The 142,712-nt window shown below is 42.0% G+C and overlaps 5 protein-coding genes, 1 non-coding gene and 1 pseudogene across 14 annotated transcripts; 4 read left to right on the top strand and 3 right to left on the bottom strand.

The window, feature by feature from the left end:
- Positions 1–34,959: 34,959 nt before the first annotated feature.
- Positions 34,960–43,087, top strand: TMEM72 (transmembrane protein 72). Of its 4 annotated transcripts, none has more exons than XM_054072335.1 (5): positions 34,960–35,238; positions 39,185–39,251; positions 39,340–39,411; positions 40,121–40,260; positions 40,438–43,085. In XM_054072335.1, the coding sequence occupies exons 1-5, from the start codon at positions 35,169–35,171 to the stop codon at positions 40,896–40,898; spliced, it is 810 nt and encodes a 269-aa protein (XP_053928310.1). In that variant the 5' UTR covers positions 34,960–35,168; the 3' UTR covers positions 40,899–43,085. The 4 variants fall into 4 exon arrangements, with proteins under 4 accessions (XP_053928310.1, XP_053928311.1, XP_053928314.1 ...); XM_054072339.1 differs by lacking the exon at positions 34,960–35,238 and adding an exon at positions 39,480–39,565 and having other exon boundaries at positions 40,438–43,087; XM_054072336.1 differs by lacking the exon at positions 34,960–35,238 and having other exon boundaries at positions 39,183–39,251; positions 39,340–39,565; positions 40,438–43,087.
- Positions 43,088–55,714: 12,627 nt separating this feature from the next.
- On the top strand, positions 55,715–63,895 carry LOC104067958 (lipase member M-like; annotated as a pseudogene).
- Positions 63,896–67,090: 3,195 nt separating this feature from the next.
- LOC104067881 (lysosomal acid lipase/cholesteryl ester hydrolase) lies at positions 67,091–81,705 on the top strand. Its single transcript, XM_009570680.2, has 11 exons — positions 67,091–67,109; positions 67,273–67,354; positions 70,897–71,035; positions 72,342–72,456; positions 73,465–73,663; positions 74,279–74,388; positions 75,691–75,827; positions 76,398–76,538; positions 78,037–78,108; positions 79,927–79,995; positions 81,011–81,705. The coding sequence occupies exons 3-11, from the start codon at positions 70,904–70,906 to the stop codon at positions 81,242–81,244; spliced, it is 1,209 nt and encodes a 402-aa protein (XP_009568975.2). The 5' UTR covers positions 67,091–67,109; positions 67,273–67,354; positions 70,897–70,903; the 3' UTR covers positions 81,245–81,705.
- Positions 81,706–82,602: 897 nt separating this feature from the next.
- On the bottom strand, positions 82,603–94,729 carry ANKRD22 (ankyrin repeat domain 22). Of its 2 annotated transcripts, XM_009570679.2 has the most exons (6): positions 94,211–94,729; positions 87,600–87,791; positions 85,856–85,963; positions 85,450–85,527; positions 84,488–84,586; positions 82,605–83,710 (listed from the first exon to the last, which is right to left on the bottom strand). In XM_009570679.2, the coding sequence occupies exons 1-6, from the start codon at positions 94,229–94,231 to the stop codon at positions 83,633–83,635; spliced, it is 576 nt and encodes a 191-aa protein (XP_009568974.2). In that variant the 5' UTR covers positions 94,232–94,729; the 3' UTR covers positions 82,605–83,632. The 2 variants fall into 2 exon arrangements, with proteins under 2 accessions (XP_053927794.1, XP_009568974.2); XM_054071819.1 differs by lacking the exon at positions 94,211–94,729 and having other exon boundaries at positions 82,603–83,710; positions 87,600–92,281.
- Positions 94,730–97,732: 3,003 nt separating this feature from the next.
- On the bottom strand, positions 97,733–97,847 carry LOC128852774 (U5 spliceosomal RNA). The gene has a single exon (XR_008450826.1). It is a non-coding gene; the product is annotated as a U5 spliceosomal RNA (small nuclear RNA).
- A 4,094-nt stretch (positions 97,848–101,941) lies between these two features.
- STAMBPL1 (STAM binding protein like 1) lies at positions 101,942–125,017 on the top strand. Of its 4 annotated transcripts, none has more exons than XM_054072019.1 (12): positions 101,942–102,086; positions 109,834–109,925; positions 112,337–112,531; positions 113,346–113,563; positions 114,914–114,989; positions 116,365–116,460; positions 118,806–119,160; positions 119,802–119,926; positions 120,786–120,923; positions 121,560–121,672; positions 123,212–123,311; positions 124,878–125,017. In XM_054072019.1, the coding sequence occupies exons 3-12, from the start codon at positions 112,448–112,450 to the stop codon at positions 124,932–124,934; spliced, it is 1,362 nt and encodes a 453-aa protein (XP_053927994.1). In that variant the 5' UTR covers positions 101,942–102,086; positions 109,834–109,925; positions 112,337–112,447; the 3' UTR covers positions 124,935–125,017. The 4 variants fall into 4 exon arrangements, with proteins under 4 accessions (XP_053927994.1, XP_053927992.1, XP_053927996.1 ...); XM_054072017.1 differs by having other exon boundaries at positions 109,834–109,969; XM_054072018.1 differs by lacking the exon at positions 101,942–102,086 and adding an exon at positions 108,236–108,432 and having other exon boundaries at positions 109,834–109,969.
- Positions 124,878–142,500, bottom strand: ACTA2 (actin alpha 2, smooth muscle). 2 transcript variants are annotated; one of them, XM_054072024.1, is made up of 9 exons: positions 141,793–142,500; positions 133,425–133,596; positions 131,619–131,747; positions 130,268–130,378; positions 129,686–129,770; positions 129,433–129,594; positions 128,981–129,172; positions 127,828–128,009; positions 124,878–127,035 (listed from the first exon to the last, which is right to left on the bottom strand). In XM_054072024.1, exons 2-9 carry the CDS (start codon positions 133,551–133,553, stop codon positions 126,892–126,894), a joined length of 1,134 nt encoding a protein of 377 aa, XP_053927999.1. In that variant the 5' UTR covers positions 133,554–133,596; positions 141,793–142,500; the 3' UTR covers positions 124,878–126,891. The 2 variants fall into 2 exon arrangements, with proteins under 2 accessions (XP_053927999.1, XP_009568970.1); XM_009570675.2 differs by lacking the exon at positions 141,793–142,500 and adding an exon at positions 136,190–136,328.
- Positions 142,501–142,712: the final 212 nt, after the last annotated feature.

Raw genomic sequence — 142,712 nt, 5'->3', positions numbered from 1 at the left:
TATTGGAACACAATTACCTTTGAGGACTATGCCTTTCTGCTAAATTTGGGTTAAATTAGTTGTCACAGTAAAAACACTGTATGAGAGAGATCAAAAGAAACTCATACATGTGGAAATGGATTAATTTCATAACTTTTGTTTCCCTAGGAAACTGGAGTTAAAAAATACCACACACATAAAGGAGTGAAAGCTACTGAAAATAAGGATGAGACAAGAAACAAATCACAGCCAGCACAAAGAACCAAGACATTATCCAGTGAATGATTAAAGGTAATACATTTTCTGTGACTCATCTGAGTCTGGTGGGATGTTCTACTCTCTACAGAGCAGATTCAGTTTTACTTCATTGCTTGATATTATTTTTATTGTTAACCTGGATGGCCTTTGAAATAAAATTTTTTAAATTACAAAAAAAAAAAAAAAAAAAAAAAAAAAATCAAGACTCAGCTAGCTTTGTGAACCCATAAAACAGTTTGCAAGGTTCATAAAAACTCAAAAGCCAGAAAATTCTCCACCCCCACCCCACTCCTTACTTCAGCTCCAGTCCCACTTCACACATTGTAGGATGTTACGAGTTCCCTCTTCTAACAGACTAAATTTTACACTCGGAGCCGATTACATTGCCTTCACTGTTCCTTGACATCTGCGTACTGGATTGGAGACTGTACTTGAGCAGAATCCCCCATGTAATGAACCTGACCTTCCTGCTTGTTTGCCGATTGTGAATTAGCACTGGTGCGGTTGCTTGCCTTTGCTCTGATGCCAAGTAATAGTTTGCACAACAGGATGTAAGTCCCTGATGCATCTTTCTCTATTTTTCTTTTCCATTCTGCTGAATAAAGAGAAATTCTATTTAGCTCCTGGACAAGAGGAGTGCATCTTCTCTGCTGCGCCCTATCTGGGTACCAACTGATTTGGGGGGAATAGAAAAGATTTATATTTTAATGCAAGCAGCAAGCTGGAAGCAACTTCCACTTCCTAAGGGTCACATTTTACAGCTTAGTAAAGCCCTGAAAAAAAGAATATTTTTAGAAGAAAATAATTCACACTAAAATACACGCTATGAGTACACTCCCAAAGCCCTGAATTACTGATATACCCCATAGCCTGTGTAGCCAGAAGTTGTCAGTTCAGGCTGCTGCCAATCCCCAAGCAGGCAGTTTCAAGCAAGGAAACACAGTGGAGATACTGCAGTGAAAATACCCTGGTTGCTTTTCTGCCCAATGTCGTATAAAGGCAGATGAGGTCTGGAGGCCATACAGAGCCGAGAGTCAGAACATGCAGTAAATACATGAAGCCTCAACTGCATTTTCAGAGATCCATGCTCACAGCCCACTAAATCTACTCCTGAAAGGGCTTCACTTAAGGCTATTTAAATTTTCTTTTACTCTTCATGTAAATCTGCATGGTGCCAGCATAGGGACATACCAAATGGAGTCCATGGAGAGGACCCATCTGCATATGGTGCTCTGTGTCAGCTTAGCAGCATGCCAAGGCACCAGCAGTCATCCTGCTTGGGTCATCCTGACAAGCACAATGACTACCAGGTCAAGAGCAGCTCTCCCATGAAGTGTTGCAGGGTAAAAAAAAGAGGCAGGGCCTATTTCCATCCTTGCTTTTTGCAAAAGCATTACTAGACATAGACGACCAAATTTGATCCTGTATATGGCAGAGGCTGAAAACACTCTCAAGGGCCTTGTCCACACCACCAGTTGTTGCTGGAGCTGAGGACCAGGGCAATGGTCACCTTTGAACGATGTTTGTGCACTGGGCATGTGAGTTGCAGACACATTAGAAACAGAACCCCCGAACCGGGCTCTCTTTATGAGGGCAATTTGGACTGACAGGGGAATTCAAACACTCCTGCCTCAGCCCTCCACGCTGCTTCACAGCCCTGCCAGACTGCAGGGGCTGCAATGGAAGCCTGTAAGGGAATGCTATGGGGAGGCAGACAGAAAAGAGGCCAATTCACCTAAGAGAAAGTCCAGCACAGATTGAGAACATCTAAGGAAAAACAACTAAAAAGGAGAACAAAACACTTCATAGTTAATGCCAGCACAAACAAGCCAGTGACCTGCCACCCTTGAACAGCAGCAGAACTGCCAACTTCTACTAAGTAGCTAAAACACTAATATCAAACCCATATTATTTTTAAATTAAGACAAGCGTATACATTGGTCTGAAGCAGGCATCACCAAAAGAAAAAGCTTCAGCTAGAACAGAAAAGTTAGACAAAGATACTAGCAGCTGAAAAAAACCCTCTTGCAACAGAAGCTGTGCTGTCTAATAGGCAGTATTACTGGGTCTGCAACCCACAGCACGGCACAGCATTCTGCTGGCCTTCCCGAGGACAACCACTGCTCGCCTGGGGAAGCAACCGGGGAAACAACCCTGTGACTACCACGCACAGAGTCAGTACTCACTAAGGGCAGAAGCCGCCAAGGGTGCAGAGCTTTCTTGCACACCGAAAGGCTATCAAGACTTTTTTGAAACAAATCTTTATGTACATGCTATGCAGCCATTGTTTAGAACATAATGCAAGTACCAAATAAACTAAATAGTTTGCAGTAAACACTTGATAATCAGTCTCAATGAACAGAAGCATAGTTTTAATTGGAACTTAATTGCTGTGCTAGTTATTTACTGAACATATGTCTTGCATAAATGGCGGCATTTCCTTTTCCCACAAAGCACATTCAGTATTTCTCAGAAGACAAACAAACGCTTCTGAAATCTCCTGAAGAAGATCCAGAATCCTTCATGCACAGCAGCTCCCATTGTGCCTGCAAAAAAAAACCCGAGCTGTTTGAAACCCGGTATGAATCACGATCATTGCCAGCAGTCACAGACCTTCATCCTAACAGAGAATTTTAACTCACCGAAACAAATTAGTTACTTATGGAAAAGGAACCCCCCAGTTGGCAACCACCGCATCCAAACAGGCAGACAGACTCTTTCTGTAAACCAATATGGATAAGTGACTGCAATTTTCCTAAGCTGCCTCTAAAACATGGGCTTTATTTTCAATTCAGCCAGAAATGACCTTGTGTGACTTTAGTTCTAGTCTCTCCTCCTCAGTCTGCAAATTATTATTCTGTAATAGGCAGAAGGAGCTCACTCGTATTACCAGTGTGCTGTAGGTGATGTGCTATTTCTTCGAAAGAACAAGGCTGCCAGAGTCCAGAGCTAGAGTCTGAGAGTACTCTGTGGGTTACATTCATTACATAGCAAGAACAACTGAGAAAAAATAAACACTTCTCAAGTCTACGACTAACTGAAGCTGTAAATTTCAAACACTTATTAGAGTCATAGCTTAGTAAAACAACATGGGATGTGTTACATATCAGAGGGTAAACTTTAAAGAAGGACTTATGCTCTGGGGAAGATTTTAAAACAGAACAGGATGAAGTTTATGTGCCTTTTTTTTCGTGTGGTTCTTATAATTAACCAAGCTGTCACAGAAAATCATCCTGGATTCAATCCAGCCTTCTAACACGTGTCCCATCATCCTCCCCACTACAGGTATTAACTAAATACTTAGAATGGGTGAACAACTTTTCAACATGTATTTTTCCATCCCCTCTGTTTACACAATTCCTTAGGTGGATTGTGGGGATTTATTCCTCTTTTCATTTAATAGAGATAAATATCTTTTCCCAAGGAACCAGAGCACCAGGTGATTGCCAAGCTGTTCTTAACGCATGTACCCAGTCTAAGCAATTTGCTGCTTAGATTTTGTGCCTGGTCATTTGAGGCACATGGCAAGATTTCTGCCCACTGACTGCATGACCTTACTTGACTTAAATACATTATCTTAGCTTCAAGTTAAATGGCAAAACAAAGTCTATTTCTTAGCTAAAGGCTCAAATATCTCTCCCCATCAAAATATTAAGTTTTCCCATGCACAAGAACCAGCAAAACAGCAAAAAAGGGAAAGCTGCACAAAGGGACCAGATGGTAACTTAGCTTCTGATTCAACAAAGCATTCGCAAACAGGTTTCAGCTTTACAACCACTTCTCCATACTGGCTGCCACAAAGGTCCCTGGAGTTATATTTCTGTCCAAGATATTTGGGTGTTCAGACCAGGATCTTGGCTTGTTCCATTATGAAGACCTAAATAAAGAAAACTTGCACATTGGAGTGAGGCTGAGGACAATCCTTGGTTTGAGAAAGCTCAGCTCTGCATACTGGGGATGGGCCATTGTTCACTGAAGGTCACAGTTCATTGTATCCAAAATGCTCTCAGATATCATCTCTATTACAAGAGCAGATAGAAAAAAATTGTACATTAAGTGAAACATGTTGCACACTTTCTTCTCAATTTTCTTCTCTCTCCATTAGTTTTCTCAGATTCAATCAGTGAGAAAATCTGTCTGGGTGAGGAAAACGTGAACATGAACATGCTCAGCCATGCAAGTGACTAGAAAATGCCTGCTCTGTATAAGAAAGTGTTAACAATAGAAAGACACAGTCAGTAACTGCACCGTTTACAGCAAGAGAACAATCTAAATCAACAGTCTGTCTAAATCTTCTGTGTTTAATATACATAATCTTAAAAGAGATCTAATGGAGCAGCAAGATATTTGTAACTTTATATCAGCCAACATTATGCCTGAGTTTTATGAATAATATCTTAAAGTAACAGACAGAGTTATAAAATGGCCACTGCTCAGCTGCTCAATTTGATGCAAAAGACAACTCTGTCTCCAGCACTAGTTGTAGTGTGTAATTGTGGAACCACAAGACTGGAAAGGTTCACCTTATTCATGAGTCAGGCTGTTGCCTTTCTGTACACTGACAGGGCTATTTACTTTGATTATACAGAGTAGTTTGAAAGAGTAGCTAACATCCATGCTCTCATTCTTAGTTTTGCTTTTGATTCACATTGGCAGTTGTAGATGCTTAGTCTGTTCTCCAGGTATTCATATGGAAGTGACCAAGACATGCCAGATTTACCAGCAGCTTCTCATTAGTGGCTCTTCCTTGATTATGACATCTGGTGAGGTTGATGACAACAACAGAAGAAAAATGTGAGGTTCAATCATTTGGAAATTACTTAAGTGGAGGCTGTTTTGCACAGTATAATGTGGAAATGTTAGGAATGATTGAGGCCAGATTTATAGCTCAAGGAATCTTGCATCTGTATTTCATTTGTGAGCAACCAATACAAAAAACACCTTTAAAAAATTTCCTAATAATTTCCCAACTGACCAAGAGCTCTGAATAGTATGTCAGCAACATAATCTAGACCACAAAACGTTGTTCTTGTTGAAAGGAATTTTCAGAGTATTGTTACATGGCCAGTCCAATAAAGTGTATTAGTCAAGTCTGTCAGTCTCCCACTTTTGGCTCTATAGAATAATCTTCAACTGCTGGTCAGTAGCAGAGACTCCTGTAAAAGTCCTGGAGAGGATGAGGAGACCATTCACAATCTTTTAGCTATGAAGAAAGGACAAAAATTTGGAGGCAGCTTATGCCTGCCCTTGTATAACAACTAACGGTCATTCTGCAGACCGGCCTGCTGAAGTAGTTTTCTCCACTACACTGTCCACAGCTCAGAGTGACAGAGAAGCACACAGACATAGAGGAAGATTAGAGAATTTTGAGGCTAGGCTGTTACCAAATTAACTACCTTTCAGAGTTATGTAAAACTCCTTTGTCTTCCAAGTGTTGGATAGTTGATGAACATGGCTGTTGAGTTCATGGCACACAGTGAGCACGAATTGAGATTAATCTGTACTTACTGCTACCCAAATATTCTCTTTGCATAGCACAGAGCAGCAAGCTCAGTAAAAACTAACAAAACTTAACTTAATTCAAAACTTAATTCAAAACTTAATTCAAAACTTAATTCAAAACTTAATTCAAAACTTAATTCAAAACTTAATTCAAAACTTAATTCAAAACTTAATTCAAAACTTAATTCAGTTACATATAACACACTTGATTAACACTGCCACGTACAATCAACAGTGATTCAAGGAGCTCAAGTTGACAAGATAAGTGAAACCAACTTATCAAGACAGCCAGTGTACATTGTTTTTCAATGAAAGTTAAGCTCCTAATTAAAGTGCCTAATCACTTCGTTGAGTGCTCAGCCATAAGACACAAAGATGCACTTAAATTCCTCCCATGTCCTTAGAAGGACAAAAGTAATAGTTTTCCCGAGGATGCAGCTCTCCTGCTTGCAGGCTATCTACGGCAAGATGACAAGACAAAAGTCTTATCCAAGTTCCACTAGATAAGTATGTGGAATACAGACATTTCTAAAGCAGCTGAGGAATCATTGCCAGCAACAAAGGGAGGGCTTTATGATTTTTGCATTTGTTTGAAGTTCAAGGTTGGGTCATAAACCAAGATGCTCTGACTAACTTCAAAATTTGTATTTGCCTTTGTATTTTTTACAATATTTGTATTGTCTTTGAGAAATCATCTTTGTTACCTGTCTGCCAGACCCTCCTACAGGCTGGTGGGGAAACTCGATGAGTTTTGCGGGCAAAATTCTGACAGGATTTTCTGATGGGTTGCTGTACTCCCAGGATTATCCTCATCAACAAGGTCCAACAATGCATTTGCAAGAAGCAATCAGAAAAGAGTAGAGATTACAGCAGTCTCCCCTTCTCACTATCCTTTTGCTCTCCTGTAGGCAGAAATGTGGAGTATGTTTACTACAGCGATAGAAGTTCAACAGACCAGGAAAGGAGAGTTCTTCAAACAGATGCCTATTGCTTGTAAAGGAAATGGGTTGCTCTCTGGTAAAGAACAAAATACACGCAGTAAAGTAGGAAAATCTTTCTGTATTCACTTCTAAACCAGAGTTCCTCTTTAGTCTGAAGCATTATGGTCTCCTTTCAGCACCATAGTCATGTAGGATTCACTTCCCCTGTGCACTGGCTGATGGGGGCTCTGGCTAAGGACAACACAGTTTGCTCTGGAGAGCCCCTGAGCACAAGGGAGTCTGTCCTGGCTTACCAGCTACTTCTTCCACTATACAGACCGCTGGACCTGCAGCTGTTTTCTGTGGGGAAAATAGTAGGGAGAGAGACATGCCTTACATCAGTGCTGTAAGTGCTCTGTCACCCACAGGCACTTTAATGCCATCCACATTAATGAGATCCTGAACTCATCTATCAATAGCAGCCCACGACTTTGTGGCCGGGTCTTGCTCACTGACCACAAGCCAGTGCTGTTGGGAGGATGTCTCTACCTGTTGCTTGAAGGCACTGGGGTTTATCTGCACCCTCCTTTTCTGAGTTTACTGCTATGTGCCAGAACACCAGAAGAGGATAATGAGAGCTACACAGCACTCCCAAAACAAAATTTAAAAATGTAACGTCCTATGCTTTGACTGATGTGAAAATAACCTCACACAATATGAGGGATATTAAATGCACATCCTAAAATGCACTTTAAAATATGGACCCATAACTTGGCAGTCATGAGGTCTCTGACTTTTCCACATTGTCTTCATATGCTTTATTCAAATAAAACAAGCAGAAAATGATATTCAATTGCAAATAACACAGAATGGCTTCCTCTTCATCACAGCAAGGCTGAAAGGATCTCCCCTGTCCTGAAGCATGCAAAAAGAAACAAATTCACAGCCTTGTAAAAACAAGCTTACTATAACTAAAAGATTTTGTGAGCTAACAATGTTTGTAAAGTATTTTGAAGATAAGTGACATTTATTACATTTATTACAACACACATGGCTGTTTGAATCAAAAGGTGTGATTGCACACACATTGAGTGCCATAGGGCTGAACAGTGAACAGAATATCTAACCAGGAGCCTAGTCTTACCAAACTGACTCCGTTCACCGAGATTAATACCTCCTTGTTGTCTTCATGAATCTTTCTGGAGCTGGCTCTAAGGCTAGAGAGAAGTGCTCATGTTCACACCTGTGACGGGTTGCCTGAGCAGCCACCACTTGTACACAGAGCTGATCCTGCAGGGAGCTGTCAAACACCACCAATATTGCTGAGCTGTAGTCTCAAAGATCTAACTGGACTGATTCACACTATTTTGATCTCCAAATGATATACTAATTATTCAGGACTGCTTGTGTTGGCAATCGCTTCCTGATTACACCATGATCCAGTTAACCACACAGACCTAGTAAAAATTAAAATTTAAGGCAGACCCCTGGAGTCAATACCTGGTCTCATATGCTCAAAATTAGAATTAAGAGCTTTACTTAAACAGTGGTGATCAGTGATGGAGAAAGCAACAGCCTGCACTAAAGGCAAAGGCCCAGAAAGACACTTGTTGTTGGCAAACAACGGCAACTATTGGTAAACATGAAAAACAATACTGACAAGATACACAAAGTAATTATCTACACACGAAACTGCAATATGAACCCTGCATAGCTATGAATAAAAGGCTTTGTTTGTGAAACTGCCTTATTCTTACTTGTATACATGTGAACAAGTTGAAATATAAATCAAAGATACAATCCAAGAGTCCTCAACACTGATGCTAATAGTTTTTCAGGGTCTGGACTGGACAACGTCTTTCAAATAAAGGATATTTCCATAACAGATGCTGTTTGTTTTCTTCTACTTCCTCACTGGCAAAGACACTGACCGACCAATTTATCTTTCACTGGTTTCAAATTTTCTGGCTTCCCTTTCTGATTGTAAAATTCAGTGGAAAAAAAACATTTATTTGTTTAGAAATACTCTCTTGGGAAGACTCATAAAAGCTATTCTTCAAAAATCTGAAGCATAAGCCAAACTTGAGGAGAAATTACCTTGGTGTTGCCAAGTCCTGTGATTTTTATCCTACCTCTTCAACATGCAGGACTTTTGTTGAGAGTAACTGTTAAGAAAAGGAAATAGGAATCTTGGATTTTATTTTAAGCTCTGCTACTTCATAAAGCAAAACATACAAAAGCATATGAGTAGCTCCTACACCTCCAGGCAATGCCTGTTGCCTCCTGCTAGACAGTGACACAGAAGCAACCAAGCAGAAAGGACATTCCAGAGGGGAAAGATTAGATGGGTTTGCATCAGTTCAAACTGGGCCCATGGTGCTGCTACAGACATGGTTTGCAGAGAACCAAGTTTCATTCCATGTTTCCAGCCATTTAGGTGAGTAAACATCTAGAAAATTTGAGCCAAATTTGCTCAAAATACAGAGGGGAAATAAAAAGAAGGCAACAAGTGCAGCATTTTTTTTTTTTTTTTTAAAATAATGACTTTTAAGAGAAAGCTGAGCTCCAGATTGCTTACTCATATTTGCAAAAGTACAGGACTAACAATCATCATTTCTCTTTGAAAAATGCACATACTAGCCAGAAGAAAATGGGTTTTATCAATTATCTTCCTTATGAATTTTCTGTACAACAGACAACAGCTTTGCAGCTAAGCAGGTTGATTTTCATTGAAGCAGAATTGAATTAAAATCTGTCAATGAGACACTTGCAACACTTTTGACAAAGGAAAATCCACCTAGCCCCACACCCAAACAAGTGAAAGACTTTTTTATTTTTTTTTTGTATGTGTGTTGTTTCTCCGTTCCTATGGTCTTCAGCGTTACCTGAAGGAAACCTGCCTGTGGTTGATGTCAATTTAGAGGAGAGGAATTCCTGAGGGGGCGTTGCCCTAAATTCTGATCAGCCTTTGGTACTACTGCCTATTGCAGTGAACAAGGCAGAGGGGATTATTCCTTCCTGTCAGTGGAAAGTAGTTGCTGTCATCTTACAAATCTAACTCTTTTTCCCACCAGAAGTGCTGTTTTGAGACCTCTCCCTCCAAGTGAATGATTTCTGCCTGAAGTTTATCCTGTGTGGTCTCCTGCCAAATTCCTTTGTAGTACAAGTTTGTGGCTAATCAGACAAGACATTCAAATCACTCACACTTGGGAAACCCATACTTGCTCTTTTTGGGAAATCACAGCTTACAAGTATCTTGTCTTCAAAAGTTCACATTTTTATTTCCCTGTCCCCATAGGGAACTCCTGGGCAAAATGACACATAATTTTGCAAGTGATTCTGCAGATTTTTGCTACAGTTTTTTTTTTAACTACTGAAAACTCTGAACTCCCTTCTCTTCTCTGTAGAGACAGGAAAAAAAATCATCAAAACTTAATCCTCTATACAAGAAAATCTTACCTAGACTTATCAAACCATATGCAGAAGAATTCAAGATCAGACTGCTACATTCCCCAAACTCCTCTGGCAATCCCAAATATAAATGGTCCCCAGCTGGGAAGGGAGGAGGAACCAACCCCAGCTTGTTTCACTTGATGAGCACATACAGACCACTATTCATAGACAGGAGAGTGGATAAGATGCTGCTGGGATCTGGAGAGCCCCCACATGGCAATCTTGCCCTCAGCTGTGAGCATGCTGTATTTCACACAGCAAGCCCAGACAGCAGCAGCAGGGACTGCCTGATTCTCTAATTAGCAAATCAGTAGCCCAAAGTCCTCCTGCTGAGCCGAGAAGCCAGTTGTTAATAGCCAGGCTTTGGTCATTTCCAGATGACATGACATGAGCTAAAGGAAGCTGATTACCAAGTAAATGCAAATAGTTTATCAGGGAAACTATTTACATCAATGGACAAAACAGCAGTTTACCACCAGGCTCTGCAAGTTCACATCCATCATTCTAGGCTTGACATTCCTTAAGAAGTTACTTACTCTTGACCACTTTGTCCCCGTGTCCACCCACCTAGCTTTACTCATTGCTGCTCAGCTGAAGAAGTAAGATGCCTGGAGCCATCAGCATGCGGAGAACATCAATTTTATCTCCCACCTCCCCATCCCCCTCCTCATAATCTTCACCACACAAAATTTATACGCCCATGCCCACCTGAGCTATAGTGAAAAAGAAAACCCCAAACAACCATTACAACAGTAGATAAAAATTTCCAGTGTAGCCAGTGTTAAAATACAGCTCATGGATTATTACTTCACATATATCAGCACACAGGAAGGGCAGGACTCATTCAATAGCTTCCCACTGTTCTCTTCCACCTCCACTGCTCAGCATGGGCTCCTAAGCCCTGCTGTCTGCACAATGCTATTACTTTCACCTCCCCTTCCTTTATCCTGCTCTGTGTTGCTCACTCTCAGTACCCCACAAACACTAAATTTAGGAAGTTCCTGTAAGTTTAGGGAAGCATTACCCCCAATTTACACATATAACAGCAAGGCACAGAGCTAAAGGCCAAAAGAAGCCAGGCTGAGAAATCAAGGTCCTGGTTCTTCTGCCTGGTTTTCAACAGCCACTTGAAGTGGGGCCATCATTGGTCCTTCGCACTTTCCCCAAATTAACACCCAAAGGAGACATCTACCTATGTCTGTCAGTCCTATGGCATCTTGAAATGCATGCACGTGTTATGAGACATGATTTGCACAAAGTCTCTACATTGAGTTCCTAAGATTTATCCAGCATTAGCCATTTAGCCATGCTGATCTTGTAACAGCAACTTTCTAACTGCTCTGCAACACTGGACATCTCCTCCAGACAGCCCCAAGCCACCACAGGATGCTCCTTTTGTACGCTCAAACGCACACGGCGATGACAGTGATTAACCAGCCTCATATGCAGCCAATTACCCAACTTTTCAGGCAAGTCCCCAAGACTCCATACTTTGCTTCATCTCCATAAGGCAATTTTATCATGATGGATAACCCATCTTGAGCACTAGAAAATTCCTCCTGGGACAGGTAACTTTCCGAGAGGTACAGACTGTTTGTGCATAGGCAAATATAAAGGAAAGGGGAGGAATCTGTGAGAGAAAGAAGGGTCAGAGCAGGTACAACTGCATAAGTCTGACCAAAAGAAAGTGAACAAAGACTGATAGGAAGAAATGGCTCCTAGACCAAGAAGAAGTCCAGACAGATTCCCCATCACTTACAACCACTAAAGACAGTTTGGACAGGGTTCAGGAAGGAATAATTGCCCTTAGTTTTCATGAGTCACATGCCAAATAACTATTATTTCAGCACTATACTACAGAACTGGCTTGCTGCTATAACAATTGTTTTCTGTATCATTTTTTGCAGATAACACTTCAGCTGTGCAGATAAGCTATTTTTTACTCATCTTAGTCTTGTTAGGTAGTATCCTACTCACACCTGACCTTCAAAATCAGCCAGGACTCTTCTACAACCTACTAACAGGGTCTGCAGCCAGTGTTACAAAACCCTTCTGCATCCCTTTTCCCAGGCACAGCATTAAGGTACAGAGCCCAATTGCGAGTAAGCCTCCATATTAATATCACTATATTCCTTGGCACAAAGTACACTGAGTCTTTTGGTGTAAATTGCATTTTCTTTCAGTCAGGAAAGCATCAGAAGTACAGGAAACAAAAGTAAACATGTTAAACCAAGCAGCACATTTATGTCCTCACGCTTCTGGTATTCTAATTGCCCAAATCAGGAACCTAGCCAGACGTATAACAGTCCTCTGTCCTTCAGGTTGCCTTGGCAAGGAAAAGGGCAGTGGAGCTGATGTGATCTGGTGCTTTTCCTATGACAAGGCTGAAACACAACCAGGGCAAAGATTCCAGTCCCAAAGCCAGTGTCAGGGAGTATTGGCACAAGCCATGCACACTGCTTTACAGACATGCACTAATGTCACACAAGCTTCAAAGTGTATATGGTTTCCACAGACACAACTTCCTCTTGCTGCGAGATCTCAAGAAAGTTTTTTCTTTGCAGGTTTGCTTTTACTTCATGGGAATGTTTTTGATGCTCAGATAAAGGGAGGAGTCAAGTCCTTGAAACCAGCCACTACTCTCAAACCCAAGTGTACACCTCCTTCGATAGTAGCTCTAGCCATGCTGTCCTGGAGGAGCCACCACCACCAGCACAGATGAGAGGCAACTCTTCCTTAGAGCCTGCTCTGTATCACTTGAGAACAGATTGTTCCAATATGTTGTGTTGGTTTTATGAGGCAGACAAGTGCCCATTGGGACATAAGGTGTAATTATACTGCAATTTCAATTAAGAGTCAAAATGCAGTCCAATAAGGTAAAAAGGTCAGTGCTATATCTAGCAATGCAGCTGGATGTTGGTTTTGCACTTGGCTACAAAACGAAGGGAAATCCTAACTCAGGCCAAAAATATCTCTGTCTTCAGCCATGATTTGCTGCCAAGCACCAATCCCAGAGCAAATTCTGAAGGGATATTTGCCTGGATTTACAGTTTAAACAGTGCCTTATGCATTCCTTTGTTATAGCAGATTCAGGCTGTAACTTCCACAGTTTCCAGAAAGCTTTTTCTTTTTTTCTCCCTCCCAAGCTTTGATTACAAAATAACTAACTGAAAGAGTCTCCTTCATAGTGGGTTTCTCAGCTGTTGAGTTTAGATTACAGGAAAAAAAAAAAAAGAAAATTAGCACACCGTCTTGATATACTAATAGTTTAAAGAAGGATTTAAGGAGCAAACACAGAAAACAGACTTGCTGGTTTAACAACAGTGGGAAATTATCTCAGAGCACCTCCTAGGGGACGAAGTCTGAGAAAACATCTGGAAGGGAATTAGATGAAGTACTAACTAGGACCACAAATTGTTAGGATAGCATTCAAAAGGGAATGTCAAGGCAGCATAATTTGGTTGAACTCTTAAATTCCCTAGAAAATTCAATATGCTCACAGGTGTTAGACAGTGCTTAAAATCAAAAGTCAAAAGCTGAGCTAAAATGACGTGAAAGCGTATGTAAAGCCAGAAGATGAATAGGAGACCAGCTGAAAAATTAGAAGGAAAACAGAAAACAAGTATATTTGGATGGTGGCTGGGACTGTAGGTGAGTTAACCCTAGCACTGCAATTGATTATTGGGACTTACACAAGTGGCTTAGGCCATTTACAAAGCATTACAACTTTATGAGAGTTCAAGGAAATATTAGAAAACAGGAGAACTCTTTTTCTTCAAAAAGGTCTTGCCCTGGAAGTAAATTCTTCCAAAACTTTGGGACAGCTGCAAATTCACTGTGTCTGGTTTTGCCCATTCACAGATATGCAGACAAATGACAATGGATTACAAATTTAACAAAAACCATAGTCTGGTTTCTTGCATGGGGTCTGAAATACCTGCACATGTCCATGAATGTTGCTAACCACAAAGACTGAAGACAGCAACAAGCCCTCCATCCCAGCCTCCTTTGAAAATGCCTCTGCTATCAGCTGGAATACTATCTATCCTATTAAGGTTTTTTGGCAGCTACAAATGGGGATCTGGTTTTACAACTGGACCGGCTACAAGATCAGATGCATGCTTATGTCAGCCAACCATGACTTGTCATCCAATTCTAAGTGTAAATAGTTTTATAACCATGTAGGAGGGCATCCAGGGGAGCAGCGCCCCTGTGTAGCTTACTCAAGGGATAGATGATGCAGTTCGTGGAAGGAAAGGCTGAGTCAGTCATGAGAACAGTGAATTTTACATGTGACTAGAATAGCAGGGTCTTTCCAAATAAGGCAGATTTCACAGAAATAACTGGTGTTCATCTGATGTGCACTAAAAAAAGATTTCCTTGGGTGAGGTGAAAAAAAATCCAAACACAAAGACTGGGCAGAGATACCTGTGGCAATGAGATCTGGACAGAGATTCAAATGGATGTGGAAGGTAACGTGAAAAGCAGAATTCAAAGCTCTGAAATTATCACCCATAGATATTGTGGAAAAGGAACAAACCCTGAAAAATGTAACAAGAGAACCGGTATGTTATTACCGAAGTAACAATATCAGAGAAATTGCAATGGACATAGAGTCGTACCAGCTGTCCACGTCCCCAGTAGACCTGACAGAATATTACAGGTAGAATCAAACTAATCTGCTCCTTCTGAAATGAGCAACATTTCCACCTTGTTTAACAATACTGGCCAAATATTGATTAGCTCAGAGCAGCCTCTTGTCTAGTGCTAAATTCCTCCCAAGAACACATTGACAAAGTAGACAGTGCCTCTGTAGTAGATTTTAGGTTTCTTATTTGTCTAGGCCTTCCAGAAAATTGCCAGAGAAGTTTTGATCTCTGAGCAGAAATGAACTGATTTGATCTTGCTCACTTTAGTTGTCTGAATTGCCATTGGCTTCACCAGGACAGACTTGTACCGTGGAAAAAAGAAATCACTGGGAGAACTATCTAATGGTCTTTGAATACACTAATAGTCTGCCTCCCAAATATGCTCAGGTGCAATTGATATGTCAAATGCAGCAGCAGATCCTTCATTTTGTTTATAGAGGTTTTAGAAGGCATTAAGTCCATGGCAAATCTCATCGTAGGAGAGAAAGGGATCTTACAAACTGCTTATGAGTTCACTTTTGTGGGAAACACCTTTTATTAGCACTGGAAATATACCAAAATTATGTTTTGTAAGGCAAAGGCAAGTGCTGATTTCTGGACTCTCACGCCAACATGGAGCTGTAACCCCGTTACTGTGTCAGCACAGGAATAGAAATCTCTAACAGCAATGCAGGAACAATACATACTCCAGCTCTCACTATTAGCACCTGAGACAGAAATGTGGACAGTATAAAGAATGAAAAAAATGGGGAGTGTGCACGACTGCCCGCAGCTGCGCAACATGTGGAGGAGAAAGCTGCCTTGTTTTGAAGTTGCTGTACAAAAAGTCTCGTCACTTGAGCTCTGCTTTGGTGATCCCCAAGCCAAAAGGAAGAGAAGCTGATCCTTTGGGACCCAGAGAAAAAATGGAAGCTGCAACTTTACACATAAGCAGCTTAAAGAAATTAAAGGAACAGCCCAGGAAAGTATTGGCTGGCAGTTCTCAGCCTTCTGCACCTGACAGTGCAAGAAGCCAATTGGTTTGGATATCTTGCCATTTCCAGTTTGATGTGACATGGGAAACAAAACTTCTCCTTGTCCTGACTGCTATTTGAACCTAGCATTTATATCCCAAAAGAAGAGGCTTCATTAAAGATGCTGGTTTCCTCAAACTGTAAGACACATACAAAACAATGCCCAGAGCTGCAGCTAATTAACCTTTTATCTCTTAAGCTCTCTGCCTTTTTTCTGCAATTGCACCACAAAAAAAACGGCTCTTACTCCTGCACCTGGTTATCCATCCTTCCCTGTGATCCCTGTGCCTTTGGCTGAGATTCAGAATTCCCATCTCCTCCAGGCCAGCCCCTTGCATTCAGCTTCCCTGCATCCTGACAGCCAGCTGTGCTCAGCCTCAGGGCCACTTCACTTTCCTTTTCACTCAGACTAAAGAGCTGCATCAGCAACTGACAGCTATTTTGTTATATCTTTTTTAATCATTTGACTTGCATACACATGATAAACAGTAAAGCACTCAAAGCTGCTGGAAAATGCAGACAACAAAGTCTCCAGTTTGCCCTGTGGATGCAACAGAGGAGCCAGGACTCAATTTCTCATCAGGAATACCTCAAGATCACACTGGACACAAGGAAGCTAAGCTGCTATAGACAAACCATAAACTATCTGTCAGCACCCAGAACTGATCTGCCCAACTTTCTAAATATCTCAGACCCACAATTTTGTTCTCCTGAATCTCCAAAGCTCTGCCAACATTTCTTGGACTATCCATCTTCAGCTGTCAATATATTGAGACCCATATCCTCCACACATGGATAATTCAAAGGCAGAGGATGGGAGTGAAAGTGTTACTCACTTCTAAAGCTTCCCTGCAGAAGAACCCTCAAGGTGTCAGGGCAAGCAGCAGCTCACCATCATTTCCATTACACAGGTAACAAACTTGTTGAGAGGGAGAGTTCCTTGCTCTCATCAGCTTCCTGAAGTGCCTGGTGTAGACATGTGCAGGATAGCACACCAGGTAGGCTGGGACCTGCAGGACACCAGCAACCTGAGAACACAACACGGAAAATAATATAACACCTGCAGCAAGGAATACAAAGCAGTGAATACATATTATGCAATTTAAATCAAATCCTTATAACTTCTGTCTGAAACACTTAAGAAAAACGGAAAACTGTAGCAAACATGGGAATATTTTCTTGTTTCTGTGCAGACACAGGTTAGTTAAGTACAGCCCTGGGCACGTCAGTTACATGCAGTTATACAAGCTTAGCTCAGAATCTGTTTACACAGAACTAGGAGTGCACGCCAAGGATTTGGATTGTAGCTTTCATTTGTACAGCCCTCATCTAGGTTTCAGATATTAATCATTACATAAAAATAAATTAGATGAAAGATGGCAGAGCAGAAGCCTCAAGAACAGAAAAAGACAGCAATACACCCAGTGCTTCCAGCATGGCTACAAACTGTGGTGGATAGCAAAGTTTCCAAATTCTTTTGAAATACTGGAGTGCTGCAGAAATAACATGATGGATTTAGACTCAAGACACTGAAGAACTATCCAAGAAAACAAAGCCTTTGATTTACACTCAAGTAAATCTTCCTCTGGATTAATCTGCCCAGCTCTGAGATAACATGTAGATTTTTTTACACAGCCTAACATAAACAAATCCTCCAAGCTCACTGAATGGTGAGGCAGTGAAAAGGAAAGCAGTTTGGGAGCATGTGCTTTTCAAGGAATGGAAAAACACTTTGTCATTCACTCTGGGTTTGGCTTTCAGAAGTGCTGCCAGGGCACTGAGTGCTTGATGCAATCAGTCTGCTACCAAGAGCTTCATTTAAGCCCAGAGAGCTGCCTGTATCACTGGGGGAGTCCCAAAACAACAGGGGTCTGGGTAATATCACCTCACCCACTTCTGCTCTCCCTCAGCTAAACATGACAGGGCGATTGTGGCAGGGCCTCAGCCTGATGAAGCTTGTGGGGACTCATGCAACTGCATAAACTGGCATTACTGGTCCCCTGTACTGGATACAAGGCTAGGAAGGCAGACTGACAATTTTCAGCAATAAATGACTTGAGTCTTCACAACAGGTCATCATGTACCTGTATTTCCATCTCCTGCCATCAGCAGCAGTTTGATGTTTCACTACTTGTAGAAGGACAGGAGTCAGTGATGCTTTGTGGACAAAGGTGGGATGGGTTCTTGTTTAACTTGCACAGACCCTACAGAAAAAACTCATCCTAATTTCTGTTCCCTAATTTTATGAACCGTAAGCATAACCTCAGCAGTAATGCACTCCATGCCAGTCCTGTCTGGACGCAGCTCTTCTTTGCCCTTACATTCCAGACTCTACCCCAGGCTTCTCAGGAGGTGACTACCCACCCATCCTCTCTTTCCCCAGCAGGCTTTGCTCCCTTGGGCTGGTTTTGACTACAGCCTCAGCCACAGAGCCCATTGCTTGCAGGCTGTGAGCACACAGGTGCTGAGCTCTGCTGGGGAAAATATCTCAGCTCCACAATTGTCTGCTTCAAAATCCCTGCTGTGTCTGTTAGTTTGTTTTAAGAGCAGCTGAGCACTCGGATTCCCCTTTCCCTGGAACTGCAAGCGGGGCAAACCCAGCTAGCACACACAGCTGCTCCTTCATTTAGAAAAAAACAGTGGTTTGCATCTGGTTAGGACACTCCTCAAAAGCTGAGTGAGAAAACACACTTGGATAACAGGCAATTAACACAGCAGAAGACACTTGGAAATGGAACCAGAATACTTTGCGTGCATGCTAAATGCTATCCCTGCAGCCAGGGTCTTCTGGGTTTCTACCCCACACATATTCTGCATGGGAGGAAAACTTATCTACTCTCTTCTTGGAGCTTCTTGGCACATCTTGGGGAACACCACTTACTAAAGACACAGACCTGTTTGGAGGATAGCCAAATAAAGCTTGAAATAGCAATATGGGTTCTTCAAGCAGTTTCTGCTCAGTAGTGCATCCAGCACATTCCTAACACCACCAAGCCCTAGCCAAGTGACTGCATGTGCATTGCACTGTAACAACAGTTACGAAGATCACAGTTGATGAGTGACAGTAAAAGAAGTTTTGGGCACTTAGTCTGATACGCTCCAACACCTTTTCTTATGTGGCTACACTGAACCACCTCAGAGCAGTTTGAAACAATAGTTCTTATATCGTTTGTGGAAAATGAGGCACAGACCTGCACTGGCAGCCCCAGGGCCACCCAACCAGCTCAGATGTCAGAATTGAAAAGGCAGTCCAGATCTGTCAACACTCAAGACTGACTTCACCAACAAACCACTTGACCACCAGCAAAATCACTAGTATAGCAAGAGACCCAAATCTTACATCTCTCAAGTTCATTCAAAATGAGGTAGGTTTCAGCAGAAATGAGGTGCAACACTGCTAGAAAGGAGCACAGACAGACACACAGACTGCTGTTCAGGGCAGTTTCCCATACCTGAAGCACGGTCTCAAAACCTCCTCTTTACACTTCCTTCCAGCAAGAGCAGAAGAGACAGTCAGGAGGTTACAGACATCAGCGCATTTTTCAGAAATCGAAAGGAATCCAGTGAAATAACTCATGCCAGTTACTTTAAAATTCCCCTAATCTTCTCCAACCATGCTGGGGACAGACTGGTGGGGAGGGAGTGGAAGAAGCAGACACCATTTTCAACACAACATCTTCCGTTACAACTGGCTGACTGACTACTTAATAGCAAGAGCCTGGAACTGGGGAGTTCTCAGACAAGTATGACATTAGTTTAACATGCCTAAATTTACATCTGTCCCAGAGGGCCACATTTCCTGTACTACAAGACCCACAAGAAAGGGAAATTAGTTTTTTCCTTCATCAATGTCTGGCTCTGTTCCAGAGGCTTTGGCTTTTTGTCCCCACAGGAGCTTCCCTGAGGAGGCTATTTCCTTACTTTCTCCTCATGCGCAGCCTTCGCCTGAACAACAGTTACAGAGGGGCACCAGCCCCATCTCCAGGAGGTCTCCAAGCTTGCGTATGTCCAGGATGCCCACAGAGACCAGACTCTGTCTGCACCAGGCAGTGTCTTGCTGCTTACACCCTCAAAGAACAGGCAACTGCCCAGCAGCTGATCTGCAGCTGCCTACTTTACTGCCTCCTGAGAAGGACACCAGGACAGGAGCTGGCCCCAGTGCATCCTTATGAGGTAATGAGCACAGAGACCCTGGAGTTGCCACTTGGACCCAGAGTCCCTGTAAGGCTGACTCCTTATTTGCACACCACATCCCAAAGCTGCAGCACCAGCTCCCTACTAGCATGCAGATGCAGGAAATCACACTCTTTCCATCTCAGATACTGTGGCTGACATCTGCTCCCCAAAACCTGATACTGAATCAGAAGGCTTATAAGGGAAGAGCTGGAGTCATAGTTCATCCTACCCTCCTCCATCATTTCAGACTGAAAGCTTTGGTGAGCAGCAAAATAAGCCCCTGAGAAAAATCTAGTGACTGCGTGTGACTTTACCCCTGCAGCATTGTCAACATGTTAATTCACTTCAAGATTAAGTCTTAATGGATTCTGACCTCCAGTGTCAGAAAGACCTTCCTTGGCCACGTGGCATGGTACCCTGCTCCTTTGTTCTCACATGAACTTTGCAACAGAGTTAGTGACAAGAGCACACATCAATTTCTTAAAATTGTTAATTCTGTCTGTAGACGCTTCTGGTACCCTTAACTTTCCAGCTACTTGCCATCCATGGAGAAGTCAGTTGGCAATACAGCCATGACCACCCTTTATTTGCAGAAACATACTTAAACAAGCTTATGAAGATCAGCCTTCAGTCTGAAAGTTGATATCATTGAAAGTGTCACAGTCAAGGCTATATTGGCTATTGACTGAGTTTCTTGATTATCACACAGGTGGGCCCAGTAGTTAGACAAGGTTTGTTTTGCTGCCCGCTTAGGCATACAGCACAGCGTGCACCCTTGAAAGGAAGGAGATGCTGGGAGCATAGTTATGTAGAGTTCAGAATGCAGACAGGTGAAACTCAGGCTGCCTTAAAAACACAAGTATACACCCCTGTGTGATCTTGGCAACTCAGCTCACCTCTACATATGTTTTAACTTGAACTTATTTATAAATAAAAGAAAACTGATAAGTAGAACAATAGATAATGCCTTCAAGGGGTCTCATACACAGTAAAGCCTAATATGCTTCGAGAATATTTTGTATTCTTCAATACCCATGTAGCAAAGATTTGTTATTGATTTCAACAGAAACGGGTTCATTTAAACTGCATTGAAGTTTTGTGGAGATCAACACAACAGTTCTGGAATGGTAGCAAGGACAACAGCAAAAGCAGAGATGATCTACAAGGACTGGGGGAGTTGGAAACACCTTCAGTCACATGTTAGCAGTGTCCTTCCTTTTGTGGTCTATGTGAGACATTTTTGACAAAATGTAATGCAATTCATAGATGAGAATTTTGCTAAAGTTAAGTTTGAGGTATGACATGCAGGACTTGGCAAGGCTGTGGAAGCAGTACATGGTGACGGCCCAACTCACTGAACAGAAGAGCTGAGATGGTGGCAGAGTCCTGTGAAAAAGGCACAGTGTCCCTGCATGTGCCAAGAGGAGACACAAGAGAATCAAGGGGTTCTAGAAAACATCGGGGAGAGAAAAATTCAGTGTGAAGATTGTACATGCAAGTCAGACAAATCTTTTTGCTAGGAACTTCAAATGGTTACGAAAGCTTTGTGACCCTGTGCTGGCCTAAGCAGAAGCAACAAGTATCATCCCACTCCTAACAGAACAACTCATCCCAAACGGCCCAGTCTGAGGCTATAGGCAAGTACCAGATCAGATCCAGGGCAGTTCAGATAGCAAACATGTGGGAAGAGCCACATTTCCTCAGACCTTACACCAGGGCATAGGGAAGGGTAGGATAGGAGTCAAGAAGACAAGCTGAGACAGTGCAGGGAGAAGAAATGCCCTGGCTGCTTGCTGGGCTGGCAATGCCAGCAGGACTCTGTCATCAGCTGCAAGCAGAGCCAGAGGCAGAGCAGTCAGGGAGGACTCAGTGGGCTGAAGCTGCGTAGGAGAAGGACAGCCTGTAGGAGATGTTGCAGTTCCTGTGTACAAAAAGGCTGAATTACACTCTGCTCCTGGGATCCAAGGGACAAAGCTAAAAGCTGCTTATCTGGCAGCAGCAATACTTCAGCAAAGCACAGAGCTTTAGTAGAGAGACTGCTATAGGATAGGTCACGTATAGAATAAACTTCTTAAGTGGTACAACCACTATTGAGAAAGAAACTGAACAGAACAGCATTTCTGCAAACTAAATTCAACTTCACTGAATTTAGAAAACCACTGCACAACACAGCTGATGAATAAACAGCAAACAATATCAAATTTTATCAAATAAAATATTTACACTACCATTCCTGAAGGATAGGTTTGCTTCCAAGTAGTAACAGGGAAAACAGGAACCTCTTTCTTGAGCTATCCATCTATACTCACTACCCAACAGCTGTAGAGCTTCAGTTTTGCTTAATACCTTTCCAGATTTATTGGATGCCCTGCTAGAAAGCTCTGATTGTTCCCTGTTGCACTATTTTGCCATGGGTGAGGAATGAGGGAGGGATCCATATTTTTATGACTATTATATGACCTCCTGTTAACTTGATGGGATGAGTCACAAGGCTCTCCCTGAGAACAGGGCAAGCATCCCTTGAAATGGGTGCTCATGGAGAGGCATTGAGGTCAAACTAACAGTGGAGCCTGAACACTGGTAGGAGTTTTAATTATGAATTATGAATCTAGCTACTATAGGTTGCTATTTTGGGAGCTGTTAAATTAACAGGCAAGTAAAACAGGAGGATCTTCTCAACAGATAGGGCATTTCCGCCTGTTAAGTGATGTGAAATTTTTTAAGTCCTGGATCTGAAACAGCAGTGATTTGTGGTGCCTGATTTGTCAAGGTCACAGACCATCAAGGCAAAAATCTTCTCTCCACTTCAGTCTCTCCTCCTGCTAGAGGGGAAGCTAGTACCCCAGAAGAATATCTCTCACCAACACAGATAAGATTGCTTAAAAAACGGTATCATCTTCCTTCAGTTCACTTTATATGGTCTGGAGAGTAAAATTGGGTGGCTTCTGAGTAGAGAGAGATAATACAATGTTCTCTCGTAATAAAATGTTGCCCTGCTAAAGCTGAGAGTTTTGCAAGCAGACATTAATCTGAAGCAAGATCAAGTAACTTCAATTAAAAGTGGAAATACCAGATTAAGAGAGATTGGATTAATTAAAAGATAATTTCACTCTCACCTAAGACCTTTCTTTTCTGCCTGACCTTCTGAAAAAGGTTAAAATTGCCTTTGGATTTTGTGCCAGAGATGAGAAAAAAAATTAACATAGGCCACAGAAGAGTCACAATCTCGCAGCCCCCAGCACAGGAAATATTATACCTGTTAACTGAAAATGTTGCCACAGCTATCCCATAAAGATGTTAAGCCGCTGAACCAGTGACAGTAAGTGAAATTTGTATCTGCTAACATCCCTGAGAGGCAAGCTAAGCCCTAAGTCCTTTCAGGGCTCAGGAGGAAACAGTGTGGAAGGGAAAACCCCATTCCTAGGAGAGCAGAACAACTGTGGGGTGTTGGGGGCTTGCAGCAAGCACACGCGTGCTGAGAGGGAGGATTTCAGCACCTTTTGTCACCTCCAGAGCATTGCCATATCACAGCCTGGACACTCAGCAATTAGCTTCTTAGAAACACTGCAGCTTACACTAATCAGATGTAGAGCCTGCCTGAACCTCAGAACCCTGCTCATTTCTCCCACTCTTTGCCCGAAAAGCACAAAACAGAACAAGGAGCCTTGCACTGTCAACAAGGGGGTTTTTTTTGGAAGGGGGGGAAAGTACTTCTTTATTGTCTTCATAATTAAAGCTCTTCTCAGAGGGCATGAGAGCAATTTACCACCTCAAGGGGAGGGCGTTGCTGGCATTCAGCTAATGGAAACAGGCTGCTGGCTAACGGGTGGTCCACAAGCCCTGTTTGTTTGTGCAGGGAGCAGTCTCAGCCACTGCAGGTAAAGCAGCACGCTGTCCTTGCTGCTCCAAGTAACCACATTCACAAACTGCCTCAATCAGCAGCTACACAAAGCCTACTGAGGACAGGACTGCTGAGCAAGGATTTCGCACCATTTACACCACCCGCTTGTGTGCACGGCACCATCTTCCCCAAGGACTCCAACACCATCAGCAAAACTCTTGATGCAGGATGGCCAGGGAAACAGACAACTGGACTGGAAGGAGAGTCATACACTTCACACTCATGAAATTTTCACTTACTCCACTGTAATTGCTAAAGGAAGGAATGTATTGCACTGAACACAGCATTTCTCCAAATATGTTTATGGTAAGGAAAAACCTTTCAGCTGGAACAAAAGCTATGCCTGGACACAGACTGGCTCCAGCAGGCCTTTCAGGAGAGATGTCACTCAGGGCTGCAGCAGGCTGCATGACACCAGAGGTGCTGGCAGGAACAAATCCAATCTATTCCCTCTATGTGCATAGGAAAAATATTTTATGAATTTGTTTTCATTTCACTTTAGAAGCAGAACAAGATGTGAAGCCTTAAACTGTAACAAAATGAGACTAGCTACTCCTGCCCAGCTAACCAGCACCTGTGATACAGGGCTAGTCACAGCAGTTAAATCCACTATCCACGGTACATTGCCTAGCTGATTAACTAACATCAGCTGATAATTTTTTATTCTCTCCCCTACCTTTGAACCAGAGCTCACTTCCAGCAGTAATTCAGCCGAAGTTCGTAAGCCCAAGGCCTTTGTTTTGCTTTGAATCAAGGCTTACACCTGAGCAGACCCACTGGCAACCACTGAAACACTCATATCTCACTTAAAGCACCTCACTAACACGTGGGAAACATAAACAAGCAAGGCTCTATGCTCAGAGTGCCCATGCTGTAGCAACAAGATTCGATTTGCTACAGACGAGGATATCACTTGGACCCAGACCCCACCAGGGCCACTTGCTCATTGCAGGTTGCCCTGCTTCCATCCCTCTCCTCCCGCCGACCCCGATTTCCATCAGAGCCAAGCACAGTGCAGGTTCCTTCCTGCTCTGCTAGCTGTTCAGCAATGCAGCAGTGACCCACATGGTAGTACAGCCTGGGAAGCAGGAAAAAGAGCTGAAGAAGTAACAAACACACGGATGCCAGTCAGTATGAGTGACAATATCTATCACTAGCCCCAGATAACAGCTTTAAACATTGGGATAATCATACAACAAGACACCAAGAACATTTCTGGAGGGCATGATGGCAAGCTGTGCTTGGGCAAGCAGCAATGGTGCAACAGAATAAAATGAATGAAGTTCATGATCAGATACAAATATGTCGTATTCAGGCACTTGGTCTATTTGCATGACAATGTGTCTGAAACATTGGGTTTGTATGAAAGGGAATAATTTGCCAAAAGGTTTGTATCTCAAAGCACATCATAACTTTGTGCTTTAAATTAATAAGAATACTCCTTTCTAAACAGTTGCTAGCTGATTCATGACACACACCAAACAGTCAGCAGCAGAGAGGAGACGGTCCAAGCAAAGAACTTATTAACAATCCACAGGTTGAAAGTCATCTCTTTGGTTTTGGTTTTGGTTTGTTTGTTTTTTTGTTTTTTGGAGTTTTTTTTGAAAGGCTGCATATAATTAGAAAAGCATGAGATATAGCTGGAGAAAGAGGTAAAAAAATGCCACACATATTTAGAAATGTTATTCTGGGTTTTGTTACAATTTTGACTTGAAATATGCTGTGAACTAAAACTCAAACCCAGCAGGACTATGTTCACAGGAGAAGATCCCCTCCAACAGCCTGCCCACCTCCTACTTGATCTTAACTGAGAATTTCTGAAGAACAAATGCTATTTTCAAAGTTTGTTTTGAGAAACTTTACACAAACATTTCCTGTGAAGAAGACGAAGGCAAATCTGAAGCAAGTTATTTATTTGGCACCAAAACCTGGTCTAAATCCATGCCTCAAACTCATTCCTATTGCCCATGTGCAGACCAGATCCTTGCGCGGCTGCCCTCAACAGGCGTCTTGATGTTGCAAAGGGATAGAGTAACCCAGCAGCCGCACCATCCCCAAAACAACTGAGCAGCGGTCCAGTCAAATGTTTCATTTTAATAAGTATTTCCAATTGAAAAGCAAATGCTGCCCCATAGTGTGTTTCTAGTAAACAAAAGAGTACAAATGTATACCAGACCCAAGGAGTGTGGGAGGAAAAGGACGGTATAATCAGCTCCCAACTGTCATCGCAAGGTTTCTTCTTCCAGGGGTGTTTGCACTGAGGGAACAGCAGCAAATCTCCTGGGGGCTCACATGAAGAGAGACCTGACTTAAAGCACTGCATTTAAAAACCTCAGGCCTGACTCTGGTCAGATTTACATGATAATCAAAAGTGATAAAAATGGTATAAAGCTGTCTCTATATAGAGATACAAATAGACATCTTATAGTATAAAAGACTGGGTGGACGAAACAAGTTGGTTTTGCAATTTCTGGGTAGGACAAGGCCAAGTTGTATTGAAGTATCTCAAGGCTTTCCCTTAGAGAATATTTAAAGAAGGACCTGAATCTGACCTTAGTTCACATTGAAAGGTGACCTCAGCTTTTAGTCCTTTTGCTCACAGCATTGAGTGGCCATGCTGCCAAATTAGCCCTGGAATTACCCTCAACTTCCTCAGTTTTCTCTCATATACCCCCTCCCTAGCCTTCATGCATCTACTTCCATCCTCTTTTTAAGCTTATGAAGTCTGTGGTGGCCTCTCAAACTTACTAAATATAAATGTGTGGACCCAGCTATGTAAATAAAAAGGCCCATATGGTAAGCATACATGAGGGCAGGGGGTCTTTCCCATGGATGGGAAGGCTGATTGCCAAGCAAATCCCAGGTCCTGAAAAGAGAAAGGAAGCCTAAGAGTTAGGAACAGTCACAACTTTGATTAAAACACCTGATCATTTTCTCTACCTAGGGTGGAAGATGCCAGTTAGTGGTAGTGGTAAGATCTGCCTGCAGCAGTAGGAGATGGAGACCTGGAGGAAAGAGGATCAGAGGACAGAAGGACATGTAAGGGGGAATTTTTTATGGATGAGCGGTACACAGCCAGAAGGGTAAGGATATCTCCAGTTTTACTGTTGCTGGTATATGGGTACATCATTGTTGACCAGGGTGCACACTGGGCAGCTCTAGGCTTGTTGAGCATAGTTCATTTGTCTGGATCCCTTGTTCCTTCTCGAAAAAGAAGCTCAGACTGGAAAAAATAGGTCAGGGAGGCAGCTCCAAAGAAGACTGCCAGACAGGTGTCCCATCATCCCTCTATAATGTCCCATAGCAGTGATGTATCTGACACTGTCAGGCAAGCTGATATGCCGAGGACTGCATGTAGTGTGGTGGGACTGGGTGTGTGAACTATGAGCTTTCCCTGGTGCACACTTTCTGTTAGGTTAGAGGGCAAGTTTGCTACCCGCGTCACAGTGAGCCTTTTCTGGCCGAAGAGGCCTTCATCAAGGTGCCAGCTCACAGTGCCCTGTGCCTCCCATAGGTGCAGAGGGGCAGGAGGAAGGTGGTCCAGGGCACATGGCTGCCCAAGAGGGTGAGCTCACAGCGTGGGACAGCAGTGAGAGCACACCTGACCTCTGGTTCACTGTCACACTAACACAGCACTGAGCCTGCTCCTACCTTTCAGCAGGCACAGAAGAGCCCATGCCTCAGTGCAAAGTGAGGCACAGCACAGCCAGCAGTACCCAGGGGGTGCCCAAGCCAGAAATATAATACTTGGCCAGAAACTTCTGCCCAAACCCACAGATTCGTATCTGGAGATCCGATGTGGCAGACAAACTCAAGCTTAGACCTCAGCTTTCCAGCTGAGGGCAGGACAGCCTACTCCTCTCCCTACTAATCATGCTAGCTGTGACAGAGTCACAGGGTTTGCAGAGGAAGCTTCCTCTTTTATGATCCAGTGCTCGATGCCTATGCTGGGCGACAGGGAAATGGCATACAGAGTTCCTCCAGGGACTCATCTAACCTCATCTGACCCCCATTTCCAGGAGGGCTGTCTCCCTTGCCACTGTTTCTCCTTGCTCTCAGCCTCTTCCCAGAGGCTTCTTCCTACCCAGCCCCTGCTAGGGACGATATCACAAACGTCCTTGTTTTAAACCTGTACACTTGAAACCTTTTTAGACAACATAGTAAAAGAGGTGATGGATCCTGCTGTGCTTGTTTGCTTTACGGCCTTTTGGAGACAATACCAAACAAAATGAAGCCCCAGAATAAATTCTACTGGACAGAAACATTGCATAAATAACCTCTGCTTCACAGCTTGCAAGTACTTGAGTATTTCTATATCTCTGCAGCCAAAAACATGTGTTTTGTGTTGCTTCACATAAATCTCTCTGGTTATTTATCTGCATAAACCCTTCTATAAATTGCTCACTGGGCCTCAAAATGCAGCAGGCAGGCTCTTTGATGTATGTCTCTGTCACCAGGTAGATCAATCACTGCTGTGCACACCTTGTCTGCACCCACGCAGGGAGAAGTTACCAGTTCCCTCTGCCAGAAAAGAGGGCAAAAAGTCAAATGGTTTTAATGGATGGATAAATCTCCGTGGGCTGAACCTCATGCACAGATCTTGTTTATACTGAGAGTTACTAGCAGTCCCTCCTCCCACTAGCTGATAAAGTACCACTCCTCCATCCTTTTTTATGAAATATACCCCAAACCAAGAGTCAGCACATGAATATTTGATCTCTCTGTGAGCTCCTTTTACTCTACCTCATCTCCTCCTGTGGTGGCAACTTCTCTGCTGTACAGGAATAAGTAAAACATCAGCCTTATTCTGTGGTGTTAAGGTGGCTTATCAGCCTTGTTACAGACTCACCTTGCACAGACACAGATCTCACTCTTCATCATCACAGCACAACTTTTAGCACTTATTCTGAGTCATGTGAATGAATCGTGTTACACTTGAGCTGAGTAGCTTTTTCTGATTGAGAACTCCCATTAGATTACAGAAGGGATGTACAGACTCATTGACAGACAGGCAAGATTCACCATCCGCAGGTGAGCTGTGCTGCTGACATGCTGTGTGATCCTGTCTGAATCAAGGCACTGCTCTGCCTCGGTTTCTCCATTCAAAATTAAAATTAATCAGTGCAACAGAAACACTAAGAGCATTTAATTTTTGTTGACACAGCACTCCTCTTGGCCAGGTTGTCGAGTTTAAATGATGACAATCAGCTTGTATGTACAGTACATTACAGCCTGTCACACTTCCCCAGGGAAGGCAACCCTTTGTGAACGCCCTCTCACCCCTGCACGTGTTTTCTGTGCTGCTGCTATCAGTTTCTGTCTCCCTGAGTGACAGCTCATATTAGCAACGTTTTCGTGGGGGAGGGCAAAGGGATGGAGAAGTTGGAAGAGGGGAGATGGAGCCTTAGACCGCTTGGCCAGTAGTTCAAACACCTCCTAGTGTGACAGCTCAGAGCCTATATACCCCAGCAGCTGCTGAGGAAGGAACTGGCTGGCCTTGGAAGCAGATTGCAATCCTTATTCAGAGATCACAACAGCAACTGAACTGCTAATTTTGAGACAAAAGTGTAATTTTGTTCCTCCTTCAGCTACATAGAAATAGACTGAGTGTGCTGTGAGTGTCTCATGAGTAATTTTTCTGTCTCTGCATTGCTCCTGTGTAGTTACCTTTGGTACCCCCTGGGCTCTGAGCTTTCTTTTGACCTGTGGTATGGGCCTGGACTTCTTTTACTACAGCCCATTGTTAGAAATAAAATGTTATTATTAAAGGTGAAGATGTCTCAGCCCTTCTAACCACTCACACTCTGCTGGCAGCAAAGAAACTTCACAGGCAGCTGGGCAGCACTGAGATTGGAGGCATTCATTTCCTCCAGGCTTAGCCTTGATCTTAGTCTCAGCTCCTTATGTCTCCTCTCCTTTGTTCCACTGCAGCATTCCTGGTTTAGCTTTACTGTTATCCCCCAAATATCATGATTTTAAATCATGCAATTAAAAGTAATGATACTAACAACAGCAAACAAAGATCTTTTTCACTTGGGAATTTTTTTTTCTCTAGGTTTTAACTCTCTTTATACAGCTTTTCTCTGCTATTTTGTGAGCTAGAAATCTGTTTGTGTTGAAAGTTTCACATAATCTTTTGATTCTGGCAGCAGAGCTATTGAACTAGAGATTGGATCCACAAACCTACTTCTAGTTGTTCTTGCTATTACTGATGGTTCCACAGGGAAAGCAGGAGTCACCAGCAAGTCAGAGGCACAGTTTACTTGGACCCTTGGCCCCCATCCACCGAAGGCTGGCATGGGTGCTCTAGAGGTCTGTGAGATCCTCACAAGTGTATCAGATATGTTCCCACATTCAGTTACTCTTCAAGATTGCCTTTATCATAAAGGCACCAGGCTCTGTCCCCTTCCCCCAACAGCATCCCCGTATCATCCCACACCACAGTGTGATGAGCTTTATTAACACCGGACAGGTGGATTAGAGCTCAGCCCCCAGCTATTGCCAGGCACAGGGCACAGCCTGTGCAAATGCCAGACCTGGCCCCACAAGAAACGTAGTGCTTCTCAATCCACGCCAGCAGTGAGAAAGTCCCCAAGGGAGGTTGCAAGCACAAAGGCTCTTGGCCAGCCTCTCCAGCTCACTCTTTGTGCTGCCTCAGCCTGTGGCACTGGGGCTGTGCTGCCCAGGCTTCTGGGGCTGCCTGACCTGGTGGAGGACAATGGGGGCAGTATACTGCTGAGCCTTGACCCCATCCCTGGCAGGGTGGGAAATTCCCAGAGGAGTGGGCGGGCGTATGACAGCATGTCAGACACCCTTTGATCACGGAGCATAAAGTAAAACAAACCAGTTATTGATTCATGTTCACCGCAACTCTTGGCTCTCCTCAGCCCTCTTTAGATCCATGTGGTGTCTATCACACTCTTCTGGTTCAGACAGTACAACTTTATGGTGCTTTCCTCTCCCCGCCTTGCAGCGAGCAGGCCACAGCCTTTCACAGGGAGCAGCCGGGCTGGTGGGGCAGCAGCGGGGTCCTGCTGTCCCCTGCCGGGCATCCCCAGCACGGCCTGCAGCGCTGCCCTAGGTTTGGAGGCTGCAGAGGACATGATTTTGTGCTTACAGCAAAGGAAGAGGGGCACACGTAAGGTTTTCTCTCCAGCTCTAATATTTCCGTGGCTTCAGGCACTCTAGTGCCATGGTTTTTTCCCTGCCCTGGGAGAGGAGGGAAGACTGCTAAGATCGCCTTGAGACGCTCTCAGTTCATTCACACTGGCTTGAAAAGCTGAGGACCGCTGATGGTACAAGGCAGAGCAAAACTGCCACTGACCGTGAGGATATGTTTGTACCTAGTGAAATAATAGCTGTAGTTCATTGGTGCTTCCAGTCATCTGGGTCCATCTACCATCAGCTGCCTGTCGTAAAAATCCATCTCCTCTCCATGACAGGTGACCTGGTGGAAGGATGGCACAGGAAGGCAGCACATGGCACCACTGCAAAGGCTCTGGGCAGCTGCCTGCTGGCTTTTCCTTTGGCAGCCAAGGAGAAACACTTGTGTCAGTCTGTCTCAGATGGACACGTTGGTGAAAAGAGATCCCACTCTGCTGCTAACGCTCAGCGAGGGGACGAAGGCTGCCAAGCAAAGGCTGCTTGACATGGTGGTTATAAGTGAAGGCTTAGAGAAAGAACAAGGAGAAACAGCAGAAACAAATTTCTACAGCATTGTGTATGGCAGTTGGGAGCCGTTTTTATATGATGGGCAGGGAGTAAGAATAGCTGAGCAAGTCAAGCATGTTCCCATAGGTTTCTGCCAGAGCATGACTTGTGGTGCTCTACACCTCGTGACGGGAATCTCCACTCACCACAGCCCTCTTGCAACATCATCATTTTGCAGAGGCAAGACATAAGGTACACATGCTTCCCTGCAGCCTTCCAAGGGTGGCCACTCAGTACAGATGCTGCACTGTGGGCTTGGTCACAGAAATATATCCACAGTGGCCATGCCACAGCAAAATGACTGGAGCAAAGTGTGAGGAGGGAGAGATGAAGATGAGGACTGACATCACTATGAAACCCTAACACTGAAACAAAATCATCCCAAATCAAACCATGTATCACCAGAAGCAGGCTGTAAATGTTAAATCTGGCTGGTGACCAAAGTGCCAATGGCAAGGCTCTGTACAAGGGAAGTGGCTTAATGTGCAGTGAGGACTACTGCTATTGTGTCCAAGAACAGGCTGTGCTGGTGCATAGGTTTTGCAGTGTTGGTTACAGGCTATTAAACCCCCTCTAAGGTCATAAGTTCTCAGTTCTCTTCCAAATGTATAAACTCATTCCTAAAAACCTCACCAATCCACACCCAAATGGCTCACAGTTTCCTTGAAGGTATCATCACCCTCCCCTTGAACAGAGGCACGAAAACTCAGGTTCCTGTGAGACTGCTTTGCAGGAGAACTAGCAAAAAAAAATTCCTAAATGGAAGGAGGGAACTGCTAAAGGAATGTTGGTACAAAGCAAATCTGAGGATACTTGTCCTGCTCATTCCATGCTCCCCTTCTGGGCACTGGGGTGAGAGAAGCACTAGTGCATCAGTGAATAGGAGTGGAGAAGGCCTTAAGTTACCCTAGGCTAAGGATCTTCCCAGGCTGGGGACAAGGACCCTCAGGAAGCGTGGTGTACATTCACTTAGAGAATGGTGGCTGAGCAATAGCTAAGGGAACATGGGAGGGACAGAGGAGGTTTAAAATGTTAACATGTTAATCTGCCTTTCCCAAATAGCTTCTGTTCCTCCGTGACCACTAACTCCCATAAACTTAAGTTTATTTTAAACCCTGGGGCTTGTTGCTCTCCATAAAGGAAACATTGCTGTCAAGGGCACTTAGACAAAGTCATTTAGTTTCTGAGTGAGAGCTCAGTGCAGTTTAATAAGAGCTCTGGAATAACAGCCCAGTGCGCTGCACTGCCCCTGTTGGCAATGGGGACCCCTGCCTTGAGAGGAGGTAACAGTTTGCTGCACTGGGATGTGCTGGTGCTGCTGAAGTGTGGGTGCTGACAGTTCTCAGAACTGCACTATGGTGTTTCCTGCATTTCTTGAAGCCTAAGCTCATGGCTCTAAATGATTCTGAAAGACTCTTACAGCTTCCTTTCATCTATTTGCTTTTTAAGTAGTTTTCTATATTTCACGCTTGTAAAGAAACACCTGAAATTCGATACATCAATATTAAAAAAAACAAGACAATAAGGAAGAAAGACACCCACAGTCTGCGTGACCTCAGGTCTCTTAAGGCATTTTAGAGATTTCTGGAAGTGGAGGGTCCCCCTGGAGCCTGAATTGATGCACTGTGAGAGGGCACGGGGATCACCCAAATGGTGCCTTGCTGCGGGGGGTAGGGCAGCAAGGTGTCCGGCTGGACTCTCCTCTGGCCTTCCCGTGACCTTCCCTGCTGGCGTGCTTTTATTTCCCTCTTTTTGTCTCTCCCAAGAAGGAAGTTTTGACACACTGTCATCAGCAGTGGAAAACCCATAGCTCCTCCAAACACCCATGGTAAGTGTTGGAGAACAAGAGGAAACCACCCAAACGCAGTTCTAGTGCTGAAAGGCAAAGACACATTTTGGGTCTACGCCATTCAGCTCTGCCCCTTGGGATGCTCTGGGAGCCCTACTCAGGTGGAAAGTACTCACATGGAAAATGTACTCTGCCCCCTAACCTTGTCAGCATTGCCTGCTATAAAATCCCTGCTACTCACCACCTTGTGAGTGTTCAGAAAAAACACCATCTGAAGTTATTTACAGGAATCAAGGACTTAGTTGAGCTCAGGCATTTGATTATTCTGTGATAATACCAGCCTGAAAAATAGACCAAGATACTGTGGAAGAAAAGCTGTTGTTATGCACTTGGACCAAGTTGTCTCTACCCCCACGATGCTTCAGTACAACACCTGCTATTCAGGTTCAGCTTTGTGGATTCAGGCACGTGAGAAGGGATCACAGGAGACAGGCTTGGGCAGTTGTTGCTACCCTAGCAGGGCTGCCTCTGCGTGAGCTGTGTGTGATTCACCCAGCCTCTTGCATGCATCACTGACGGCTTCACAACAAGTGCAGCACGGGGCAGGGGCTGCAGTGACTCACCCAACACTGGCTGCAGCACGAGGTGAGCTCACTGACCTGTGAACCCATGGCCCCGCAGGCACCAGACGTCTGCATTGCCTGCCGGGACTATGCTGTTGTTCCCACCCTCCTCCTGCCAGGATTGCAATGACCAAGATCTGCTGCCGACACTGCCTCTTTCCGAGGCAGGAGCACATGGGAATGGAATTGGTGACCACCAGGGAGATGCACCATGTTCATGCACAGAGTCCATAGCAGGCAAATACTGTCCCAAATTGGCCTTCAGACATGCCTAGGTCTGCTCATCTCCAGAGGTGCTGCATCCTGAATAGACTAGCCAAGAACCCCTAAGATGTCTACCAAATCCAATCCGAAGAGGTCAGAGTACGTACACACGCTCGCCCCTTTGTCAGGACACTTGTGTGACAGTGGTGCTACTCAAATAGCTCTGGTGCCATTGAACAGCTGGTGACTACAATGCAGAAATACATTTAGCTGAGGTTACTGAGGTATTAGCTGAGCAAAATGTACATCTCCCCTGATATGGCCAGCCTGAGCCCGTAGGACCCTTGGGAATAGATCTTGTTTCTGTGGTTGTTCATCAACCCAGACACTGCCCAAGCCATACTAGTCATAGCCCGACAAAGTCTGCATGGGGAGCAGCAGCCATGGTGGGGGGCTCAGCTGCAGAAGGGCTGGGGCGCACCAAGAACATCGCAGCTTGCCAGAATCATGCCACCTTCTTGCCAAGAGCAAACATAGCTATCCTCACAAATGGTTAACCTACCAGGAGCTGCACAGCACTAATGACTTCACATGCATTTAATCAGCTTGAGCTTCCAGAGCCTCCTTCTTCAGAGCAGGAAAGACCGTGCACCTCGGGTGCAAATGCTTCCAAAGCTGCACACCCCCTTTACCAATCATTAATCACCACTGGGCCAGCAACGCAAGCAAGCAGCAAGCAAGCAGGAAAAGGCCAAGTCTCCACAGCCCCCACGGGCTGGTGCAGACTGGTTGGTTCCCTGTGGTGGCAGCTCACTCTCCGACCACCCTCTCCAGGGACTCCTGAATGCAGTGCCCTCTCCTTCAGGAAGGTGACTTGGTCCTGGGCGTGGGAGGCTCTGACTGAGGCTGGGAGCTGCCGGACTACGCATGAGGCAGGAGGTCTGAAAAGGAGCTTCTGCCTGGCCAGCACCGCAATATTCATCTCTTCACCATGAGGCACAAGGTGCTTTGGAGTGCTCTGGAGTATACTTGTCGATTGCTGGGCATCTCCACCGCAGCAGGTAAGAGCAAGCTCTCTTTTTCTTAGGCCCTAAAAGGTGCTGAGTGGGTGTCAGGACCCCTGAGATGTCTCCCTGCCTCTGCCCAGGTGCAGCCACTGACCCATTCTATGACAGGGACAGGGAAACTTGCTCACTCTTGCTTTGGGACCCAGGGAGGGAGACTGCTGGGTGCCTGGCTAGGCTCTTTCCAAATGCTGTGGGAGGCACAGTGAGATATTAGAAAGGAAGAGTGAGCATGCAGTACAGCAGAGGGCACGCTAAAATACAAATGCAAAAGAAAACTAAATTATATTCCTGTAAAACAGACATGGGCACAGGCAAGATGTGAATGAGATGGTAAAGCAAAATACTCATGGCAGCGCAAAACTGCCAGACTGCTCTGTGGGATGTGAAAATGAAGGAAGAGTTCCTTGTATTGTGCACAGTGAGGTGTTCTGTGCCAGATAGGATGAAGAGGTCCCAGCAATGGTTGCACAGTTACTGCCAAAGTGCTGCTCTGCCTCTCTAACAACGTGTCTGGGAGCAGGCTCAGGGAGCAGTTCACATTATAGCTACAGAACAAACATCATAAATACACCCACCTGGCCAGCTGCATCTTCTCACCCACTGCCAAGGACTGCTTGGGACCAGCATCCTCTGGGTTTGGTGACACACCCAAGCACTTGGTTTCTGCTGAAATGCAGGTGTTATGAGCCAGCTGTCTCAGGCACAGTATCTCACGCAGAAGGACTGATCTGTGGTGAATAACCCTCTCACACAGGGCATCTCCAGACAAGACTTGGGGAAACAGCTAATACAGGGGGCTGAGAGGTTCACTCTGGTACTGCTGCTGACTCACTTTTAAGGGACAGGACAGGCAGTGCTCTCTGCCTCTGTTTCCCCATCAGTAAAAGCAGAGATTTGCCTGATTTGGCTAAAGACTGGAGGTATGAACCAGAGGTTCCCAGTGAGAGGTAACTTGAGGTGGTACCTGTGGTTCCTGTGTCAGACCCCTGGGAATTTCACATTTCAGACATTGCAGTGTAGGTTGCAGCAAGCTCTCCTACATTCACAACTGCAGACAGCCCTGAGAGACACTTTGCTCAAGTCAGGGGTAAAGTAGAAAGCACACAGGGCAGCTGAAGAGAGCACAGGTCCACAAGGACACCCGAAGTCCAGTTGGGACACCGGAGGTTGTGCTCTGGAATGTGCTTTTAAGGACTGATAACAGGCAGAGATTTGAGTCTCTGAGTTTATACAAACTCCCAGTAGATAAGCGCATATCACGATGAGACTGGAACAGACAGAACCTGGAACACAGCTTTAACCAGCAAATGCAGGTCTCTTCCTTTTCCCATCCCTTATCCCCCTGGGGCCCATGTGAGCTCCGTGCTGGTCATGTTATCTCTTAAAGCTCCAGGGAAACCCACAGAGACCTTCCTGGGAGAAAACATCAGCTTGTTACCATGGGAAAACTAAAGCTCAAACAGCAAAATTGAAAGTAGCTTACAAGTGTCTTAGTGGAATATTATCTCACCCTCATGGTTGTTTTTTTCATCATTTTACATCATCTGTACCTCCTTCTGTAGTTCTTGAAGTGAGCAGTGTAGTTGTCTCTCTGCTGAGCATCACAGAGCGTAGACAGCTGCACTCTATGCTTTTCCATAGCTCTGATGCACTCCCAGTATCATCTAACCTTCCCAAAAGACCAGTGAAGGAATGGGAGGTGCCTGTGTTTTATTCCTCTATGTGTCTCAATGGAGTAAGGAAACAGCTCAATGCAGTGTTCAGTGCCTGATGAGGTGTATGAGGTTTTTGCACGAAATGGAAACCATGCAGAAGAGAATCCCATGGGGTTTGCTTCGGGGAAAAAAAAAAAAAAAAAGAAAAGAAAGAAAGGGGGAGTGAGGCATCAGCCTCCCTAATTGATTCTGAGAAGGCCTGGCCAGCTCCATAAGCTTCCTGCAAACACAGAAGGTTACCCATGTAATATAACCCTCCCCTTCCCCCAGGATCTTGGAGTGTAATGGCTGTTTGCAATGGTGGGGCTACAGAGTTTCTGTGTGAGAGAAATCAGACAGCATTGCTGTTGTCAGAGCCTCGTGGCAAGTAACTTAAGAGTGATCAAACAGCCCCCCAATTTACTGCAGTTTGGTGCATGTCTGTAGTTAACAAATTTTAGGACTTGTGATTTCTACATGTAGGGAGAGAATCCTTATTTATTTCTTAATTCTCATGCTTTAATTCCTAATCATGTGCCTTTAGCCACATGGTTTGGATAAGATCCAAACCAAAGAAGCAACTAGTCCAAACAAAAACCTCGGAAACAGCCCTTCGCTTCTTGCAAATTCTTCATCCAAACAGCTTTGTAGATAAAGCAGAAGCTGTGCAACATCAGGAAACATCCTCATCCAGAGCAGAAACTGAAGCGTAACAGTCAAGCTGTTTAATTCTGTGTTCAACTGCAGGGAATGAATGGATGAATGAATTCCACATTTGTAGGGAAGATTATAAAGAAGGCTTTTCAGTCATGCGATAGCAAAGAACAATACTTTGCATGTAGGGATTACACAGCTCACACAGCTTCACAGCCCTCTGATGAGACTAATTTCCCTGTGCGTCTGCTCAGGGCTGGAGAAGCAGCCTCCACAGAGGACAATGGTACATGGGCCCCATGCATTCCCCTGGCTGACAAGAGCCAGCAGCTGCAGGTGACACAGGAAGACCACAGAGGGTCTTTGTGCAGTCCAGGCAGGAGAGCTGTGTGCTCAGGCATGACCCTCAGCATTGCCCCACCTTGTGGTCTTGGTGGACAGTGGCCTACATTCTCATTTGGGTGCCTGGCACCCTTCTCCAGCTGGGGCAAACCATAGCCCAGATAAATTAAGCAAATCAGCACCTCAAGTGCATTGAAGAGGATCAGCTGTAAGCTTCATAAGCACCAGTGAGTGGGCATGGACTGCTCAGTGAGACGTGGAGACATCAAGCACAGACAGAAGTGCAGTGACTACCTAGAGCGATGCCCCGGCCATGAGACGTGGGCTCTACTCAGTCTCACACCACTTGTGCATGGTGACCAGCTGGTTGCAGATGAACTAAGTTGAAGCAGCTGAAGTGAGGCACTTTGGTTTTGCAGCATTTTGGAAATAGTCCTGAGGGGAATTAAAGGATACTGAAGGAAATTTTCCATCCCCTGAAGCTATTGGCCCCCAACAGCCAGTCCAAGGAAGATTTTAGCTTTGCTAATACTCTTAATCCCCCTTAAACTGACTCCCCAGTGTGCTATGCTGGCTGGTGTACTGAGGGGACGTTCATTCCCTGTTTTTAATCTCCTTGCTCCCATTATATGTTTTTCTGTTTGGCTAGCAAAGGATCTTGATGCCATGGCTACGGCCCTTTGTGAAGGCAGCTGGCATGGCTCCCCTGTCCCGCTGCTGCCCTGCAGCTGCATGTTGGGTGCAGCAGGCCTGGGCAAGCAGTGAGGACAGGGAAATGAGGCTGGCAGGCACTGGGGTGTCCTGGGCAGAGAGGTCCCCCGACCGGGAGGGAGCAAGGTTGGATGGAAAAGTGGGAGGGTTGTTCCTGTGGTAGCAATGATGGAGTGGTGTGGCAGGGTGTGGAAGGGACACAGGATGTATCTGCTCACCTCCTTCAGCATTCCAAGGCCAGATGGTATCCCCAGAGCACCTCTCCTCAGTCCATGCAGTGGCAAGTCTCCCATGACAGGGATGCAGCTGGAAAGGGTTTCTGGGCTGTATGTCAAGGCCAATGTTGAGCTCTGACCTCCCTGGGCTGGTATGGCAACATGAATCACTGGTGCTGGTGGTCCTAATGTGCTGTACAGCATGGGAGGAGCAGCCTTGTCAGCCCCTGGGGAAACCAGGGCATCGGTGTTGGGAGCTGGTGGGGCACCAAAGAGTTGGGAACCAACCCTGCAGTCAGCATCTTTCCTGCCTTCTCTTTCTAGTGCTGATCGGTGTGGGAGTAGAAACTCTGCAGCAAGGACAATTCAAAAGCCTGGCATTCTATCTGCTGTGAGTATTTTTGCCCTTGGAGTTGGTGCTGCCACGTAGAGAGCGTACCCTAGCCCAGACGTACCACTCTGACAGCTCCACCTTTCAGTTTTTCAGGGGTTGCAGTTACTGTCTGTGAAGGCTTCTTCTTTATCAGTTTGTTCCTGGAGATGTGCTTCACGTGAGTAGACCCTGTCCAGTCTTCTCCAGGCTTTGTGGGACCTCCCTAAGGCAACTTGCCCCTTACAGGCAACATCAGACCTAATGGAGCTGCAAACACCAAACCAAAGGTCCCGCCCCTACTGTCATGGCAAGTGCACTCAGGCAGGGGGGAGGTAAGTGTGGCCATGTCCACAGGTTTTGTTTTAACCCAAGCTTGTGACATAATTTGCTGAGCATCTGCATGAAAAACCCTGGTCTGCAACATCTGCTTAACACACAGTATGAAGCCCTACAAGGGACCAGAGTTAAGGGAAGAGCAAGATTCCCAGGGTGAGCTGCAGCTCCCTCCCAGAAACAGCACAGAAGTTTAAGTTAAAATGTGGACAATCCTCACAGGTTGAGCACTTCTGCTGTCTTTTCACATAAACTCAAAAGTCCTGATAACTTAGAGGTAACACCTTAATCCTGCTAATAGGCACTCAGCTAGTGTTCAAGTGGGCAAACACATCAAGGAGATGTGGCCTGAGATGCTGACCTCTGGCAGATGTAGCCCCTGGCTTCTTCAGCCTGTTGGAGAGGCTCGGGCTTTGTTTACCTACTCTGACCAACACATCTGTTTCCTGGAGAACCAGAGTGAGGATCTGCGCATCTAGATGGGTGACAGGTTGAAACCTTCTTGCCATGTGCTTGGTACCCAGTCCCACAAGGACTTCTGTTTCTCTTCCCAGATACAACCCTGACTCCCTGACGCAGGCCTGCTGGAAGCGAGCTAGGCGCCCAGGGAGCTTCCAGAAATTCCTGGGGTACACACTGCTCTCAGTGGCTTGCTTCCTGCATCCAGTCCTAGTCTGGCATGTCACCATCCCTGGTAAGGATGGGTAGTAGTGCAGGTGGAAGAGAAGCATGGTCTGTTGGGGGCCAGAAAGGGTGGGGGTGTGCTTGGTGCTGGACTGGTTGCAGATGGTGCTGAGCTAGCTAGACCAAGTGCTGCTTGGTGAGCTCTTCACCTTAACCCAGCCCTCAGCCAACATAAGCTTCTCCCCAGGGTCCATGCTGGTGCTCACCGCCCTGGCTTACTTCCTGCTGAGCAAGAGGAGGAAGAGTCCAGGACACAAAGAGACGCATCCCCAAGCAGGACAGTATGTGGACCCTTCAGCCACTGTGGCAGCCCCAACTGTCGCTGGTGACACTGAGCAGACCTACACGTTCCATGGGGCCCAGAGGGATCAACACCACTCACTACTGGGCCACATGAAGAGCATTTTGAAGGGTAGCAAGGACAGGAGCCTGGCCCTGGCAGCTCCTGCCCAACCAGCAGCCTTGCCAGCCCCACGCAAGCAAGTTCACTTCCAGGAGAAGGTGGTGCAGATCATCCCTTCTGTCAGTGAAAGCTTGGAAGACATGGAAAGTGAGGCTGAAGAGACCACATCAGACACAACACCCATCCTCACCCCACCTGACGCCCCTGTCATCCTTGCTCCCCTCAGCACCACAGGCCTCTTTTGAGCCTCTCAGCAGGAACGATGACAGGGCAGATGCACTATCCCTGATGCTGGTGTCCCTCCCTGTTGCTCCAGCAGACAAGGAGCCCCGAGGAGTGACCCTGCTTGCCCATCCTGCCTCCAGAGTGACAACTGTGTCACTACCTTTTCAAGGGTTTGCCTGCACTACACATCCCACTCTCTGTGACAGTGGTGGTCCCTAGTCCCTGCAGTGCCGTACCCAGGGGACAGATGGTGGTTCAGCCACGGTAGTGCCAAGACAGTTAAGTGTCTGCTCCCATGGCTTCATAGCACTGTTATGGCACTGCACCTCACAGTGGCTGAACCTGCCAATCAGCACAGCCATGGTGTGGGCATCCCATGAGGCAGCAGCAGGCAGAAGGAGGGGACATCACCATGACCCCAGAGTAGACCCAGCTGTGGGCGGTTTCTTCCCTCCTGCCCTTGCTGCACATGGAAGCACTCAGGGCTTGGGACACATACAGCACAGGGCACAGCAGCCTGAAGGTTCCCTCATAGCATCTGCGCAAGCTGCAGCAGGATCGGGGCATCCAAAACATCATTCCAGAGGTGGGCTGAGACCAAGCACACCCCTGGGGCTAGCACCCGTTAAGTCCCCTCCCCTGTGACACACTCTGAGCCCAGAAGAGTCATCACCTCTCAGCTTGGGAATGCCTATGCACAAACAAGGAGGACCCTGGGGCTTCCTGGTGTCCCCTGCCTGGACAGACCTTTTGAGTTAGAAGAGCTTTGGGATGATGTAGCATCTCAGGTCATGAGGTTCAGCACTGCATTGGCACAGCAGACTCTGTGTAACTCCCCAAGTATGTTAATCATGGGCCCCAGAGGGCAAAGGCAATAATCAAGTTATGACGCTATCCCACTAGTCCCCTCCATGCCAGCTTTCCCCAAACCCTTCACCACTGGCTTGATCCGACCATATTTTCTGACCTTTGAGGACCATTCACCTAAAATCAGGCATTTCTCTCTTGTTCAACTCATCCCCTCATGTCTCTGCTACCCGAGGACTGTGACTTTATGCTTCCACGTGGCAAATGCCACCTGCACCTACAGATACCATCACCAAGACCCTCTCATCAGCATCAGGCAACTCTTCTGGCTGCACATCGAGAAGAGCTCAGGTAGCTGGGCTTTTTCAGGTGCACGACATGAGGCCACACTGTTGCTGCTGCTGGGATGAAGAGCTCTAACTGCTTTAAGCCCAAACATGCAACACTGGGGTGAGGTGGCAGTAAGGAGAGGAGATACCAAAGTTCTTCTAAGACTATTTATAAGGTAGAAGCCAGTGGGGCTGACTGTTTTTCTTAGAAATACATTATTTCTTCATTTTTAAAATCTTGTCTTTCTGAGTCACAGGCACCATTTTCATTTAGGAAAACTGTAGTTTGTAGTGAGGGGTGAAAATGTGAAGTGTAAGTATTAAAAAAATCAGAGTGCAACTGAGATAAGAACCTGGTGCCACTTTTTAATAAACTCTTTTTAAGTGACTCCTGATTTGGGAGACGGATGAGGAAGAAGGTAGAAGATATTGACTCACAGTATTTGACTGCCTGTGCTTGATAATAAAACTGCCCACAAGAGCAGCTTACAAATGGTTGCCCATGCTTGTTATTCCTAAAACCAGACATGAACAAAAAGCTTTGTTGCATCACCAACATTTAAAATGATAGCTGGTATCAGTCTGCTTTAAACACAATACATGGATTAGAGACCTCCTCCTCTGGCTGCCCAAATTAACCATACTCCCCATAAATGCGTGCTGGGAAAGAGTCACGTACATATCTGCCTGTAGGGAGGCTTTGTGCCTGCAAAAATATCTTCAGAAAATTGTGCCCATTAATAGCCTAATGCTGCACAACTGATAGGAGGAAGCCCAGGATCCAACCACAGCTTTACCCTCGAGCTCATGTACTCATCACATTAAGAAATAAAAATGAAGTTATTTTATTCTAAAGTTAGTGGTCGAACAGTATATCTACATCAACAAAGGTCCCAAGTCAGCTATGCTAATAGAGTACCCATCCTTGCCAACTCTACCCCAAAATGCTGTGTTTGAAGCTGGCTCCCTGATTCAATCACACATCTGCATTGCTATTAGACCTGCTCTCATTAGCAAGCTCAGCATTCAGCATAATCCAAGGCTCTTATTTGAACATTGCATAACTAATTATACAAACAGAGATAAGGTTTCTTGAAAATGTACTGCTCCCAATAGATCAAGTGTTCTTGAAGACTAAATTTCTGTAGCTTCCTCTGTAGCACTGAACAAAGTTCCTGGGCAGACTGGGGGGAAAAGCTGCTCTACAACAAATTTCATCCTTCACCCCCATAGCTCATACCAGTGGGGCAGCAAGTCCAGCAGTCTAGGGGAGAAGCAATACAGTGAGAGCATCTGTGGCACTCTGAAGTGTAGAGGCAGGCAAATTTCATCGCTCTGTGAAACGCATAAAATGAGTTTATAATCATTAGAATCTGCAGAATTATATATTTCAGGGTTTAGGCTCATCTTTTGAAAGTCTATTGTACATTTCCCTTAAGAAGCAAGACTGTGGAAAGCTGCAGGTGAGATGGTTCAGGATCCTATTTCCTACCCCACAACCCTGGTTGCTTTTCTTGCCTGCTCCCTTGTGTTGGCCTGACTCTTCTCCAGCCTCACAGCTACTTGGCTTGGGAGATGAAGGCTGAAAAAATGCTGCTCATCTTTTCTGTGGTATTAAAATGCCTGTTCAGTTAAGTTTCATGGCTGGCTCACCTTGGAATCTACCAAGAGCCTGTACCAGTGCTAGGGGAATGCTGAAACCACAGAGAAGAGGACAGGACATTCCTCCAGAGGCAGCCAAGCTGTGCCCCAGACAGCATGAGTTGGGTGCGCTCCCACCACTGAGGCTGAGCTGCTCAGTATGCCCCTGCTAAGGTGTCTGTACATCCCTCAGTGCTATCCGCCAGCTCTATCAGCTGACAGAGCTCGTTAGCCCAGAAGAAAAATAATTAGGAAAAAGAAAGCAGGTGACTATCTTCTGGGTTAATGAGCCAAATAAATTCATAGAGGAAGGGCTAAGCTCTAAATGAGGAGGACAGTGGATAAAAGCATCCCTTTCACAGGCAGCAGGCTGTTAGAACAGCTTAACTGTTTAAAGAAATGCAGGCTCAGGCTTTCTTTAAAATCCCAGGAGGGATTTTAAACAGAGAGAAAACTGGAAAATGGAGGAAATATTCAGACTCAGGGGGTGTCAGATGACTGCAGAGGGCTCAGAGATTACTCGCTCAAGTGTGCACTTCTTTGTTGGCCCCTCTCCCTTCATCTAGCCACGAGGGGCATTCCAGGGGCCACTGAAAGCACCAGAGATGCTGTAGAGAGCTATTTGGGGGACTGCATATGAAAATTGCTCATATATGCAGAGTAATTGGGGGGGGGGGTACTGCAAGAACTTGACACTATTAACTATGTCGTGCAGTGGTATCTGAATTTGAGCTGCCTGAATGTCATGAAGTCCACTCTGCGCTGCATGAACACTGCTAGGTATTTTTTGCCTGCGTTACAATTAATTCATTATACAGCTAATCAGCTGAGCTAGAGCTGAATGTATAAAGCTATAAACTCCTATGAATTCACATACAGAAAAGAAGTGAGATGACTTATGCAAAAGAAATCATCTGTAAGGTGAAATTCTGTGTGGTAATTCTGGCAGAAATTGTTTCCTTCAAAGTTTTCTCCAAAGATGCATGAGGAAAAACTTGCCGGTTTCGCGTGTACATGTGTGTTGGGAACGCTCTACGATGTCACTTGAGAGCCACCATCACAATTCAGCAAAACAGTATGTTGCAAACAATTACTCTACTTTACTTTTACATAGAGGCAAAATCAGATTTTAGCGCAGGCTTTAGTTACAATTCCTCTCTGCCTCCACTGCACGCTAGCACAAGTAGTTGTTGTACAGCCCCAAAGGCAAGTACGCTACCTGCCCCACCACAGAGCTCCTGCCTCATGCCAGACACTTAGATGACAGTCACCCTCTGAACCCTCCAGCTCTCCCTAAAGACTCCGGGCCTCATTTCCTCTGAGTGCTGCTCCTTATTTGAGAAATGGATATGAATGTTTTAGCCATTCAACAGCGGTGTATGGAAAATAAGGTATATTTGCAGAGAAAAGTATTCCATTTCTGCAGTGTCAGAAATGTACAGCCCAGCTTGTACCTGCATGTGCAACCCTCGCAGCAGCAATTACCAATATTGACATCAGTGACATGGGCGGCTCCAAAGTCAATTTTGAGTCATATCCACATGCAGGAGAGGACCTGTCTCCACTCAGCTACAAATGCTGTATGCTTACACACGTGCTACTCTACCACTCCTCAGCCTTGCCACCTTCTCCTGTCACATTCAAGAGATTCTCTCATGTGCTTGGCCAGAAATTCTGGTTCTGTTTTGGCTGGACTTGCGTTTTCCATTGTGCAGGAAGTTACTGGAACTAGAAACCTGTCCCAAACTTGCCTAGGATTCCTCAGAGCTGTCAGCTCCCCTAGGTGAATGGCATGGTGCAGGCAAAAGCAGCAACCTGGCTTCCAGCCTCTATATATTATCTTGCATACCACTGGTGAAATGACTGCACTTAGGTTACATTCTAGTGAATGATTAGGGTACCTTTAAGAAACTAATTCCAGGCTGCTGTTTTACTCGGCATCTGACTTTATTGAACCTTGTTTTGAGACTCTATGCAAAATACCAGGTCTTTGAATCACACACCAAATAGGAAATTCACACCTCAGACAGGGAAGAAAAAAAAAAAAAAAAAGAAAAAAAAGAGTAATGCTTCCCGGTGACTCTGCGTCACCCCAGCTTGTCCCTAAAGGGAACTTCATGCATCACAGGAGAAGCTTGTGAACAGCATCTTAACACTAATCCCCCTGCCGCTCTCTTCCTTCTGCCCAGCCTCTCCTTCACTCCAACCTTTTCCACCCCATAGTTGGCTTCATTCAGAAAAGATATTTTAAAAGAAATATCGTATCAATCCATACTAAGCAAAATTATACATACTGTGACATGATTACACAGTTCTTCTTTGCCCTAAATCTCCTTCTCCCGCTTCCCTCTGCAAAACTCTCGCATAAAAGCGGCTGAGTTTGCTACTCATCCAGGTGCCCAACCTTGTTTATCAGCTCCTGGGTCCCTGCTGGTGCCCTGCTCCCTGGCTGGTGCAGGCCACTGTGCCTGTGCTTGCTCTCCCTGGAGTGCCACACTTGCAGCTGCTATTTTGGGTGAGGCTTTCAACACTGCAAAGGGAGGTAACACCTACAAAATTGTGCCTCGAAGGCAAGAAGGCAGCAGCCTCAGGAGACAATCCCAGCAAAAGGAATTCATACTAACTAACTTGTTAAGTTTTTCTGTTATTTTGGAGCAAACCTCACCTTCCAACTCTTGATGCCTGCTGATGTGCTAAAAGTTTAGCTCTATAAAAAAAAGCAAGTTTGTTTATGCAGAAATATTTTGTGATAGAATGTATGACTCCCTTTAATAGCACAAAAAAAACAGAAGTACACAAATAAAGCTGTACTGTGCACAAAACTGAGCTGAAGAAGTACTTCTACATTGGCTGCTCTCTCAGCCACACTCAAGGAAAATTTTCAGGGGGGAATTTGGTATCGTGACATTACTTCTGAATTTGATACAGTGGCACCACATTTCTCCATCTTAAGGCATGAAAGCTTTGTCCAGTTATCTCTTTCACTGTTGTGGCTATTGAAGAGACCAAGCCAATCACATGAAGGGGCTACATCCCATTTTATGTCCCCATTTCAAGAGCTTCAGAAGACTGAGTCAGCCAATGGAGGTGCAGGTGTATTACAATACTTGGACCTTCTTTATAGTCCAAGATCTGGTGGGTGAAGTTGGATGGGCCAGGAAACCTGAAACTCTTCCTTGGGCATACACGTTTGTAAGAGCATGGCAGGGAAGCTTGATCTGGAAGGTCCTTGAGGGGAAGGGCTTGGGAAGGGAGCTACCTTCTCATCAAAAACTCAGGTCCAGGCATGAAAGTGAACTCCATCTTATTCCTCTCCAAGTAATTATTATCCCCTCACAGCATCTGCTTCTCATGTAAACATCTGCAAGCTCAGAAGAAATCATTATCTGTATAAATGGAAGACAAAGCATCCTCTCCAACAATAGACATGTTTCGTGCTTCCCATTGGGACGGCGTGTGGTCATAGTGTAAAAATATGACAATCTTACTGTCAACATCTCTCATGTGGAAGTGCCATGTGAAAGATTAAGAAGGAAATTGCAAACAAATTCCTGCAAACTGGTTTGGAAATAGAGAATGTTCTGCTGTTGCTGTTCTTCTTCTGGCTCTTATCCAGTTGTAAACTATTGCGTTTATGTTGTAATTATTTTATCAACCCCATGCTAACTTGTTTTATGATTTCTTCACTTCCAACTGTTAGTCACAGCCACAAACATTCCCTCCTTCAAGCTGATGTCTTCTAAGTCAAAACTCCAAATGAAAACACAGCATAGTCTCTCTGCTAATCTGTTTATCAGATAGCTATAAATGCAAATTACCTTTACTTTTCCTAACATATTATTCATAAGATTTCTGTTACTGTATATCTTTATTTTCCACTTACACAGCACTTTCAACCATTGATAAACTGGCATAAAATGGCAAATGATTTTTTTGTTCTATGTCCTGCAGCTGCAACTGAGAGTGCCCCAAACCCATTTATTACAGCATTGCTCTTTGCTGAAATAGCACCACATGTATGAGTTTCTCCATCAATAGTGAACACTGTGTTTTCAGAAAAGATGCTGTGGCAGACCACGTGATACAGACTGCCAGACAAGACAAATATTGCCATGGAAATGTTATTGCAGCTACTGTTCTGCCACCCTGGAAGCACTACCTCCTTTCTCATTATTCGTTTAGAGCTGCAGATGACAAAAGAGAAATACCCAGAGTTCAACTCTAGATGCCCACTCACCCTAGAATTTTCTCTGGGATCCACTTTTGCGTGGTTGACACCTGTGAAGCGCTCATCCAGTCACCCAGGACTGCGTGGAGCTACCATGATGCAAAAGCTTAGCTTTGCTACTCAGTAGTTTTATGGACAAAAGTAATTATTTGAGTTATTGTCCGACAAGCAGTCATGTCAGTAAAACAATAAAAAAGTGTAAACATAATCAGCTTAGGCAACGTTTTAAACCTTCTGCATAGGAATATAACTCTCATTTTCCTGACATTCAGATGAGCCATTCAGATAAGGCTTTTTCTTGACAAAAAAAGATAGTATGTCTCAAGCAAGCACAGTGAAAATTACAAGTTGGATGGAGTGCAATCAAAGCTGGTCTCAAGTAGAAAATTATTAACAATAACTTGTAATCAAGTTTTGCAGAGCTTTCATGTAACTAATTAGAAATTACAAAATAAGTCATATTCCTGAAAATATTCACTTCTTTTGGCAGTCTCACAGTTTTTTAATGGTGTAGTTACTAAGATGAAAGATATTTTTATTATTAGGGTTTTTCCCTTATTCTGTCCTTTTAGGAAAATGTCTGACATCTTTGAATAGTTTTCTAATGAAACTGAGAAGGTGTGGATGTGGCTAAATATCTATATAGGATAGTTGCTTAGAAAATGTTGCACTGAAGCCAAGCAGAATTTCTGTTTTACTACACTGTGGTTTATATTTCATTTGATCTAGTTAATCAAGTTTAAATCTGATGTATTCAAAATAGTCATGAGAAACTTTAACAGACCTCCAAGTTCGCAAGTCTATAAATTTACTCTGCCTCAGATGAATCATTCATAAATGGATGTGTATGAAAAGCAGTAAAGAAGTTGTCTTATGGTAAACATCTCAGAAATCACATCTTCCATGCGTGGTTGATATTGAGAAGACCTGACACAAAAGGTTGTGTTATAGTCTATTCTATAAGAAAAAATATACTGAGTTTCAGAAGAGGACATGGGTCACAGAACAGAGTAGATAGAATGGACTAGACTGGGCTGTAATGGAAAGAAATGGAATAGCTATAGCTAATACAAATGTCATTCCAATGTAAGTATAACTTCAAGTTGCCACTACTAGGAAAGGGGAATTGCTGAAGGCTATTCATTGATGGACCTAGACTGAAGTCCAAAGGAAGGCAGCCATTCTGTTTTAAAATTATGATAATTTCTCGTGTACATTTTTCTCAAATCTATTTGTACTGTTTGTAAACTTAAAAAGGCCATACCAACTGCTGTATGTTCTGGAGAAAGAGACAAATGGTATGACACTGAAATACTACTTCTTCAGATCAGCAATTTGATTTATTAGAAGAAATTCTTACTAGAAGAAATTCCATGGCAAGAAGCACTGGGATTTCACCTTAGGCCTTGGTATGCCTGAGCACTTGAGGGGTGTAAAGGTGATGGTGGACATAAGAGCAATGATGACGAGGCAAGAAAACACATATGATGATTATGAAGGCAGAATAGAAAAAGGTATGTTGGAAAGCTGAGAAATGGGAGGAATTTATGAAAGGCTGAGAAGTTGCAAAAGGACAGGTAAAAAAAACATGACAAGACACAGAAAAGAAAAGCAAACACACAGGACAGGAGATCATGCAAGAAAATAGTGTGAGTAGAAGAGTTTGAACACATTGTGCAATACGGTGCTTCTTGCAGCATAGCTGTGTGGTTTCATGGGAGGAACAATGGGACTACGTGTACCACTTTGCAGTAGAGATGGAGAAGACAGGACTAGGAGACATGGAGCACCAGGGTGTGTATGGGAACAGCACATTCTTACAGCACCACAATTGCAGGTAACCATCTTTTCTTCAGCTCATGCAGAAGATACCACATCTCTACATGCTACAATTGTGTTTAGCAAACCAAGTTTATCCTAAATGACCTCCCCTATCTATTACTAATAAACAAGACAAACATGCATTGCATAGTAAGAGGCTGTTATTTCATTCTGCATTACTCTGGTAAATCCACATTGCTTTGATGGGAAATATCAGAATGATTGTCTCTAATTAGGCACAGTTATATTATTTCTGACTGTAATTTCCCAGACAGAAATGCACAAGTGGATGCTGCGTGGTGTGTTCATAAAGAATTTGATGTTTCAAAGGCAGCAAACTCTCTGGGATTAGCATGCTAACAGAGCAAACCTCTGCAGTACATGCTTCTCAGTTACACACACTCATTCAGTATGTGTTGTACAGATCTGTGCAAGCACAATGGACTGTTGCTCGTAAGAAAATATACCGTAAATAGAAAAGTCTGATCATAAAGTAATCTCACCACAAGAGCTAATCCAAAATCAAATATATCAGTAATGGGGAAAAAAAACAAACACAAAACCCTCTCTAACCTTCACAACATAAAAGAAATGGATAAAAAAACTATGAAATTACCTACCAAGTATTCTGAAGTCCGAGGATAATATCAAAACCTATGTCCTCAGGCTAATAATTACCATGCTTGCAGTAGCTCTGAAAAGCGGTAATTTAAACTATAATGGTGAAAAAAAATATAAATTTACTGAGATTTTATTGAAATGTTGGTTTGCATTTCACTCAGAGGTGAGTTGTCATCGAGGATAAAAAAAATAGCTATTGTGAGTAGAGGGTTGCGTGTTTACAACCTGTATGCACATACACCCTGTGTTTATGATTTCACCTACTAGCAGTTGACAGCTAGTGTACCACACAGAAAAGCTGGTTTGCCATAAGCAATTATCTAGCTCTGGCCTTGATTTTAATTTCTAATAAATAAACTCCAAGGCTGTAATTCTGTGTAGTGCCAAATAAAAATTACAGACTATTGGTCACTCAGAACTGACCTGACCCTGATGCTGCTTCCCATCCCTGGCGCCAGTGGCAGCAAACAGTGTGGGGAAGGCATTGAACGTGGGAAAGTCATCGTGTATGGAGAAGGCATCATATGAGAGATCTGCTGAGCAGTGGTTGTGAAGGGAACCTAGTTCCACGGATCATCCCAATGGCCCTCTTCAATGTTCTGTGCTAGCCCATAAGATGGGGCAAGGACATGACATGGGTGACATGTTTTACTTCTGTACAATATGGAAAACCTCCAGGGTGTTGAACATGCCATGTGAAAATTCACACTATGCAAAACGGTAATGCATCTTTCAGCATACTTACCAAAACCCCTGGAGACAGAGACCTCCCATCCATTTTTAGGTGAGTCTTATGAGGTTTTCTCTGAACAGGTCTAATTTCAGTTCCTTGCTTGTTGAAACTGAGCTGTGCGCAGCTGTGCAGAAAGCAACAGCACTAACTCCAGGGTGCTTCCTAAGCTGGTTTAAATCTTTTCCTTTTTTCTTCTCAAAGCAAGAACCCAGCAGTGACTTCTTTGGCTCCAGTTGTCTGTTCTCTTATTCTTTGTCAGTACAACGTGCAATAACGACACATCCATCTGTATGGCTTATATGAATAAAATCTAACATCCCTTAGGGAACAAAAGTAAGGATTTCAGCCATAATTTTCATTTACCTATCTGAATATTTGCTCAGATTAGCAGGAATGCAGCCTAAACCAAAATATTCCTTAGACATTGTTCAGACAAGGATTGGGGATGGTCCACGCACAAAATCCCCATATCTGCATGTGTCAACTGGACAATGGGAAAGAAACAAAAACCCTAGAGGTCAAAATGACTTGAGCTGGATTACACCACAGTGATGAATGGTTCATTGTTCTACTCACTAGACCCAGAGACCAGTTATTTCAAGATGCCAGGATGACCTGAGCAAGACTGTGGATACAAGTGCAGAGTGATTTGACTGAGCAGTGCTGCAGCGCTGCTGGGGAATGCAGCAGAGAGATGCTAACCTGGCTTTGCCAGCTGAGGAGCAGGCCGTGTTGCAAGGGGTTATGGACTCCAGAAGGGGAGCTCCCAGAGCCAGGTTGAGCTGGTATCTCTGTATGCCGCTCTGTGGAGATTCTGCTGGCTCAGATCAGAATCTGCTTGAGGATCACTGCACAGAACTTGTTGGGCACTTGAAGAAGTGACCATTTTTCCTGTCAGCTTTCAAAGGAAAATGCAAATTACTGTCTTTTCAGATCTGTTTTTCCTTTTACAGTGGGGCTTCTTTGCTGCAGATCGACAGTCTCACTAGCAAAGTGTATGCTGCCATAAGGCAGCTGTGCTGAAAGACATGTTGTGCTCCTACACAGACCTTGGGAATTCACCACTTTTCAGAAGTTCATTGCCACCTGCTCCAGAGGAGTGAAACTGCCAGGAGACCACTCTGCAAAGGGACCTTTCTGCCTCAAGGCACTTCACAAAATACTTCCAAAGCAAAGAGATCATCTCAACCATAAAAAAGACATGAGTTTCCTTTGTGATGGTAAGAATTACGCCCTTGTCTGATATTACTTGGCTTAGTGAAAGAATATTCCCTTGTTTCACAGAAACTTTAAATGTCCAGTGCAACCATTAAGTGGATCAAAGCTTGAAAGGTATAATCTGTCCTGGTTGGTGCGGTGCTGTGAAACTATGTGTTGGCATTAACATTTTAGAAGTAAACTTCCTTCACATTTTTGACCTAAGTAAAATAGAATGTGTAGGCTCTTCATTTTGTTTTGAAAAATACAGCTTTGGAGTCAGAAGACAAATTTTGTCTTTATAAGGGAAAGCTTTTATTGAAAACACAGACTGTATTTGTTATGCAGCCTTGCAATTAGAATTGCATTTCTATGGCTAGGGCTAAAACACTTTTATTGTGTTCCATTTTCCTTACAAAAGAGCGATACATATAAGCCCTAAATGCAATGCAATACTTTTTAAATTACTTTTATTTATTTATTTATTATTTGATGGTGGGGTAATTAATGTGGGAAAATTAATTTTGAAGCCTAGGGCAGACCAGTAATTTGTATTTGTAACTGTATCTTTGCTTTTTAAAGCAAAAGGACTGGATCTATAAGTTAGCTGTACTTTCACTGTTTCAAATGATATTCCTATTTGTATAAAGATAAAAGGAGAAAACAAGTGCTTTAAAATTGGAAAAACAGAGCTATGATTATCCAAGCTGTTGATCTAGCAAAAGTTGGTGGGAAGTTGGTTTTTTATGCATGAAAAAAAAAATCAACAAACCATATCTGAGATAGTTAGTAATGGAATTATTAGTTAAAGATATTTTTTCAGTAGAAAGTAGGCAAGGAGAAAGGTGTTGACAGGGAAGCTGGCAGTCCCAGCTACCAGCCACCTTGGGGCCCAGCTTTGACCTCAGCTCACTGCTCACACCAGGCTACAGCCAACTTAGCCCCAACCCAGTTACGGGTATGCAAAAATCCCAGTTTGAATAGAGGACAGAGGCTTCACGATGCCACCTCTAACCCCTCAACAGCCTCCTTCTGTCTCAGAGCAAAACCATTACTTCTTCCTTCACTTTAAGAAAAGCACAAGCCACTCTGCCCATGGACACTCTGACCCATTTTTAAAACCAGACGGGTAGCTCCTGCTGATGCTAACACAAAACTGACCTCAGCAAATCATCTGACACAATCCCAGCCTCATTCCATGATTACCAGTGCTTAATGGCACACTCTCTCCAGGACTGACTGGTGCCCACTGACTACAACTCCTGCTCAGTGCTCACATTGGTTCTATTTCCTCTGCCAGAAGATTTGAGTTCACATTCCCAAGATTTTCATCTAGCAACAAGTGCAAGATAAATAAACTGTACTTAATTCAGCTTTCCACATTAGTATACAGATATGTGAATTCTTTTTTTTTTTTCCTAATTACAGTTGATTCATATGGGGGTGAGGCAGTATTGCTGTATATATTACTACAAAAAATAGCAGAAGGATAAAAATAATTACCTGCGTGTTATGGAAGAAAACAATTTGAACAATTATGCAAAGCTCATGAATTGCAACAGACTTCATTCTCATCCACCCTCAGAGGTGAAGAAATCCTGGCTTGCATACATTTCACAAACTTCAGTATCAAACAAGACCAACTGTGGAAATTACTTCTGTTTTCAGAACTTGTGTTTCATTTAGATAACTCAACATAAGGGCTGGTGCTGAGCTTTTTGTTTGCAAGTTTCCCCTTCTATGGGTGACTGAGGCTTGGGCAGGAGGACAGCAGCGCCTGGCACATACCTAGACAAGATGTAAGCAATGTGAACAAGAGAGACAGGCATGCAGCCCTCTCTGTCCCTCCTGAACCCTTCCTTTTGACATTTCTTACTTTACCTTTGTCACATAAAAGATTCATAACTACATAAGTGCCAACTCAGAGCTAACTCATTCATTGCTTAAGAATACTGTGCCACTCAGCCTACTTCCTGGGAATCCTCCAGGAAAGCCGGTGTCAAGTAATAACAAGTGCCAGGGATATTTTTGCAGTCCTGACAGAGCTGAGGGGAATCTCTCACCCAAGCATCACCTCTTCTCACCAATGCTTTATGCTTTTGCACGTGTCTCTTTCTGCGTGGGCTCCAATGGAAGGACTGCCTTCACTGTTTGGAGCTGTAGGGGTCATTGTTGGACACAAGGATTCTGCCTTCACCTTCCAGATATGCCTGTGCTGGGAGCCAACAGTGCTCCAGCCAAGGCAATAGCATGGGGTGGGGTGGCTGAGACCAGGTGTTGCACCTATGCTGCCAGAAACCAGGCATTGTCCCAGGGATGCCATGGAGAACATACTTTTAGACCCTGTTCTTAGTTCTCAATGTTTTGTTCACTATAAATAAAAAAACGCTTACACTACTATGGCATGAAATGCTTTTAAAGCCATTTGAGTGCCTGGAGGGGTTCCTTCTGTTTTTGCTGCTTTGTGTTCCCTTGGAGACTTCTGGCTGGCAACTTGCACAAAAACAAGTCTGTCTCTCAGTAAAGCATACCTTCCTGTAAAGGTCCTTCTTAGCATACTCAAAATAGCCAAATGTTCCTGATAACTACATAGACTAGCTGGATGAAGAAGCCAAAAGGACATATTTGATCCATGAAGAACTGCTATATTCAGCTGCTTGCAAATACCTTCCATTCTTAAGTCACTTGCAGAGCCAGGCCGAATTTCTGAAGCAAGACGGAATGGGGAGAGCAAAGAGTTTGCAGAAAGAATGTATTTGTTTCTATCCTGAAAACATACAATCTACTCAAACCTACCTGATTTTTGCTGCTGGTCCATAATGGCCCGGTCCCAGCACACCTGAGACCACTGAGACAAGTGGCTGTTATGCTAATATTTCCTAAGCCCATAGAGATTGTGGAGAAGAATTCTAGCTTCATAACTTTACATTTAGGGAATATCCATTTTATTCTATGCCCATTTTAGAGGTGAAATATGAATAGAGGAACATCTCCTGAAACCATTCCAGCAGCAACGTACAATGATGGAACGGCAACGTGAGCATTAAAAGGATAAAATAAAAATACGTGTAATATCATCTATAGAAGCAGCAGAGAGTCAAAGTTCCTTCCATACTTTCCACATAGTATGAGATGCTGGAATTGGAATGTTGTTTCTAAAAGAGGAAACTGAAGCAGGTTTATTGACAATTTCACAAGGTATGATAAGGTCTATGTACGAACACTAGTTTTTGAAATTCCTATCCTGCTTAGCTGCTCCACAGAGACTGGTATCCTCTTTAAAAATCCAGCAAGCTGTTATAATAAAAGACCCTTATTAAGGCTCTGGTGATGAAGGAGACTAAAAGCACAAGGTTTGAGAATAAAAGGAGTCACTTCTCTCTGGTGCTACCCTAGGGAAAGGCTGAAGTGATAGCAGAAGGAATGAGGAGATGCTTATTGTCAAAGTGCTGCATAACTGGGGAAAAAACGGTGCATGGCCATTGTTTCACTGCTATTTTTACCCAGCACTGCTTCCAAACATCCAGGAACTGGGTTTCCATTCTTCTGTCATCTCAGTCACTTGGCCAAACACATGATTTCTGGCACAAGGTCGGTAATGCTTTAACCTGTCTCCGACCATAAACTGATGAAGGCTTTCTGGGAGCTACAAAAGATGGTATCAAACCTCATCTTGAGCAGTTACTAGGTATATTTCTTGTCATATTGTTTTGTTTGTAACTCAAATAGGTAGAAGGATGGCTCCTTTTTGAAAGACTCCTTTTGGCTAAAGAGGAGTAGCACAAGTCACATAGCCTGAATTTAGATAACGCTGGAATAACTGGAGAGGCATGAAAAAATGCTAAGTTTGGGAATAAGATAGCAGTGGCTTTCAACCAAAAGAAAGGAGGTCGAAACTAAGTAAAATGAAGTTTTTAAAATGTCTGTTCCTGTAACTATAAAAGGAGCCAAATATTTTCAAGATACAGATTATATCAGAATGTAGTGTTAGAAAGTTAGAATTTAAATTGTTCTGTGATAAGAAAAAATAAGCTGTTCATATTATATGGGGAGAAAGTTACAATATCTTGTTGACCAGGAAAACCATAAATGCAGTAAATTTTTGGCTAATTCAATCTAGTTTGTATCACTGGAGAGCAAGTTTAGACATGGTCTCCAGGGGTTTGTATGACAGGGAAAGACTGCTAATTCAAGCATTCTGCATTTTCTTCGAGCTCTGAGTATGCAGATCTTCACAGACTGTGGAACTGCCATGTGTGTAGCTAAGCAGTCTGGTTTTCTCTTTGTTTTTTTTGTTCCTCATTTCCTGAACAAAACTGAACATGCCTGCACTCAGCGTCTACCTAGCATTATATTTAACAAAGTTTTCCTTTCTCCACCCTCATCCTAAGGAGTGGATAAATTTTGCCATTGAGCATCTTGTGTAAATCATGCTAGGCAATTACAAATAAGTACTTTATTTAGGCTCTTGAGTTCTTAATTAAATGATAAATATTTAAATTTGTTTATTCTCAATTATCTTTGCTTTTTCAGTTAACTATCCAACGCCTTAGTTGTCCGCACTACAACTTTGAAATGCACTACTACACTTTGAAAACTTCACTGTGACAATGACCGATTTAGTTAGTAGTTCCCAGTAGCTCCAGTGCTTGCCAGAGTTCACCAGAAATGTTGCCTAATTAAACTATAGAACAAACGCATGACATGGTAATGAAAGTGACTTTCTTCTCAGAAGAACAAGTGAAATCCATTTCTCGAAAGGCTTTGCTGCTTTCCTTGGGTTCACTGATACCTCTGCCCTGATTGAGAGCAACATCTTAACTCAAACCTCAGCAGAAAATCCCGACTGCTGCCAAACACCCCAAGGTAGGTGTTTGAAGTCAGCTTTGTTCTATCTAATTAACAAGTAGGGAGTACGAGACTAGCTCCATTCAGTACTGGGCAGCACTTTCCTCGTCAGAAAAGTATAGAACACAACTGGATTACAAGCGCAGAGCAGATGAATATATGGTTTTATATAGAGAGAAGATAGTGCTGTTTGTCGCTGTGACCTATTCGTTTCAGGGAATTACTTATTCAAAACAACTCAGAAGAATGAAGAGGGCTGCGGATCCAGAAGCATTTGTGAATATTGAAAGCTGCTTGGTAGGGTGATCTAGGGCTGCAAGGAATGCATGTCTCACAGCAGAGGGGTTTCTAGGTGTTACGAATAACAATGTAGATAAGCTGCCTTGATTTTACCTGTCCTCTCTAATCATTCTATATTCTACTGCATTCTCTTATCTTCTCTTTCTGTCTACATGTGTAACAGCACATCTTATGTTTGATAGAAATCAAAGCAAATACCTTTCCCTAATAAATCTCCAGAGTTAATTTTCATTTAAATACCAGTTACCAGTTTGCTATCTGAAATAATGGCCATCTGGAACGTCAGCATTGTGTCAGCAAAGAAGACTCTAAATAACCAGTGGCTTATGTTCTCTCCTTTTTTTCAAGACATAGATCAGAAATGGCCAGCCTTTCAGAAGACCAGCTCTCACCAAGCAAGCTTGTTTAGATCTTTAGTCACTTGTTAAAATCTTGGGTTTTCTGTCCTACATGACAAATTACACTGAGTAATTATCCGAGTACAAGTTATAAAAAACAATCTTCTTTTGTTACAAAGCAAATTGACGAAGGTCAAAATAATATTTATTTCAGCTCTTACGACTGGCTGTGCTAGTGATTTTCCTTGTGACTACGTCAGTAGCTGATCATGTTTTTTCCATAACGTAGTCCACCTTTCAGTGGTACTCATTGCATATGTGCCATTCACTATAAGGCAGTTGTGAAGCTCTCTGTATTTCTCTGAAGGTAGACTAAACATACTGGTTTCACTTTGCATTGCGGTAGATCAGGAGCACACACCCAGGCAGCTCCTCATCTCAGCTATAGGAATCCTAAGATTCTGCTCTGACCTTACTGTGATTCTTAAATACACCAGAATGCAAGGGCTTGGGATTGCGTGGCAGTAGTATAATGCAGGGTTTTAGAATGGATTTGAACTGAATAGTCGAATGCTGGATATCACACAAAGAACAAAGGAAATTTTTTGCAGTTTTAGAGTTACTGTATCCAATCTGATACTACTTTATTCAGATGCTTAATATATGTGGACTAAATCTCCAGTCGCACTTACTCTCTAACATTTCTTCACTGCAAATATCCTATGCATATAACGTATGAAATGGACTTCTGGAAGCAAATGCATCTGTACCTTCTCTTCTAGAATGAGGTCATTACTTACAAAGGGTACCCCAGCGAGGAGTATGAAGTGATGACAGAAAATGGTTATATCATTACCATTAACAGAATCCCTTACGGTATACAGAAAGAGAGAAACCCAGGTACAGCTCTTTCATATAAGACAAAATTAACCTAGATAGGGCACATTCCAGAAAGAAATACCTTCTATTTGGGAAACATCCACCAAAGCTTGTATAATTGAGTGAAATTTAGCTGAGAATTCTGGCTGCCCTGAAAAACCTCGAATGAATAGGATTTATGTTGAGCACACCTATTTATAATAAAAAACACTATAATATGAAGCATATATACTCATAATAAGAGTTGATGAGTAAAAGTTAAAAAAAATAGGGTAAAGGCTGTAATCTGCCCAATCAGCCTGTTTTGAGAAAGCTTCTAATTTGGCTTGGTTTTGCTTACACCTGGTTAATATCAGTGACTGATTTATATTTTGGGTTAAGGAAACCTCTGCAAACAATCCCACACCTTCATTCTTTATATCGATGTTGAGCATCTCAAGATAACATGGCTGAGCTATACAAACAATGACCAGAGGCTGCCAAGCTAGTTTTCACTGTTGTTGGCCAGATCTTTCAATAAATCTGTACAGAACCTTCGAAGAAGTTCTCTCTTTACAGAAAGTGATGTTTTGTTCTTATGATTAGTTGTTTCCCTTTAAGTTGGTGCTGGAACAAATCTGTACTGAATACAGGACAGTATTGCCTACGAACTACAAGAAAATGAAGGCATTTTCTAAATTGTGGTTTTGTTTCTGATTTGCTTTTCAGCTTTGAAACCTGCTGTGTTTCTCTAGCAGGGATTATTTGAAGATGCTAGTAACTGGAACACAAACCCACACAGCTTCATACGAGCTGATGCTGGTTTTGAAGTTTGGATGGGAAATAACAGAAGGAATTGCTAGTCCATAAAACATCAAAATTATTCCATTAATCAAGATGAATTCTGGGCTTTCAGGTAGATGACACCATTGAAGGGCATCTCCATTGCCTATCCTTACACATTTATTTAACCTGGCTAAATCTGCTACCTTTTAAAAAGCATTCTTTACATTAACTTTTGCTGAGGTGCTCCTATACATGCATGTGAACTTTTATATTGATGGACACTACTTTAATTACTGCCAGAAAAGATTCTTCAGGCTAGTGGTATAATAGCAGAGCAGCTCAGAGGAACCTGCACAGATTATCTCCAAGCCATTCCTCAGTTCTGGAGGCAGTCTGCATGAGTCTGTATAATGCAGTAACACAAAAATCACAGAAGGAGAAGATAAAAATAATTTTTGCTCTTATTTTAATGAACTTTTAAAAATGGACATTTTCTTTAATGCCAAATTGTATAAAATGATTCCATGGAAGGAGTCTGTTACTGTATCACTTGTTCCCCTTGTGTAGACAGAATTCTGCCTGGGACTTCCTGAAGTTATAGTATGTCTGTTGATGTCAAGGGAGAAAATACCCCAGAAAATCTTGAGTAACATCTTCTATATTCAGTGCCAGAAAAGTACAGAATGTAAAATATCTGAATGATTCACTAAATAGTTCATGCTGTTTCTTTGCTGACAAGTCTGTAATAATAATGTGAATTCAATTCAAAGTCTGATTTTTAATTTATGCATGCCTTTCTTTCAATCTCCTGCCTGAAGTTTTGATGAGATGGCAAAATGCGATCCTCCAGCAGCAATGTATTTAATTGTGGAGAAAACAGGACATGAAAAGTGGTACCTTAATGGCTATTCAAAAAGTACTACCATTGGTAAGTTACACAAGAAAACCAATGTTTAACAAAAACATTGGTTACACGAGTAAGATGTGATTTGAGACACTGAGATACTTACTGTATCTGGGGTTTTAATTAACTCTTTGCAGGTTTGAAAAACACAGGATAAGCTGTTTTCAGCAAGTAGGCATTTTTAATTTATTATATAGACAATAATTCATAATAAGCCAAATGCACTGCCTCTCTCTCACCACTTAGAATTATACTGGAAATTCTTGTGGTCAGAGCAAATAATTTCTTTCCAAGATGCACGGGCGTGCCAAATAACAGCTGTTCAATTGAGCAAAATAAACAAAATAGGAAGATGATAGTACAGAAAGAGAAGCTGGATGGTTTGGACAGCACACACACATAAAGAAAGAAAATATAAAACTGGATTGACCAGAAGACTAACAACAGCTCCTCTCAATAGCATATGATATGCATGAATGTACATCACAAGCATGCATTTATGTTTAAATGAGTTTGAAACAAACCTGCAAAGGCAAAATACAGAAAGAAATTTCTCTCTGAAGAGATAACTAACACTACAAGCTGGTAACACAGGGACAAGAGGGATTTCACACAAATCTAAGCTGAACCATAGTCTCCGAACAACTAACAACGTTGCTTGTAGGTTTGAAATCGCAGACCAGCATCTACAAACACTGAAAACAGTCTAATGTACAAATAATGACTTTCTTATCTCCTCTTCTTTTGTTTTTTATTCAGCTTTCATTGGATTTTTAACAAAGCCAGAGCTGGCTCAAAAAATCAGAGTCTATTTTTCATTGGCACCTGTCACTGCTATTAAGTATGCTAGAAGCCCTCACCTAGGGCACCATCTCCTGGTTCATACTATGACTATTGGTTTCACTGGAGATCATAGGTATGCTGGCAAACCATGGAAGAAGAAATAAACCTGCCTGCTTCATGTTTTCAGGAGCTCTTTGCAACAGAGAAAGGAACACACCTCTTCACCCTTGTCCTCCTCCTCCAAGATTTGGACCATCAGGGTTGTGCTCAGAGGCACAGGATACCCGGGGGGGGCGGCGGTAAGAGAGAGTTGGCAAACACTGGGAGTCAAGACACACTTGGGCACCTCATGCTATGTCCAGCTGCCCACCTGGGCATCAAAGTTCTGCTCCAGCATTTTCACCTTAGAGCTTATTCTTTGAGGAAGGATCACACAGCAACTTGTTAAGAAAGCCCTGCAGGACTAGGGTGTGGTTTTATTTCAGATACTTGTACATTCCTCAGGCAGTTGCAGTTCCTTTTGCTGTTCTGTCTGATAGCAAAATAAATTGTTTTTTTCCAATGTGGAGTGAATAACTGAGCAAGACATAGGCTGGTCTGTAAAATATTAAATTATAGTAGTAAAAGCCCTTGCTTTCAAAGCTCTCTTTGTCTGGATAGGAATAGAACTATAAGTACAAACCCCTTTATTTAGTAGACTCACTACTCATAATGTAGATAGAAGCTCCTTTTCTGTCTTTGGGCTCACAGTTTCAGGATTCATAGTCTGGTCTCAGTCACAGGAGCTGCTGCATGTACAACAGGTTTTCTGGCAGCACTACAGACTAGAGCAAAGCCAGAAGCAGTTGTGAGCACAGTGAGCATGTAAGAGCGTTAACACGCATTTCAACACAGCAAACACGTGGATATATTTGAGTGACATCTGCACAGGCATTTACTAAAAATCAAACAATATTTTGTCTGTGAATTTACATAAAATAGTAGATCAGATTAAGTTGTGTCTGTAGCCATGGCCTAGATCTGTAAAGAGAAAGGGTTACAAAGGCACAGTTTGGAGGGGAGCTCTGCAAACTGACTCAGGTTTAATTCAGCATCTAGTCACAGACTGGCAAGCACAAACATGCAGGACTAATACTCTTAAGACTTCACTGTCATTGCTGTTATTTAATGTTGAAGGTGTCCCTCACAGTAGTAACAACCCATGCTGTAGGGAAAGCCAAGGAACACGTTGGAAGGACTAGAAATGGTGACTTCTGCATTCAAAACAGAGAGGGAACAGAAAATATACAGAAGAGCCACTCACAGAGCTGAGGGATTGAAACATGACTGTCAGTAGAGGACACAGCAGCAGCAGTGAGGGGAACTTGCTGGAGGCAGTTATTAATAGCAATTTTACAAACTAGAACAAACTGCCTGAGAAAGCGTCCCTGAATCTTTTTGCAGGAGCAGCAAATTTATTGGTTCTGACAAAAACATTTGACTCCTTTTCACTGATTGAGATTCTTAACTGATTTACTGCTGGCTCTTTCATAGTTCCTAGAAGAACTTTGGTTGAGGCTTTAGACTCGAGTCAGTCTCTAGATTGAAGTTAGAGGCTCAGCAGGGAAAGAATGCATAAACTTCCTTCATAATAACTACATTCTCTTGTTCATCCTCTTAGGAGGCCCATTCAGGGAAGTTCCAAGCTTATGACTCTGTCACTTCAAAGAAGAATATGGAAAAATATGAACAGGTATATTTTGGTGAAACAGTATTACTGCCCTCGGACAACAGAGAAACACAGGGGAAGAGAGCAAGTCTATACTAAGAGGCACAGTTTCAGAATACAAGTAGATTGATTTAGCTACCACCCTCTTTATTACTATTTCCCGGTTTGGAATTCAGCAGAGAAAATGTGCAAGCACTAATGGCAATAATGGGAGAGAGAGAGAACACACAAAAACCTTTTCAATTAAATGATCAATAGGAATAAGAAGAACAAAGGGCAGGAAAGATACAAAATGAATTTTGAAAAAGAAGAGTACATCTAGTGAATCAGACCAAAGAGGCATCTTGGTTCCTAGTGTGACTGACACTGCTGCCAGTGCATGGGAGATCAATGGAACAACATCAGCAAGAGGGCAACTAGAAAGCACTAACAGCTACTCCTAGGTTCTGGCAGGTAGAGACAAAAGACTGTCCTCAAGCGGTTCCCGAGGAACCTCTCCACCATCCAAGTCTCCAGTCCCATCCTTGATCCTTCTATACTTTAGGTCTCTACAACAGCCTATAATTAAGTTTTACATGTTTTAAGGATGGCTTGCATGAGACACAACTTCCTTTGGTTTGTCTTGAATTTGCTTGCCCTTGGAAAGTCATTTCATGCCTTCTAGGTTTTGTGTTATGAGAGTAATAGAATAATTACTTCCTGTGCTCTTTCTTCATACTATTCATGATTGTAGAAGCCTGTCTCCTGTCCCTGCTCTGGTATCTTTTTTCCAAATTCAGGAATCCTAAGCTAATTCCTCTTTCCTCCTACAGAAATCACTTCATGTTCCTTTTCAGCTTTGTCACACACTATGTTTTCTAAGTAGACCATTTATGGGCCTGACCAGTACTCCAAAAGGACCAAGATGGGGGGTGGGTGTATCCAGAGACTTCCTGACATCTTCTGTCCTGTTCCAGGCTTCTGTCATACAAATTCCTAGCTGAGAGGGCAAAGACCCAACAGTAACTCTTTTGTCAGCTCAGGAGACATTTTTCCTTTGGCAGTACTATCAGCTGGGCCATCCCTTGACAGCACAGAAAATGCAAACAAGGGCACTTCCTTCCTGTTTGTTTTAGGCACCTCTGCTTTGAACAGTGACAAAAGAAAGCTCCAAGTGCATATATAAAGTTTGCTGTGCTTTTCTGGTCATTTATTCCTTCATGTTTTCCAGGCTACCCCTCCTCTCTACATTGTAGAAGAGATGGCTGTACCAAGTGCAGTATGAATAGGGGGACAAGACTTGCTGGCAAATCCCAAGGATGTGGCCATGTTACAAATTATGAGACTCATCTGTCACAAGAGGATTCCTGAATAGGCACACCTGGATGTCATCTAGGGACTGGATGCATCTTTGCACATGTACAATTAAATTATTGATCTGATGCAGAAGTATCCTTAACCCACAACCAGTCGCCATACTGACTCTTTCATAAACACTTACTCTCACCGGGTACAAACAAAACCTTCTTTTGCATCAAGAGGTTTCTGCTGGAGTCAGAAAAAGGGTTCCTCCTGACCCTATTTTTACACCACATGTCACTGCAATGCATTTTGCATCTTGATACACTTCAATTTTCTGCAAACTTGTGGGTCAGGAATTACTTTTCAATTGATACAGCCTAGATTCTGCAATAACTGTACTTTGCTGACAGAAGACAGGAGTTTCTTGTAACCTGCTCTCTGGTTTAGACCCTAACAGTAATGAGAGCACTAACTTTCTCTGGATATGGTCAGTGATCTCCAGAAGTTTTCCATTCTTCATATTATTTCTCAGTTTGCTGGGCTAGTATTTCTTGAAAGGCATAGTGTGGGCTAAGACTAATTCTAGAAATTATGGTATTGATTATTTTTATTATTAGATGAGACAATGACCAGAAAGTAAAAACTGGGTTCACACAAAAAAAACCTCACTCCAGAAAAAAAAAAAGATGATTTGTCTTCATTTGAAACAGAGCTGCTCACCTTCTTTCATGAGGAAGAACAAGGGATGTAGAGAGAGTAGACCCAGAAGAAAACAGTGCCAGTCTTGTGGTTCAAGCACGTACCTGGAAGATGGGAAATTTGGGTTCAAGGGCCCCCTGTGAGATAGAGAAATCTTAGCAGACTCAATCTCTGCTGACAACACTTTCAGGATCTGTGTACATGAACTTCCCAGGGTGAGACAAAGGAGATGATTTAATCTTGGCAATGACAGTACTTCAACGGAACACCTTGGTTCAAAGTTAAAATCTGAACTCAGCAGGAACCTCACATCTCCTGCTAGTTCACATGGCAGCTACAGGCTACCACAGAGCTGAGTGGTTCTAACCTTTATCATGGCTCTAAGAAGCCTCTTTGAGGTTTAAACAATAAAATGAAAAGTATACAAATACATCTAGAAAGAATCCATTATCTCCATTCCACGTATATTTAAAGCACTTTGCACAGTAGTGGGAAGGACTGCTTTGAAAACAATGCTGAAGAAATTGTCATCCTATTTAATTTTGGGTGGGGAGAATTCTGGCTCTACCAATCTTGTCTCAAATAGGTAGTTATTGCACAAAGACATTCACTGGAAGAGTAGCCTCCATAGTCATTAAGTTAGAACATTATATACCTTCACAATGATATGCCATTAGCTTCCCTGCGGAAAGAAACACATTGTATTTAGGGGGTTCCTTTCAGTGTGATATCCCCATTCTCCATTTTAAACAAATGTTAACATAAGCCAAGTGTGGGATGCTAAGCAGGACAGGTACAGCTCTTAGACCAAGACTGTTCACTAGTGAGACTACATGACCAAAGGGTCTCACTCTGTGAAATGGTTCACTAGTTGAACAAATTAACCATGGCTGGTGTCACTTCTGTCCCTTTCCTTTCCATGACAAACAACAGGTCTGTTTCACCTCCTGAGCCCACTGCTAGAAGCCTATCCTGTTTCCTTATTCTTCACAAACGTAAATAAAGCTTGCCCTCCAGACAAGGACATTCCTTACACCCAATACAAATTCCTGGGGACAAATACCCTCCAGACAATCAACCTTTCAACTAACTCACTGCTTGTAAGGGAAACACATGAAGACTTGAGACCTACTTATGAGTTTTCAATGCTTGCAGTGGGAAATGCAATATCAGTATATCCCCTAAATTCACCAAGGAAACAGATTGCAGTTGTGCAGCTCTCTCGCAACATAGGAGACCATAGAGAAGGCAGGGTGTTAAATTTTATGAAAATCAGTAAAAAAGGGCTGGGCAAGCAGCATTGGAAACATTATGGGGACTATTAATTCCAACTTGGCACTTGAGGAGGGACTAAACATCATGTTGAAGAAGCCCTGCTGAGTGATTAATTTACGATTTGATGAGTTATTGTCACTTAGAAACAACAGAGCAGCTGAGTTATAATGCATTTAACCGAGAAATTACCATATTACCTTTTTCATAGTCACAAACAATGTTCTCTACTTTTGTAGGTAAAGCAGAATGGTTACTGTGGCTTTGCTGACATACTGTTCTTATTTCACTCCTTTCCTTCTCTAACCACTCACAGGCTTAATATTACTTGCAACTGTTACCAAGAACACATACCTTTCATCTGGTGTTCTCCTAAATGTCCATCAGTCCTTGATGAAACACAAGTTCTTCTGAAGACACTTACAAGTTAATTGGCTGAAAGGGCTGGTACTCACGCAGGAGGATTGTACTTTGTTTGTAGCCCAGCTGCCTAAGGACACAGAACATGTCCTCCTGCCCATGGTCATTGAGCCAATTTCAGTGAGGACTGAGCCCCAAGGCTGATTACAACTAATTCAGTAGTTAAGCAAAGATCTCCCAAGATACTGTATTTTCAGAGTTGATGAAATGGCTTGGGAGAAACAAGAACCCTTGCTTGTTCCCTTATGGAGAGAAAGGTTATATAGTGTCTTCAAACCATCTTTGCACTAGAGGGTCCCTACAGGAGCCATGTTAACTCTGAGAGACTAATGTATTATAGAGTAAGATGTGTTTGATGAGTTGTGCTGCTCACTGAAAACCAGACTTAGGAGTCCGTGTGTAATCTTAAACACAGTATAAACCAAATGAAAAACAATAGCAGAGGCAGTGTTCTTGAGAGAGTATGTTGAAAGAAGCTGGACACTTCCTCCTCTTCATCCTAAAAGATTATATTAAGAGCAGCCCCTCAGCTGGGCTAAGCATAGGCTAAGCTGTGCCAAAGCTTCAGGGAACTGGAATACCCAAGTCACATCTGAACATCCTAACCAATGATTTATAGGTACTTCTTAAACTCTCCTGCTCCACGCTGCATTTGAGGTTTGTGAATTTAACCAGATCTTTTTCATCACAAAGATTTCCCCACTTCTGAAACACTGCCAAATCAGCACTTAAACACGCTCTACAATAAATGCTGCCAACTCATGACACGGCTGCTACCCTGAAGCGCTTGTTGTGTTCCAACTTCCTTTTATCGGCGCAGGTTTCTCCCAGTGAATCAGTTCGCTAGTGAAGACAGACCGGGAACAGTAGCAGAAGACTCAAGCAAGGCAGTCAGAGCAGAGGTAAGTTGTTTGTACATATATGTTTATGGTCTTTGTTGCCTGTCTCCATAAAGATGCTCAGTCTTAGGTTTGTGCAGCTGCTTGTAAGAACAGAAAGCTTTATGCCACTCTGGTCTGTAAGCCTATTGCTATACACAGAACTGCATGTCTGCTCAAGTTAGAACAGAGGAGTTTGATCTGCACAAAAAGAAGAAAAAGAACAGCTCTTTGGTTTTCCTCTACTTGTTTTCTTCAGTCTTGGAATAAGGGAATGAAAGTCCCTGTATTGCAACTGTGTGACTAAATTGCATGCAATTTCATGCACATGTACATTTTGTAAATGAGTAGGGCAGAAGATTCTTACACGCGTTGAGTCACAGTTGCTTCTCTAGTTGGTGTGTATATGCCTTACAGCTTATATGAAACATATTTTACACTACTTGAAGCACAAGGATAGACAGATGAATTTCTGAAGGGTTTGTATCTTAGTTTCACCAAATCTTAAAAATGCCTAAAAAACTTTCAAGGGCACTCCGCTGTCTTTTTTCCCTCTAAGTATGCTCTTTAATGGCAGTTTGCCATGCCAAGTATTTCCTTTTGACTTTATCTCACTAGATAAAAATTGCTGTTCATGGCTCCTAACTGTGAAGTGTTTATTCATTAAGCTTAAGGGAGCAGTGGTCTGCCAAGATTGATATTACTTAGCCCACTGTATCTGATGTAAAAGGTGAATACCTGGAAGTCTGCGAGCCATGCCAGCTGAGCCAGATGATCAGAGTGCATTAAGAAAAGTCTGCCTTAACAAGAGGAATAATTTAAACTCTGCATTGCCTCAACTAGTCTTAGTACTGATTTGAAAACAAGCTGAGACGTTAGCAGAATTTTTCTTTCCAAATTAAATTCCCTGGGCAAGGAGACGGAGGCATATTTTGCTCCCATTGGAATAGAGTGAAACAGCAGCAAGTAAAAGCAGTGTTGTGCTGACTGAGTATCCAGTTGTGAGGCTTCCTGTTTTGACAAGTAAAATTAAGAAGTATTTGATATACAAAGGGGATTGAACAGAGTGTGCCTTGATGCCAAGTATAAAGTTTCGGGTTTCTCCAAACCCTACTGCATTCCAACTGTCCAATGATTCCAGAGGTTTGACTTCTTTATTTGTTCAGTCAAATTGAAAGATTAAAATGAAGATCAGAAAAAGTTGAAACTCCTTCTCCTGTAAGGAGATTTAGAGAGTACAAAAATCTCTTGGTTACCCCTCCCTCACTCCCCCAAATCCTGCTCATCTTCCCCGTTACTTGCCAGGGAATAGTCTCATTTTTTCTTGATATGTAGATTTGTAGCTCCATTTCCAAGTCCAAATACACTGCACAGAGCAGCATGTCTTGTCATAGCAGATGTCTCATGCTAGAAGTAGACTTGAGAAACATGTGGCTGCATGAGAACCTCTGCTCTTCATTAAAAGATGGATTCTCCATGTCTAATGGACCTAGCAATGCCTGGTTTCAGCCATGCATATTGTTGCTGCTGTGAAGCTACACGGACACTAACTAGTTGGCTAGTTCAGTCTTGCTGACTGCTCAGCCAGTTGCAGAACACAAAACAGTTGCCTTCAGCCTGCCTTCTCCCCAGCAAGGCACTAACCCTGCTGAGCAGTCCTGCCCCAGCAAACAGTCCTCAGGAGATCCTGTGATCCCCATTACCTTACAGGCTTGTATGTCAGCGCTGAATTTAGCAGGTATTTACCAATGACATCAAGACTTAATTACAGGATGGACAGAAAGGTGAACTAACATAAACACACTGCAGTTATAGAAGCACGCCCTCTTCTGAGTAAACCAAGCCTATGAGACCAGTAATGTCCCCATTCATTACTGGTGAGGCAGTCTTACAAGATGCCTTGATGGGCAGAAGTCTTACATGTCCCTTTTGTCCCATTGATTCTATTGAACATTCAAGTAGCCTGCCAGATCTTTGTGGTCTTAATCCAATGCAAAATCGCTGCTACTTTTCTCTTCACAACCCTTGTGCTCTCCCCACACATGCAGGCACAGAATACAACAACAATTAAATGTACAAGGGCTTTTCCAGGATGTGCAAGCACAGTCCTGAGCTTCACGGATGAATCCTTTTCATATAATGCTTCATACTGGAAAAAAAATCCTATCCTACCTACTTGCAGCTCTCTTGTAGGCAAGGAGTATTGAACATGTCAACACTTCCCTTGCTCTCCAAAGAGCAGAGACTCTTAGTCTCACACCCAGTAACTTTCTGGGACACAGAACCTGCTCTTCCCTTTTCTAGGGAACCTTTGAGTCAAAACTTTCACGTTGGAAAAAAAGTCTAGGAAGCTTAGAGAGAATAGTATTCTTGAACTCATTGAATGGGTTCTGTAAAATAGAGACTAAAACCTGGAAGCATATCTGCTGTAAGTGGAATCAGCGTAAACTGGTGCCAGATAGATTGCACTCTGCAATTGCTATTCAGGAAAACTAATCTGGACAAGATTTGCAATATGGACAGCCATTTCTAAGAGATAAAAGAGGCAGGCCCTTGACAACATGAAGGCAGTATCAGGATCCATTGTTCACTGCTTTAAAACCAAATCATTCCATGCTTTCTTGATTTTGAGAGACAGAAACTTTGGGTTCAGAAGTAGCAGTGAGAAATATGCAATTACCTGGTGATAATAGAGCAGGTTCTTGAAAGAAGTGGGAAGCAAGGAGGATAGTGAAAAAGCTTGAGGGGATGGTAAATAGAGACTAGATGATTCAGCTTCAGCCTGAAAGGCAAGATTGACTGGGAACTGACTCACATTGCTTCTGGGGAGCCACACATGGTCACCTTGTTCCCTTCATATTCTCAGAGGAACTAATTTCAAACAGAACTTGAACCTGATCTGGAAACATCTCCCCATGGGTAAAGGACAAGCTGGCACAGTTCTGGCGCAAGCATGTTCCCCTAAGCCCGTTATATCTCCTTACAGAGCCTCTGAATCACTCCTGGCCCCTGCCCAACCTTTCACCAGCCTCAGTGGCAGATCTCTCAGCCCAGCACACCACTGACCAACACCAAGAATGACATTTAATCACAAAGGAGGAGGGGGCAAGTGGAAAGAGACTCCATCTCAAAACCTCTCTCACCTCATTTCTGAGGAGGCAGGAAACAAACAGTGTTGTTTTCTTATCCTTTCACCTCTCCTGCTGGCAGAGAAATGGAAGTGAATAAAGGCAGACAAACTGGGTGATGGTCAGTTCAGGTAGTTATTCTTCTTTGTCAAGCTTTTGCTAGACTTGTGCTAAGAGATGGCCCTGTCTACCAACTACAGCTTGTCAGCAGCAGAGTGCTCAGGCATGTCCTCGCATGGTATACCCAAGTGTTTTCCTCTCCTTTTCCACAACCCCCCGTGTTACACAGCATGAGCTGTAAACAGACCCTCCTCACACAGGTACTTATTCTGGCAACCCTTGGGCAACCTTCAGAATACCCTGCACTTGGGTCTTCCTTTAGACTTCTACACCACTCTCTTCCTAACATGAACACCCTGCATGTGCTCTTTCCCACAGCCTCGAGATGTGGTGCCTCTTCATGCTGCTCTGCTCCCAAGGAATTGCCTTTTCAGCAGGATTCACAACATCCTCCACTCCGAATTCAGACAGAAGCCAGAACAGAAAGACTCCCAACCCCGAATGTTTTATGAATGTTGTAAGTTAGGTCATTTTCTCTCCCTTTCTTTCTAAATTATCTCTCCCAGCACCATCGCTGCCCCATCATTAACAGTCCCTGTCAGGAAGCTAAAAGAAGGGACCTTCCTATATTTCTCATTTTCCCAGCCTGCCTTTTCCAAATGCACTGTATTAGTGTCACTGCTGTAACGAGGGCTGGCTCCAAATGTGCCAGGGACAGATGTGACTCTTGCACATTGCACGAGGACAGACACTCAACACTGAAACTGAGAGCACTGGCTGTTACTTTTGTCTCAAAGGCCAGGCAACTTCCCTGAACTTCCTGAGGGGCACAAGGTATCCAGGCTACTGAATTTTGACCCCAGAAACAGGACTCAAACCTGGACTGTGGCCAGAACACAGACTATACACCATACAAAACTGAACAATAGACTTTTGCTGCCTGCATTTAGGGTGGATCCCTACAGCTACATGACAAGCATGAGGCTGGGCCATGCCTCATGACACTTGTTTGCAGTCAGTTTTCTCAACACAATCTAGTATTTTGGGCTACCACACAAAGAAGGGAGAGTGTAATCCTGGCAAGAGGGAAAAAATCCCACTAGCACTATGATAGGGAGCACCAGCCTAGAAGAAATCTTGATGCTCCTATACAAACAGTCCAAGCTGCCAGAGGGGCAGTGGAGGCTGTCTGGTTTCCATTATAGTGCCAAGGGAAGCAAAATCCTCCCCTTCTGTACCAGCCTGTGAGCTCAATATAGTGGCAAGGGGTTACTAGGTCTTCAAATAGCGGATTCTCACAACACAAAGTAATCCAAGACCCCTTACTCTGTCTGAATCACCAGAGATTTCTTCACAGTACATGCAAAATAAGGGGTGGACGGTCTCAAGAGTTCCTTTGTGGCAAGAGCTCCACCCTTGTTTGCCTTCCCAGCATGGCTTGCCTAACCACACTTTGGCAAGAAAGGATTAATTATGGACCAAAACCCACACCTTCTGGCACTATCTTATACAATGCATTTACACTGCTGTGCATTTACACTCTGGAAAGGTGTGATCTGTATCAGCCTTGCAAAATGCGACAAACTATCTCCCAAGAGGTTAGTCACTTAGTGCAGTTCTGCTTTGTCCCATAATATGGAGTCAAATACCTGATAACTACCACCTAAGCAAGTCTGAAGAAGACTTTGATGCTAATATTTATTCTGAACCATGGTTCCTGTGGCCAGAGGCCTTGCACTACCATCACAGAACAGACTGCATCGTGTGGTTACCCTCTGAAACAGGACAATTTACATCATAAACTCTCTTTTGGCTTCCCACAGAGTGAAATTATCAGATATCATGGATACCCCAGTGAAGAATATCAAGTTACCACAGAGGATGGGTATATTCTTGGTGTTTTCAGAATTCCTGCCGGGAGGAACAGTCGAAATACAGGTGTGACAGAGTTATGGGACATAAGCAAGATCTGAGAGCCAACTCTTACATGAATCCCCCATCTTTCCCCTTTGCACATACAATGGCATTTTCTACAACTTTCCGTCTCAACAAGAGCACGGAGTCAGGAATGTGGCCTGAATTCTGAATAGATTTAAAGTCTACACATGCAGTGTCTCTGTCTTTATTTCAGACTTTTCCTATAATTTTGTCATATCCTAGGTTGTTTTCCCTAATGTGGGCTGGGGGAGGTTTTGCATTAACACTCTATGTAAAATACATTTAAAATCGAAGCATGACAACAGTCTGTCATGTTAGATATATGAACATTAATCCCCAGACTTCTGAAGGACAGAGACACTCTTAAGGAAGCTGATAAGAAATTAGGTCACCAATGAAAAGCAAATGCATTTCATCTTTTTCTTCACATTTTCTGAAATGAATAAAAATTTCTACCTGGAATTTGAGGTACCCCACATACCACTATTTTGGTATTACTCCTTTTTAGAACTATAGAATAATTTATTTTGGATGTCTCCTCCTATTTCGATCATCTCCTTTGGAGATCATCTGGACCAGCCTCATTCTCAAAGTAAAGATAAACAAAGATAGATCAGAGGCCTCTTAGCCTAAGGGTAGACCTAAGGGTAGACAGGCTTCTTTGGATGCATTATTCTTTGTCTTCCATACACTGTTATGCCTTCAGCAGTCTTCAGCTCTGGGTAGATGGATGCAATGCAGGGATCTGCAAGTTGGCTTTCCAGTGTGAGAGAAGGTGGGGACAGCCCTCCTCATTAAATTCTTTATTTGTAGGTCCTGTCATGAAATGGTTCTTGCTTGCATAGAACAAATCCTTCAGGTTCCTCAGACTAATAACTATGCATAGCTCTCCTGGGAGCTTCTTGGAGAAGGAAAGACTTAAAACCTCTCACAAACTAAATTCTGCACCCCAATCTTAAATAGACATTAACTACTGCTCCAATATAAGAATACTTTCATCTTTTCCAGGGAAAAAGCCTGCAGTCTTCCTACAGCATGCTTTTCTAGGAGACGCTACCCATTGGATTTCCAACCTGCCAAACAACAGCTTGGGCTTCCTCCTCGCAGATGCTGGATATGATGTCTGGATGGGAAACAGCCGAGGGAACACTTGGTCTTTAAAACACAAGACCCTTAATCCCAGCCAGAAAGCATTCTGGCAGTTCAGGTATCGTAGAGGGAGAATTTCTCAAGATGGGAACTCCAAGGGGACTAGATAGCTTCAGCCTGATGGTTTTTACCTTAGCCAGCATCAGAACATGGTCTACACCAACCTAGGACAGTAAAGAACCAATGAAGAAGGGTGTTTACTGCTACTCATAGTTCAGAGCATTGGTTGGGCAAGAGATTTCAGAGACTAGGAAATGAAATGGGGTGCTAGAAAAAGGGAGAGAGAACTGCCAGTGGAAGAACAAGAACCTCAGATGAAACAAGCTGAGCAGCTTTATTTAAAAAGCTCTGATCTCTCACAGCTGAATTCAGCCAAGAGCAAAATGTATTTTGTAACCTATGTTAGTGAAAGCACTGATTAAATTCAGTTCACCGAGGGCTGCAACTGGCAGAAGAAACTGACACCTCCTTTGCAGAGAGCCCAAGGCATCAGGCAGGCTGGTAGAACAGCTGTGTCCCTCTACCCCCTTTCCCAGCTCAAGCAATAATGCAGACAAAGCGTACAGCCCCGTCTTTCAAGGGGACATGCTTGGTACAACAAACAAAAGTGAGATTCAGTAACCCCCACTGTGATACCCAAGTTGCCTGTTAGCTTTTTGTTTCTCCCCTCTAGCTTCGATGAGATGGGTAAATACGATATTCCAGCAGAGCTGTACTTCATCATGAATAAAACCAGACAGGAGGATGTATACTATGTTGGTCACTCTGAAGGCACAACAGCAGGTAATGTCAGGACAATCACAGCTCACAACTGTCCATGTTCCTATCCGATCAGCAGGTAGGTCTCCTCACTAATTCAGTTGTTTCTCTTCTTTGTGGAGAGCTAGCAAATGTAGAAGTGCTTTCCGATCCGAGACTTGGAAAATATGCAAAACTTTCCTAAAACCAGTTTTGATTACTCTTAACAAGCAAAGAAAACTGATAGTAGATTTAAACACAGTTCAACTTTCAAATAATTAGAGACATAAAAGTGGTTATTTACTGGGATTTTCAGATGCTAGGTATTTTTCTTAAATTTTCAGCAAGGTGAATTTTCATTAAGTTCATCTTTTGTATTAAGACATACAATTATTTTCCTTGTGAACAGGAAGGAAAAACTAAGAAGATTAAACAGCACATGTAATACATAATTTCAAATAACAAAACACAAAGAACCTCAGAACTACCAAGTCATGTGACTTACTGGCAATCTTACCATTTATAGTTCATGAGTGGCTACAACCGGCCACATGACTGTTTAAAAACATATTCTTAGAAACTGGAAATTAGGAAAGAAAAACATTAATAACTTCTTTTCTCTGAGTGCCTGCCTTTAGCATGAACTCACTTCATGGCCTTTCTTTTAGCATCACCTGAAAGTTCCTAATGTTTAAGGTTTACGTGTAAGATCCATGAATGGACATTCTTTAGAAATGAGCAACTGTCAGTTCATTGATGTAAACAATCCAGAAAAAAAGAGAATGAAATGAGGGAAAATCATATATTGTCACAGCTCCAGAAGTTTTCTTTCTTTTCCCGTACAAGTAATACAAGTAATTAAAGACCCTCATGGTAAAACAAACTAACCATGTGGGCTTTCTTCAGCTACCATTGAAGCAAACAATCTGTTGAAAACACTCGAAGCTACTAGTACTCAATTATTCTACAGTTTCATGGAAGCATAACTAGAACTTTAGAGACTATAATCTTAGGAATTAATTTTTATATGAGATTTTTAATTTTACAGGGAACTGATTATATCACAAAAAACTCACTGACATGCTGCCTTCAAAAATTGTTCTGATAAAGGCAGTGTCCAGATGTGGTCTAAACCTCCAAATGAACTTTGCTTCCCAAATAAAATCCACGTCATGACTTAGCTTCGACATTTGCCTTAGGTAAATCATGCAGCACAAAGATGGACAGCAGATAATAGACTGCAAATCTAGTCTCACTTCTTGTTTGCTACCTAGTGCTTCTTTATTTATATTTTTTTTCTGTGGAAGATGTCTTCAGCAACTCTGTTTGTCTCTTCTGTGTTTGCAGGCTTCATAGCATTTTCTACGTACCCTGAGCTGGCTAAACGGGTGAAAATGTTCTCTGCCCTGAGCCCAGTAGTCACAGGCTCATATGCTACAAGCCCTCTGGTTAAATTAGCACGTGCTCCTGAACCACTGCTCAAGGTATGTCATTTTCCTTCTAAGAGGGCCAATGCCTGACTTACCTTTACAGGGCTCACTCAGCCTGAGATGACGTGTTCCTAAATAGGTGGCATTCTGATACTGATCTTGGGCTGAGTTGAACGATCTGGAAAAATCTGTTCCCAAACTCTGTGGGAAAAATTCTGGTGATACAGAGCTGTAGCAGCAGGTCCTAGTGAAGTAGGAAACTCAAGAAACTGTCTCATCATATGACTCTTGCAGTTAAATAATATTTTGTTACTATTATCCTCTTGCAGAAGGAACTTAGCCAGAGCTGCAATAACAGCCACAACAATCTCTGAGATTTTAGAAATGAGTGAGCACTGTTATCACTACACTACAAGTGGGAGGATAGCTTCCTCTGGAATTGATGCCAGTAATATGAAGAAAGAAGGATATGTGATGCATTACCGGGAAGGTACTTTAAGGGAGGGCAAGCTGTTTCAGCAATCTTTGAATACTGAGTTAGGAGGCTAAGCTATTAGCAACAGTGCCCTACATAAAATGCTCCTGTAACATGAAAAAGAGTGTTTTGCTTTTATCTTCCTCCAGTTACTATTTGGCTGCAAAGGAGCCCTGCACCAAATCCCACTTCTGAAAAGACCTGTGGCAGAATTCTGTGCAAGCCTGGATAAGTTTTGTGGCCATGTACTCTGTTACATAGCTGGAGGCAGCGTAAAAAATCTGAACACAGTAAGTATATGCAAGAACATCTACTCAAAACTAAGATTATTTTGAAAGTTATATTTGTGCATTTGATCCCTATCTAGTAACTGTCACACCTGTAAATGTACACAAACCACAACATAGTTATCAGCAGGCTGAAGGATTGTCAAGGCATTGTGTGGTGTGAACTGTGCCAAAAAGGACTGTGGCTAATGATGGATGGGACCAACAACTAGGCACATTCCAGTCCCAGAAACGACCAAACTCGGTTTGGAGCTATAGTGATTTGGGGGCTCAGCTGACTACATTTTGGTCATACACAGATGCCTTTTAGAAAGAACCAGTGGATGATGGAGTCGGATGACTTCTACAGTTCCCCATTTGCTTCCTTAACATGCAGACACCAGGGTCCTCTAAACACTGGAATAATTAAAAGATAGGAAAAAGCTCCTTTTCTCTTCCCACTTTTCAGACTACTTGTACTAGAACTCAGTCCCAAAGAACTACTGTAAGGGACATTTTCCCATTTTTCTTGTCCTTAGAACAGGGCCCAACAGCTCAATTCACAACATGTAGAGCTACAGAAAGTCCTTGTACTGTGCTTGAGGAGTACAACACGCCCACAGTGGGATTCACAAAGACTAATGCATCAGTCAGAGGCAACAGAAGGGACAGGAGAGTTGTCCCTATGTCTGCTAATGTATGAACACTGTACTGTTTCACATCCCATTTACAGTGACCAAAGTATGCCAAAGCTGGCCTGTATAATGTTTATTACCACAGTATCTGTAAAGACCAGGGGCCATTTCTCACCATCTATAACCACTTGTAAAAGCACATACAGGAAAATAGTAAGAATCAAAGGTTCAATGCAAAAAGTAATTATTGACATGGGAGTCCTTTTGAATTGCAGAGCTAAACCATTTAGGAAGTGTCCTGACCTGGGTTAAGTCACTAACGTTGTTCTTGGGGCAAGATAACAAGTTTGAGGAGTAATCTGGGACAATGGAATTAGATCATCTCTTTAACGAAACTATAAAAATGTGAGCAGAAGAAAAAGCAATCCAGCTTTTAAGTAAGCTGGCTTCTTTAGCACTAGGAGTAAAGTGAAAAGAAAAAATCTTCAAAAGACTTACATACGCATGGGGGTTTGGAGTGAGGTGAGGAAGGTACTTTGAAAGGACTGGAAAGTTTTTCTCTACTGGGTGTGAGGTGAGGAATCTACTTTGAAAGAACTGTAAAGCCTTTCTGTGCTGTTGTTGAAGCACAGGATCCCACAGCAGTACTATCTTCATGGAACAGACTTGCTTTCATAGAGAAAGCGCACAGATGCGTACTGTTAGACTGCTATTCCTAAGCTTGCTTCTCAGTTTTCTGTTTGAAGAATGAATATTAAAGAATATTTGAAGAATGTCCTATTAAAATGGGATTTTAACATAGCAGCAGTGTTGCGCAGGTCCTTCACAGCCTTATTCTGTCACAGCACTGGATCCACACCTTTATAATATTTCTGCTTTCTCTTCAGAGTCGAACAGATATATATGCATCACATTCCCCTGCTGGAACATCAGTACAGGACATTATTCATTGGCACCAGGTATAAATGCACACTGATGCATAAACACAATCTTACTAACACTTTTTACAGAACCAACAACCTACAGGGAAGTCCAGAGCCTTTGGATTTTGGAAACAGCCCATCACATCTTCTCACATGCTGCTGTGAGCACCTGCCACAGAGGGAGCACTGTTTCTCACTAGAGCATCCCCTGAATTGCCCCTTGGAATCAGGCACTGATATTTCCCCAGGACACATCAGACCTCTCTGCACGTTGGATTCTAATGGCTTCCAGTCTTCATCTTTATTTACGAAGACATTTGCCTTGAGACCTGCAGAAGTGAATGTGAGCACAGTCTAGGCACTGGGCAGGCAGCAGGAGGATAGTAGAAACTTGAGCAGACCGGGATGAACCAGACAAAGGAGTAATGGAGGTTAAAGCTTTTCTCCCAAAGGGTTAATTGCAACCTGGATCTCTTCCCAAAGCCGGTTAACCGCACAAAGGCTTCTGCTGGCACAACAGCAAAGTGGTGAACTGCCTTATACTACTACAGAAAGTGGCAAGCAACACTGCTTTATTGAGATGTTCCAAACGGCCAGGTTTTTCCAAAATGCTTTTAATCACTCTTGCTGCTGTCCAGACGATGGATTCCAGTTCTCTAAAAGCTAGTTTTGACTTATGCACTGGCAGATGTGAGCTTGTTTGCTCATGGTTTGAATCAGAACAGGGCAAGACAGCTCCAGCCAAGAAACACCACTGCATTTGTCCAAGTGCACCTACTGAGCCAGGATCCGTCTGCATACACCCTATAGGCAGACACCCCCCCACACTTCTGCATACACTTAATATGGTCTAGAATATAAGTGTGCTCTTGAGAACACTACTAACAAAAATTCACAACAGACACTCCTACAGGATACACCTACCCAAAGCCAGGAAATATGGAGCAACCATTGACCGGCAGTGGCTTTACATCCCATTTTGCCAGCCTCTAATAAAGTCGAGTGGCTACAAAGCAAACACAGCTATACCACCACAGAAGGAAAGAGCAAAGGCAATACAGGAAGCAGATTTCTAGCCCATCCTCAGCTACTTGAAGCCTTGAAGTGAAGCTTTTCTAAACTTACAGACACCGGCTTTCTCTCATCCTATATTACATGAAACCACTCAAACTAAATTGCTTGTCAGGTTTGTGCCAAAAAAATAAAATAAAAGTAAAATTACCAAAAAAACTCCCAACCAAACAAACCCCCCAAAAAATATGTACTTAACTCTTCACTCATCAGTCCTGCAGGGCATATATTGTGTCTTCTAGACAACATAGACTCAAGAGAGCTAATGTCTTGTGCCTGGTGTCGCACCTCAAAACTTCTGCCAGAGCACAACTCATGTATAGCCATACTCTTGCGAGAGGTACAAAGCCTTTAGAAATGTTGCCACTATTGTGAGCAGACCAGACAAAAGCGACACACAAAAAAACAAGACATGTAAGGTGTTAAATCCCTGACATGTTCTAGACATTCATATCCTCCTTCCATGTGACAGTTCTGAGCTCAACTCTGCATCACAAACGGGGATTCCAACTTTAGTTAACTAAGGTAGTCATGCAAAATTTTAATAACAAAACACGCGAAGTGCGGCAGCTGAGGGTCAGGAGGGAAAGTTAGCAAGACAAAAGGTGATGAAGCCATTCACCTTATGATCCATAGTCAGCATTCCTGGAAGCCTACAACAAGAGGAGGGGGTGGGAGTAACTCACAGCCTGAGCCTTAGCTTCAATCACAGGCAAGAAAACACTTCCTGCACTCTGTGTCTTGATCTCTCAACACTTAACATTTTATCTGTTCCTTTAACAGATACTATATGCAGACCGATTTCAAGCTTATGACTACGGCTCTAAAGAAAACATGAAGAAATACAACCAGGTAAGGCAATACACATTCCCTGCATTGGGAACTCATCTTGGGTCCTGACAAAACTAAGAATAGAAAAATTCAGATATTGGCACCTGTCAGTGCCAAAGAGGAGGGGAGTGGTCTTGGGTAATGTTTCACCTATATCTAATGCTCATAAGCGTAGAAGCATATTCACAGACAAAGTATAGGCAGTTCCTTGCAGACAGCTAACAGAAGCTACTTTTGCCTCCCCTACTGATGCAGGGCTGGGTCCAATGACACGTCAATTTGTGTGCCATTCCCAAAAGGCTAAAAGCCACGCCCAAGTGCTAGGACTGGATGAGTACAGAGCTCTTCATTTCCCCAAAAATATTCAAGGTCTGCCTTTCAGTAAGGGGAGGAAATGGATCTCACAGCTACGGTGACTTCTCCAACTCACTGACAACCATTTCACTTTCAACTAGCATGTTTGACTTACAGCGTCCTGTGCTGTACAAAGGCAGGATGCTTTTCACAGACAGAGAGGCTCCAGAGATATAATCACTCACTTGTACCCATACACGCTGTCTCAAAAATTTTCTAGGATGAAATTGTAAATGGCGAAAGTATTTCTTGCCACATAAATCGCAAGCATAACAACTAAGACCAAAGGTTGATCTCCATGCCCCAACAAAACTTTAAGTTCTTCCCACTCTAAATATACACATGAATAAACTTCATAGTCCTTGCCTGTTAAACACAGACAGTGCTTTTTCCACCTCCCCGCTTCTGGAGGGCACAAGCAGCTGTCAAAATGCAGGAAAACTCTTCGCCATGCATTGCAGAGAGACACAGGAGTAGGGCAGATCATTCCTTTTCACAGTAGACAGGGAATGACATTAGGGAAATACACGTACTAAAAGGATGGGTGGCCTTCATTCTTACTGCTTTACTAAAGTGAGCACAGAAGGGGAAAAGAGGTGCTTACATACAATCCTTTCTCCAAATGCAATTTCTGATACAAGAGCATTCACTCAGGTGAGCTTACTCTATCCCTTTCTTACAGACTGCTCCTCCCACGTATGAAATCGAGAAGATAAGAATACCAACTGCTGCTTGGAGCGGTGGAGAGGACAAATTTGCAGATCCAAAAGACATGGCGAGGCTGCTTCCTCGGATTACTAATCTCATTTACCATGAACATTTTCCTACTTGGGGACATCTTGATTTCATCTGGGGTCTTGATGCAACTGAGAGAATGTATCTGAAAATCATTGAACTAATAACAAAATACCTTTGAAACCACACGCAGAGCATTGGTTCATGCAGTAAAAGCCTCCAAAATTTCTAGTTGGCAGTAAGGGTAATACCTAGCGAAGAGGTAAACGCACAGACACACATAAAGAATGCCAGCATGGGTATTTACCTGCACTTGTTTGTTTCTTGCTTTCCTCATAGTGTGAGGTTTTCCATGGTGTTACTATGACTGAGAAGTTTGAGGTTTATAGAAATGAAAGCTGAAAACATTCATATATTTGAGCACACACTGCAGGGATCACTTAATTTGGACCACTTTTATTTCTACAAGACTAATTTTCCTAAGCCTCAACTCTGCTGTTCTCATATACACCTCATGTACCCACAGAGGCATTCCCAGGCCCAATTTGTGTCTTCTGAGGAAGACACAAAAGTGTGATTTGCTCATTTCTGTACTGAAGCACAAGTGACTTTTGTTTAAATTAAATCATTTATCCACTTAACAGAGAACTTGGCTTTTTTTTTTTTTTCCTCCTCACATTTATCTACAGTGTAAGAGATCTTCAAACACAATAAATGGAGCAGGCAGTAGATGACTCCCAAAGAGCAAGGAATCCAACCTCAGAAAAACTCACAGAAGTATTCCCTTCCCCCCATGGCTACACATCACCCAAAGCTTTGCTCACACACTCCAACCCCCCTCACCTTCAAAGACCATGGCTGGCAGCTGAGGAATGAGGAGATGTAGACAAGCCAGGCAAGCTGCACACCAAGTAATACAGCTTTCTCTCCATGAATTATTCTTGATGCTGGCAATGAAGTTTCCGCAAGCACTCTGAGCTACCAGCTTTGACTCTTGAGTAACTCTGTATCTCAGCCATTCTTTGTTTAAGCAGTTTCTGCAGCATGAGAAAGCAGTCAGCTGTTTTCCCTTTCCAGCCATAGCCCAAAGAGATAGGATCTTCATTATCCACGCAAAAGACTCACATCTACTCACCTGTAAGATGATCTGATCCTGGAAGAGTGTCTTACACCTGTAAGAGTGTCTGTCCCCAGGTTACACCCAGGTGTTTATTATCAGAAGATCAGACAGGTCGTCTTTGTTTCCCTGGGTGTTTCTGGGTGGGGCCTCAAGCTCTTATTGCCCAACCAAGACCCTTTGCAGCTGCGGTCAGAATCCAATAGAATAGTTACACCAAAAAACACATCTGCATTTTGCAACACAGGAAAAATATACTAAGTTGTCCATGCAACCATTCTAGGAGCCAATTGCAGTACTGGTCATGGCATCTATCTTCTGAAGTTATGACAGCTTACAGGAAGTGGCAAAAATTAACAAAAATAAAGATTCATTAGACCAAGAAAGCAAGATAAAGCAGTGTTTGAAAGGAGATTTCCCTTTATTGCTGCATTATTAAATCACAACGCAGCAGGCCACATTAATACATCGGTTAACACTGCAGGTTTTCTTCTGCCCTTATCTATGCAAAAGAAAGTTCATAAATTATTATTATTATTTATGATGATGATGTTATCTACATTCTGCACTGCATGCGGCAATTTGAAAAGTGTGCTACTCTGTCCAGTCCCCTTGGAATGACACATCTGGTTCCCATCAACAACACTTCCTTTATTGATTATTAGTTTTCTTTAGCATACTGTTAATATTGGAAAGGTAGTCAAAAGACTTGTTTCTCTTCTGCACCAAACATATTTTCATTATTATGTCTAAATGCATTGAAGTGACTTGGGAATTGGCTTTCTTTATGGTCTCCACAACTCAATCAATCTTTTTGCTGTTTCTGATACAGTGAAAGAAAAAGAAACAAACAAAAAAAAAAAAGATAATCCTTCCCTTCTGGCCACATAGTGAGAATAAAAGTGTGTGAAACTTGTGGCAGGGCTGGAAGGAGGACGTGCTAAGCTGAGAGATCTATTTTCCCTGTAACTTACATCGTAGGAATAGAAATTCAAAGAGGAAGGTGCAGGCTTTGTATTAGTTGCTATGGCATATTGTTTAGTTGTCAAGTGTATCCTCTACAGAACAAGTAACACACGCTCTAAAGGATATTTGTACTGGCTGCCAACTACCATGTGCAATGTTTAGGCTTCCAGAAACATTATAGCTAGCTTCCAAAATCCACAGTCTGCACAATTCAAGTAATAAAATTGGAGAGGTGGAAAGGGCAATAGTTTGAACACTATTGTAACCGTTCATGGCTTAGTAAAATAAAATGAACCCATTTCAGCCCACGTGGCTTTGGAGGTACTGAAGTCTCACACAAAATAGTTAAAGTCTGCAGCAAGGAATGGGTAGATTTGGACCAAGTCTTTATCAAGTAATAGCCCTCAACTCAGTAGGATTCCTGCTGCTGTGCAAGATGGATTGCCAGATGAGGTCATTTTCTGCATGTTCAAGTGTCCTCCACAACTACGAATTTTTCCTCAGCATGCTTTCAATGTTGTGGAACTGCAATCTTCTTGCTATATCCAGGGGGGTCTCCCCAGCCTGAAAGAAACAGATGAAATACATTGCAATATAATAGATATGAGTCAAGTACAGGGGGCTTTCCTGAATTTGCCACCCAGATGCAGTGCTTTCCAGAGTAAGCCTCACTGTCATATATATCCTTGCTCTAAAGCAAGGGTTTCAGAATGTGCTGGATCTAATATTACTCTCACTGAAGCTGTGGCAGAGTCCTCCCTTTCAGTAGTGACAACCATTCCACTGTTTCCTGGATCTTATGTCCAAAGTCAGTGCAGCGCTACAGTAAGAGATGATTTCAAGAGCAACATGGACAATCTGTTGCACAACTCAGCAATGCAGATACTCCCAGGTCAATATATGTTTGGACAACTTTTGAGCTTTTCTGATGACAGAAGCAGCCTGACTTAGCCCCTCTCAGAAGACTGGAGTCCAGCAGCACAAAAATCACCCAGGAAGTCTCTTACCACTCCCCTGCAGCCTGCATCCTAGGAAAAACTGTAGAGCAGCCCTGAGTTAAGAAAAAGATACCATAAAAATAGCTAAGAGATGTACCAAGTCTTTGGACATGCACGCAGGCAGTGTTTACTAGTAGAAATCTAGCGGTGATTTGGATTTTAAAGTTGCTCTTGTCAGCAAAAGCAACAGAGCCAATGTTGCTTTGTACGACTCAGCAACTAAGTCTGCTGCCAGGAAGCTGTACACTTTTTTTTTTAAAACTGCTATACACTAGCTAAGGCCTACAACATACCACTTTGCCATCGTGATAAGGAAATATAGTCATCCATTCCATTTTCTTACCTGATTCTTTATGGAAGTGTCTGCATGAGCTTCAAGCAGTAGAGGAACGACTGCCTGGTTTCTCATTTCACAAGCATAGTGAAGTGCTGTGCTACCAGACTGAAGGGAAAAAGAAGTAGATGAATTTTAATTCTATGACCTCTTCAGCAGGCCTTAGGCAAGTATTACTACCTGTAGCCTTATCAGTTTCCCCTAACAGCTAGATCCAAAAGACATATAATTTCCTGTCATAATACACTATGCAGTAAAACAAATAAATTCCTATACAAGTAATAAGAACAAAAAAGTCATTCCTTCCCCAAGATGCAGCTGCTCAAGAAAGGTGTGTTACCCTCATCAGGAAGCCAGTAATCCTTTACCAGTTTCAGAAGATGTCACGATCTTGATCTCAATAACTATGTCTTAAGCAATACTCTTTGCCCACCCTTCAGTGTTTTTCAATTTGATGTTGCTAAAATTGAGGATTCTCCTTTTTTGCCTTAGAGGAGCTCTTTACCACACCCAAGTGGGATAGGGGATACAGAACTCTACACACAGCAGATGAGCCCACTTCAAAGATCAAGAGAAGACACAGGGCCTATCACTGTGGCATGACCTTTGCTCACAAATCTGCTGCCATTCAAGAATTCATAGATTAGTGGTAAGCTCAGACCCTTTTATCGCTAGAATCTCTATAGGAGCAGGTATTTAACATGTAACTATCTCAACGCAGCTTGCCTATATTGTCTTAAAAGGATGTTGGTCAGAAAGGGAGAATTAGTTGATCAGCATAAAATTATTTCTCTGTACATTACAAGACTACTGCCTATGGGTCAAGAGGAAACACTGAATACTCCTGCTATGTCACAGTCATTTTGATCCTGCTCCAAAAGCAGTACTATATTGCTAGACGATTCAGAAGTCTGATTTTAGTAATACGACATGCATACAAACCAAATTTGCATCTGTATAAACCCACTTACAAAATCTGTAGCATTAACATCCACTCCAGCCCTAAGCAACATCTTGATCAGGTTTTCATTCTGTTTAGTCTTTGAGACCTGTTTGGTGTAAGCGAAAGAATAACACAATAAGACAGTTCACATCTTAGTACTAAGTAGATTTTGGCTAAATACTTGCAGTATTTTTAAAAAATAACAAGTGCCTGGGTTCTGCAAGTGCCAGCCTGACGTAGTGATACCATTCTGTTCCTTTACTAGCTATATTCACAGCAAAATCCCTGCTTCTTCTGTTGCTCTCCACCAGTTCTTGTTTTCAAAACAACAGTCCATATTGAATACAGGTTCCTGGCTTGAAAATCTGCCATGAGAAGGATGACAAGAGGAAAGAGAAAGGTATAGAGGCTTTCCTGCTTTCATCCAGACTCACCATGAGAAGGTATCCAATAAGCATAACTGGCATGAGGATTATGATGAGCACATAGTCAAGGAAGGTAAACCGTTTTCTCACAGCATAATGCAGACATGTGCGGTCTTTCTAAAAACAAAAGAACTCTGATTAGTACCAGATTCAGTGATCTGATTGTATTTGTTTAGTATTGAAAATAGCAGACCATTTTAAAATTCACAAACTTTCCTTCAGGTTATCAATTAGAAATATTTCTCTGATCTTGTACATGGCTGTAGAGGGAAAGAGGGCAGAGTGAATATTTCACGTGGCTACTACCACTGTCCAGCACATTAAATCAGCAGAAAGAATCCCCACAGCTCTTCCTCTTATACAGGTGCTGGTTACTGAAGCAAAGACATAAGAGAATTTATGGCATCTTCTTTGGCACACGTGAGGAACACAGGCAAGTAGCAGCACTCCTCGCAGATTCCTAGTGAGAAGAGAGTTCAAAAAAAATCAAAGCAACTAAAGGGTAGAACTTTTATCTTGTTTGTTAAAGAACACTCATGTTAAACCTCCTATAGGTTGTCAAACTGGAGTTTGACAAATTAGGTTACAGTGTTCCACTAGGGCCCAGAATAAGCAAAGAAGCCTTTCTGTGCCATCCTCGGCTCCCTGTTCTCAGTCCTGAGCACCCAAGAGCCTGGTTCCATCTCTGAACGTGAAGCAGAGAAGCATTTAAGAAAGCCAGGCACAGCCAGCAAACGGCTGCCAGTGTAATTATAACAATCTTGCTGCAAAATACTGAACCCTTTCAAAGGAACTTTGAGGTAAGTTGGAAAGCCTTCTGTATCAAGAAAAATAAAGAGGATAGAGCATGCCTCTAACCTCCTGAACACTTGCTGCCCTCCTATGAAATAAACAAATGCACTGGAAAACAGAGATACAAGACAGCCGACAAATGTGTAAGAATTTGCTAAACATTTATTTGGAGTATGAGGTGATATGATAGAATTGACAAGTTGTGGGTGTCTTTCCTGCCTATTTATCACCCTTAACATCATAAGAACAAATTAGCAATGAAGCTAGAACACACAGCTACTTTTTATTTGTAACCTACAAAGAAACCTACCACAAAAAACATACTTCCTTATCACCTTAGGGAAAATAGGCAGTAGAAGCTATGGTGGAAGGCAGGTAGGTTTTCTAAATCAGGAAACAGATGAAGTCTTCCCTCCTCACCCCCCTAGCTTGCTATCACGTGTCAAATAATGTGACAACAGCAAGTCTGCAGAGGGAATTAAGAAGGTTTTCACAGAGTCAGTCTCTCCTTGGGGATGTATTTGTGAGAGATGGGCAGGCTTTTCTTAAGACCTTCCTTTTAACGAAGGTGAAGAAAAAGATAGAGGGAAAAGAAAAGCTACATAAGGGACAGATAGGAGCTGGAGGGCAACATAAAGGCAGAGTGCTGCATGGGTAAGCAGGCAGAACTCATTGGGAACTGGAGGTGGCATGCAGTATAACTGGGAACATGAAAACAGAGAAACTCAGGCTGGTGATACTACCTTGTGTGCAATGGCAAGTTAGGAAAATAAATGAGGAGACAAATACAAACATCACGGCTTATGAAATTATAATTCGGGGGCTATACTTATGCCTCAGGTGGGAATAAACCTCGGATTTGGTAGTACTACCAGTCTCCACACACACACACACACTCTCTCTCTCTCTCCAAGAATCTGAAAGAACAGACACAGCAAGGGAGGAGTTGGCGTCCACTTACCTTGTTCCTGAGGTTGACATCAGCATTTCTTTTTAGAAGATAGCTAACTATCCTGTTGTTTCCCTGTTTACACGCACAAATTAAAGGGGTGTCTCCACTGATGCTGTCCTGGACGTTCAGGTGGTCACTGTTGTGTTCCAAAAGACACTGAACTTCATTGAAATCATTCTTATAAGCTGCCTGACAAATGGGCTGAAGAGAGAAGATAATATTCATCAGCACGTGTTTCACTAAGACATCCATTCTTCCTATTCTGACTTAATATTTGCACATCCTAAGACACAGCCAAGCACTTGTGGCAGAGGTTGTAGTTCTAGATGACTTCCAGAAGATGGTGGTAAGAAATACTCCTGCAGCTGCCACACAGCAGCTCTGAATGGAGAAGTCACAGCCCTTCCACAGTGGAACATTCTGTTTCATTTGGATGATATATCTCTAATCCAAGAAATAAATCCCGTCCATTTGCAGCCATTAAAAAAAAACAGCTTCTGATCTCGCAGGAGTTAGTCACTGTACTGAGCAGCAAGCCCACACCTCTCTAGGTGTGCTTTCCATTTGTATGAGCACTGCTGAACAAAAGGTACCACTTCTGATACACTTTCCGTGTGAAAGCTGAGATGGGGAAAAAAAATGCAAAAACAACCTGAAAAACCCAAACAAAACAAAACGCCAAACTCCACTAAAACCTAAAACTTCCACAATGTTTCTTTTCTAGGGCTTCAAGTTAAACTTCTAATGTAAAATGTGTATGTCCACAGCTCAGATCCTGCTTGGTTTTTGAGAACTGCTTGTTGTTAAAGCCTTTGTTCAGTATTTCTATGCACCCTTGACCTAAGCTACAATTTCTCCCCTCTCCAGCAGCAGGAACTCACACTAAGGAGAGGCTGAGAATGCACTATACGTTTCTAAAGGCCTAATACAGGTAGAAAAAAATAGTGAGAGGTCTGGCAGGTGGGTAGCATTTGAAGTTCTCCAGTGGAAAATAAAATAAATTTCTTTCCTCTGTGTTAAATACTGAAGTTTTATTCACCATTTTCAAAGATCGGCATTTTATTTAAATATTATCTGCAATTTTCCCTTCCCATCATCCTTTTATCGCATCCTAAACACACTACATGAATAAGATCTGGCCCTGAACTCTGCAGTTAGCTTTTTCTTTTTTCCCCTCCCATTGACACGATTAATCTTATCTACATTTTCACTTCAGACCAACTTTGATCTACACCACCAGTTTAGCTCAGGCACCACTGCCACTTAGTCTTCTGAACTGCATGAGAAGTAATTGTCCTTTCTAGAGAAAGGATATACATGCTTACCAGACCTTGCACCACTTCTTGCTTTGTTTTTATTATATCAGACAAAAATCTACAAAGAATACATGCAACATTATAAATTTGCATCATCTGTCTACATTCTTTTAAAAAGCCTACAAATGTGCCATTTGCTCTTTACACTCCTCCAGGCCTTTTTTAATGTTTTTGAGAAGTCCCTTTTAAATCTCTCTTGGTGTAAGTGACCTGCACACTGGTGCCATGTAATTGACCAGTTTGCTCTAGAACCTCGCCCTCTGTCGTGTCAGCTTCTCGTACTGTATCTTTATGTCCAGGAAAGGGAAGATAAAGTGGATTCTGTCTACACCTCTGTTTTCCCTACTATTCTTACCTTTAAGCATTGTTTTGCTTATTTAAAGATGCAGATTTGCTATCTGGTTGAACAACTGCTCAAATCCCAGCCATTTACCCAACAACTTTACCCTTTTCTAGTCTGCAGTTCACTTCACCAAATGACATGTTGCAAATACTATGCTATGTTGCTTTTCTTTCTGTACTGCCTCAAAGAAGTTTACTTGCCAATCCATTAAGGCAAGGCATTTCTGACTGATACTCTCATTGACCCATGGGATCTTTTTCTAAACTTTACAGTACTGTTGAACCGAGTTGTAGACACATGAATAATGATGGAGCATTTACCATTCCCTAAAAGACTACAGTAATTGGGACTGAAGTCATTCACAGAGACTGGCACACAGGAGTCATGTGTGCTGTTTTACATTCCAAAACCAGCTGTTCTCAGAAAACATCAGAGGCACAGAGAACGTAAGGAAGAAATTTTCATCCATTCCAACGGCTAATACATGGATAATATCTGTACTTTAAGCCTTTTTTTTAATTATTATTGCTACATTGCAGTAGGCGTTCTTTGTAGAATTCATTCTTTCATGCATTAAGTTCCATTCATATTAAAAAAAAAAAAAACACAACTTTTTTTTCCTGGTTTTATGAGATTTTCTTGAGGCCCACCCTGTTGGTTTGCATTCTAGAAAACGCCTCTTTCTGTCAAGGAAAGGTTAAAAGTCCCATAGATCGGAATTGTAATATGCCTCTCAAATTGTCAAAAATGACTTCATGACTAGAGAAGCAAATATAGTAGCACAGAATCATAAAATCATTAGATTGGAAAAGACCTTTGAGAGCATCTACTCCAACCATACCTGTCTATTACTAAATCATGTCCCCAAGCACCTCATCTACCCACATTTTAAACATCTCCAGGGATGGTGACTCAACCACTTCCCTGGGCAGCCTCTGCCAGTGCTTGACAACCCTTTCCGTGAAGAAATTTTTCCTAATGTCCAATCTAAACTTACCCTGATGCAGCTTGAGGCCATTCCCTCTTGTCCTATCACTTGGAAGAAGAGACCAACACCCATCTGTCTGCAACCTCCTTTCAGTTAGTTGTAGACAGTGATAAGGTCTCCTCTCAGCCTCCTCTTCTCCAGGCTAAACAACCCCAGTTCCCTCAGCTGCTCATTCTAAGACTTCTTCTCCAGCCCCTTCACCAGCTTCATCCCCTTCTCTGGACACGCCCCAGGACCTCAGAATATTTAAGTAAGGGAACAAAGTAATCCAAAAAACTGTAAGCTCATTGTTTTATCTATTCTATTTTATTTAAGCTTACTGTTATTTTATCAATAATACTTCAGAAAAAAAAAGTCTTAGGAAAGAATAAAGAATAGAAAAATTACAAATAGGTGGCAATTAGTGACCTGTGTAAGATAGGCATCAGAAACAGCAGACAGTGGCAAACGATTTATTAGGCAGCCTTTCTGACAGAAAGAGAAAAAAGCCGTTACAGAAGGCACTTAATCAGAGTAGTGGATACAATTCTTGTCATCTGAGTCCAAAAATGAGATCAGATTATGGCAGTAACATAAAACCTCTACATAACTGAGGAACATGAAGAGCCTGAAGTAAGACTGGTTTGACTAACTTGGCTGGGAAGAAAAGAGACAGGGCTGTAAGTGCTCCAAAATAATTAAAGGGTAAGATGAAGAGCCAATGAATTTCAAGGAACAAGGTAAAAAAGTGATATATCTGGCCACAAAGCTTAGCATGAAAATTAGAAAGAGATTTCTAGCAAGGTGCAGAGTAAAGCTCCAACACGGGCTTCCAGTAGCAGCAAAATGAACACAAAGCCTGACTGGTTCCAGTCAGGAGCTCGAGGAGTGTGCAAGATTTCTGTGGTTGTGAAGCCTCTGCCGCAAACCTCTCCTCCACCTTTCACTTTTTTGTGTTGCCACTCTGGCAGCTCTATCTAAATTAGGACTAACTGTGCTTAAGACTGTTTTATACAATACTCCAAACTTTGCCTAGAAGAAAATTAGTGAAGTTTCTTACATACACATAGTTAGTCAGCACCTGTATGGAATATCAGTAGTGAGGCCAGTTAGAGAATTAGGATAATGTTGTATACAAGCTGTAGATTCTATCCCAAAGCCAAGAAAACACATTTCATACATGTCTAGAGAAAAGCATGCAGGCTAAAAGTCTGGAAAGCATTTTCTACAATGTCAGAAGATCACCTCAGCAATGCTGCAGCTTAAAAAACAGCTCCCGATTCATGTTATGGCTATTACATTATTGTTATCCACCCACCATACATAAACCTATGAGATACGCACTCAGAATAACTGGGCTTCTCATGCAAAATGGAAGCAGTTCCATTTTGTTCAAAACAATCCAAAGTTCACATCTCAGACTCGTGCTCAGCTGTGGAAAGGAGCAGGACTATGAGTGCAGAAGTCTCACAACAGTGTGGGAAGGTCAGAAAAAGTCCTGCAGCTTCCCTCCTCAGAGATACATTGGCATCTGGAGCATAGTCTATGGCATTTCTTTTAGGCATGTGTGAGAAACAAAGGTCAGTGCTCCCATAACAAAAAAAAAACACCTGAAGAAAGCATCAATGGGAGCTGAGCTCACCACTTAGGGAAGCGTTGGCAGTCCAAGACACAGAGTGGCTATTCTCACCTACACCACATCACTTACAAACCCCAGTGACTTGACTCTTACAGAGAACTCAGACAGACCTAGCAAACCTCTGCAACGTGGCAGAGCAGACCTGGCACAGGCACATCAACATTATACTCAACAAAAACATAGTTACATCTGAAGGGAGGGGCAGCAGGACTCAGAATTCCAGCTCAAATAAAGAGGAAGCAAGAACCTTCCTGAACTGTCTGGCAGCGTATCCCTTCACCCCTGCTCTCACTCACACTTCTGCAGCACTATCCGACATTCAGACAAGGTGCACACAATGAACCTGACAGCACAATGCCGCACAAAACATACAATGAAAGGGAGGAAAAACAGAGAACTGCAACACCGAACTCCTTCTAGCCTGAACCATTGATGCCTTTTCCCTGCTGAAGAATCACAGGAACTAGTGCATATGGCTCTGCCCAATTGAAGAAAGCAAAGGGCAGATCCTGGGAACTGGAAATTAGAGTTTGAGGATTAGACATGCCAATGACAGGGTGATGTTCATCCAAGTCAGGTGTTCAAAGGAAAAGTGAATATGCAGTTTTAAGGAAAAACTTCTATAATTAAATTAGAATCTATCTTTCTACAACAGTTCTTCTAGAGACCTTCAGAAGAGGATTTCAGTATTTAGTATCTGAGGCTTCAGGAAAGGTGAGAAGTAGTCATAGAACAGGCAACAGTTTTCATTGTTGAGATCACTCAGTACAGACCATCAGATAAGGGGTGCAAGAAAAGTAAAAAAAAACTTTTGCTGCCAGGAAGGAAGACAATACCCCTACAAAACTGGCCGGGTTTTATTTTATTGGTTTGTTTTGTTCTGATATTTTTAATCAATTGTGGGCCATGTGATTGAAATCAGGACCTGAAACTTTACTCGGATCCAGATAAACTGACAAATCTGAATTTGTCTACTTGTTTTCTGAGCTTCCTGCATCTCCCTCTGCTTAGCTTTGTTGAGGTAGTGATAAACCACAAATGAAATACAGGTTAAAGGCATGGCACTAAGAATAAAGCATTCAGTCAATAGAGAGGAGGCTAAGGTAAAGCCGGTCTTGCAACTGTGAAAGCAATTTCAGACTATAATTGCTTCTTCCTTTGACAACTGCAAGGGATTGCCTAAGTCACATCAATGCTTTGTGTTGTTTAGACAAAAAGGAGTCACTTCATAGCATCCAGATATTTTGAACCAATCTACAGTATCTTCCTGTGCACTAAAATTCATCCAAACTAAATAAGAGAGCCTATATCATGTTTCTGATGCTGAGGAATGCTCTAACATTCAATACACACTCCTCAGAAAATACAACTTATGCTTTCTCATTTGCACTTCTGTACGTTTCTAACCTGTACAAACAACCCCCACTTTAACCAGAAAGCTATATCCTAAAATATTTAAAGGAAGAAAACTAATGCATATGAAAATATTAAGTAATAAGGATGGAAGATCTAGACAACTAGATCACACTGTTTTCTTGTACAATACTATCTCAGAGTAGTAGATCTGGAGCAAGGCAACAAATCCTTTCAGAATAAGGTGTGGTTTATTCAGCCCATCACTGTACGAATGCACCAATTCAAGCTCCCTGTAGATACTTGATTTCATTGAACAACCTTTAGAAAATGAAAGGGTGGCTTCCAGCACAGAAACATAACATTTTACAGGAGCAGCTATGTAATGCTATCTGCAGAAAAAGAAAGAGCAGTGCAATCCATTGCATTCACAGTCAAAAAAAGGACTGAAATCCTCATTTGTTCCCAAATGTGCAAGTGGAGAGTTTATAAAGTAATTAATAAGTTTAGGTAGCATTTATGCTAAAATCCCAGGGTATGCTAAATGGACCATGGTCTGGGAACAAACCCATAGAGATAAGAGTTAAAAAAAAAAAAAAAATCACATTCCTAAAACAATCAGGGGGTGGGGAGGAATGTTTCCTTAGGCATTAGCTTTATTATCTATATTCAACATAAGCCTAAGAGTTGATTGCAGTTCTTAATTATCCATGCACCAAACTCAGAATCATTCTGATTTCAACACAGAACAACAAAAATGTTGCACAAACATGTACTTTCTCCGTGAAGTCACAATAATTACAGTGGTTATCACATTTTCTTTATTACTACAAATAATACATTTGTCAACTCATTATAGCTAAAGTAAAGCAATCCTAAAGGAAAAGGACTTCTAGATCTGTATAAACCTGTGTATGGGAAGCTGCAAAGGAAATAAACCAAACCCAGTGAACATTTGTATCTTCAACAGCTTTGGTTACTGTACAGAAAATGGTCACATACCTCTGAATAGAGTATCCCCATGCCTATTCTTCACTGTTTGAGTTTGTTCTTGTTCACCAGGCAATCAAGTTAACTTCACTCCAAATGCTCTTGAGCTTGTTTGAATCTGGTTAATATTTAACTTAAAAGTACCACTCTTTCTTAAGCTACATTTCCTTTAAACCATTTCTACTCAGTAGCAGGAAACAATTGTCTTCAGAAACCCAACCCAGGGAGGTAAACGTAAGGACATGAGCTCACAGGAGACTGACAGAACAAGTTACAACAGAGAAACATTTTCTTTTGTAATTTTTGCAATAAAAGCCTCCGGTTGCCTAAAAAGGAAAGTAGCAAAACAGGTTGAAGAGGGGAGGGAGAAAGAGGAAGAAAATTTCACAAGTGAAGAAGGGGGGAGGCGAGGGGAGTGGCAGGGAAGCACGAAACCTGAAACTTAAAACTAATAACTATGAATAGTAACTAGTCTGCCACTCAAGCTACATCTGACTAAAACATATCCCAATCCCTCTGCAAGACACCTCAGATGCCTCCCAGGAAAAGGGAAGCAACTAGATCCCACGCCTTCAATGAGAGTTCCCAGTATAATTAGCTTCAGTCACTTATTAAATAGGTCAGGCACTTTCATCACCTCTTGCTCAGTCATCTCTTCTTAGTCCAGTGTAAACAACGAATATGGTTCATGTTTAACCTGCTAATTTGATACATTAATTGCAGTAGAGCTTCCTTGGGAAGAGAACTATCGTTTATGTCACCATCCCCTCTGAGCGTTCATAGCTCTGAAGACAAGACGTGGATAGTATTTCTGTACTGTATTCACACAGTCAGAGAAAGACATGCATATTTCAAGTGACTGCAGACACCTCAAAATCTCTTTTGCCTTTAGAGTTTAGACTCATGTTTCCAATATTTCAACCATATTTTTAAATAAGCTTTAAATGTATGCATGCAAAAGTCTGTCTTAAGTCCAAGCCCTCTGGAGGGCTTGAGAACACTTGTTTCCGTATTTACTCTCCAAGGAGCTGCAGTACCATACAAAATCACTCGTACTGTTTCTATCCTCATCTGGTTATGGTATAGCATCACTGACTGTTGTGTTAGTTTGCTGTTACCGGTTCTAACCCTTTCAATGGCTGTTTACCTGAAGAAAATTAGGTTGGCTTGTAACAGAAACACATGCTACACTTACCTGTGACAAATCTCACTAGGATCCTTCCAACAGATTTCAGCATGTGGTGAATGTTCTGTTGGCCTAAAACCATGGAGGAGTAACATCTCAAAGGCAAAAAGGTTTTCCTTGCCAGTATTTCTTCACAACCAGATCCTAAGGAATGGGCATGCTCCTGCATCAGCTGGCCAGGTTGTTGGAACTTATAAACCAAAACTTGTTGAAATAAACCTCAAATTGCTCAGCTGCTTCATACAACAACTTACTTAATCTTCTCCTAACACAAAGACATAAATGTTTAATAACATGGAAAACGCTGTAAAAAAAATACCAACCAAAACCCCTCCTCCACAAAGCCCAACGACAGCTTCAGGCAACACCTCTCCCAAGGTAGTGTAAATTACCATTTAATCAGTGATCACATCTCAGGCCCTCTTGAAAATCACTTAAGTGACTACTTTATTCAGAGCTTCAGCTGGAGAGCAGATAAGCAGCCCAACCACTATAATATATGAGACTCAAGCAAATTTATGTAGTCACGCTTCTGCTTCACATATTGCTTTAGTGTTCTTTACTGTGCTTGAAAATGAGGATCTGAATCTTGAAAATTTTAATCATTTTTTTGTTGAATAAGTTTTTTTTTTTTTTTTTTCTCCAAAAGGTGCTGAGACTCAATGCACAGGCAAACTGCCACCTATTCAGTCTGTGTAGGAAATGTGATTCTTACTTCTTGACATAAGTCTGCACCAGTCTGTCTTGGTAATTCAATTTGAGAGATACAGCATTAAAGACCATACACAAACTACATCACACAAACAGAGCTCAACTGTTCTCACTGCTATTTGCATCCTCCAACCACTATGACTACGTTATAGCACATATCTGATCATCCCCAAAGGAAAGAAGTATGGGTTGTGCTATCCTGCAGGAATCTCTTTTGGATCTCTTCCCACCAGTACAACACAGACCACCAGCGAAAAAGTCAGTGATATGTTACCACATTCAACTTCCTGTCACGTTCTTGTCTAGCTTCACATTCCTGGAGAGAAGCAGCCTCTAGACACCTTCTTCACTCATCTTTAAACTGTAAAGGCACGCTAATAAACTCTCCTTCCACTTCCCACAGGGCGAAATTATCAGATATCATGGATACCCCAGTAAAAAATATCAAGATACCACAGAGGATGGATACATTCTGGGCATTTTCAGAATTCCCACCAGGAGGAGCAGTCAAAACACAAGTGTGACAGTTACAGGACATAAGGAAAGTCCGAGAGCCAACTCTTACATGAGTCCCCTATCTTTCCCCTTTGCACATGCAATGGCACACTTCACAAATTTCCATCTCGGCAAAAGCACCAAGTCAGGAATGTGCCTGAATTCTGTATATAGGTTAAAAAACTCCTTTAAAAGCAGACTCTGTGTACCAGTTTTAACCACACAATACTTGCTACTACCACATAAGAAAACTCTCTTCTTTTTTTCACAGAAAAAGCCGGCAGTCTTGCTACACCATGGAGATTCTACTCACTGTGTCTCTAACCCAACAACAGCCTAGGCTTCAGACTCACAGATGCCAGCTATGACACCTGGATGGGAAACAGCTGAGGAGACACCTGGTGATTTAAACAGAAGACCATTAATACCAACCAGAAACAGTACTGGTTGTTTAGGTACTTCACGGAGAAAGAATTCCTGAAGAAAGCAACTTTCAAGGGGACGAGCAAGATTGGGCAGTTAATACTGGGATGCAGAACCTTCTCCTAGATTTTATATGAGAAAATCCCCTTCCAAATTACATGAAAACCATGTAATATAATATTAATATAATCTGCCTTCAATATATAATATTACTATAATATAATCTGACCACAAGTGGGATATGCAACATCTACCGACTTCTTTCTCCAGATGCACTTCTGGGCATGTGAGGGGGGTCTCACCAAGGGCTTGGCTACCTGAACTGGACAGACCCTCCTGGAACCAGCACACATAGAAGCAAAAGCTGACGTACACAGATCAGCTTTGCCTACACAGAGTGCTCATTTCTTTGGGAAAAACCCTTCTGAAACCAGCGGTATCCGTATAACCTCGAAGGCACTCACTGGACACGACATCCCCGGGGGCAGACAGGAAGAGAGATTGCTCAGCTCAGCAGGGAAATCTGCCCTACCACATGTGATGTGAAATGACAGAAGAGAAAGTTCTGTGCAACCCATGGCGCTGAGAGCAATGCTTAGTCTCCTCCTGCAAACCCTTCTGTTGATTGGCACAAGCGGCACTACCACAGCACTGCACCATCATGACTACTACATAATGGAAATAAAACTATTCGTCTATTTTTTAACCAATGAAAGGATAGCTCCATCGAAATGGAGCCTCAAAAAATTCTTCAAGACTCGTACTTGTTCCTCTCCACGGAAATCTTTAGTAAAAGGCGAAAGATTTATACGATCTGAAGAGAAACCGGAGTATACAGAACGTCGGTCCCCGGCGGATCCCCCGGCCGCCCCACGACCCAAAGGTCACGGCGACTCCCGCTCCTTTGCTCTCTCCCTCCCGACCCGCAGCCCCGATCACTGGCCCGGTCTCTCCCCGAACCCGCGAGAACTGAGCGGCACCGGGAGCGGGACTGGGAGCAGGTGCGGCGGTGGACCCGCGCGCGGTGCGCCCTGGGTATGCAAAGCAGCGGGAGGGCCGGGGGGGCGGCGGTGGGCGGGGCGGGATGCGGCAGGGCCGGTGGCAGCGGGTTCTGCGTTCCGCAGGGGACGGGGCTGAAGGGAGCGCTTAACGCGCGTCTCCCCGCGAGCTCCGGGGGGATGGGTAAATACACCTCATCATCGATAAACCCGAGCGGCAGGGTGTGCGCGGCGTGGGGCGCTCGGCAGGCGCAGCAGCAGGTCATGCCCGGGGACAAAACAGCTACTGACCATCATTTATAGACAGATCCGCGAATAGATTCCGGGGTTATGCCGTGGTGTGCCACGGCCATTTCACAAAAATAAACTCGGAAACTAAGGAGGAAAGGGGGGAAGTGGCAGGTGGCCACGTTCTTAGACAAATACTTTCCTTTCCTCCCATATTTACATTATAAGCGTCTTCTTGCAGAACAGATGATTCACACCAAGACATCACCTTCCTTGTCTTTAGATACCTATGGTTTACGCAACCAGTTAAAGTTCTCACCAAATCCATCAGTGGAGAAATTTAGGCACATACAGAAAACAGGATAGGATGGATCCTTCCTTCCTTCCTTCCTTCCTTCCTTCCTTCCTTCCTCCCTTCCTCCCTTCCTCCCTTCCTCCCTTCCTCCCTTCCTCTCCCATTCCTTTATGTGTGCATTCACTCTCTCACAAGTTTGAGCTTAGTTACAAGTAAAAATTCTGCTCTTAATCTGCAGCTAATTATTGCATTGCTGCATGCCAGCAAAAACAGAGCCTGCAAGCTGAAAACCTCATTATTTTGAGAGTGGTCTTGGGTAATGTTTCACCTGAATCTAATACTCCTAAGCATAGAAGTTTATTCACAGACAAGGTATACACAGTTCCTTGCAGACAGCTAAAAGAAGCTCCTTTTGCCTCCCCTGCTGATGCAGGGTTGTGTCCAATGACATGTCACATCACCTTCCATTCCCAAAAGGCTAAGAGCCACGCTCAGGTGCTAGGATTGGATGAGTACAGAGCTCTTCATTTCTCAAAAAATCCTCAAGGTCTGCCTTTCAGTTAAACACTAGACGAGAGGAAAAAAGAAGGAAAAAAAAACCCCAAACAACTGTAGAAATGCATCCCTTGGTTAAAATAAAACAGAAAAACAGAAGAGGTGATTCAGTCCAGCACAGTGGAAAATACTGCTGTGGTAAACTGATATATCCTGCATGGAAAAAAGGAAACGGACAAAACGTTTATCACTAGGAGTTTTGGTTACTGCCTAGTCACTTCTCAGAAATGCTGCACTCCTCCTGCAAAACTCATAATTGCCTGACAATTTTTTGAGATTTGATCAGATCAGTTGACTTGTAGCGAGCTTTTCTGAGCCAGGGTGGGTTATTTTATGGGTGGCACATTATTTTACCTAGAGAAAGTGTCAAGTGAAGCCTGGAACAATACAACTAAAAGTCTTTCACTCCGTGCCCTGTAAAAGCATGAAGAGGACCCTACACAAGCCAAAACCGGGACACACAGGAACAACTCTGCAGTCCTTGCTTGATAAACACAGGCACTGCTCTTTCCATATCCTCACCTCTGGAGGGCACAAGCAGCTGTCAAAATTCAGGACAACTCTTAGGAATAGGATGGATCATTCCTTTTCATAGGGAATGTGTTTCAACTATCAACCAACACCCCCAGATCATTTTCCGCCAGGGAGGTTTCAAGCCATTTGTCCCCAAGAATTATTCCTCGCGCTGTGAGCAAAGAAGTTGTTTTAAGTTCTTCTAGCTTCTCAGTTCACCACGTTAATGTGTCCCACTTGCTTACCTGCAAGGTTAATCCAGGAGGTGAAAGGGCACATCAAAGGGTTCATCATTACAGGCCAAGACAGGGTAGCTCAGGCACTATATGTGTTTCTGGGTGGAGGCTTAAGCCCAGATTCCTCATTCACAACTTGTGGCAAATGTAACCCATTTCATGATAATCTGGGAAATAAATATCAATATATAAGCAAAAAATATTTGTCTCATGCAATACAGAAAACACATACTAAGGAGATTACACAGCTTCTCTAGCACCCTGTTGTATCCCTGTGAACTGAGCTCACAACTTCTGGAGAGGTTTGCAGTCCAAGACAGAGACTGCAAAGTGGCGACCCTCAATTACACCACGTTATTCATAAACCCCAGTGACCTGACCATTCCAGAGAACCCGAAACAGACCTGGCCCACCTTCACAATGCAGCACGGCAGACCTGGCACAGGCACATCAATATTACACCCAATAAAAATACAAGGTCTAGGCCTGAAGGAAGGGGGAGGAGGACTAAGAATTCCAGCTCAAGTAAAGAGGAAACAAGAGCCTCATTGAACTGTCTGGCAGCAAAGCCCTTCACCCCTGCTCTCACTCACACTTCTGCAACACTACCCAACATTCAGACAAGATGCACACGATGAACCTGACAGCACCATGCTGCACAAAAACATCCAATGGAAAGGAGGGAAATCAAAGAATTGCAGCACCGAACTCCTCCTACTCTGACCAGTGCTGCCTTTTCCCTGCTGTAGAATCAGGACTAACCGTGAACTAACTCAGATTCTCCATGAACCAGAGCATGTGGTTCTGCCCAATTGAAGAAGGCAGTGGGCAGACACGGGGGACTGCCCTTTCAGGGGAGGTGAGTTAAGAGGGTTCTACCAGTTCCTCAAAACCTCATTGTGTGGACACAGGTCTGAGATTAAGCTTACTCTCCTTGGAAGTAGCAACCAAGGAGCACTCCAGGACACCAAGTTCAAACTTCTCTAGAGGGCCTTCCTGTGTGGTAGAGGAAGAACCAGTCACAGCTGCACTCTTCAAAAGGTTACCTGCATTCAGGTCAGGGACCAACACTGATTGGGAAAGAATACAACATTGCAGTGTCTTTCATACCGAACACCTAAATTAGCCTAATGTTCAACCTAACATCACCTCCGACCTATATTAGTTTTACAAAGGATTTCCAGATTCTTTAATGGAAGACAACAATTTCCAAAAGCTCATTAGATAGGATCTCCACTTGCCCAAGTTTCATTGCCATATGAGGACAGGCAGAGAGAGTTGGGGTTGTTCAGCCTGGAGAGGAGAAGGCTCCAAGGAGACCTTAGAGTGACCATCTATTACCTGAAGGGGCTACAAAAAAGCTGAGGAGGGACTTTTTACAAAGGATTGTAGTGATAGGACTAGGGACAATGGGTATAAACTGGAGAGGGGCAGATTTAGAGTAGATATATGGAGGAATTTTTTCACCATGAGAGTGGTGAGGCACTGGCAGAGGTTGCCCAGGGAAGCTGTGGCTGCCCAATCCCTGGAGGTGTTCAGGGCCAGGTTGGATGGGGCCTTGGGCAGCCTGAGCAGTGGGAGGTGTCCCTGCCCGTGGCGGGGGGGGAGGGGGGGGGGGTTGGAACTGGATGATCTTTAAGCCCAGATTAAATGTCCCCAGAGCCTCCTCCAGGCTGAACTACCCCAACTCTCTCAGCCTGTGCTCCTATGGGAGGTGCTCCAGCCCTCGGATCATCTTTGTAGCTCTCCTCTGGACCCTTTCCTACAGCTCCATATCCTTCTTATGTTGGGAATTCCAGAACTGGGCACAATACTCGGGTGTGGGGTCTCAGGAGAGCGGAACAGAGGGGCAGAATCGCCCCTCTCGCCCTGCTGGCCACGCTGCTTCTTCCCCCCCTCCCTCCTCGCGCACAGCCACCGCCCGGGCAGCGGCGCCGCTCCGGGCCCCCAGGGGCGGGTCAGCCCAGGTGAGCGCGTTCCCCACCACCGGACCCACACCAGCCACGTGGGACAGGCGGCAGCGAGCACGGCCCGAGCCCCGCCGGTTGCTCCGCCCGCGCCGCTGGGCTGCAGCGGCAGCTCCGCACCCCGCGGCGCAGCGCTCGCCCCGCCGCCGCGCAGGCTCCTCCCCTCGCCCCGCACCGTAACCTGGGCCGCGGCGGCGCCGAGCGGCTCCTCCTGCCGGCACCTGCCGGGGGGCGCGGGGCCGGGGCCGGGGCCGCTTTATCTGCGGAGGATGCCAGACCCGGTAAGCGGCCGTTCGCCTTCCCCGGTGCGGGGAGCGCTCCCTCCGCCCGCGGTCGGTGCGGGCGGCGCCGTGCGCTGCCCTTGCCGAGCCGTGCCCACATCACCCTCGGCATCCCCGCCGGGTGCCGCGGTCCCGGGAGGCCGCCGGGGATCGTCCCTCTCCGGGCACCAGCGGGGAAGGGCGCTGGGGCGCGAGGGAGAGCGGGAGCGGCTCCCGGTGGGGGATGCGGCGCTGTCCCGGGAGGGATGCGATGGGATGGGACGCGGGCGGGGGGAGCGGCTGGAACGGCATCGCCTCCCCGACACTGATCGAACTTAGGCTAATTATCTGCTTTTAAGTAATTTCCTTACGTGTGTGGCACATCGGTATCGGAATGGAAAGTGAGAGTGTAAAAAACAAAAAAAAAAAAAAAAAAAAAAAAAAGGAGAGATTGTGTTCGCTGAGCATTCGTGGCTCTCACGGCTGTTACCGGTGATGTACCCCATCCTGACCTCTGTAGGATCCAGGGTGTCCCGCCAGAGCGCACCGAGGAGCGCCGTTCGCTTCTCTTACACGTGGCTGTGCTGTCCCGTTTCAAAGGGTGGCAAACAGTCTCTTCTGGGGGAGTTCCTTTTAGTTCGGAATTTTTTTTTAGGTAATCTGCACGTGATTCTGAATGCCTGTCTGAGAAGTCATGGGCAGAAAAAAAACCGTGCTTATTACCAAGAATGAGAAGTAGTGACTTTATGAGGTCTTGGATGGACCGTAACTCCCAGGGACTTAATTCCTCAGGTGAAGACTGGCTTTGAGAAAGTTCTGTCTTCTCAGAAGTCGGTTTTCTTGTCCCGGAAGACTAAAGCAGTCGACTGTCCAAAGCTGAAGTTAGCATGTATTTGATAAACTGCCGGAGACCATTGGGCCCTAGAAAATGGGATAACGACCCGCAACCTCATTAAATATTCTTAGGAGAATGGAGTTGAGGTTTATTGTTGTGGATGTTGCTGAGGCAATGTATTGCACTACTCTGTAACAGCTGTGTTTTCTGATGTGCTCGGTACATTTCTGCCTGGTGTATTGCATGTCGAGTTGCTAAAGGTATGAATAACTAAGCCAAATGCCAGTGTTGACAAATCAGTGTTTCATAGATTGCAGGAGAACGAAAGGAGGATTGCTCCCATGTGCTGTATAATTCTGTAGGCACAAATTTAATGCCTACATTTTTTATAGTACTTTAAATAGCTGTGAGTGCAGGGGTGGATGTTTTGTAGTATTACGTTTAAAAATAAGATTCAGTGTCTTGGTCAATCCTGCAGTCATGCGTATTGCTGATATTGTTATGGGATTACTGTGAAGGCATTTCTTGTGTGGTTTTCTTTATGTGCATAAAGTATGTTCAAGGTCAGGCCTTACGGCATTTCCTGGAAGTTAATCACCAAGCTGAGGAAGAGTATAGCTCAAGGTGAGAGGTGTCATGAAATCTTCAGCTGCCGAGGGAGCAACAAGGTGACTTATGCATGAAGACACTAAGCAAGTGCTATGTGAAAATAAATACTTGATGTTTGTTTGCTTGACTTGTACGCATAGTGGATTTTTTTTTCTAGTTTATCTGACTCTTGAGATTTTATTGCTGTATCAAAGGTTACATTTCCAGTTCGTGTTCTGGAACTTAGTTTGCTGCCTTGTAACAAAAGTCTTTGTTCTATATCATTTTAATAAATACTTGCATTTAGATTGCCATGCCAGAAAACATATTTTCTGGTTATAGTTTCCATTATAAGTAGAAGTACCTGTCTCTGAAAGCAAATGACCTTGTACAGCTCCTGAAAGATCCCTGTGTAGTGGCTTAGTTCTGTTGGTGCATAAGGATCCCTCTTATAAAATCCAGCATTTCAAATCTTACACGGATGATGATGCCTTATGGAAATACTGTGAGTCAGGCACCTGCTCAGACACAACCCGTTGGCTACCACTTCCTAGTGGCAGTTCTAGATGACTCACAGTTCAGCATGCAACATATGGAATTCCATTAGGAAAGCTGTGAGCTCACTACATAATCAATGAAGAAAGTATCTTCCTCTTGTGGCATCTCTGAACCCCTGTTAAAAGGCCTTCAGACATGTCTAGCTTTCTCTATTGATATGTTAAAAGGCCTTCAGAGATGTCTAGCTTTCCCCATTGATATGGATTGCAGCTTGGATAAACTGCAAAGATCATTTGAGTTATCCTGGAAGAAAAAGCAAATAATGTGGAAATAGACGCAAAGGTAGTCTGTGCATAGCGTCACTGAATAGACTGATTGCCTGCAAGTGTATACAATGTTAGGCACGAATCATTGTGCTCAGCTTTTGTATTCTGGATAATTCAGGTGACTTCTAAGCAGCTCTGAGAGCTGAGTATGTTGCAGTCAGTGCTCCTATAAAACGTGTGCCTACCACTGTCAATCTTAGCCAACTTACAAAAGAGAAATTAAATATCGTAACTATCCAAGTAGAAAAAAATGGTCAATGGCACATGGAATTCTTCTCATAGAGCCAGACATTCCTGGTTTTTTTCCCATCTGCTCATAGCATGAGACATCCTGAATCATCTAGTCTAAGACAGGAGGTCAAAGACTTCATTATAAAATCAACTAACTGTATTATCTTAGTATAAGCACCATACTAAAGAGACATGCTAGATTAACTGTTAGTTATTTGTGCTGGTTGACCACACTCCATCCTGTAGGTAATATCACTATCAGGTTTTTACTTGTATTTTGCTTACTTTGCCATAAGCGTACAAAATAGTCAAAAAGTAATGCCCCAAATTGTTTTTTTCTAGATTTGAGGCCACAAGACAAGCTTCATTCCAACAGACTTCAGATGAACTGGGAGTTTCTATGTCAGAAATGTCAATTAAATTTCATTCTCTTTTTCATGTCACCAGCATTATGATCCATTAGAAGTAAGACAGAATAAGAGTTTTTCATCAAATAGAAAGATGAAATTATTGTTGCAACCAGTTATTCACCTGATTAGCAAGTGTCTTTTTTAGAGGTTATGGAGTCTGAAAGTGTTATAAAATTAAGTAGCAAATATTCCCAGAAAAATCATTACCTTTTATAGGAAGAACTGGAAGGTTCTTAACCCTTCTATCCTAGTGGGACTTTGCCTCTGAGAGGAATAGGGCCACAGGCAGAAAAATCTGTGAAACCTGAAGATTTGCAAGGAATCTTGATTTCTTTGTTTCTTGAAAGTCTGTGAAGCATTGCAGACCTCTGTGCCGATTTTAGCTTCTCATTTGTTTCCCTTAGCAACACAGCTTCTTGTCTTCGTGGCAGAACTTAGTTTTATCAGTGATGTTATGTATTACAGGTATCTCTTTTCAGTATTTCATCTGAATCGTCAAATTACAGATGATACAACAACAGCTGTTTCTTTTATTTCTTCCCTTGTTTTGGCTCACTGTGCCCTGCTATTCTAGTTTTCATGGGAGGGGGGAAAGGAGAGAGGGATTGTTGTGGATTTCCTAAAGGAAGGAAATGGCACTGTTTTTCTACACTACATCTAGAACATCCTTTTAGTGGGTCACTGGAAAGATGCTGTTCTGTGTTGCATAAGTATATTCCGGTGACTGCCTAAGGAGGCTGCTGCCTGTAATGGGAGACATTCTAACGTTGGTGATACTTTATCTGTTATGTTACAAATGTTTTTCTGCTGAAACTGAATGATGTTACCAAAAAAAAAAGAGAGGGGGAGGGCAGAATTGTGTTTTGTTCTGACATGAGAAAGCTCAAGAAAAAGAACCATCAGGAGTTCTGAAATGCATGTTTTAATGTTCAGTATTTCCAGCCTGTTTTTCAGGACATTCTCTTAAGAGTGACTGATATCTTCACAGACAGAGCATATTCATACATCTGGTAATGAGCCATCACCTAGGTGTACAGCTCAGGTGCATAGGGTTATGTGCTGGTAGCACAAACATACTAGCCCTTGGCTTCTAAACAATCTGCATAGAAATGAATGAGAAAATAGGTGTAGGGTCTCCCCTCTGCTCTGAAGCAATGGGAAGAAGCCTGTAGGTTCTACATTGGTATTCTCTGTAGGGAGTAAAAGTCAGATTCTCGTGTGTTGTGTTGGGTATTGTCTGTGTATTGTAGTGGTTTGCCAGAGGGGATCCAGTAGCAATCTAATTCTATAGATGTAGATTCTCAATGCAGTAGTGTTTGTTTCTGTTCCAAAAGGAAAACTATCCCTAGAAAACAGCCAGTGATACTTAAATAGCTACATTAACTCACTGCAGTCATCCAGGTATTTACAGAATGATTTTAAAAGTCTTCCATTAATAGCTGTAATTTTTTTTTGGAAAACAGACCCTTGTGTCACTCACATTTTCTTTAGATTAAAATATAGCTCAATATTGTGATGCAAGATACAGAACTGAGTGGTGTAACCACACAGGCAAGACTCGAGCTTGGCAGATCTGTGCACAGGGTATCTCTGCACATGATTTCTCCCTTTCGGTACCCGAGGAGGTGCTGTCTGTGTGCCACCACCACAGTCTGCAGAGATATCTCAGGGCCATGTGCTGGGAGGTGGATGGGACTGCTCCTTCAGGGCAGGTGAAAAAGAGGATGTAACCTTGACCCACCTCTGGGAGAGGTGGCTGTGTAGCTCAGCAGCTGCCTCTGGGAGCCGGTGCAGCATGGGAGGATGTCTTGGCCATGCTGTTTAAATGCATCCATGGAGCTAAGTGCCTGTTTAAATTATGAACCGTTACTGTGACAGGGTTTTGTAGAGCCAAGATTGGTAGCTCCTACTATGAAGAGCAGTTTCTTCAGTGAAAGGTGTGGTGTTCTCGGCAAGTGGGTTCTTGTAGTGCTTCTTTCAATTGAACCATTCTGTTGGGTTTGATTGATTTTATTTTTTTTTTTTACTGTGCGCAGGAGAATGATCTTGCCATGTCATTTAGTGCTTTGTTGTTTTTTTCCAGAAGAGACTGCTTACTATACCAGCTGAATCACTTGCTGTAGTGGTGAATGGTTGTTTCAAAAAACATGTTGACAGATGAGCGTGCTGTTTCTTTTTGGAGAGAGCCAACAGAAGGCAGTTTGCTATTTAGGATGGCTTTTAGCATGTTTTATATCAAACCCAAAAGTGTGTATAAATGATTGTGCTGTGCCAATACATGGCCTGGCATTTCAGAAAGAGCTGAATGAGTTAGGTCCTTGCATTTCTAACCCATTTTTCACCAAATTAACTTGAACATCCACTTCCAAGTACAAAACTACAGGTATCTGCACCATGGGTGACTTAGAAGCAATCCTTTATCTTCGACTGGTAATGACTGAGTATGCTTTATTTCAAATTTGTTAAGACAATTTACTTCCATTATGGAAATTAAAAGTGTTTTTTGCACTTCCCAATTTGGCTATTTTAGTGAGTGCTGACCCCTTTATGGTTTGAGATGCATCTTTATTCTAGGATTCTATAATCATCACAATTCACAGTGTAGTAAAACAGTATTTCTGTTTTAACTTCTTATTACTATATTAAAGTAAGCTTTTTTGTCATGGAATGAATTCAGAAACAGTGCTCTCAACAGTAGTTTGTAAAAAGTGGGACTATGTCACATTCTAGCTTTTATGTTAGCAAATAGTTCCAGATGTACTATAAGAATATAAACTGAAGTGAATGATTTTGATGGGAACCACATCTGGGCATTACAGTCCATCAAAATATCTAATAAAATGATATTTCTGAAATAACACACTATTAAAAATGAGTTCTTTCAGGCTCTCCTCTAGAAGTTTTAAGCAGTGTGACTCCCACTGTGGTACCACCAGTCACTGTGTACATCCTTTGGCAGAGCATAGTCCTGTTCGGTTTTGTTGTCTTTGCTACAGTCGTCTCACATAATCAGGTTATATTGGTGCAGGACGTATCATAGTAAATAGACATTTCAAAGCCTGTCATAAGAGTGCATGAAGACTGCTACGAGCTCAGACTGTGAGCTGGCTTCACACAAGGCATTGCAAATACAAGCTGTGTTAACTTAAATAGTTCCTACTGCACAAGCTGATAAGGCTTACTGTGCAGCCATGTGGACCTCCTTTCAGTATCACAGAGCGCAGTTATGTAGCTTGCAATCCTAGCCCGGTCATGCCTCGCTGGCTCCGAGCACAGGCAGAGGGGCTCTTGTTTGTCTACGTCGATCTATCCTGGCTATTGTTTGAAACATGCCAGTGTGCAGCATACTGTGAGGGAATTGGAGAATTTGTGATTTATGAGGATATTATACCTCTCTGAAAACCACAGAAGTTTGTGTATGCATTCCACAGATCTTCTCATACCACCTTTGTCTTATTAGCCTACTCCTGAGGTACTTGGTATGTCTTGATATATTTATTCTATCTTTATATACTACTATTTGCATGAACTTTTAAGTAAAAATCGCTTTCTTTGCTTTTCACTTCCCTGTTGTTTGGTACCATGCTTGTTAGCCTGAATAGAAAGAATGACTTTCAATGCTATTTAAAGCACTGATTTTCTCACTTTATTTTTTGTGGTTGAGGGCCTTTGACTTAATAAAGCTGGATTTTATAGAGGATTAATGTATAGTATGATAAGCTGGATCGTATAGGAAAACAAGCATTTTTTTGAGGAGGTAATGAGATTTGGTGAGGAGTACTGTTACCAATTAAATTAAGGAAGGCTTCTTAACTGTTCAATTAATGTTAAATTCCTGCATTCTGAAAATGACTCAGAAAATTCATCATTAGAAGAAGCTTGATTTGCATGCTAGATGTCCACACAGTTCTTCTTAATCAAACATAACCTAAGTTAGTTGGAGTGTCTGAAATTGTAAAGCAGAAAAATGCCTGTTTACTTTTAGAATTTTTTGCGTTTCACATGATTAAGCTAAGACAGAGCTCCAAAGTAGCATTGCTAATTATCTCCTGTGGTTGGGGTTGGAGTGTAGTTCGCTGTATTAGCATAACTATTTTGTATATGTGAACATAATTAGTTTCAGTTACACAGAGGTTTAATATTTTAATTTCTCTTTGCTCTTGTAGAGCAAATAATGAATGTATCTGCATAAGACAGAATCACTCATTAGGACTGTACAGTTCTTGTTATGTACTCTGCATGATTTTAGGATGCATGTTTAAAGCCAGCTCATATGAATCTGGGACACTACTGCCTCGGAAAGGGCTACGTGTTTCTGCCACCTCCCATGCATTCTGAGCTTGAGAAGGAAGGAATTAATTTTAAAAGCTTATTTGATTTTAATTTGGATGAGCTGCAACTTGCCTTGAAGTCACTGGTGTCAACAAAGTAGAGGTAGAAAGAAGTGTGGTGAGGATGGGAGGAGCCCTTTGGCAGTATCACGATCTTCAAGCAGCTGAAGGTGATTGTGCAGCTGCGCCATGAGGAACATTATGCATAGAAGCATTCCAGAGAGCCGACAGACATGCCTATGGCAGTGTTTTTAGTAAAGCTTAACTTTCTGCATTTTAATTATTTATAATTCTGGCCAGTTTGCTATCCACGTGTTAAGGATAATATATTGGAGTGCAGTCATAAGGCAGCCCATGTTCATTTTAGGATTTATATTTAATTATTATTACGCTGCCACCTGTAATAGCTAATATATTTGAGTCTTATTTAACAGTTTTGTAAAAGTGATACAAATTTACCCTAGTAGTTCTTCCTTATTTACAGTGCCTGTTTTTTTAATGTATTCTTGAAAGCAAATTTTAAGAGTCAGTTTCCTCTTTTATTTGCAGCACTTCTGCTAAGTTCTAGCACTGTGGCTTGACTTCTGCTCTCTGCAGAGCTGCTTCATCCTTTCAAACGTCTGGCACAATTTTGAGGAAGTGTGAGTTTCTGCTGTTACCAGATGTCTCCTCTTTAAAATACCTGGTATTACACTTCTTTTTTTAATTTTAATTACTATTAATAATGCTTATTTAGGTTAAAAATATCACTGAAAGAACTTATGCTTATAATGTTAACATTCTTAGAGGCAACTAAGATGAGAAATGTTTGCAAGTAAAGGGTTCCATGATGTTTCCCTGTGCCAGTTCCAAAGAGATTTTGGCTGGGGGATATCATAGGCTTTAACATAGACCTCTTTGGGAATACTGCCGCCCCCCCCCCAAAAAAAAAAAAAAAACACAACAAAAAAACCCCAAAAAACCCCAAAAAACAACAAACCAAAACACTGATTAGTGGCTTTTGTGTTTCCCACTCGCTGTATGAACATTTTTCCACTTGACAACCAGCTAGACTGAAAGGTCTTCAAGATGTGGTCGTACTTGAAAGAAGCATGTGATGCATATCCCATGTCCTCTGTAGGGAAGCATCTCAAGGGCATTCTCTGAAAAGTTCTTTTCCTCACTAGGTTTTTGAGAATGTCTGTAAGGGAGAAAGTCTTGAAAAGCATGGGTTTTTTTGTTCAAAAGCTGCTAACTGAAATAGAGAATTGAACAGAAATACACTTTTTACTTTTAAACCATATTTTTTTCAATAAATTGAATGACTAGAATATTTGCAGTTTGTCATACCTGGATGCATACTTTAGACCAAAACCAGCCTTTCATTCAGCTATCGTAGATCTCCCAGTTGCTTCTTGAGAAAATAAAAAAAACCCATCCAGTAGTGATGGATAAGTGAGTGAATGAATGATTTTAAAATACACTTTTTTAATTTCTTTTAAATAAATTTCACTTATTTCTTTTAGTTGTGATTCCTGAGCTACATAGAGCATATGGATGCAGAGTCTCTCATTGAAGATTTTATTTCTACTTAGAATCTGAACTGCAGAGGCAGAAGACTTAATGTGAGCTCTTCACTGGCCAAGCTTTTAGCCCTCTCCTTTCACAGCTTACCACACCTCCAGCAGTCCAGCTGAAGGCAGTGTGTTTCTTAGCGTAGGCTAAAGCAAAAATATTTCATTACTGTAGTCCCACAGGGCCTTTCTGCAGTTTGTGAATAGGCAGTGAACAGGCTTTCCTGCCAAACTAATTATTAACACCAGTGCTCCATGTATATACAATTAAATTGTTTAGACAACTGCTTCCATTAGCACTGCAACCGCAACTAACGTTGATGCCTTCAGTGTATAAGCAATGCCATATTTTTAATCACAAATTGTACTCAATGTACTCAAAAGCATTTTGAATACCTTAATTTCAAAAAGTAGGTCTTGAAAGTGAATTGACAGACCTGTGACATACCTGATGATGAGAATAAAAATGTTGAAAAGCAAAACGGGGTATAAAGTCAAGCAAGAATATATTCATTGAGATTAGGAGGTCATACATAGAATAAGATTGATTTAAGAGGGCAGGAGTATACCAGTAAAAGCTTTTTCAAGTAAAACAGGAAGATTCCGATTATTTTCAAGAAACTGTATTACTTAAGTGAATTTAATGTCTCCTGTAGTGCTTGCACTAACGGTCAGAATTAAAGACTGATCTAATAGATACTGTTAGGTTTTGGAAGAAACAAGGAAGATTCAAATACAGAAATCAATACTTGAAAAACAGCCAGCTGAAAACACATCAGAATCGTTTTTCTCTAACTGAGAATTCTCTGGCTGATATTCTGGGAAAATATCTTTGCTGAACCCACTCCTCTTGCTCTTACAAAATATAAAACATATTCATTGCAAAAATATAAAGTGACTTCGATATTCAGGATCAAATCTATGTAGATTGAGCGCACAGAAGTGAAAAAAAAACACATTAGAAGCTTCATTTTCATATTTTCAGTGTAATTGAAAGAATTTATTTCCCTTTCAAGTTTTTTTTGGTTTGTTTGTTTTGGTTTGTTTTTGTTTGGTTTGTTTGTTTGGTTTTTTGGAGCTGTGCAAGGAGCAATTACTGTCAGTTGACTCATCAAAGTTCATTGTGTTTTGAGTGCAGTTGAAGTCAGCAAGCTGTGCAGGTGGAACACATGGTACTTAAAGTATTTTCTCTGCTTTATATTACTGATATCAGTTTGTATGCTAGGTTTTATTTTTAATTATAGGCTTAGGAGGAAAAAATATGCCAGATTCAGACTGCTTACAAATATGTTTGTTAAAAGATATGCTGAAGGGAGCACAGATTCTGTAACTAGTCTTTGAACTTTTGAGTTTTTCTCTTAAAGCTGGGGTCTTTTTTTAAGTTGCTGTAAAAATATCTAAGTATTGCGATATGAAAGTGATGAGTGGGTGGAGGCATGCTAATTTTTGTGACATTTGAATGTCTTTCAAATGTGAATGATTTATCTTATTGTTTCCAGCGCACAACCACCATCAACCTATCTATGTTCCTGTTTCCCTTGGGCTGATAAAAGCCGAGACAGCTGGCCGCATAGATTGAGTGCTGGATTGATACTGCCCTTTCCAATCAGATGGAGACTTTGGAGGAAAAGAGCAGCCTCCTTGGTTTGCAGACAGAGAACAACATGGAGCAACCATTCACTGTTAGTTCTTTGGTATGTATTACAAAGGAAAGCTTTGATGACTGATTCTTCCAAATAGGAAACAATTCAGGAGAGCTGTTTAGCAGTGTTGGCTGTCAGCTACAAGGGTCTTTTCCTGCATTCTGCCAGTTCCTCCCATGATCTGCCTGATGGTTTTGTTGGAATTTATTTTATTCCTGCATATATGGTTTATGGAGTTTTAGCATGTTTCAGTGTTTCAGTGTCATCAAAGTACAACTTACAGTAGCCAATTACTTAGCTGCTTAGCAGGAAGGTAACAATTATAATGAATGGCTATGCTGCTGCTTCTCTTCGGTGGAGTTAGTTCTAGCTTCTTAGGCTTGTTTGAAACTTCCGAAGTGAACTGTTGACTGACCAGGGAAGTTTACTGCTCTGCACTGTGTAGTTGGAGTCTGAGCATTCAGGCCTTCCACCAAATTATTTCAATAACTTAGGGCAGAACCTTATAGAATTTCATATGTGGGGGATTCTAAAGAGAACACACTTTGATAATTTCTTAGTGTTGCCTTTGATAATTTCTATGGGGTTTTACTTTATATTATCTTAAGGGATTTTTTTTTCTGGGATTTTTTTCGTAGTTTGAAGATTTGGGGAAAGAGAAAATCACTTTTTTTGTAATTGTAATCCCAATTTATTTGCAATTGAGAAACGGGTTGGAACGTTTTGACTGTGGCTAGCAGTGGGGGAAACCAATGCCTATTTTGAGAAAGCTGAAGATTTCCCTTGAGTTTCTTGAATGAGATCAGTTACTGAAAGTGAAACGTAATATCTGGTTCTCTTTGCTAATCTCTCTGTTCTTTTTCAGAAAAAGTTAGTAGCTATTCCTGACCATACAGACATCTCTGTAACTCCAGAAGAGAGAGTACGTGCCTTAAGCAAACTTGGCAGCAATATCACAATCAATGAAGATATCACTCCACGTCGTTACTTTAGATCTGGAGTAGAGATGGAGCGGATGGCATCAGTGTATATGGAGGAGGGAAACCTCGAGAATGCTTTTGTTTTTTATAATAAGTTCATAACGTAAGAAACCATTTGTAGTCATTAGAGCTTATAATTCTGAGTAAACTGAAATGAAGAGTTGCAGTGAAAATGGGCTACCACTTTAGATTAGGAGAAAAATGTTTAGTGTTTCCTTGTAGAATAGCTTTGTTCTTTTGAGATCTTTACTCTAACCACAGGCTTTGAATAATCTCATCTGAACTGTTAGTATTGTAGTCCTATCCATCTTTTAACTGTCAGGCATGAACTGACCTTATGCACAGAGGTATAAGTTTACTGTACCGTGAGCATTTTTCCCCACAGATTATATGTATCTATCAGCATGTTGGTTAAATAGAGTGCATGGCTTAAAAAGCAATGTTTATATGAGATTTCTGAGACTTTAATAGTTAAGCCATATGAGTATGTGCAGATCTTAAAGATGGCAGTATTGTACAGCACTTAACAAACATGAAAAAATGGCTTTTTACCTCTTTACTTTTCCTCCCTAAAAGGATTAAGTATAATTTATTTCTTGTTAAAGGAGTAAAGCAAAATCCACAATATGCTTTCATTGTATGATGATTCTTCCCACCAAAAAAAAAAAATCCAGACAGCTTTCATTACAACACTCAAAATACCATCTGATAGATATATTAATGGCAGATTTAAACTTTTTAACTAGTTATTTTTGCTGTAGGATTCGTTGGTTTGTTTTGTTACTTCTGAAAATGTTTTTTTATATACATATTTTGACATTTTCCGAATAGAAAACCTCTTTTTCTCTACCACAAAAACATGTATTTGTCTCTGCCACAAAAGACACTAGAGGTGAACATTGCACTAAGTTCTGAAGGAGTGATGAAAGCTGTGTATTCCAAACTTTGCAGCCAAGTGTTACCATAATTTAGATGTCTGTGTAGGTTAATGATACTGCAGTTAGCTCTGCAGCTTGGTATGGTAAAAATAGGGGCATTTACAGTGCAGCATTCTGGACTTCCCATTTAAGATTCAACATTTCAGCTGAGGACAGGTAAAGACAGCAGAAACAGCATTTATGAACGCTGGCCGGGGTGGAGAGTGATTTTGAGGGCTTTTTATCCCTTCTGGCTGCTACTTGGTTCTTTTTTTTTTTTTTAACCCAACCCACTACTAATGAAAACCAAAATATATACAGATATAGAAAATAATCTCCTCTTGTTGCTGGATGAGTCCCATACAAATCTATGTAATAATTATTTTTTGGTTTAAACTGATGTGTAGAAACCTGCTCCAAGTCATCTGGAATTCAGTGTTTAATGGTTACACAAAACTGATTTTTCTGCCAACATAAAGGCTATTGTGGATATTCTTCTGCTACTGAGGTGAACACATGCCTGTTTAATTTTCTAGGTTGTTTGTAGAAAAGCTACCCAGTCACCGAGACTATCACCAATGTGCAGTGCCAGAAAAACAAGATATTATTAAGGTAGGGTTATGGTTTCTAGGCCTTTAGGAAATGTTTCCCCCAGGATCTCTCCATTCTTTCCTAGCATTCCTTTTCCCAGTATACACAGAGCCCACAGCAGCCACCACAGCTTGAGTTCCTGACACCTTTCTCCACTAATAATTCATGTTTTATTTTGATTGAATCACTTGATCAGTACTGGAAATTGAATTATTGTTCTAAAGGTGAACAAGAACGGTCTCCGAATAAGTCGGTAGCTTGTTGGAGACCCAGGTACTTCTGTTACTGAAAGTTTACATATTAAAAATACATTGATTTAACAGTACTTAGAGTTTGATTCTGATCGCAGTTATGTGACTGGCCAGTGGTCCAAACTGACTGTTGCAAACAGAGAGAGAGATGTGTGTGGCTTTACAGGTATATGTGCAGTATTTGCTTGCCCTACTAAACAACATTTTTGCTTTCTTTTTTACATATTATATATTTACTTAATTTTACCTGCCAGACTTTTTTCTCTATTTGTCTACAAAATATTTTTTGGGGTTTTTTTTTTGTTTTTTTTCCCTAGTGAAAGAGAAATTTCAAATACAGTCATACTGAGCTGGAAATATTTGGAATTCCCCAGTGAGATTTGTTTGAATAAGCATAAGTGCCTTTTGCTTCATGCTGCCATAGTTGCATGCTTTCTTAACTGTTGAAGCTGAATTATGTTATGTTCAGAGCCACAATGCTTCAAGCCAAGTTTTTGACTGTGTCCCCCAATCTAGGACAATATTGAGTACATGGTCTCTTTGCTTCCCTTGCCTGTAGCCTCTAAATTATTTTGTAGTAGCCTCTGCATGGGTAGAAAACCTTGGGCATTGTTTTTGTTTTACAAAACAAAGTTGTTTAGTGTGCAGGGGCTGTCACAGATGGATACATTTGTAGCTATCTCTGCAAATAAACATTTTTTTCCCACTGGGAAACTGGCATATTCAGTCATATTTCTGTCCAGAGAGTCCCAGAGAAAATGTGATGATCCTACCTGAAACATTTAAAGTTAGATTAAGTTTTTTTATAAATTACACCCACAACAAAAATGCTCACATACCTATTAAAGGAAATGGAGATAACAGATTGCTAGGAAATGGACTAATCTTTCCTTGAGATATGTAGTGATGTTGTTCCTTTCACTGACATAAATTAATGTAGCTTTATTGAAATCGATGCACTATAGAAGTTTCATAAGCTGATGATTTAGTATGTATTTATCCTTTTTTTTCTTTTTGCTGAGCAGTAGGTTTTTTCTATTTTGTATTTTTTAAATCTGCATTACAGCCGAGTTTGTTTTCCACATGGTTCTTTTTTAAGGTGAAAAGTAAACTTGTCTGTCTTTCTCCCCCATCCTACCACAAAGAAATTGAAGGAGGTTGCATTTCCACGGACAGATGAATTGAAGAGAGATCTTTTAAAAAAATATAACTTAGAATATCAAGAATACATGCAAAATGAAGTAAGTTTTATATGGTTATTAAATAATCATTAGTTTGAATATTTGTCTGTCACAAAAAACTTCTTAAAAATGAAGTCGTAAAATGCCATTTATACAATAACCTGTTCATTTCACAGGTTGCTTAGAATGACTCTTCACTTCTCAGAATCTAATTGGTTTCTCATTTGAAAATAAGTAATGCAAGTGTGTGCTTGGAAATAAGTGTGCTGTGATACTTAGTAAATGTGTACAAATATGGAACTTTGGTACACTCTGATTCTGTTTTATAAAAAGGATACTGTTGATACACTTACCAGAATATGTGGCAAAGGCCCCTGTGCTCCAAACCTGCTCCTTTGAGTCTCTATGTAACTGTAAATACTTGCATCTTGTGTACTGTTGCCACTGAAAACAGGATCTGTAGTTCTAAAACTTGGCTTGGAAGGAGCATCTGAGAAAAAACATCTCTTTCCTTCCTTTAAAATTGACCTAGGGAATTCTGGAAAAAAAAAAAAAAAGCCCACAACCCTGACACCAGAACAAACACCAGAACCCAGAATACCCCACAGCTGATATTCCCGTCACTGATTGCTTTGAGGCTTTCTTTCCTGCTGTATTTTGTTCATGAAGGTTTAGGTATTACTTTATCCTGTCTTTTTCATTTGCTTCTGGAGATGCAGGAAGGACTGTTGAAAGCCAATGCTTCCCTTGCAGCTTGTGGATCAGCAGGTGGCTTGAGGGCAAGGGGGAATAGACTAGAGTGGAGAAGGCTGGGGAGGCTTGGCACTAAAGCCGTGTTAGGCAATCCAGGAAGAGTTGAGGAAAGCAAGTAGCAGGAGAAAGTCAACCAACCTGTCCGAACAGCAGCAACAAGCAACAAAACCAGATAACAGCATGGACTGTGAAACCTATCCAGAATCATAGAATGTTTAGGGTTGGAAGGGACCTTAAAGATCACCTAGTTCCAACCCCTCTGCCAAGGGCAGGGACATCCCACCAGATCAGGCTGCCTAAGGCCCCATCCAACCTGTTCAGGAACACCTCCAGGGATGGGGCAGCCACAGCTTCTCTGGGCAACCTGTTCCAGTATCTCATCACTCTCATAGTGAAGAAATCCTTCCTAAAGTCCAGTCTAAATCTGCTCCTCTACAGTTTATACCTGCTCCCCCTGGTCCTAACCCCACAAGCCTTTATGAATAGCCCCTCTCCAGCTTTCCTGTAGGCCTCCTGCAGGTACTGGAAGGTCACTATAAGATCTCCCCTAAGCCTGCTCTTCTCCAGGCTGAACTACCCCAGCTCTCTCAGCCTGTCCTCGTAGGGAAGGTGCTCCAGGCCTCCAATCATCTTTGTAGCCCTCCTCTGGACTTGTTCCAACAGCTCCATATGCTTCTTATGTTGAGGATTCCAGAACCGGACACAGTATTCCAGATGAGGTCTCACAAGAGAGGAATAGAGAGGTAGAATCACTTCCCTCGACCTGCTGGCCACGCTTCTTTTGATGCAGCCCAGGATACAGTTGGCCTTCTGGGCTGCAAGCACACATTGCCGGCTCATGTCAAGCTTCTCATCGACCAGCACCCCCAAGTCCCTCTCTGCAGGGCCGCTCTCAATCACATCACCCCCCATCGTGTGCTGAAAATGGGGATTGCCCCGATCCAGGTGCAGGATCTTACACTTGGCCTTGTTGAACCTTATGAGGTTCTCAGAGGCCCACTTCTCCAGTCTGTCCAGGTCCCTCTGGATGACATCCCGTCCTTCTGATGTGGCAACTACACCACTCAGCTTGGTGTCATCTGCAAACTTGCTGAGGATGTACTAAGTGTCGCTGTCAATATCATTGATAAAGATGTTAAACAGCGGTGGTCCCAGTATGAACCCCTGAAGGACAGCACTTGTCATGGATCTCCATGTGGACTTTGAGCCATTGACCACTATCTTTGAATGTGACCATCCAACTATGCAGAAAACCCATTTGTCTGTAGACCTCTTGTTCCATTGAAAACTGCAAGGACTTAGACTCGCATCTCATCTCTTTATCATCACTGTTCTAAAAAAAAATAAAAATATTTAATTACTTTATTAAATGGGTGAATGAGGCAATTGCTATTGCTACTGAAGTAAAATAGAGCATCACAGGTATGCAGGTTGGAAGTTTTGTGTTAGGAATTCCTGTAGTTCTTTCCATGTTTTGTACTACTTTTGGGTATATAGTTGTAGATTTGTATTTCAGCAAACATCTTCTGAAAGACTTAATTTTAAATGGCAAGATTTGGTGGTTCTATTAATAAGTTAGATTCCTTCTGTCCCTTCATTTTTTGTGGCTTTTTTAGTGTTCTGAGAATGTCTCTATTTTGCATGTGTTTCAGAACAAATCTAAAATTGAACTTCTGAAGAAGCTAGAGCATCAAAAGCTAATAGAGGCAGAGAAGAAACGAATTGCACATATGCGGCAACAGCAGCTTGAGTCTGAGCAATTTCAATTCTTTGAGGATCAACTTAAGAAGCAAGAACTAGCTCGAGATCAGAAAATCAAAGAGAGCATGGTTATGTCTGAACAGATAGATGGAAGTATGCTATCTTGTGTTTCCATACCAGACAGCAGTTCTGTATCTACTGCACCACTTGAGAAAAAAGAGGGGAATGCCACATCTGCCTGCACGGGACATTCGCCTCCAGTAAACAGGATCTTAAAGCCAGCAGCTACTTTAAGTGCTGTTCAGAGTAAGGGCAGAGATTTTTTTTTCTTCCGTTTTTATTTTGTCTCTTTCTTTGCTGCTTAAAGCAGTCCACATGTTGCATATACATATGTATTTATTCACCCTGGGAATATTTATATTGAAACAAGCATGAACAGATTGATGTACACAAACAGTTCCACATAGTTTCTTCATTTAAGAGAGGAGATGAGTTGTAGTTTCACATTTTCCAGTTGAGTACCAATAGATGCATCTAGAGATTGAGCCTTAGTGTTCCTGTGAAATGAGGTCTGAATCTTGCCGTGCACTTCAGGGAACAGAAGCAGAACCTGCAGCAGTTCACCCTGGAAAGCCCTGGCCTGAGAAATGACACCAGCTTGCTGTCATGTCAGGGGCAGGCTAGTGAGTATACCTTACGGGCTGGTTGAGCTCAGTTTAGGGTGAAGCTTTGGCTGTAGATTTATTCTCATTTGAAATCTGTGATGTGGTAAGTATAATTCTTTCACTTTTAATAATTTCCTGTAACTGTGTATGTTTCCTTATTTTAGGGAACTTCACTGTGTAAGTTGCAAATGCCTTTTTATCTCTCTCTTTATTTTATTTTGGTTTTTATTTGTTTGGTTGGTTTTGGTTTGTTTGTTTTTGGTTGTTTTTTTTTTTTGTTAGCTCAATTGGCCGAAGCACTCAGAGGTGTCATTTTGCCCAGGGATCTCTGTCACAAATTTCTGCTGCTAGCGGAGTCAAATACAGTAAGAGGAATAGAGACATGTGGAATTCTCTGTGGAAAACTGGTACAGTTTAACACTCACTTTTGTATGGGGAACATGGGGAATAATGCTACATTTTCCTGTAAATATATCAATTTCAGAGCAAAAGCAGTTGTAAATTATTAGCCTTTAATGCAGTTAACTTCATATCATAACCTGAGTGGTCACTTCAGCTTGCTTCGGGAAATATTTGATCAAAATTACACTGTTGTCATTATAAAATATAGCAAGTTTTTCAATATGCTAGACAATACAAGCTTTTTCGAGTACTTTCTCTGGCATTCATCTAAGGTAAGTGAGGTTTAGTTACCGGACAATGAAACATAAAGACTGTTAGAATCTACTAGAGTCATCAAATTCATAATGGCAGAACAAAAAAGAAGAAGAAAATCCCCCTATCAAGCTCTGGAATGTCTGATTTTCAGACTTTGACCTAGATAATGCTTAACACGCTTTCTGAGCAGGGAAAGATGTAATGGGTGATGCTGGCATAGACTTGGACATAATTTTTAAAAAATCTTTGTATTTGAATTGTATAAAGAGAAAGAATAGCAAGAGTAGTGACATTCCACAATTCACAGAAAATAATTACAATACTCTCAAATCTCTTTTTAAATGGTTTTAATATTTTTAAAGGACATCCTTTTCACACTGGCCTCTGTGAACATTTCAATTTAGCAATGTCGTGTTGTTACTAATACTTCCTATATGTTTTCATGATAAAAAGCTATGGTGTATTTTTAGGTGCAGTAAGTCACTATAGCTGGAATCAGTGGAGCTATACTGCTTTGTTTTAGCTGATAAGCTGACATCTTTCAGATTGTGATTTAACATTTCTTCATTAGTTCCTTTGTTCCACTCTAAGTCAATGTTTTATTTACAGACACATAATGAATTTACTATTACCCATGTAATAGTGCCAAAGCAGTCTGCAGGACCAGACTACTGTGATATGGAGAATGTGGAAGAATTATTTGGTATTCAGGATCAGTATGATCTCCTCACTTTGGGTTGGATCCATGTGCGTATGACTCATTGATTCTGGCTTTTCTATATCAGCTCTGCATACTATGTGAAAGAAACCCTGGAAACAACAAATTTAAAATAACTGGAATACTCCAAATTAATTTGCTTACTGAATTCTAATGGTAGTGATGTAAATGAGCACCAATGTTCCCCACAGATGAGTGTTTCTTAATGAAATTGAGGCATCCTGTTGACTCAATGGACTTGCTTTTACCAGTGCGACTATTGTCTATGTCAATTTAAGGGTATTTTATTACTTTTGAATGCCATTTATTTTTGTACTGTATTCAAAACTGGGGTGGGAGGGCATTGTACTGTTTATATTCATTTTACTCTGAAGGATTTTGGACAATCAAGTCATTTCCCTTTGTCTTGTGTTTCTTTATTCCACCTTTTTCCCCCATGATCAGAAAATTGCTTTTACATTTTGTTTTGAAAATGCCTCCATAAACCTCATACTCAAAAGCCACTCTGACAGTATAGACTCTGGGTTAATAGGAATATGAGAAATCAACCCGAGGAAGTACCGATGCTTTCACTTGTTATAAGTTATTTTTCCTTCTTGAATGTGTGTTGACCTTGATTTATAAGAAATATTTCATGATGCTCAGTTATCTCTTTCTTTTTGTAGACACATCCAACACAAACTGCATTCTTATCCAGTGTTGATCTTCATACTCATTGTGCTTATCAGCTGATGTTGCCAGAGGCCATTGCAATTGTTTGTTCACCAAAGCATAATGAGTGAGTTCTAACTTTTCTAAGTAATATTTAGATGTTTTCCTCTGTTCCTTATCTAAAAATGTAATCAAATGCAAACAGCACATGTCAGCTGGTATGAAGGGCAGGAATATTGTATCATGAATTTGTTTTCTCTAAGTTGTTTAGATTTGCATTCCAGTCAGCTGAAATGTACAGTACTGTTTCTGGCTTCTCTTTCCTCCTCCCTCCCAGCCCCAGGCTTTAAATTTCGTTTATTTTTATACTCTGCTGTTCTTCTGGAGACCACATTGCCAGTGCCCTACCACAGACCCGTCTTCGCTTTGTTTGATGAAGGAAATGGAGAGGTTAGGTGAATTTCTTCAGGATGATACTAAAAATGTAATTTGGGGACTAGAGGGATAAAGATCACTTTTTTAATAAGGTCCTATTTTTGCACTTCATAAAATACAAACAATAAGTATATGGAAAAAACTGGAACTGCCCAATTACTGTGCAGGTTTGTAATGGAACAGGTTGTCCAGAAAGGGTGTGAAGATCTGGATGTCCTTGGAGATACTCAAAACCTGACTGGACATGGTGCTGGGCAGCCTGTTCAAGGTGATTCTGTTATAGCAAGGGGATTGGACTACACAATCTTCAGAAGTTCCTTCCAACTTCAGTTTTGTGATTCTGCCTTGGTGTGCCTCAGGTTTCAAGGCCCCAGGGCTAACCCTGTTGTTTAGACTGCATTTTTTCAACCTTTCTTTCTGGCCTTCTGCTCCTGTAGATGACTTCTATGAAACCCATCCTGCTTGCCTAACTTCCTGTAGAGGCCATCCAGGTAGCAGAGCAGTAAATACAGATTGAGTGGCAAGTGCACAAGCTCTGGGCTTTATAACCCGGAGCACAACGTCTGCATAACCTTTTCAAAACTGTTGTCTTGCAAACTTTCATATTTTATGCTGATACACTGTAACCAACTCTAATCTGCTGCTCCTATCTGTAACATTTATTGATCAGGTGCTGTCCTGTAGTAATGAGGTATTGATGGTCTTTACAGAAGGGCGGGTCTTCTAACTTTTTATTCAGAACTCAGTATTTGATCATACATACGCAGCAGTGCATTTTCTAGTGCTTTGTATTACTTGATTACCTAAATGATTGGGGAGTATGTGTACCCTCACTAGTTGTTTACACACATAGCTTAAAGGCTGTTCTCTTTTAAGCTGTCCCTCTAGAGTTTAGTGAGTGAAACACAATCCAGGACACCCAAGTTTCTGTTTTGTACCTGTTCTGTATGAACTAACCTCATCCCTTAGTAGACTAACCTACGTGATGGGAATAGCACCATTTTTATGTACTGCATTTTTTTTCCCCTTTTACCTCATCACCTCTTTCTTTACAGGAATACAGCTCCCCTTGATTTCAAATATCTTTAAGAATCCAACCCAGACTTAGCTCCTGTGCATCAAAGGTCACTGATGAGTTGTCCTTCTGTTAAGCTAACCATTTTCTGTGTGAAACCTTGGACTTGTATTATGGGGGCAGTATGTAACGGTAGTTTCGTCTTTTACTTTCCAGCACTGGCATCTTCAGACTTACTAATGCTGGCATGCTAGAAGTTTCTGCTTGTAAAAAGAAGGGATTCCATCCACATACAAAGGACCCTAGGTTATTTTATGTAAGTATGTAATCCAACATGGTTTTGACTATTCAAATTCTTGTCCATACTTCTACTGCTAGCAAAAAACTTGTCTTTCAGATTAGCTTTCTTTATGATTTTTCTCACATTTAAATAATATATTACCCTTTATTCACTGAACAAGGCAGACATCAGGATTCTGCTTAAGCAGTCAGTATCAGGCATGAGATACACACTACACACAGCCATTCAAATGGTGGATAACCACAGGCAATTACCATCAGTCACCACTTTTACCTGCTTTCAGAAGGAGCAAAAGCCGCAGTTTCAAATGGGTATTATTCCCGAGCTCTTTGGTTTTTAAACAGATTCAGATTGCAGAAATTCAGTTCATCCTCTCAACTGTGGCGTCCCAACAGAACAACCCAGCTGCTAAAAAGTGCAACTAGATTGAGCCTTCATTGCCCAGAATTTTCCTCTGCTTCTCATAAAACTTTCGCAGGAACTACCATAAGTTTTGATATTTTAATAGCATAGTATACTATATATGTGGCTGAACAGTATAGTCATGCAGAATTATAAGAAATGTCACTGTTGTCTAGAAGACAATAATCTTTACATTTGAAGAACTAAGATTTTTTGGTTTTAAATGGGTCTCCCTTCAAATACAGAGCATCTCTGATAGCTCAAAATAAAATGATTGAATGCAGAGAAGTAGTGTTGAAAGACATTGGGAATTACTTCTTTGTTTTATGACTCCTCAGTGGGAGAGGTTGGGGTTCTTTTGTTTTGTTCTGTTCTTTTGTTGTTGACTGTAGAGATATTCTGTGATTCTGTGATATTGAGAAGGTAGTCCAACTCTGAAAAAAGTTACGACTTCTGTTCCAGATGGGCTTTTTTCAGTAGTCCTTTACAGATGTAGTTCATTACTGCCCACTGGAGCTTACTGATAAACCTTAGAAAGAGTGCTAGGCCTGCATATCAAACACAAATATCCTTTCAAGTATAATCCCCCAAACGCATTTGTTTTCCAACAAAACCAGTAAGATCACAACCTCATTTCCTGGAGGAAAAAGATCAGGGGTAATACAGGAAGCTTCATGAAACTGGCAATCCTAACCTCAGTTAGGATTACTCGGTTATGACTGTGTCTAAAGACATAATCAAGTCCTAAATGCTTAAAAGAAATCCATCATTTAGGCAGACAAAATAGGCAGCTATTGCAGAAATAGGAGTTAATGCTTTCCTTGCTGCTGTTCCCCATGCACCTGCTCTAATGCAGCACACAATACCCTCCCTCTCCATTTTGGATATTCCATCTTGCAATACATAAAGGATAGCACAGAACTATAATTTGTTTTACTGGATAAGCACTAAACAATATCCTCCTTAGAAATCTTATTTTGTGGTGGTGTCCTTGCTTTATTCAGCAGTCTGTACCTGTAGGGATCAGGTTTGCTTCTAGGCACAGTGACAGGTACAATTAAAGATGAATAGATAGGCGTAGTATTAAGCAGGCTCAGAAAATTAAAAGGAAAGAATACCCCTTATATGCTATTTTACTGAAACTGATTTATGTGAGTAATGGGTTGACTTCTTCTGCAGCCATGTACCCATGTGGTCGGGAAAGACGTAAAGATAATTGTGCTGGACCTGAGGTGATACAGATGGACGGTAGTGACGTTACTACACAAATGGCCAAAACAGAAAAATTACTTTTTTCCTACATTTTCAGAAATGACTTTTATATTTATACATTTTAGATTGAATGGTTTGATATTTATTGCTCTAGCCTGTTTTGGAGTTACTTGGTTTCTGTCAAGATGGAGTTCAATGACATTATCCCTTAATCTGTAAACAAATCTCACCTATAAAACACAACAATAAAATGAACTTCAAACAACAGTAACTGTGTTAAAATAAATAACGTTTCTTTTCTCATTTGTTGGCATCAACTGCTTTCTGAGAGAATTTTTAACAGGGATAGGCCTTGCGTGAATTCCAGCTGTTAACACTTCTTCACTGCTTCAATGAATTTACATTATAAGTACTACAGTCAAATCCATTTCGGTGACTTTTTTTTCATCCTTTTCCCCGTTCCATCCTTGCATAGCTCAAGTTCTGTCGAAGTTACAAAGCAGAAAACACTTAGGAAAATACAAGTCCTTTACCTGAGAGCTGACCCACATCGTATCTTGGCATAGCAGAGATGCATCACAGACCCCTGGAGAAATGTGTCTTCTCCAGCAACCCTCTAGTAGAAATTTTTATTTGACATAAAGTTCTTATCCTGAAAGTGATGCCCTGGATCTATCTAGAGTTAGATAAAAAGATCTACATAGAGTTAGAAGGAAGAACCATACAAAACTATTTGCTCCAACAAGAGTTTATTTAGTATCTCTTCCAAGAACCTAGATGACCTGTGCTTTAAATAATATGGTTAGTACAATGAAGTTTGAAACATGTGCTAGCAGTCAGAAGCTGGACAAGGTCTGGAACCCACGGGTTATGCAAACATGGTAAATAACTGGTGCTGATGCAAACAGCTTACAGTTTTTAAAAATAACAATTAACAAGCACGTGAGGTAAACTACTGAGTTTAGACAGGAAACTAGGTAACAAAAATAAATAGTATCCTTTCTCCTGAACTCTAATGAACACAGATTGCCACAAGTTCCTTAGAACTGACCTTTTCCAGGTCTGCGTCAGTGAATTCTTCATTTATATATATACTTCTAAGACAGTAATACTGGCTTCAGCTTCTATGCATATACTTCTATTGAATATCAGTTGTATAAATTATTTTAACTACTTTGATTACATTACCTGCCTCCCCCCTCCTCAAAAAAAAAGTTCTGAAGAGAAAGTGTATTAAGCCAGCTTAATTACCCTTTAGACTTTGCCAGAAATCGCAAGACAGAAATAATAGGCTGCACTCATCCTGAGGGCATATGATAGGAAGTCATGTGTTCAATCTAATATTAGTGTTTACATATGTTCCCAAAGGAACATGTTTCATTTTTTTAAGAAAACACACAGAGTTGTCATACATGTTATACACCTCTGGGCCACACACTATATATAAAAAAAAAAAACAAACCGCTTTTTCAACATGATAGCTGTGAATTAAGAAGTGGTGTGGACAGATAATAAATATTTTGGATAGAGCAGATGCAAAGTAGAGCGGCCCATGCTCATGCTGCTATTGAACAGATGCTATGCTCCTTTGGTACTGCCCAGAACTGTTTGCAGACTAAAATGTTTACTGAAGCTAAACTTTGACAACGTGCAGCCAGATAGCTGAGCATTTGCTAGCTTTGGTATCACTGAGCAAAAGGTACCACTTTTTCTATTAAGCCCAGTATAGTGTAGTAACAAATTCATGCCACAAGATAGAGCTGCAAACCAGCTGTAAAGGTATCTCAACAAATGCCTGGGGGAGGGGCGGGGTTCAAATAGGAGCAGCAATTTCATAGCATATTTAAAATTTATTCCAATAAAACACATAGTATCCAATTAATTAAAGTAATTATGATGAAGGATTTATGGAATGAAATAATAAGAATGTATTTTCCACAATACATTCACAGTAATACACTAAGGAGACATATAAAGCAATTTAAAAGCATTTGCGGTGAACAATGGATGGGCCAGCTTCATCATATTCCTGTTTGCTGATCCACATCTGCTGGAAGGTAGATAGGGAGGCAAGAATAGAGCCTCCAATCCAGACGGAGTACTTACGTTCAGGAGGAGCAATGATCTGTTTGGGAAATAAAAGCATTGAGTACAACTGTCCACTGTGAATAAAATATATTTGTTTTAAATTTAATATGTTTACTATTAAAGCAGTGATATTTGATATTGACAAAACCATTGTATCTATGTGCTAGTGTCATCGTTGGCATTACAATTAGCCACTGCTGCAAGCAGTAAAGTTAAAAAGTTGTTACTTAAGTCTGAATCTAAATCACCAATTTCTCTGCCTGAGTCAGTGTGCCCAGTAAGAGTAGTGCATTTGTGTATTCATGACTGCTTATGAGAAAAGGAGACATGGTGGCTCTGGAAATATATGATAGCCCAGGAGGACTTGGGAAAAAGAGTGACCAATGGAGCACTCTGATTGGTATAGCTGATAAAATGTTTGCAAAGCAAGGAACAGAAGATTTAAAGCAGCAGGAGGAAGATTGGCTTGTTAGAGACCCATTTTCTGAGCCAAAGACAAAACCAGCGTCTCCTCTACCTCATCTAAATCAGCCAAAAGGAAGCTCACATATAACGCCAGCAGAAAGTTTATGCTGGTGGGCCCACACTATTTTTCTTTGGCCACGTTGGGGCAGTTTTCAGAATTCACCATGAACAAGGAAAGGAGAGTTGAGAAGGCTCTCTTCTTCCAGCAATGAAGTTACCACAGACTGATTATTTGCTAGAAGGTACATGCATGATTCAAGATATGTACAAAGCACTTAGTTTGTAAAGTGTTGCTATGTTTCATTAGACCTTTGAGGACTTCGTACATGCCAGATCAAATATTTTGCAAATAATTGCATCATACCTTGATCTTCATGGTGCTGGGCGCCAGAGCAGTTATTTCCTTCTGCATCCTGTCTGCAATACCTGGGTACATTGTAGTGCCTCCAGACAGCACGTTGTTGGCGTAAAGATCCTTTCTGATGTCTATATCGCACTTCATGATGCTATTGTAAGTGGTTTCATGAATGCCAGCAGACTCCATGCCTGGGGAATTTACAGAAGAACACTTAGGAAGCAACTCTGTACAGAGACTTAAAATTGTTAACTCAGAAATGACACCTTGAATTTTAGTGTCTCTTTTGGAAGCTCTTCCATTCAGAGATGTGGAAATCTGAAAAGTCATTCTGCAGCTACCCAAATGATTTGCTAAGGAGTTTCTTGGTGTACAGCCCTCCTCTAGTCTTTACTCATGCAGCTCCTCCTTAAAAAGAAAGCTGGGGGTGTGGAATAGTAAAGTTTCCACTAGGCTTTTACAGGCAATCTCAAATGTCCTAAGAATTCCTTATATGGTCTTGGAATAATTTGTTTTCTTTTTTCTTCTTCTTTTTTTTTTTTTTCTTAAATTGAGCCAACTTGGGAGACAGAACAGTGAAAATGTGTCCTAATACCTCTAAATATGCAACTACTTCATCTGTTTCTTAGCTGAAATTCTGCTGATAGGCAGAATTGACACTGGATTTCTGTGTGACCTTGTTCCAAGTCTCCCTTTATGGCTGTTGATTAGCATGCATTGTGTTTGCTTTGCTCTGCAAATATGATGAACCATGGATTCAGGATTTGGTGCAGTATTTTTGAAAAATAAAAGTAGTGCTTTCCCACACACCACCTCCCTGTAAGTACAGTCAAACTACACTCCATATACTACTTAGAAAAGTGGCTTTGCAGCCATACTTCTCGTAGTAACCAAGTGCACAGCATACAAAATGGCATATGGGCCCAATGCCAGGAATAAACATTCAGAGTTTACTTAGCGAAAGCATTTTGCCTATTGTTTGACATGAAGTTCTTCCCACCACAATAATATTAGTACTGTTCTAAAAGATTATTATATAATGGGTGCTAGGACATATTCATGCATTTGTCTAAATAAGTCAGCAATGGGAGAAAATAAACAGTAAATATAGACTTGATATTTATGTGCATTTCACCAAGGTAAAAGCAATCATTCAACCTACCAATGAAAGATGGCTGGAAGAGGGTCTCTGGGCAGCGGAAGCGTTCATTTCCAATAGTGATCACCTGACCATCAGGAAGCTCATAGCTTTTTTCCAGAGAGGAGGAAGAGGCAGCAGTGGCCATCTCATTTTCAAAGTCCAGGGCCACATAACACAGCTTCTCCTTGATGTCACGGACAATTTCACGCTCCGCTGTCAAGAATATTCAGTCTTTAGAACGGCATTCAGGAAGGACTAAGACATGTTGACAGGTTGTTCCCTTTCATTCTCCTTCTCCAACACCTCCCCCTCCCCAGTTTTTAAACAAATGCTCTGGTAATCTTGCAGGGGACTTTCCTGTTGGATTCCCTCTTGAGTCTAATCAACTGCAGAACCACTGCTAGTCCTTCTAAGATCACTAGAAATATTGCACACTAAAGAACTCTCCTCCTCAGTCAGCAGTGTGTCCTTACCAGTGGTCACAAAGGAGTAGCCCCGTTCTGTCAAGATTTTCATGAGGTAGTCTGTCAGATCACGGCCAGCGAGGTCCAGACGCATGATGGCGTGTGGCAAGGCATAGCCTTCATAAATTGGCACATTGTGGGTGACACCATCCCCAGAGTCAAGCACAATCCCTTTGAGAAGATAACACGTGATTCAGTCCCAGGTACATATCAACACACGTAACTATTTTGAATGTCTATGCCATGTTCCCCAGAGGCCTACCTGTGGTACGTCCAGAAGCATAGAGTGACAGAACGGCTTGAATAGCTACGTACATGGCTGGTACATTGAAAGTCTCAAACATAATCTGAAATGCAATTAAAATAATTTCCTTAGTGCTAGGGATTTTATCTTAGTTGAAGCACCATGTTGAAAGAGAAGGAGAAGACAAGATTTTTGTATTTCTTGATGGTTGGTAGGAATGAAGGAAGGAAAATAAAAAATATAAATTAAAAAATATTTGTCCTATGGGACATCTTCTTGTATCTGGCCTATATCTTTAATATGTGAACAGAAAGACATGTACGTATTAAAGATAATTTTTTAATAAGCCTAAGAATAAAAAAGCAGATTAAGATGACAAAGCCTGTACAGACTGAACTACTCGCATTCGAAGCAGATACACTGACTGTCTAAAGTAAATGTAGTAATAAGCAAATATGACAGGTGGTCATGGTGCACTTTCAGTCTTCCATAACCAAGACAGACAGACTACTGGACAGCATGACTATCTGAAATGATGAAGTTTACATCCTGCTGAATTCACAAAGTTTGACGTATTCCACAGCTTCAGTGTGAGCTTACCTGAGTCATTTTCTCTCGATTGGCTTTGGGATTTAGTGGTGCTTCAGTCAACAGAGTCGGGTGTTCTTCAGGTGCAACACGGAGCTCATTATAGAAAGAGTGATGCCAGATCTGAGAACAATGGGAGAAACCAAAGGAAGGAAACATTGTCAACCAGCAGCTCAGAATCGCTTCCAGACAAGTATTGTGCTCCAGCACTCTGCTTACAGCCCTAGGGATAAGCTAGAAATGTTTCTCATGTAGTTGTTTTTATTGCCTTCATAGAGGTTACCAAAATAACTGGAGAAAGAAAACCACTATCCTCAGGTTTTACTACTAGTAAAAGACACGTGCCCTTTAAGGACACATAAGTTAATGAGAATAAATATGTTATTCTTACAGTAGAAAAGATGGAGCAAGACAGACTTGGTTCAAGCAATGCTATTTCAATAATGACTGAAAGTTAAACAGTTCCAGAACAACTCTAGAACACGTGCAGACCTATGCAGTAAAACTTAATAGTTAATGGGTCTCTTGAAAATAGTTTCATCTCTTAGTTAGTAAATGCCAGACTAGGAATCCATAAAAAGAAATTAAGGCAATGGTTTGAAAGGATGAAGGTCAACTTGTGTTTATCACCTCCTTATGGCTCACTCCCACCAGCTGTAAAAACCTGTGGCCAAATGGACCACAATGAGGAACTTGATACACTAATAAAGGTAAAACCACCAGAGTCTTTCTAAAGGCCAAAAAGTTTTCTAAGCTTATTTTCAAGCTGCTAGCGATTAGAGACTGGTTGATAGGTTAGGCATCTCAAAGTTTTTGCTGCCTTTCCCAGTAAAACACACTATGGGAGTCATTCAGTCCTGTGTGGCTCCACACACTTGCATGGTGTTGTGATGTCCCAACTGTTCCAAGTAGCCCTGTCTCCACAGCACAATATTAAATACCATCTTAGAAATTATATCAACCATAGGGACTACAACTGTAAACACAGTTCTGGAAGCCTTTAATCCAAGTACTGGCTCCAAAATGGATGCATTGCACTGCAATACTGCTAATCTTTCAAGCATTAAGAAGTATGTGTGTAAACAGAGCCTTTCACATCAAAAGTACATACATGCTTTACATTTTTGCAGAAACAGATACTTTCTTACATTCCATTCCTTTACTAGCAAACTGAGGGTATTTTTTTTTTTTCCCAAAGCTAACCTTTGTTGTTAATAACTTTCCTATCAAGTCATAGTCAAGCCATACTTGATAGCATGATGCTGTCACCTAAAATCTAGTGGGTATGCTTGTAAACATTTGGTTCAAGTATTTCTGTTTACCAGTCATACACACACGCATCAACTTTTCAAAGCTGAAATACCTTTTCCATGTCATCCCAGTTTGTAATGATGCCATGTTCTATGGGGTATTTCAAGGTCAGGATTCCTCTCTTGCTTTGAGCCTCGTCACCTACGTAGCTGTCTTTTTGACCCATACCAACCATCACACCCTATAAAATAACACAAATGGAGTTAGTGTCTCAAAGAGAGATGTCCCAAAGTAGATAGAAAATTAGCTGTGAAATAAATCCAGTTGCCATTAATATCAGTTACAAAATATGAATACTAATAAATGGAGAATTACTCATTGTTTTTTAATTTCCAAAATTAAATTTAGTTCACTTAAAACTCTGGAGTTTGTGTTTCCACTACAGTTTAAGTAAACAGCCAAGTAAAACATTAAATTCATCAAGATAAAGTGGAAAAATAGAGTTGTTTTAATTTTTGTTACTATTTAGGGATTAACTGTCTGCTAAACTATAACAAAGTGGAGTAAAAGTAGAATCTGGTGTTGTGCCACCTAAGGGTCAAGATGGAACAATATACACTACATTTCGCTGAGCTTAAAAATGTCAACATTTTTAAATCTTCCTTTTAAGCACTGTTATATTGCCACTAGAGATAGAAAAGTTAAATCTACCGATACAGGATTCTTTTTAGGCATTTTCATGGATCCTGTAGAAATGAACCTGGAAACTACTCTGGATACACAGTAACATCTATGTTAAAGTTAGAAACACTGGAATAAATAGCAGTAGGATGCTTTGAGTGCATAATACTCTCATCAGAACTTAGTTATTACACACACCAAGCCTTGGCATCTCTAACTGCCCTGTCTCGGAAACAAGCAAACTGGATTTTCAGTTTATGAGATGTTCAGGGCAGTAATGCTATCCATAATATGTGATCAGGAAAGACAGGATCTAGAAATCTGCTGTATTTGTTTCCACTGTGACTGTATGGCTTGCTTTTGAGCAATTAATACTGGTCACACTATCTACAGAAACTGGAAGCTGAATTTTGTTTCAGTTATGTTAATGTCCAAACACCTTCATTAGGTGCACAATTCTTCGGCCTTGAGGAGCTTAAAATGTACTTCCTGGGTATATGAAGTGCTGCATCTTCCAACCAGTTTACCTCTTCCGATTTCACTAGTTCCTTAGATGGCATAGAAACAATTAGGTGTTTCTAATAATTTCCTACTAATTAGGAGGATTAGTTTGTCATGGCCTAGCCAAGCTGTTCTTGTTCATGTAATGATGATCTGGCTCAGAAGCTCTATATTTAACAGCTCAGATAATATACGTATTTTGCAAACTATTAAAATCAACTGTAATACATCATATACTCAAATGTAAAACTTGAAGCTAAAGAAACTCTGTCCTAGACAGGTGCCTGTTTGTGATACAGCTAAATGAACAGAGTCAGGAAGGTTAATAGGAAGCTGACTGAAAATTTCTTCCTTTAGTTTTCCATTCATTACCAATCATCAGCTTTTGGGGCAGTCAAAATTCCCAGATACCTGTGTGTTGGACTTCTGTGGGTTTTTTTTAAACTAGTGTTACTCACCAAGTTTTCTGGGTAATCTAAAATTCAGGAACAGGGAGAAGAGGGCATATAAGGAAGGAAAAATCTTAGCAGGACTCCTCTCAGAAGGCAAGAGACCTGTTTGACTCAGGTGAGTGCTCTGCTGGACTCATTTTGCCTAGAAATGCTGTGTTATAGGGATGACCCAGGGCTGGGCTAGTCCCAAACACAGGATAAGGTAGCTCTGGGGTAGAGGACTGGGAAGGGGGCAGCAAAGCCTTCTACAAACTCAGTGTGGAATAACCAAAACAGTTCATCACCTGGTGCCTGGGACGACCCACAATGGAGGGGAAAACTGCTCTCGGAGCATCGTCCCCAGCAAAGCCAGCTTTACAGAGCCCTGACCCATTGTCACAAACAAGGGCGGTGCTGTCCTCTTCCTCACACATCTTCTATGTTCACGTCCTCAGGTTGTCCAGACAGAAAATGGCCCTATGAAAACAGCAGAAAAGAATTTAAAATAACAAAACAAACTGTACTCGGGTAGCAGACCCACCCTTGAAGACAGACAGCTGCATGAAAGCAACCAGCACCAGGAAAGAGAGGTATGGCACTGCTTTGGCAATCATAATGCCTGAGCGGCCATACAAGGGAACAGGCTTCAGTTTGAAAACAAGAGAGGTTTCAACCAGGTCTGCAGGAGGGCTGTGTGCACTAGAGATCTAGAGACTATCCAGAGGATTCCTAAGGAAATTTCTTGTTCTGTAACGTGGACAGATCACAGAGCAGCAGAAGTTTATCTAAATTTGGTCACAGAAATCCACAGCTAGGGGTGGGTGGGAGGTAAAAGAGAATGCTTGTCTGACAACTGCAAAACCAAAGATCCCTTTGCATTGGATTCAGTACCACTTCTCCCAATTCTCTATCACCCTCACAAAATCCTGACACACGTGGAAAGCTGTCAAAGGTAAGAGCACTTCTGCCTTCCCCATCCAGTCTTGGACTTCCCAAAGACAAGCCACATTAAATACTATAGGCATTTTACTAGTGGTCTTTTCCTGATGCAGATATTAACCCACTGTGTTAATATGCCTTTTAAAGATACATTTTAAAGATACCTTTCAAAAGAGAAGAAATGTTCCCAGTTAAAAAGAAAAGGAAAAAAACAAAACAAACCTTTCCAGGTCTCCTCTAGTCACTCAGAAAAAAACCCTGCCTGTAAAATGGAGTCAGGGACAGTATGTGTTTTAAAAACAGGCTGTAGCATATGGTCTGTCATCATTTCAAAGGAGCTAATAAACTGACTTTGTAGAGTGGCAGAGTAATTTATGTTGGCTCCTAGTCTCAGTAAAAAGAAACTGGTTTCCTCCTCTAGCAAAAGGAAATAAAAATGCTTTGAAGGCTTTGTATTAAAGTCAATTGCAGAAACAAGCACTGAATACCAGGACTCAAGAAGTATGTGCTCATAGTTTATAGTGTGATAGGGAACCACTTGGCTATCTCTGAGCCTGGGCTTCCACGCAGAGTTCAACAAATTGCTGTGTGTTATTAGCTAAAGGAGACAGCTGTCATCCACAGACCAGCTGGCTCCGTACACAGTCTCTGAAACCTACCACAGGAATAGTGGAAGCACAGGACAAAGTGGGAATGCAGTCAGCAAGAACCATGGCCGATAAGGAAAGGAGCCCACAATCTCTTTAGCCTCTACATCAGATGAAACAAGCACAGACAGTTCTCACAAATTCATGTGAGGTCTTCCATCTCTCCCCAGCCAGGCAGTCATGAGACAGCTGCAGCCCCACTCCTTGCAGACTGCTTGGGCACTGCTCCCAGGAGTAGGCGAGGATAGGGAAATCCTAACTTGATGTACTCCAGATATTTCATTATTATTATTGGGAAAGGAAAGTAGGTTGCAAATTTTGTTTATTAAACTCCTGGGAAAACAGGCTTTTTATATTCAAACACTTACTGAATGGAGCACAATTGTTATCTAACATGAATGAACAGACTGGTTTGGACAAATCATTTCCTAATTAGGAAATAGGCTTTTCCATCGTCTGTTTTTGGAACAGAGTTTGAGGTCAGGGGGTTTGCTCAAACCCATGCAGCTAATGCAATGCCAAAAATCACTTGGGGGAGGGGAAAGAAGGAGGCAGGAAGGGCTACATTTCTGAGCTTAGTGGACTCTAAATGGAAACCATATTTAGTAATAAAGCACGAAAACTTGAAAAATCAAAGCTGAATGATTTCGGACAGGGCGCTCTGCTGCCAATCAGTGAGTTACAGCTCAGGACCGCTATGGCATACAGTAGTAACATCTTAGAGCAGCAAATGCTGCTTAGCACTGTGGAAGAAAGGAAATTTTTCTTCCAAGTAATTAACACAGTATTTAGTTTCTTTCTTCTACCTGGTTTATATCTAAAGATAATCAATCACCTCACAATCTCCACAACAAGCTACTAAGAGAACTTCAGTCCCACGAGAAATACTGTGCATAGCCTTTCTCTTAATGGAACGTATGGCATTATACATAAGAGTAGTTTCACATAAATAGAGACAAGGACAAAGACACACATCCTCATTTTATCCTATTAGACACTGCTGTTTTGCATACTTCCAGCTCTTCTTGCAGTCACATTCCCCAAAACACTCACATCACCTTATATTAAATTAACAGCACTGAAGCAAATCTGTTGAGAAACTCTACTGCACACTGGACAAATTCACCCCTTCAGGAACTCTGTTCTGTACTAAGCTAATACCATAGGGTCACCCGGGTTCATTTAAACATGACTATAGCTATCATTCCAACCATGACATTACACAGACTCTTTCTTTATACTATTGCTGGATTGCTGGTAGAAACAGTACAGTCATCAGGTAGAACTTCTATTTCCCTTTCAGAAGTGCTATAAAACAAGAACAACTCAGTATAGATATTACAAGTATTTTATTCAATTCTAATAAGTAAGTTTGCTTAAGCAAACCACAGCACAGCAGTACATCCTCCTGAATAGCTTCCATTTGACATTTTTTATGTCCTCCAGCAATCTGTAAATTATGCTATTGGTTCAGTGCCACTTACCCTGACAGTGCTTGGCTGGGGATAGCTGCTCTGGGATGGTGCACTCTGTATCTGAAGCTCTGAGGTTTTATAGCCCCTTCAGCTCTTCTCCTCCCACTAACCTCCCAAACAAGGAGCAGAAACAGACAGAGACAGAGCTGAAGTCTCTAACAAAACCATATAGGGACCTTAGTACAAAAACCTCTAATCTGGGTGGCCACAGGCCCTGGGTCTCTTCCACTGCATTCCAGAGTAGAGCTCATGAAACAGGAGGAGACTTTCAGCTGTTTAAGATAAACACTTTAAAACTTCAGGAGAGTTACTAAAAAGCAGAGAGATGGAGTGTATCTGCAATAGTCACCTTCTGGCAGGAGGAGCACATGTTCAAAGAAGACAGGTCCAGGTCACCATTGTAACACCCAAAAGGCAGAGAGATAACTTGGAAGAGCAGTCATTTATAACAGGGAACATGTTTTTAAAGAAACACTTTGCTTTCATTAAGGATTTTGAAAAAAAAAAAAAAAAAAAGAACAAAAGAAAAAAAAAAGAAAAAAAATCTGGCAAGCTAAAGAGTGCTGAATTTTGCTCCAAAGTCTCTTTAAAAGGTTGGAATTTTGCTTGTATGCTAAATATTGCTCATAGATTTAAGCATAGTGGAAGAAAGTACCTGCTGTTGTATAGGGTTCATAGTGAAACTTTTGAAGGCTGTGAAAATATTCTGTCAAAAAATTGTTATGATCCCCTCTGGACTGCAATGAGTTAGAATGTGTTTCTCTCTATCAGTTTATTTTCAAAACGCATAGACCTGTGGTCTAACTTTGCCCTAGTGCGACTCCACTGATGGCCGCAAGTCTGGACCTGTTGTAAACTCATCTCAAATTGTTCATAATAAAGTTGTTACATTTTATAACTCTCATCTAGCTTCTCTCTTGAACATATTTTTAGCAAATAAAGCAAGGATTCTCACTGTACAAGTTATTTTCAGCACAGGGCTGGAGTTTTACAGCTGAAGCCAGCTGTTCTCTGGACAAGTTGATTCTAGCGAAGCAGGCCTTTCACAGTCAGTAACATTTTGTCATTAAGTTTGTACTAAAGACCAGAACCCAGCATCTCTAAACTCCAATACTATTACAAATACAAATGAAACTTCATTACGAATTCAAAACTGTTCTGCGCACACAAACCAAGATGTGAGAATTCAGGTAAGATCCCTGCTTTGTTAAGTCTTGTTACAACGAGAAGGTGTACCATGTGTTTGCTTACAGAATGTTTGCTGCCTAATTGAGTAGTCTTAATGCAAGAAAATCTCCCATGTAACTGCAGGAGGAATTTTTCTGATGTAGAGATTTTAAGGATTAGGCCACTAGTAGAGATAGCAGATAGGCAGAATTATGGACTGAAGACCAAAAGGAATTTAACTTTTAAGGAAAGGAACTTTTAAGGAATGCAACTCCCTCTGAGGGTCAGAAACAGAAGCTAACAAGTGTTGGAACATGAGCCATGCAAAAGCTATTTATTATTTCACTTCCAGCACCAGGGCAAAAGATAAGAGATACTTTAAAAAAAAAAAAAAAAAAGAGAGAGAGAGAAAAAAAAAACCACCAAGGTAAGAAACCTACACCTAGAACACAGGATGTAAACAGACCCTTTTTTTATGTATCTCCAACTGACACTCAAAGGACAGCCAAAACCACATTCTTTGTTTTCAAACAACACTCAAAAACACAGATGACAAAAATTATGTACCTCCCATAGAACATATGGTATGAGATCACAAAACTGAGGCCGAAAGGAAGGAGAATTTCACACAGCAGAACCCTTCACCACAGTATCATGTCTGATTTTGATACAAACATCAATTAGCTCCTAGACTGGAGGAAATATAATCAAAGATTTTCAGAAGCATCATTCTTCTTGGAAATACCAATATAGGACAAATACCCAAAAGAATTCAAAATCTCCACCTCAATGAGAAGAGGTTTACGCTCCCAAAAAAGCTTACTGGTGATGATGCTCTAGTGGATGAACCACATACAAGATTGAAGAGCCAAGTAAACAGCTCTTTGGTAGAACTGGATAGTACAGTAGGCAGTGGCCACGCAGATGCCACAGACGCCTTTGAATCTCTGCTAAGCTTCATCACAGTTCCTATAAACTTAGCCTGGAGTGTAACAAAATTACCAGTGGTTAAATGGGGGCAGCAGCAGCCCCTTGGCTGCTATGAGGAATGGTTATTTATGTGAGGACCACACATAACCTTGCCTACCTTGGACACCAAAGGTATGGGAATTTCAGCTTTCAGGGTGCTCATGAAAAAGATACGGCTGATACAGAATCTTATTCAGAGCAGGCAGTTGTTGATAAGGCGATAAAGAAGAAACATCAGTTGTCCTACTATGTGAAGGATATTTGATAGACACAAGGCTATACAGACTAGAAGGGAGAAGTAAGCCCATAGAGTGACTGAGTAGTATGGATGGATACACAGGAACAGCACAGCAAAAATGTAGGTATGCTACACAACTATGCCTCCAGCACACAATGGAGAGCCAGAGCTCAGTACGGAGCTCATCCCTGGGGCATTACATTATGGAAAGTCTGAGGGCAGGAAGGAAGGCAAGTGAACAGGTGAACTATGCAAGGAAGTTAGGTCAATCCGGCTTCAGATAGAGTGTAAGTATTTTCCTTTTCAGTGACTGCATGCTTGAGTTATGATCACATAGGTATTACTACAGATAAAAACACATGGGGAAAAAAATTACATTAGTAGTTTACACCTTTCTTCTCAGTAATATAGGTCATTGCCAGAGGGGAAAAGGGGAGCTGTACTTGGCATGAGACAGGAATAAGAACCTAAAGAGAACCAAACAGAAGAAGTCTCCTGAAAAACAAGCCTAAATGCTAGGGATCTAACCTCTGAACATTCCTCTATGGACATGTACCAGCTTAGCCCAGATACTTATTTTTTTAAAAGAAAGAGAACACCATCCCTGAAAGTAGTTTAGCTTCTCTTCTGAAGGCCACTTCCACCACTACTTTCTGCTGCCTGTTTCTCAGTACTTACTCAGCTGATTCGTATTGAAGCTGCCACAGAACAATTTGCTAAGTGTATCTGTGCCCTGAGTTTTTAGTTCTTTCATTGTATCCATAGCCAAAAAATATGGGTTTTATTTGGCTTCCCCTGAGAACTTCTCTGTTTGTCCACACTATACCCTTTTGCAGTCTCTGTCACAGCAACATGTTCAGAGTATGATCAGAGAAAGGAAAATAAGCAGAAAAAATAATTTTGCCTCCTTCTTTCATACCCTTCTCCCTGTTCTCTTTATAGTGATACTAGCAAAACTTTCCTATTTACTTCAAACATCTTTCAAGATATCAGTACAAAATCTTAGCTGTATGCTCCTTAAGTAAAGTTCTTTGGTTTTCACTAAATTGTGCAGATTGTTGTATGGACAGAAAATGTGCTAGAGACTCCGCAACAGCAGAAGCTGTATAGCCACCATACCTTGGAAATGGGCTTCAGCTGGCCTGAAGTATGCCAGCTCAGAGACCACACACCATCTCGTAGATGCCATACTTTTTTGGTAAAGGAAGGCGGAAGCTACAGTCTTATCCCAACTGCTATAGAAAACTAGGAGTAAAGTAACCTCTTTACTCATTACAAGCCATTACTTTATAAGGGAAAACAACTTCTCAGACATGCATGGAGACCTTCCTGCCTACAACCAATTGGCTGTTTAGGAATGAGGCTCTGCTAAATATGTCTCTGGCTCCTTTTTATTTGGGGATTCCTTTCATCTTCATAGCATTAGCAGAATCTCCAAATGTTTTGGTTCATCTGGCTTCAGGCCCTCTCCTCTATCTCATTGATAGGCTTTACAGTTCCCCACCCCCACTTTTGAGAAAGGCAGGAATAAGTAAGCTTTAGGGAGCAGAAAGTCCTTCTATTAACCTGATTCATTGCAGCTGTCACACAGTACGTATCTGTAAAGTATCAGATCAGCCATAATCTGTCAGACCCATACACTAGCCTTCTCTATGATAGTCAGGCTCTTGGACTGGTCTCTTTCTAACAACTAAGACAAAACGGCTCTATTCAATCTCAAATATAGCAGTTTCCAACCTAAAAAATCTGGAAAATAGTTGTGCCAAAGCTATTCAAGAGCTAGAGGATATAGTGTCTGCGCCTTGAAGCTCTTGAGTGGGGTGATGTTAATTTACAAACTTCATCTTCTACCTTCACAAGGTATCTTTCTCTATGGTCATGTTAGGAAAAGTTACCCCTCATTCAAAATCAAAGGAACATATTCAACGTAAAAATGAGCTAATAGCTCCCTCCCCATCCATCTTAGATAAATAAATAGAACATAAGAATAAGCCCTGCTGAGTCAGGCTGATACGAATCTAGCTCTGTATCCTGTCTCTAGGATTTCCTGATAGCAGATGCTTAGGAAAGAAATGGGATGCCTACAATGATAATTTTCTTCCTATATCCTTTCTGCTTCTTTATGTGCAGCGTAAGGATTTCTTGAGACAGGAGTCTGTATCTATATCTTTATGCGTAATAGAAGCAGATAGATTTTACCTCCATAAATTTGCCTAACTTAAACACATAGTTTTGGAGAAAGATTGCCCTCTGTGATTTTTGTGGAAACAAGCTTTATGTTTTATCTGCAAGGCAGCACCCGCAGCTCACGCTACAGCTGGTGTAAGACATGCCTAATGTTACAAAGAAAACATCAAATATATCAGAAGTATAGTCAATGGAACACTGTCTTGATACCAAGAGCTGCAAATACACAAGAGATCCCTTGCCCAGGCACTGGGCAAGGCCCCACTGTGTGTAAACTCTTAGTAGAACCTTAGTAGCTTATTCAGAGTTCATGCAGCCATATCTGTCCTAAGTGACACTGTAGACAAGGCTTCATGATAATGTTACATTGGTGTATCTTCTAAGAGCTAAGAGAGAACAGATTCCCTCAGACAATTATCAGACACTCTCCAGTAAAGTGCTATCTAAATTTGTCAATATGTAAATGAAATCTTCTCACCATGTCACTGTGAAAGACAAGACCTGTAGTCCTTAGTCAGTAGACCATAGTCCTGAAGTCTATGCAGCATGTGCGTAGGGCAAGCGGAGCACAGAATTAATTCTTCCACAATAACTTTCCAGGTCCCCAACCAACATATTCCCAGACTGACAGCAACGAGGAGACAAAGTTCCCACCACTTTTTCAGAAGTGGTTATCCTGTTATCATCTCACTAAAAGAAAGGTTTCAAGATGAGCTTGCACATTATGAGAAATCAGATAATTTCCACCAGAGAAATGTACTGGGAGCAAGTTTCATAGGACTATTAGAGATAAAGACTATGGAGTCATTGCATGCCTAGTTGTATCACACAGCTTCCCAAGCTGAAGTGCCTGTATCAGCCAGGTTGGCTGACCCTCCAGCAAACATCAAGGAGAAGGACCTCTAAAGGGTAATTTCTTTCACTACTAAATTTAATAATTTTCTGTAGTGCCGAAGTTTTGCTTTTTGCAACCAACACAGTTTATTTGCCTGTGGGCTCTGGATGATGACAGAGTACTTCTCATCACAAATGTCAACAAGAAGGCACTTACCTCCCCCTGGCCTCCAGCCCCTTTCTCCTGGCACCTGGGCTTGGCGTGCTAGGGGCAGTTAGGTGTCGCTCCTGGGCAGGACAAGGACCCATGGCTCTGCTGTAACTTCCTCTCCTTGAGCCACTCAGTGCAACCTATAAACAAACAACTCCTGAGAGCACAACTGAAGTGGTTTTTTAAACCTCCATGAGAACCACTGTATCACAGTGAAGGAACAAGCATTACATTTCAATAAACTGAAGAATGCACAAAAAATACAAGGGGTAATCTACAACTGATATGACTAAAGTGACCACATACTCTAAAAAATACCTTAGGATAAAGAGGAAACACACATTTTTAATTGGTGTGCTATTATATGGAAATATCTGCTGTTATATGGAATTGTCAAAAATAATGTTGCAAATGCAAACATATTTAATATGTGTGCATTTTCTGTAGCAGGAAAAAGTCAGATGTCAATTGAAATGATTGCAAAGCAGCTTGGGGCTTGCTATCTCAATGCCATTGCAGGAGGGTGTGAAAGGAGCCAGCAGTAATGTTGGGCATACACAATGCAGCAGGTTTGGATAGCCTGGATCCATCAAGGCCAAAGTTCCTCTGGAACAATTAACATTTATTTTCATTAGCCCCTAGAAGTGCTTATGGGATTTTCCTGAAACAGGAACAAAGGCAGTTTAACAAAAATTTCAACATGTAATGGCAAGAACCAGCTAATTACAGACTGGCCAGATGAACATACCACACTAAGTCAAACTATCACAGCTTCCAATATAAAAGCCAAATAATAAAAAATAAAGAAGATAATACAATAACGCTGATCACTAAGGGTTAAAAAGTGACTTCTTGTCAAACTTTTTTAGAGAATTATTTCAAACTCAGTTGTAAAATCCCTCTAAAGCTTTTTACTTTCTAAACCA

The sequence above is a fragment of the Cuculus canorus genome, chromosome 7 (assembly GCF_017976375.1).
Source record: "Cuculus canorus isolate bCucCan1 chromosome 7, bCucCan1.pri, whole genome shotgun sequence".
Classification (NCBI taxonomy): Eukaryota; Metazoa; Chordata; class Aves; order Cuculiformes; family Cuculidae; genus Cuculus; species Cuculus canorus.
This window is presented reverse-complemented; position numbering and strand designations above follow the sequence as displayed.

What these genes read in the sequence shown, in the direction of transcription:
- TMEM72 (XM_054072335.1), top strand. Translation starts at nt 35,169, where the DNA reads ATGAGGCACAAGGTGCTTTGGAGTGCTCTGGAGTATACTTGTCGATTG. An exon ending in TTCCTGGAGATGTGCTTCAC is followed by an intron (nt 39,412 to 40,120) that starts GTGAGTAGACCC and finishes TTCTCTTCCCAG; the next exon opens with ATACAACCCTGACTCCCTGA. An exon ending in CTGGCATGTCACCATCCCTG is followed by an intron (nt 40,261 to 40,437) that starts GTAAGGATGGGT and finishes GCTTCTCCCCAG; the next exon opens with GGTCCATGCTGGTGCTCACC.
- LOC104067881 (XM_009570680.2), top strand. Translation starts at nt 70,904, where the DNA reads ATGTGGTGCCTCTTCATGCTGCTCTGCTCCCAAGGAATTGCCTTTTCA. An exon ending in CTCCTGAACCACTGCTCAAG is followed by an intron (nt 75,828 to 76,397) that starts GTATGTCATTTT and finishes ATCTTCCTCCAG; the next exon opens with TTACTATTTGGCTGCAAAGG. An exon ending in ACATGAAGAAATACAACCAG is followed by an intron (nt 79,996 to 81,010) that starts GTAAGGCAATAC and finishes CCTTTCTTACAG; the next exon opens with ACTGCTCCTCCCACGTATGA.
- ANKRD22 (XM_054071819.1), bottom strand. Translation starts at nt 87,842, where the DNA reads ATGGATGTCTTAGTGAAACACGTGCTGATGAATATTATCTTCTCTCTT. An exon ending in TTATTGGATACCTTCTCATG is followed by an intron (nt 85,528 to 85,855) that starts GTGAGTCTGGAT and finishes TACACCAAACAG; the next exon opens with GTCTCAAAGACTAAACAGAA. An exon ending in ACACTTCCATAAAGAATCAG is followed by an intron (nt 83,711 to 84,487) that starts GTAAGAAAATGG and finishes TGTTTCTTTCAG; the next exon opens with GCTGGGGAGACCCCCCTGGA.
- STAMBPL1 (XM_054072019.1), top strand. Translation starts at nt 112,448, where the DNA reads ATGGAGACTTTGGAGGAAAAGAGCAGCCTCCTTGGTTTGCAGACAGAG. An exon ending in AAGAATACATGCAAAATGAA is followed by an intron (nt 116,461 to 118,805) that starts GTAAGTTTTATA and finishes CATGTGTTTCAG; the next exon opens with AACAAATCTAAAATTGAACT. An exon ending in TCACTTTGGGTTGGATCCAT is followed by an intron (nt 120,924 to 121,559) that starts GTGCGTATGACT and finishes TTCTTTTTGTAG; the next exon opens with ACACATCCAACACAAACTGC.
- ACTA2 (XM_054072024.1), bottom strand. Translation starts at nt 133,553, where the DNA reads ATGTGTGAGGAAGAGGACAGCACCGCCCTTGTTTGTGACAATGGGTCA. An exon ending in ACTGGGATGACATGGAAAAG is followed by an intron (nt 130,379 to 131,618) that starts GTATTTCAGCTT and finishes CATTGTTCTCAG; the next exon opens with ATCTGGCATCACTCTTTCTA. An exon ending in CCAGCACCATGAAGATCAAG is followed by an intron (nt 127,036 to 127,827) that starts GTATGATGCAAT and finishes TTTCCCAAACAG; the next exon opens with ATCATTGCTCCTCCTGAACG.